Source organism: Peromyscus eremicus, chromosome 6 (genome assembly GCF_949786415.1).
Source record: "Peromyscus eremicus chromosome 6, PerEre_H2_v1, whole genome shotgun sequence".
Classification (NCBI taxonomy): domain Eukaryota; kingdom Metazoa; phylum Chordata; class Mammalia; order Rodentia; family Cricetidae; genus Peromyscus; species Peromyscus eremicus.
In genome coordinates this window covers 116,737,537-116,881,715 of record NC_081421.1, presented here as the reverse complement: position 1 = coordinate 116,881,715, position 144,179 = coordinate 116,737,537, and the positions used below count along the sequence as shown (strand labels likewise).

Genomic DNA, 144,179 nt, shown 5'->3' with positions numbered 1-144,179 from the left:
CTGCAACGAGGAACCCACCCTGATTGTGGTAATGCCACTAAGTTGGCAAACATCACCCAAAGCTCAGCTTCAGATTACAAACTGCTCAGGACATTCAAATTGCTGAGTTTGTATGAGATTGTCAAGAACATTTTATAGGACTTTGAACTCAGAAATACTTAATCCTAAGAATGTCAAATACAACCAAGCTGAACATTGTAGAAAGCTTGATAAAAATAGCTTAATTATTGTAAATAGTTTTACTGTGTTAGAGTTAAAACCTTTCCTTCTTTATTTGGACAAAAAGTGGGAAATGATGTGGGATATTTATCACACTGTGAACCCCAAGATTGTGTTATTAAATGAAATCAACCATAGGTCAAGAGGTGGAGCGAGCAACCAGTTGACTGGAAGTAACCATAGAAAGTCAGGGGAAGTCAGGAGGTTGGAGGAAGTGGTACAGGAAGTAGAAGGGAGGGACATCAGGTGGGAGGGGATTTTGTTTTAGACAGGATAGGAGAAAAGTCTCTTTCTGGGACAGTGGTGGAGGAGGAAACAGCTGGGTGCTTTATCTGTCTCTCTGAGCTAGCAGGTTTTCACCCCAGCATCTGGCTCCCAAGTCTTTATTGATAAAATAGAACAATAGAGAGACTTGGTTAAAAACAACAGAATGTTCATGTCCTGTGGAGAGAGGCAGATCTGAAGGCAAGGTGAGCAAACCATAACCCTGCCCAGCACTGATAAGACGGAGCAGGACAGCCAGCAGTGGTGGCACACACTTTTAATCCCAGCATTCAGGAGACAGAGGCAGGCGGATCTCTGAGAGTTTGAAGCCAGCCTGGACTACAGATGGAGTTCCAGAACAGCCAGGGGGGTTCTACAGAGAAACTCTATCTCAAAAAAACCAAAAAGGAAAAAAAAAAAAAGACTGAGCAGGAGAAGGAGACCCCGGGTGGTGAGGAAGCACAGTCCGCCCGGCACCTTTCGTGTGCGAGGCAGTTAGGCACTATTATGGTGAGCAAATTCATGGTGAAGTATGGAAAGAAAGAGAGAGAGACAGAATGGTTCGTGTCCTGTGGAGAGAGGCAGATCTGAGGAGGTGAAGGTGGTGAGGAGTGGGCTGAGGTGGGTGGCCTGCTGAAACTCCAGGGCCATAGCGATGTCCAGGCCTCAGCTGCTCCCAAGGCCTGTCTGGGTCTGTGACCCTGATGCAGCCACTGTCTGTGTGGATGTCTGTGGCTCCTGTTACCACCGAAGGCCTAGAGGATAGGACTGCACAGAGTTGGCCCCACCCCTCACTGGCTGCATCACTAGAGAGAACTTGTCAGCTCTATTTCGCTGTCCAGAGGAGGTGCAGGGCCCTGAAGTCATGGGGGTAGGACAGCTGTCCCTGCCTCTTACCAGCCGTAGCACTCAGGAGAGTGGCCCTTGTACCTTGCCTGGGCAACACAGTAGAGCTGGCCTTGATGGTATAGGTGTGGGTGAGCCGGCCCTGAGGGTGTGAAAGCAAGAGAAACAGCAGTGACCCCTCGCTCCTTGCTGCATAGGGTGAACTAGCCAGGACAGTGTTGGAGAGCTCCCCCTGGTGGTGAGGGTGGAGAAAGCTGGTGCGCTGACCAACCCTGCAACCACCAGGCCTAGAACCAGGGTTATAAGTTGGCCCACCCCAACATCCACCTCATCTAGGATCTGCTAGAGCACATAAAGAGGCCCCAGTCTGGCAGATCCAAGGCTGTAGGATCTCCATGACACAGGGCAACAACAGGATATCCAAGAGGAGTCCCAGTGAGGGCCCAGTATAGATAGTGTAGCAGAAACTAGAGGCCTCAAACCAGACCAATGACTCTTTGCAATGAACACTTTCAAGTAAATTTATATGGACTAAAGGGCATACTGTGTGACTCACTGTGTCACACTACAGCTTCCATGATGAGATTTTTTTCCCCTTTCTCTTAAATGTTATTTTATTTGGAGGCAGGATTGCAAGGGCAAAGGGTGGATATGAAGGGATGGGGAAATGAATGGGATTGAGATGCGTGATGTGAAAGACACAAAGAATAAATAAAAAATTTTTATAAAAGCATAATAAACATTTGTAAGTTGATTACAGTTGTGGTCAAAGCTACTGTCACATGGGCTGGTTCTGCTTGGTCATACTGGCTTTATTCTCAGAATATTTATTCAGGCAATCCTAGTCATTAAAGGAGAAACAGACGTGTCTATGCACGAGATGGAAGGGCCAGACTGTCTCATTCCCAACATTTTCTGCCAGCAATCTGTTGGGTGGGTTCAAAATGGTGGCGTGTTCACCTTTTGACATTGTCACTGTTCATCCTTAAGAATCACAGAACTGAGTAAAAACAAACAAAAAACAAAAATAACCAAAAAATTTAACAGCATTTCCCCCAACAGTTATGTTTTAAGTCACCTTATGACTGTGTTGGAGAGCTCACCCTGGTGGTGAGGGTGGAGAAAGCTGGTGGGCTGACCAATCCTGCAACCACCAGGCCTAGAACCAGGGTTGAACTCTCTCCATAGCTCTTCTGGGCTTCACGTGACCCATGGGCATGGATTGGAAGTATCCTGTAGAAAATGAGCCAGGTTGCTTCACGTGCTGAGTGAGACCAGCTCTGCCACCCACAGATCTGCATCTGGACTGACGCAGATTAAGACAGGAGGTGATAACACAGCTTGGGTCATCTCAAGGTCAACTGCAGCCCAGGGATGCTGAACATGGGAACTGCCGAACCTCTGTATCTTACGACCATACTCAGGGACATAAGATCCAGCATCCAAACCAAACTGTTCTTTGACCCTCTTACAGAACAATTTAAGAACCTCGGAAAAGCTGTATCATAGGCTAGTGGTGGATGACAGAATGCAAGATGGGCCAACTTGGTCTGTGTGATGATTAGTATTTATTATTAACTTCACAAAAGTCTAGAGCCACCTGAGAAATGGGTGACTGGCCATGCCCTGGGGGGTGTGCCTTGATTCCCTAAGCCATGTGGGAAGACCCATTTTACTTGTGAGTGGTACTGGGCGTTTAAGTGGCGAAAGGGAACAGAGCACTAACATGAGTGTGTTTCATACTCTCTTGTGACTGGATGTGGTGTGACCAGGTTTCTCAAGCTCCTGCTGCTGGGACTTACCTGCCACAGTGGACTGTAACCTGGACAGGTGGCCCACACAGACCCTTTCTCCTTTACATTGCTTTTTGTCAGAGTATTTATCACAGCAACAAGAGAGCCACTGGTATCTGGTGACTTCCCTAGACTTCAGCCCTGCCTGTTCTGTGGGCCACGGCACCTGCAGCCCGAGAGCTCACATCCTTTCTCTCCTCATGAGTGGCTGTTCAGCAGAAGTCAAAGCTTTTGAAAATCCATGCTGGTCTATCTGGAATCAATCAAGTATCTAGAAATCTGAAAAAGAGATGAGTAATTGTTCATCTGAACCAAGTTCACCAGCTTTTCGGTCCATGCTGCCTGATGGCCATCACTTTTAGTATAAGGCGTCTCTCCATCCAGAATCTTACCCTGCATTTTGTTGGAGCAGAGTTGGAGAGCTTAGGAGGGGAGCATGTCATGTTTCTAGGTACAATAGCCAGAATTTCACCAGCATTCTGTATCACTTGTTTATCCAGTGCTGGGGATCAGACCCAGGAATCTCGTTCATGCCCAGTACACACTCCCACCGAGCAGCATCCTGGACCTCCTTATCTCTACGCTGCTCCTTACCTCCTTACCTACAGTAGGGGTGTGAATCTGATTTAGACGAGCAGTTGTTTTATAACAACTGAATATTGCTAGCCCTACTGACTAGTCACACAGCTACTGAAATACCTTTTTCAGTTTAGGAAGGGCTGGGCTCACTCTTTTCTTCTAGATGTGTGATCCTTCATCATCCATCCCCAGCCATTAGCTTGCTAAATGCTTGGTCAGGACTCAAGCTGGTTTGGTGTAGACAGCAGGTTCATACATCATTGGATTCCCAGTACCCACCAGAAAAGGAACTGGAGGCCAGAAGTTCAAGGTCATCCTCAACTACCTAGGAAGTTCAAAATCAACCTGGGCTACATGGCAGCCTGTCTCAAAAGAAGAAACTAATTAACTAAATAAATAAACAAACAGGCAGGGTCTGTCTGTGCCTCTGAGGAAAAAGCAAGAATAATATGGTTCTGTCCAAATTTACGTGTGCTTCCATGGTGTCACCAGATCCTCTCAAAGATAGCATTTGGGGCATGGTGAAGTCCCCAGAATCCTGGGGTCCACTTTGCAGCAAGATACCATTTAGCCGTCCTTTGTGCTGTGCTGAAACAAAACAGACCATCCTTCCCACATTTGGTCAGCATTTGCTAAGAGCAGCAGAATCCCTGGTGAGCGGAGCAGCACTCACGGACACAGAACTTTCTCAGATTCTGTTTACATCTGTGCCTTCCTTCCGTCGTCAGAGCCTGTGACCAACCACCAACTTTAACACGAGGAAGAGCTGCATCTGGGCCTGTCTGAGCTGTAAACTTGGAGCCATATATAGCAGGAGTGAGGTAGGCAGGGCTTGGGAAGCTGTGGTAGTACAGATGCCCACCACCAGCCTGTGTTGCTCTAAGTAATCAGAATAAACTCATTTACTTCACTAAGCTGGACCCATCAGAATCCCGCATGGCCAGTCGGTACCCTTTTTATTTAGGAGGTAGATACTTTTTAGATGTCTCCTCAGGAGAATCCTCCCACCCCCACACACCATAAAACCCACATCATGCAAAGCAGGACCTCAGTGGATCTGAGTCGAATTTGGGAATGACAGAAGCCAGAGTTTATGGACTCCTAATGGTGTTGCATAGCCTAGAAGTACATCAAAAGTCTCCACAGCTCTGAGGGGCTCTGGGTGGCTCCCTGGCACAAATACTTTACGACCCTTTCTTTGGCTTGTATTTCTTGCCTTGTGGACACGTTCCACAGAATGCTGCCATTAAGCCCTCTTGGCCAGCTGTGGGAAGATCTGTGCATGCTTGCCCTGGAGGAAGAATTGGGAATATTTTAATGCGATGCAAACAAAATATCTATTTGAGAAGTAAGTTTATTCTTAGAACTAAAACACACTTCACCAAATTGTGTCATTGATTTACATAGCCTTGGGCTTCAGAGAAAAATCTAAGCTTAACAGAGATCTCAAGTCTATGAAATTTCAGAATTGCCATAGAAGAACCTAGTAAGGAACCATGTCCCAAAGCCAGAGAAGGGCCACCTAACAGGACTGCCACCTGCTTCGCTCAAGCTGTGTGTCTTCACTGCAATGCACTTTGGCAGCTCCCATTCCAGCCTACCAGGCTTTAGAAATGCTGCTCACATCCACCGTATTGATCCCTGACCCACTAATGGACTGTGATCTGAAGGTGGAGAAATACTCCAGCAGGAAAAGGGAAGAGTGACTGCAAACTAGAGAGACTGGAAGCCGAGGAGGCTGCTTGGAAGGTTTGGGGATGTGGTCAGATCTGGCCTGCGGCTCTGCTCTGAGAAGCTGGGCTGTCTGGATGAAGAGGGTGGTGCTGCCCTGGCCTTCTAAGAAGGGCTTGGTGCTACAAAGCCCCATGCTCCTTCTCTTTTGGTAACACCGAGTGGTTAGGAACGGAGTGCCTGCCATCCTGGAGGGAACCTCCCATTCTGGAGATGAAACTCCAGTATCCCGTTTGTGAGATTCTGCTTAGTCCTACGGTTTGAAAGGCATCTCTCGACCCTGGCGACACTCCACCCACGTCTCTTTTTACACAATACTTCCTAAATTTGGATTAGTTGCATCTGGGGTTTCTTTCCCTGACTGACTGTAAGCACCACCGACTATGACTATAAGATTTTGTTCACTTTTGCACCCCTGTGCCTGTGGCAGTGACTTGCATGTGGTAGGTATTTCACTAAGTGTTTGACATGCACAAGGAAGGAGGCTGTGGAAATGCTGAGCCTCAGCAATGCTGAGAACCCACCAGCAAAACTCTGTAGAAGGCTCACATAGCCGCCTGGCACTTCCACACCTCTTACTTTCTACCTGTCAACCCACGCATCCAAACCTCCCTCCCTCTAGCCAATCATTTCTCCCTCCCTCTCTCCTGCGCCCCCATCCAACACTTTCTGTGTTGCTGTGCCAGTCAGTGTTGTTACTAAGATGGACGAGGCTCCATTTAACAGTCACGTGAGGGGGTAACAACTACAGAAATGGAAAATACTAGGAAGGAGGCTGCTCCCCAGTCTCCCCCTCACACCACAGTCTAGCACTCTCTCACCAAATGCTTTGCTTCCCTCAAACTTCTACAATTCTGTCCGACCCACGATGGCTGTGTTAGACCCGATGGCCTCTATCTGTGTCGTGATAACAGCCACATCAGAGCATTAAATTGTTATAACACTGATCAGGTTTTTCAAGGTGTTTACACACATCAGAAGCAACAACTAGTGAGCAATTCACAGAGGAAAGGGGACTGCTCTGCAGTGTGTAGCACTGAGTACACAAGTTGAATAACGGTGCTTCGCCTGCCCCACGCCTCCCTCTGCCTAAAGAGCTCTGACCAGAACCCAGGGTTTCTCTCCTTGCACCCAGCCGCATGGCCCTGTACTTCCCTCTGCTTGGTGCTCAACCTTAGGGGAAGGGAAAGAGAGCTCACTGCTTAGCCAGGGGTCAGCCTGATAACTGATAATCAAGATCTTCCCACACGTTGTACAAAGGCAGTCACCCACCTCAGTCCCCATCACCGGTGGGGACTTTTCATCCACACCTAACCACACGCTTAATGATTCCATTTGTTTACTTATCTCTCTCCCTAGACTGTGAACGTCACTGACTGCGTTCACCACTCTATCCCAAGAGGCTCACAGAGTCTCAGGCACAGAGTAGACATAAATACGGTTTAAAGACGCAGTGAACGCTGGCTGGGGTGGCTCAGAGGAGGAGCAGGGAAGCGCTTTCTCCAAGGAGACTGCGGCGGAGGCAGCGGTGGAACAACAGCGACCCCACGTGGTCAACTGTCATTTCCCGGAGCGCTCTCCTCTGCAGACTTCGCAGGCGTTGGAGGGCCGTTGCTGGCATGCTAGCAAAGCTCGTAACCCACTAACCTTGATTCTTTATTCTTTTCCTTAATAAAAAAAAAAATCAAAATCTGCCCTCGAACATCTCCCCACAGAGAAAGACATTGGGAAACACGCGGTGGCTCGGAATGGTGTTGCTATGGTAACTCCCCCCCCCCCATTCCCCCTTTAGCTAACCATTTGGAAATCTTACATTTTTAGATTTGTATGCTTTTAAAAGTCCTATTTATGTCTACTTTGCTTTTTACAAGCTTGAATTCCTTCACTTTATTGTATTTAGTTCGTTTCACCTTTTAAATTGTTAAAAGGAATATTATTCAAATTCCTCAGCTGGGGCTGTTGAGCCTGATACCCGAGTTCCATTCTTGGGACCCACAGTTGCCTGGCCTCTATACCTACAAAAAAAGTTAAAATTCCCCCAGGTAACCAGCAGGAAAACACTCGGGAAGAATCTATGCCTTGTACCCAAGCGTTCCCGACCAGAATTTGGAAGCCAGTTAGGTTGAATGAGTCTAAGCCTGGACTGGAAGCTGCTGTGGCCTGTCCTGTATTCCTGATGTTGTTCACCTGATGATCTGCTACCACCATCCCGGGTGCCAGTACAGTGACCCCGACTGCCTGTGACACACACCTGTTTTCCATCATTAGTCACCCACAGGACAAGAAAGCAAGAGAAAAGGGAAAGAGAGCATCACACTTAATTAGAACCACCCTAGCCCATATCCCTGAGGCCTGCCCATCACCACTGGGAGAAGAATATGTCATTAATGGCCAGGGGTCCTTCTGGATCTGGGAAATGAGGGTGATTAGTTGACGTTGTGTGATATAGGACGATATGGCAAATGAAAGTATTATGATAGAAACAATAAAGAAAGAGAGGCCACAGGAAAGCTTTCTGATGTTTACAGACCAATGAGACCCAACCCAGGAGGAAGGCCACGGTAAAATATCCACACAGTAAACAGGCTCTCTTGTCCTTCTAGAAGTTCCTTCCACCAAGGTCCAAAGCCTGATTTCTCTTTTGTTGGTGGTATATGTTTATTACTTCACTCACTTCATATTTTATTCTTAAAAGCAATAAATAAGTGATAGTTGTTTCATTGGAATGCATGCTTGTTACAAAAGAAAATTCACGCACAGAATGTGATGAAAGTAGTTCTTTTATCTTAGACTTCACCTTCCTGAAGATTGCCTTGGAGCAGTTTGATGGATAATTACACATATGTGCACACAAGCATTCATACATATTGTCCAGCTGTTCACCTAATTACAATTAGGTATATAATTCAACCTAATGATAGCTTCAGAGTGCAGTTTATAATGTTACTTTGAATTTGAGTTTGGGTCTTAGGCTTAGGTCTTTGCTCTATTGCTTCTGGATTCTGACTCACTTCCGCCCTCTACTGGATTCTGGCCTCCTTACACTCCACCCCTGTTCCAGCCACGTTGGATGCCTGCATCAGGAAGGCACAGTCTGGACTTTGACTCCCTGTCACTCTCCCGCTGCCCTTCTTTGTAAGGGTGGGTAACGGACATAAGCAGTGGAGGAGGATTCTTGGTTCTGATTCTGTCATGGATTTTTGGCAGTGGACAAGTACATAAAAGTATATCCCATAGAGAAAATGTAAAATCCAGAGCAAAGCCCCACAGCTTCAGAATTCAGCTGTTCATTGAGATGTGTTGACTTTGTTCTGCTTCATTTTGGTGTGTGGTGTTTATTTTATTTGCAAGTTAATTTTTGTGATAGTCAATAAGATTAAGGAAATTTAAAACGAAGCTGTGACGGTGAACATATCCCTCAGAGGCATTTCATTTAAAGAGAGCTGACCCTTGGGTTATCGTCGGGTCTTAAATGTCCCCCACCAGCTCATATTCTTGAACCCAGCTAGGCTATTTACAGACCGTTTGGGACTACGGAAGCTGTGGGAAGTCGGTTGATAGAGGTGGACCTAAAAGGTAATACCCACTCTGGTTCCCACTAGACTCTCCAGTTCCGTGTGGCTGTGTGCTCTGAGTAGCCACAGGTCCCCTCTGTCAGGGACCAAGCTACTGCAGCCACCCTGTTTCTCCCCTAAAACTGTGGGCCAGAACGAACTGCTCCTCCCCAAAGCTGCTTCTGACAGGTACTTCGTCACAACAACAGGAAAATGGATGGACCTTCCTTTACCACAGCTACAACATCACAAGCCCCCCAGAAAGTTCCATTGTGTCCCATCACCTCTACAAACGTTATATCGCCTCTGCGGGTGGCACCTCTGTGGGCCCTGGGCTCGCCTGAACTGTTTTCCACAAACCCAATTGCTACCTTCCTGTCCCACCACCCAGGCTCGGCACGTTCGTCACCTGGGTTTCCCCGATAGACAAGGGCACACTAGTCCTTCCCACACAGTTTATCTGCTTGGTGTTTTGTGATATTACACCAAGATAGCTGTTTCACTTAAGAATCAGATCAGAAAGCGGAGTTTCATAGCCATGCTTGTGCAAGCCATGTCACAATGAAGTTACGTTGCTTTGTTTCTAAGTGGAATTATAAGGTCCAGTGGCTTCTAGGTTTTTCTCCTTCTCTGCTGAACATCACCTTCACATCCTTCATTTTTACCAACAGGTCCTTTCATATTGATGGGGAAGGCATTTATTTAGGGTGTAACCCTCTGCGAGACACTGGGAGGGATATGGAAAAGCCACGGGGCCAACTCTTTTAAGAAGGTGTTAATTGGATTTTTCCCATATAAAACCCCCTATAGCATTTTATTTCCTGGCTCTGCTTCTCACAGTCAACTTCATTTGCCCATTTAATGCAATTTGCTTCTCATGATAAGATTCTATTAAGTGATTATTAAGACATTCTGAGTTACTTCAGCCAAGCCTGCCTACAATCATTCCCTACCTCCTGGGGGTGATGCGAGGTGTAATTAGTTAAAGCTCACTATCCCCTCCCAGCATCCAGAGCTCCAAACAGAGACATCCCACACAGCCACCCCCAGCTCCTGAACTCAGTCAAGCACAGCCTGGCGCAGCCTGTGCGCATTTGCTAAGTCCCATAGATCCATGCTGGATGAGAGTCAAGGCTGGGTGGATTATGTGAAAATAGCATCCTGGAAATTGCCTGTCTTTATTTATGTCAAATTGTATCCCTAAGGGTTGATTGCTTTTAGTTTCTAAACCATATTATTTAATAGTCCTAATCTTAGTGTTAATTAAAGAAACACACATGAAGCTTCCACTGATAATTGAAATATGCTGAAGCAAATCGTTCTAGCATTAGCCTCAAGCCTTTGGTTCTCAGTCTCCCAAATTCTTAGTGTGTGGGAACCCCTGAACTGGGAGCCGGAGCTGTGCGATGTTGGGAAACGTAGTCACGGGCCTCGGCGGGGAGAAAAACCAATGAGTTACAAAATGGTAAGGGATGACTTCTCCGGTTCACTCCAAACCTACCTAGGAACTAAGATATGGAAACACTGAGAGGTGGAAATGGAGAGAGAGAGAGAGAGAGAGAGAGAGAGAGAGAGAGAGAGAGAGAGAGATCCTCCAACTGGCTTAAATGCTTTTGCTAATGAAACTGCTCAAGTCAGACACCACAGACTCCAGGCCCCCGGTGAGTGTGCTCTCACGGTGAGCTGGTTTAAAATCGGGGGAAGATGAGGAGCATTTAATTAGGAAAGGGAGATGAACTGTTTCAGCAGACACACAGACAACAGTGAGAAAGGACATGGATGACATCCTTATAATAAGGGATCAGGCAGAGAAACTGAGAAAAGGAGCAAGAATTCATGGAGCGTTGCAGTGTGGGAACATTTAGGAAGAAGGCAAAATGGCTCTCCAAACCCCCAGTGGCTCTCAGGGTTTCTCTGCATCACAGCGGGATACAATAATTTGTTTTCGGAATGGCTCTTCCACATCAAGGAGCGTTTACAACATGACCAGTGCGCAGAGGGAGAGGTCACAGAGAACTGTTCCCATCAAAAAAGCATTTCTAGAAATTTAATCAGCCCTTAAAGTAATTCCTTGGTAGTAAGATGAAGAAGGCAGATTCCAGACCAACATAAAATGCTTTCTAGCCATTTAAGGTGTGCTGAGATGGAGCTGGTAACTTTGAAGGACAGTGGGTTCCCCCCACTTCGAGGTATTTAAGCAAAGCACTAATGGCCGTCCATGTGAACGCTGTGCAGACTGTGAATGTCTGCCTGCGGGCACAAATGCAGCCTCCCATTTCATACAGCTAGAGAGCTAAAAACCACTTTTCCTTTCTAAATGCAAATTGTCAAATGAGAAAAAATAAAGCCTTTCACTGGCTCAGTTTCGCCTCAGCCCACAGAGCCTGAGATGCCCTGGCCCGCGGCGGAGGAAGGCTGCTGACTGCGTCCCTCTTTTGTGCTTCCCCTACTCCGAGGTGCTCGGAGCACACCTCATTTTCCCACGAGGCCCTTATCAAAACGAGTCCATGTGGACAATGCCTCCCAGCGGCCAGAGTAGACGGTTCCTAGGGTGACTGGCCACCTCCGGAAATGACCCACCGCAGTGCTGGATGGTCATTTTGGAGACACTTCCTATCAGATTCCTTCCTTTTCTTTCCCCTTCCTGGCTGCTTTATCCATCCAGATTTCATTCACTGGCTGGAGGAAGGATGACTCTATGATCTTTACTAGACAAACCGTAGGAACAGGGCCTATGCGATTCACATCCATGTCACTAGGACCTTCCCGAGGCTGTACTAGTTACTTCTCTACATGCTTTGACAAAATCTTAAGAAGGAAGTCATGATGGCTAATCTTGCCAGGTTGATGGGATCAGACTCACCATGGAAACCGATCTGTAGGGGTTCTGTGAGCAATTGTCTACGTTTGGTTAATTGACGTGGGGTGGGGAGTCCTTCTGTAAGTTATTTGGTCTCAGCAGTTAGAGAAGGCGCTGACATCAAAGAGTTTGTTTGGCTCACAGTTTGAGGGTCCGGTCCATCCCAGCAGCAGTGTGATCCAGCTCGTCACACGGTATCCACACTCAGAAAGCAGAGATGAATGGATGCTAGGTACTCAATCTGGGAGCCCGGCCCACAGAACGGTGCTACCACATTTGTCCTGAGTCTCCCCATTCTAATTACACTAATCTAACCTAGAAAATCTCTCATAGACATACTCAGAGTCTAGTCTCATTGGTGATTCTAGAGTCTGTCTGTTGTTGGTTATTTTTGCTCTTATGGGGAGCCCACCATCCAGCTTCCAAGTAAATCACACACGGAGGCTTATTCTTAATTGTAAATGCCCGGCCTTAGCTTGGCTTATTTCCAGCCAGCTTTCCTTAACTTTAAATTATCCTATCTATCTATTGTCTCTGGGCTTTTCCTTTTCTATTCCTTTATACTTTTCTTTGTTTCTTACTCCGTGGCCTGCTGTGCAGCTGGGCGGCTGGTCCTGAGTCCTCCTCCTTCTCTGGTTACTTCTTCGTTCTCTCCAAGATTTCTCCTATTTATTCTTTCTTCCTGACAGCCCCACCTATCCTTTCTCCTGTCTTGCTATTGGCAGTTCAGTTCCTTATTAAACCATCAGGTGTTTTAGACAGGCACAGTAACACAGCTTCACAGAGTTAAACAAATCAACATAAACAAAAGTAATACACCTTAAAATAATATTCCCCAACACTGTCAATTTGACGATCATTTTAAGACAAGATGTGAGTGACTCTGATACAACCATTACTCTTAGCGTAGGGTGATAAAGTACACTGCTTGACGCTCACGAGAACAATGATCTTCAGAAGGCTCCATGACCTCTAAAGGCAAATACATGTTTCAAGTTTCTTCTTGTACATGCCACATACTTTCATTTTAAGAGCTCCAGTATAAGGGGAATTTGCCATCCAGGACTAGATCTAAAGCACAGATACTTGAAATACGCTCATGAAATTATGTTATGATTAAGCCAAGAACAAATGGAGGAGGCTTATGCCATAAAACCAGCAAAAAGTTGTGAAATACAATGCTTACTACTGAGGCTATAAACCAATATACATAATACTGTGGCCCTGAATACAAATTCAGTCCTACTAATGAGTATGCTAGAATTTAAACAACATAGCTTGAATTAGAAGTCAACAATAGTCAGCAAATAACCTTATAATAAGATTTTAAAATTGCAAACCCTAGTCTTTTAAAATACACATATATGAGTGATTGGATATTTTCTGGTATCAGTGTGCCTAGACTTGGACCGTTTACTCTAGTGTCAACAGCATGCAGCATGTGACCTTAAACATCACACATTTTAAATATTTTTAATTACTTCAAGGAATTGCATGTGTGCACACGCACACACGGGAAGGCATGCATGTTCATCTGGGCTCCCTACTTTGTTTCAGACGGCAGGGCCATGCTGGCAAAGCTGGACACACAAGGACCACACTAATGCCACGAGGCCCAGGTAGATCCTATACATCTTTCATTTCAGTACTTCCAAGCAAAAGAGGGTAGAATTCCTGTCACATTTTACTAAGCATTCATTTTGCAACCCAAATTACTCCTGAAAACACACTTTTCACATGACCCCATGGGTGCCCTCACTGACACGGTCTTCATAAGTATTTGGGGTGGTGGGAACAGCACTGTCAAACTACCATGAGTGATCGGGAACCTCCAGGCAGGGCTTCACTGTCCTCCCAGCCTCCCCGCCCCTCTCTTCCCCTTCTCTTTCCACCTCTGCCCTTCACCCCCAGACTCCTCCACAGTCTCACACTTCTCCCAGAGAGTAGACTTGAACTCAGCATGCAAGCAATGACAGTCAGGAGAACCACGTTTTCTCTGTCACAAACCATGCTTTGTGTCTCTCCGCTCGCCTCCCTCTTCCTGCACAGCCCGCTCCACAATTAGAATTCAGCTCAGAGAGAGTGAGCTGACACTCGGCAGATGGCTGCAGGCGGTCCCCTCATGCAGCCTGGACACCCACTCCAGTCCTCAGCTGAGGGAGTTGGGAGTGACAGCCATATGTTGGAGTGCCACCGCAGCCAGCAGAAGACAGGCTTTGTTCTTTTGAAGGGTTTGTTTTGAAAGGGGAACATAAATAATACACAGGCGACTCCCTTCCTTGCAGTCTGAGCAGAGCTTTGCTGGCAGTGTTTGTGGTAGCTCCAAGTGCCCCACTGTTCCCTCAGCGTGCTGGGGGAGAACTGGGCTTGGCCACCAGATAAAGTGCAATTAATTGCCAACATTAAATAATAATAAATAATAAATCGCTTTTCCCCTATTTAATCAGTAGAGATCTTTTCGCGGAAACTCTGTAAAAATTAAAAGCTCTGTTTTCACATACTCGAAAGGCTTCTTGCCAATTGCAATGATGCGTGAGCCCCCCCATTGGCCACTGTGTCTATTGGCATGGAGGGGAGAGGATGATGGAGATGTGGTCAGATGGGGCAGGACCAGGGTCCGACTGTTCTTACAGCGCTGGAGAAAAAGAGTGTCCAGTGAAGGAGCCTTCCTTCAGGTCTGTCCCATCATCAGCCAGTTGACCTCACTTCCAACAGCATTTCTACATCCCCCAGAAAGGCGTTCATTTCAAGTGTGAAGGAACCCTAAGACTCCCAGGAAGCGACGCAGCTCTGCTGACCTCTATCACTCCTAGGGTGATCAGGCATCCTAACATCTGAAATTCTCTGTGACCTCTGCTGGAGAGTGAGTGCAGCTCAGAGGATAACTGTTTCTTGGGCTAGATAAGTTCTTGATAGTATAAGATGTGTTTTAAGGGTGTGTGTGTGTGTGTAGTTAAAAAGGATCAAAAATAATCTAGCCATAGAACTTACAGTATGGGAGTGAACCCTAGAGGCTGTGGAATGGCTCAGTTGGTAAAGGTCAGATCCTCAGCACCTCTGTAAAAGCTGGGCAGCTGGGGAAGGTGGGATGTGCCTGTAACCTGTGCTGGGGACTGAAACAGGCAGACCCCAGGAGCTCACAGGCCAGCAGAGCTGAATCAGTGAGGTTCACTGAGAGACCTTGTCTCAAAAATAAGGTACACCATGATTGAGGAAGATGTCTGTGTCAACCTCTGGTCTCCATATGCACACACATGTGTGCACATCCATCCATAGAAATATGTGCATATACCATATACAGACACACACACACAGACACATAGACAGACAGACAGACAGACAGACAGACACACACACACACACACACACACACACACACACACACCTAGAAGCCAGATGTGGTGATTTATAATTGTAATCCCAGCTCTCAGGATTTCAACCATGCCTCCCAATATACACACACTCCAGGAAGATGGCAATAAGTTTGAGGACAGCCTGGGCTACAGAATGAGACCCTGTCCTTAAAAGCAAAACAAAATGAGTGAACCAGAATGCAAACCATGGAATCTGGGTGATAATGATGTCTCTAAACAGCTTCATTGATTGTAACACATGCTCCACTCTGGTGAGCATGCTGATAATGGGAAGCTGTGTTGTGTATATCCAGGGGGAGGGGGCATTATAGAAGCTCTTCAAACTTACCACTTAATTCTTTCAAGAGCCCAAACATTTTCCATGAATAAAGAAACAAGGCCTATTATTTCAGTAAAAGAAACTAAATGTGCAAACAGTACTTAATTTATTTGTTGCTAGTCTCTCTCTGTGTCTCTGTCTTTATCTGTCTCTCTCTCTCTCTCTGTCTCTTTTTCTCCCCCGACCCACCCCACTGCCTAGCCTCATGGGATGCTCTTAACATTAGAGTGGAAATCTTCATTTAAGAAAAGGAAGAAAACACAGCACTTGTCCAGGTTTCTCCCAGCTAGAGTGCTGACAGAAAGGAACCGTAAGCCAATGCATTATGAATCATTGGCATGCTAAGTGCAGTTTAAAAAGAAACCATGGGTACCATGTGACAGACACTTTTTGTAGTGTTTTACGTGCATTAATACACTATGGTAACTAGCAGCTATTACTAAACCTTTATGCAGAAAAGAAATCCATTAATGCAAATAATTTATGTTCTTACTGTGCATGGTGCGAGGATATGTGAATTGGCATAAACACAACATTGTTGCAGTCCGGGTATTAGTAACTGCCAGAGGCCTGTGGTAAAAGAACTGGTCGCCAGGGCAGTGCCAACCAAAGGTCCAACACCTTCAGGAGACTGAACTTAATAGGAGGCACTTAGGTAGCCCCCAAGGGGCACTATGATCCATCTATCCCTTCTTCCTCTTCATTTCCTGCCTACGGTATGAGAGAGAGGCTTTGTTCCACACACACTCCCACCACAGTGACCTACCTCACCTCAAGCACAAAACAATGGGGCCTATTGATCATGTGCTGGACTCTGCAGAGTGTGGGCCGAACTAAACCTTTTGTGTAAGTTAATCATCTCGAGCATGTTGTTCTAGCTGACTGACAATAGTTGTTCCAAAGCAGTCTGTGGAACTTGCCATTCAGCTCGAACACAACTAGGTCCTTCTGAACACGATGCCCGCTTTAAGGAGTGTGAGGAGAGTAAGTGAGCTGTGGAAGTCTGGGTGGCTGTCCTTCGGCACAGCTTCCTCTGGGGTGTCCAGGGGGTAAAGGGTAACATTTCAGGTCTGTCCTCCAACCTCTGGAAATGAAGCAACAACAACCAAAGGAGCAGTGTTGAGTCCTGAGTGTGGGCTGGTGCTGTGGCAGGGCCTCTGCTGGCCTGTTCCGTTAGTGTGTTTCTGTCTCTTCTGGCCCAGTGGGAAACCCATTTGCTCTGCTAAACAGTGATACTGACCGGAACTTCATTGAACACTTTGAGACCACGCAGTGCCTTCTAAGATACTGCCATCCCTGGTCTTGTGTTCATCGCCATTGTGGGGTGAAATGGATTTTATTTGAACATTTTTATTTTCTTCCAAGTCAATAAAGGTGATTTTTTCCCCCAAGGTCACCTTCGTTACCTCAGCAATCTAAGTTCACACACCATGTGCTCAGTGTTCAGGAGAGGCAGATATGAGTGGTGGGTGGTAAAGGCTGTCGACTCGGTCAGACTCAGACCAAGCACTCAGCCTGACCCCGACACTCCTAAGTTGGGTGATGTAGACTTTCTGGTCTCCACCAGAGTAGGCTGTTTACAGTTGCTTTGAGTTAGGCCATTTTGTGAATCTGAACTATGAAAAGCTTTGTGTCAAGGGGCTGCAGATCTGTCCTCTAAGGCAGGGATCCTTTTGTGTGTTCACAGTGGACACGGATTCTGTAAGGTCACAGAATCTACCATAATGGGTGTGTCTACAGCGTCACTCTGACCTCTGAGAAGGGATGAATGTGAGCTGCATTTTGTGGGAATGAAGGAGTAAAATCCCTAGGGAAGGGGCCAGAGAAAGGACTCAGGGAGAGTTCTAATACTCCACTTGGAACACACCGAGTCCTTCCCACATGGGGCAGAACATACAGTCGGTGTGCATCTAATGAAAAGAGGAAAACTCTGGAGTGATATGATTCAATAAGCCTTATGAGATACTTGTTATGTGCAGGGCACCTGATCTCTGCCCTCAGTGAGCTTGCAACCTAGGACATTAGAGGCCTCTGGGTCCCCAGGCGTGGGGAGAGAGGGAGGGCTTTCCACACCAGGCATCTAGAACAATTCAGATCGTCAATTCAGAAATGGCCTGATGCTGAGACCCTTGGTCTGGTTGGCCCAGAGGAAGGGAGAAGGGGCCGCAGTCTTTCCCTCCAAGGACTCCATCCTCTTCTCCAGGCTCCTTTGGTGCAATCGACTCTGCGGCTGCTTCTCCCACTCTTCCTCCCTGTTGACAGCTGACTTCGGTTGAGCTGAGAACCATCACTTCCTACAGGAAACCTCCAATGCCGGATTCACAGTCCGCTCCAGGATTTTAGCTTCCTTTTCTAGCTTCATTCTATGCACCCTCAAATGTCAAGAGTGCACTCTCCTGCTGTGGCTCAAGAGTTTGACTTTGGGGGAGGGGGCAGGTTCTCGTGTAGCCCAGGCTATACTCACTATGTAGCTGAGGATGACCTTGAACTTTCTGATCCTCCTGCCTCTGTCTCTCTGGGGTTACAGATATGTGCCATCATACCTGATTTATTGGGAGGGGGAACCAAGCCCAGAGCTTCGTGTAGGCTGGGTAAGTTCTCTACCAACTGAGCTACATCCTCAACCTTCTTGACTATTTTCCAGTTTTCCATTGGGCTCTATTTCCTCCTCTCCATAATGAACCAAATCAAATATTATCTTTCCTACAGAGATTTCCCTTATAGATTCATTTAATTTAACTCAATAAGCCTTTCCCTCCTACTGTATTCCCTTGTTCCTGTCATCTGTCTGGCTCACATCCGAGGCATGACAGCGAGCTAAATCTTTACAATCCGAAACCATTTAGGATGAGAGTGCTAGTGGATGATGTTAATTTGATGACCAGAGTTTTATCAGGCATGATAGACCCTGTAGGCACCATGCAGAAAATCCTTCCGATTTTCATGCAGTAGTTAAGTCATGCAGAACAGTACGGTGATTCATTCATGATGTCTGCTGAGGCTACAGGAAGCAAGTGACAGCATGCACGACATTTTTGACACTTTTTTTTTCATGGCATACTTCCAAAGAGCACACACTTCTGCACTGCTGGTCACATAATCTTGGTTGTTTACAGTATTTGTGAACGTAACCTGATTTTCACCTGAACGAGTAGGTGTTTCAGCTGCCTGTTAGTTTTCTAATTGACATCATCACAATTGGCTTACAGGTTCTTGGAGGCTCCCTTACATCTGAAAGTTCCTACTACCCACAGCTCTGGCTCAACAATAGGGAAATCTTTCAAAACCCTAGGGCATAACTCAATTGATAGAGTATCTGCCAAGCATGCAGGAAGCCCTGTTTAGAGTCCCAGCATGAACCAGGCATGGTGGTGCATCCCAGTCCTTGGCGGTCAAAGGAGGAAGGTCTCAAGTTCAAGGTCGTCTTCAGCTACATAGCAAGTTTGAGGCCAGTCTGAAATACATGTGTCCCAGCATATAACAAAACAATAAAACAACAAAAAACAGTAGCACCAAATGCTCTCCATATTTAGAATTATTGAGGTATTATCATTATTTGGAATGCTCGTTTTCAATATTCTGAGCTTCAAATCGTCCATATACCCAATCCTGCCTAATGCTGTTTCTACATTCTACATAGTAATTTGTTCTGGGTGTTTAACAATGCAGCAGAGTCTGACTTTTCAACCAGTTACTTGGAGAGCAAAATGTTTTCACAAACGACCAAATAGATGGCCTGCCATCCTTTTTTTGACTGTGCCCACAGCAGGGTGAACTTTGTGCCCAAAGCTCTAGCCAGGCCCCCAGCCTCTGTACACAGGATCCCCCAGTGAGGTCTCTAATGGAAGTCGGGTGGTCCCCACGGTGCTCTGTGATCAAAATCAACTCACAGAAAACAAGGAGGCCTCCTGAGTTGAGGGTGAAAGTCTGTTTGGTTCACTCTGGGTATTTTCGTCTTTCTCCATCAGCTCTGAAAGTGATTATCTTCCAATCAGGGAACAACCCCAGCAGAGGAATGTGATCCTTGTAAAACCCAAGGGCGCACAGGCTTCCTTAACCAGAAACAAGCCCCCACAAGTAGGAAGGCCAACTGGGATGTCTTTAGTGCCAAGGGAGGCATGGGGACCCAGCACAGCAAGGGGGAATGTCAACGCTTGGCTGGAGGGCAGGCAGCTGCCATTTGAACTGATGCTTTTGAAAATCTCCCGCTGGGGAGAGATGGGGGAAGTGCTAATGGATGTAATGAACCAAGCCTCCCAGGGAAGCCACAGAGAATTTCATCAGCCAGTCATTTAAAACTAGAGCGAGGAAAATGCTTTGGTAGAGGGGACAGAGGAGCAGCATCAGCCATGCCTGGGAAGTGGTCAGGGGCTCTGAATCCAAGAGTCTGGCCATCATCACCCTAGCCCTGTGCGTCCCTAGCAGAGGCAACAGAGGTGTGTGTGTGTGTGTGTGTGTGTGTGTGTGTGTGTGTGTGTGTGTGTGTTGGGGGAGGTACTTACAAGCAGGAGGCTCTTGTGTACCTGGATGCATTTGAGAGACTGCCACATGAATTAGCACAGATGTAGCTCCCAGGGCAGCTGGGCTGTGTCCTCACAGGGACCCCTATCCTCATGCATCTACCTGGCCACGTCACCCTTGCCTATGTGGACCTGCTTTTATTTTAACACACAGAACTCATTTCCTGTCAGTGCCACGGCAAGCTACCATGCACTCCTGAGTGGTCAAACATCAGAAGTTCAAAGTAGATCTTTGCAAAAGCCGAGGTACTGGAGGCTGTATGGGGGAGACATTCCTTCCTGTCTTTTGTCGTTCCTAAAAGCCAGTCATATCTCTTAGCTCATGATCCCCTCCCCATCTTCACGGTCAGCAATGCTTCCAATCTCGCTCTGACCTTCCTTTCTCCCCTTTACTTTCACAGGGACCCCTGTGACTAAACCAGGCTCACTCGGATAATGCGGGACAACCTTTCTATCCTAAAGCCCTTAACTTAAATGTCTGACGTGTCAGGTTCGAACAGCAAGCACAGGGCATCTCTGGGGAGACATTCTTCAGAACGCTTCCTTCCCTAGAATTTAATTTCAGCTGCCAGAGTGGAACAACCAACCTGTCCCCGGGTCTGGGGTTCAGCAGCCACAAGGAACCAGGCAAACTAGATAGGAACCGGGGAGGCCCTGTGTGCTGGTTAGTTGTCAACTTAACATAAGCTAGGGTCATCTTGGAAGAGGGAACCTCAGCTGAGAAAATGCCTCCATAAGATCGGCCTATAGGCCAGCCTTTCTTGATTGATGATTAATGGAGGAGGACCCAGCCCACTGTGGGTGTTGCCATTCCTGGAAAGGGAGTCCTGGGTTCTGTAAAAAAGCAGGCTGAACAAGCCATGAGAAGTAAGCCAGTAAGCAGTGTTCCTCCATGGCCTCCGCGTCAGTTTCTGCCTCCAGATTCCTGCCCTGACCTCCCTTCATGATGGCCTGCAAGCTATAAGCTGAAATAAATCCTTTAATAGAAAGCAGCCTGTAGGACACAGTTTAGCATTTCTTGAGTCATTTTATTTATCTACTGGTCCTCTCTGGATCATTAATGTCCTGGGACACACCCATTCTTCAACCACCTACCAGTTGAATGGTCCCTTTGATCTTTGACCCTACCTTACACCCACCGACCTCAGAGGCCCAGTTTTCTCAGCTTTGCCTCAGTTTGGCTCCCCCATTAGAGCCTGACAGAGTTAACAGGCTGGTTGCCTCACCTGTTCCCACACAGAGAAGCAGCCCTTAAATCCCTGACACTGAAGGGCATCTGAGCCCCGGCATATCTAACTGCATCTTCCAATGGGAGCAAGATTAGAGTTCTGGAGAACTCACTGAAATTGTGCTGTGGTTGGTGGCTGACACCAGCCCTTCACCTTCAGCTCTAGAGCAAAAGTGCTAGTGATTGGAAGATGTCCATCAGCCAGCTCCCTGAAAGACAGTTTTCCAGCTTCTGTGCCCAATCTGCCATTGCACTGCACGCCGGCTCCACGCCCTGCTGCCGTTATGCTCTGCGTGAATGGCTGCCTTCCTAGGAGTTTCGATATTTCCATGGTACCATCACTTCCCTCACTATGCTGTAGAGACATTGTGTATGCCCCTTTGCCTAGTGGGGACTTGGAAAGATTTACAACATGCGGAAGGGTAAGAAAATACAGCTAGGAGGGAGAGAGGGGTAGGAGGGGGTGTAGGAGAGAGAGAGAGAGAGAGAGAGAGAGAGAGAGAGAGAGAGAGAGAGAGAGAGAGGGAGAGCTTGTAGAGAAGATGAGGTGGGCATCTGGTGGTGAGTAACTCAGGGCTCAGGATACAGATTTCTTGAGTTTGTCTCTCAGTCTGCCATTTTGCCTATGAGACATGGGCAAACCTAAGTATCACTTCCTAGGCCCCCATTTCCTGTTCTACAAAGAGGTAAGAATGATGTGTTAATCACTTTCCTCATCGCTCTGTCCAAATACCTGGCAGGAGCAATTTCACGTTGTAAGGGTTTGTTTGGGCTCACAGTTTGGGGGAAACAGTCCATCATGGAATCCACTGTCAGGATGCAGAGCAGACAGGAAGCAGGACTCGGCTGTCAAACCTCAAGGCTGACCACCCTCCCCCAAGTGACCCACTTTCTCCAGTGAGGCTCAACCTCCTAAGGGTTTCACAACCTTCCCAGACAGTGCCACCAGCCCGGGATCAAGTGTTCGAATACATTAGCTGAAGGAGACAGTTTACATTCAGACTACAGCAAATGGGACGCAGTGGAAACCAAATGGTTGCCTACCCAATGCTCACTTCCATCCTGCTTGCCTTGAGTGGGACAGACACATGTTCCTCTTTCTCTCCCTGCAGCTGGGGGTGGCCACGCTATTTGGCTCTAGCTAGTACGTCATGGTGAGGAATCTAAGCAAATGGCTTCCTGTATAAAAGGAGTAGAAGGAACCCCCTCCCCCACCCTCCTGTCTTTCTGTTTTGTGTGCGTTCATGTGCAAATGTATTATCTGGGTCTGTTATAACCATGAAGGGAGGCCACCAACATAGAGATGTTTTCAGTGTCCGATTTCTGCCACTATAACAGAATGCCACAAATTGGGGGATCCACAAAGAAGATAAAGTTCTATTCTTACAGTCCAGAGCCTGGACAATCCAAGGTCAAGGGGCCACCTCATCGAGGGCCTTCTTGCCATGGTGTATGTGGTTTGGAGGTATCACAACCACGACATGGAGAGGACCAGACGGGCTGAACAGCCTACTCCTGCAAGAACGGCAGTGTTCCTTCTGTGAAGGTTGTGACTTGGAGTGAGTGATCTCTCAAAGGTCTCCTCCGGCAACACTGCAGCAGCATCAAGTCAGTTTCAACCTTGAGTTTTAGAGGAGGCATTCAAACACAGAAGATGCTAATCTATCCTGAGCTGCCCACTTCTCTGCTGTGAGAAGATCAAATGACTGAGTATTCAGATCCTAGATTCTTGTGACTTAAAGCGTTCTAATGAATACTAGTGGGGCATTGCAAAGGTGAGCATGTTAACACCTGGGGAAAACAAATATTTACTATGATTTGCTTTTTACCTTCCTATCTTCCATAGCGCTCGTTCATCAGTTTGTTCCCTCTCTCCCCCTTGGTTGGAAAACTGGGTGAAGTCTGTATTTAATGAGGAGAACATCTTCATGTAAGTCTTCTTGCAGCTAAAGTGCGTCTTACTCACTAGTGAGTTCTGTACCTGGCACATAGAAACCTTCAGTCCATGCTGCTGGTGGATGGATGGACAGATAGACAAATGTGATGGGTAGATAAACAAGCTAACCCCACAGCTTTCACAAAATAACTTCTAATCCACCACCATGTCTGGTAACTCCCTCTTCTGCATATAACAAAATGAGAAGCATATAAAAAATGAGAAGCAGATGGATATTGTCTTAGTTATGCTTTTTTTATGGTTGTGAGGAGACACCATGACCATGTCAATTCTTATAAAGAAAGCATTTAACTAGGGGTGGCTCTCTTACAGTTTCAGAGGTTCAGTCCATTATCGTAATGATGGGGAACATAGTGGTGTGCAGGCAGACGTGGTGTTGGAGCTGAGAGTTCTACATCTTGCAGGCAACAGGAAGTCAACTGCGACACTGGGTGGTATCTTGAGCATAGGAAACCTCAAAGCCCACCCCTACATTGACACAATTCCTCCAACAAGGCCACACCTCCTAATAGTGACACTCCCTCTGAGATTATGGGGACAAATTACATTCAAACTGCCACAATTTTTTTTTTTTCGAGACAGGGTTTCACTGTGTAGCTTTGCGCCTTTCCTGGAACTCACTTGGTAGCCCAGGCTGTCCTCGAACTCACAGAGGTCCGCCTGGCTCTGCCTCCCGAGTGCTGGGATTAAAGGCGTGTGCCACCACCGCCCGGCCTGCCACAAATATTTTTACAAGGATTTTGTACTTCTAACCTTAAAATCTTAACCAATGACAACTTAGAGTCTGCTTAGAGAGGTTTCTATCTGAACTAAAAATATCAACTGAGTGTTCTACCAGCCCAGAAGGATCTGACTGTGTATTGCTTTGACAGAATGTCCAAATATGTTGTAGACTTTTGTATAATATGCCCCACCCCATATAAGAGATTTTAAGAAAACTTCTTACTGCAAAGAAAAGGAATGATGTTTTCATTTTCCTACCAGGGGAAAATGTTTTCAATAACCCACTTCTCTTGCGGCTTCACTCAAGAAGATAATCTGATTGCTGCAAGGTCCTGGCTGTTCTCTCACAGGAAGAGGGGACTTGCTAGGCTTGGGGACCGGCTGCACTTGGAGACCATTTGACAGTTGGCTCAGGTAACATCACTTGTTACTCTGTGTGGTCTGATATCCCTCACCCATATGATTAAAACTGCGTGTGTGTGTGTGTGTGTGTGTGTGTGTGTGTGTGTGTGTGCATGTGTGTTTGTGTGGAAGTGTGTGTGTGTTTCAGTTCATTCCTACCTCCAAGGTTTCTTTCTTATGCACAAAGAATTATATAGTTTAAGACAGAGGTTTCTGTTTCTCACCATTTACTCTAGCTCATGGATTTCCATACTCCTGTGTCCATTCAGCATTCCTATTGGCTGCTGATTATTGACCTGGAGTGCTGAGTGGTGCTTGCAGAGTTTGGAGGCAGAGAGAATGGGTGTGGCTTGGCAGTTCTGCAGGGCAATCGGGAATTTGGATTGTTTTTTTCTCCTCATTTTATCATGTGGTTTCCATCCTCATGGCTGCTTCATGTTTCACATACATCCATGATAACATCTGCTGTTGAATCTGTCTTCCATATAGGAAGCAAAGAAAAAGAGGGAGAGGGAAAACTCCACCCCTGTATTCTGTTAAATTAAATTTTCCTGGAAATTAGCCGGGCAGTGGTAGCACACGCCTTTAATCCCAGCACTCGGGAGGCAGAGGCAGGCAGATCTCTGTGAGTTTGAGGCCAGCCTCGGCTACAGAGTGAGTTCCAGGATAGACTCCAAAGCTAGACAGAGAAACCCTGTTTCAAAAAACAAAACAAAACAAAAATTCCTGGAAATTAACCCAGCAACAGCTGTTGATATTCCATTAGCCAGAAGTTAATCACGTGGGAACCTTCTGCAAAGGGACACTGGGAAATGTAGTCTTTTTGCTCATTACTAAGGATGCAGAGAATAGGGGATATTGAATGGGAACAATCATATTGCTGGCCTTATCTCATTCCACTCGTCTACTGTTACCTGCAAGACTCATTTAATTACAGTCTCCAGTTTGATTGGATTTTCCCTTAGGTTAATGCTCCTTATTTCTCATTTATTAATTACAATTAAATGAGGAAGATCTGCCCCTTTATTTATTCTTTATTTATATTTCTTTATTTATAATAATATTGATTCATAGCTGATCCCTTTAAAGGTGAATGGTATCTGGAAAAGAAGGTTTGAGAGCTTCATGGTGTTACCTATCCCCTAAGACAGTTTGAAAGAACAGTACAACTCCAAGTTCAGTTATAAGAAGTGTGGGGACCACCATGGCCACACAGTACCCAGTGTTGTCACACAGCTCAAAAAATGGCCAAATTAGGGTAGATCCACTACTGTAGATTTCCCATTTGTCAAAAATATGAATATATAGTTAGGAGGGGAAAAAACGCAGCTGAGATTGACAAATATGACAACTGGTTCACAGGCTATTAGACAAAATAACTCATACACACAAACAAATAAACTTGGCATCCAGTAAGTACTTTAATAGGTTCTGTTGATTGGGTCATCATTACCTTCAAATATTTCTTGGTCTCGAGATTTCTGGATTGCTTGGTTGTGCTCTAAGTCTTTCTGAAACATGATAGGGCATAATAAAAATTAATGTCTTAGTTACTTTTCTGTTGCTAAAACTGCATAGCCAAGACAAGTTATAGAAGGAAGGGTTTATTTGGGCTTACAGTTCCAGAGGGACAAAGGTCTATGATGGCAGAGTGTAGGCATGGCAGTTGGAGCAGGAAGCTGAGAGTTCACATCTTACACATCTTCAAACCACAAGCAGGAAGCAGAGAGTGCAAATTCATTTTTTTTTTTTGAGACAGGGTTTCTCTGTATAGTTTTGCTGCCTGTCCTGGATCTCGCACTGTAGACCAGGCTGGCCTCAAACTTGCAGAGATCCTCCTGGCTCCGCCTCCTGAGTGCTGGGATTAAAGGCGTTGGCACACCACCGCCACCCAGCAAGAGTGCAAATTCAAAATGGCGGAGTCTTTAAAGACTCAAAGCCCACACCTTGTGACATACTTCCTTCAACAAGACCATGCCTTCTGAATCTCCCCAAACAGCACCACCAACTGGGGACCAAGTATTAAAATGGCAGAGACTATGGGGGACATCTCATTCTAACCATCACAACCACATGAATATTTTTTAAGTGAAAATGATAGTAAGTTGTCTTTCTGATGAATGTGCATGGTCTTTGGGTGGGACTTCATTGATGGAATTGCCCCTCTTCCTCCTCTTTCAAAAGCCCAGGAAGCAAGGCTTGGGCATCTGGCCAGTGGATATTGGTGAGAAGTGAGCAAAGTGGAGCTTGAATCCAGGTCTGCTGACTGGCGTCCCCACCTGCATTGAGCCTGGGGGTAGAGGACAGAGGAGGGTTTGTGTTGTGTGGCCCAGGTCTTTTGGTAACCTCAGAGGTGTACACCATAGGACTGGCATGTAGTCTAAAGTTTTCTCCGGTCCCACCCAGCCAGGTGGTCCCACAGCCGCTTATAAAATAATCACTCAGAGGCTTAATATTATTTACAAACTGTATGGCCTATGACAGGCCTCTTGCTAGCTAGAGCTCTTATATTTTAAATTAACCCATTTTTATTCATCTGAAGTTGCCACTTGGCTGTGGCATTACCCATCTGCTGGCATCTTGCTGGTCCTTGGGTGGTGGCTGGTGTCTCCTTTCTTTCTTCTTGTCTCTGTCTTGGATTTCCTGTCTGGCTATAACCTGGCTCACCATAGGCCAGAGCAGCTTCTTTATTAACCAATCATAGCAACAATATCACACCATACAGAAAGACATCCCGTAGCACTAGCACCCTTTTTATGTGTTTAATTTGAAATGTCAAGTCCACCTCCCCTTTAGATTTTGGCCAAGAATCCAAGACAAGCACACCTAAAGAGGGGAAGTGGCTTGTCGAATAAGATTGTTCTAGAAGTTGGAGCCGTGGTTTGTAGTCTTGGCCAGAATGCTAGAGGTTGCTCACATCAGGCAAGATCTTTCATTTCTCAGAGATCTCCTTTTCTCACATAATATGATAGGGTTGGACTAAGTGATGTCTCAGTCCCTGTCCTGCTCTGAAATCAAGGAGGGGGGGGGGGGAGGTGTCTCAAACTCCTGTCTAGGATTTCCTTGAGTGCCTTGGGCCAGCAGCAATCTCTTCAGTAGAACTCTTTCGCCACCTAGTGGCCAAATTGGAAGCCTTCGCCTTACCATGCCTTCTGCTTCCAGGTCCCTCCTTGATTGCAGGAGAAAGAACAAAGCCATTTCAGCCTTTCCTCAGCAAGAATGCGGCAAACTGCCAGAGCGGGAAGGAACACATGTTTAATTCATATCCTCGGAAGCTCTGCTGGGTGAGCAAACACAGTGCCATTTCCTATGGCAGAAGCCTTGGTGCTGTGGGCATGTGGCTACAAAGCGGCTCCGATATGGAGAATACGCAGCAGGTGCCCTGATAAATGTAACCCCCGGGAGATGTGTTTGGGTTACTCCCCGTGAGCTAATCTGTTACATGCAGGTCCTTAATACTTTCAGCTGCTCCCAGTTAATACTCATTAAGCATGCACACGGCGCTTGTCCTCCTCCAGACTTCTGAAGTAGAGAGGAATGGGAAGGGGTCCTGGGGTCTCCTGCTGATCCCGAGCAATCTTTCATCCCACAGTGGTCCCTATAGGGTTGTTCCTTTCTTTGGCATTTCTGTTAGAATAGGAAACACTCATAGAGCTCACCTGAGCCTCAAGTTTTCATCCATCTGAGGGGTGGGGTATGTACTTCACACATCCTGGTGTTTGTCCAATGATACCAGTGCTCTGGGAAGGAAAACTCACTTCCTGAGAGCTTCTCATGCAGCTCTTGGTGACAGCTGTCCTCTTGGATGGCAAGTTCCACACTCTTCACTTCTGGCTGCTCTATCCAGTAAGGCCAACGCACACAGTCCTACTTATGATGTCCATTGTACAGGCAAGGGAAACAAGGTTTAAAACTAGGCTCGGTGGCTCCTTGAGTACCCCAGTGGGCAGTGATGGAGTTATTATAAACAAAGATGACCTGACTCCTTGTCCAATCACCCAGTGTTTGAGGGAAGAGATTTGCTTTTATAATCTCGATGAGGGGCCGTCGCTTCATTAAGTTTTACCACAAGCATTATTGGAAACCATTAATTGCCTGTGATTTAAATAGCAATGTGAGATTTTCTTTTTCTTCCTTGCCAAGCCAGACAGTGTAGTCAGCAAGTGGAGGAACCAGTGGCCTGAGACTCAGAAGGCCTGAACTCTTGTTTAAGATGACCTACAGCAAGCTAATGTGCCAGGAAACCCTACCTACAACCGTGTGGACACTCCATTCCTCTGGCAGGGATTCCTGCCCTCTTAGAGAGTGCAAGGGGAAAGAATTTCGGTTTTTTTGTTTGTTTGTTTGTTTTTTAAAAAAACATTTGTTTTCATTTTTATTTATATGTACATATGAATGTAGGAAGTGTCCCAGGGCATCAGAACTCTAGAGCTGGAGCTATGAGCTGCCCATATGGGTGCTGGGAACTGAACTCTGGTTCTCTGGAAGAGCTGCCTGTGCTGTTAATGGCCCAGCTATCTTCCCTGCTCTGTTGCTGATTTGGGGTATGTTTCAGTGTCTCTCACCTTGAGCCTATCCAGATAAAAACAATCAAGTGGGGATACTTTTTGCTTAATACGTAGGTGATGTTAACAGGCTTGACAGACGGGCTTATTGTCTTATTGCCTTAATTTAAATATTATTTATTCTTTGACAATTTCATACATGTATAGAATGTATTTTGATCATATTCTCCTGGCCCCCATTCTCCTTTCTTCTTCCCCTTCTACTCCGTCTGGGACCCTTTTCCCAACAGATCTTCTTCCTACTTCATGTCCTTAAATACAATCCACTGACATTAATCAGGGTTGCTTGCATGTACATGAGTGTGGGGTTATTTACTGGATCATGGGCAACTCACTAGTAATTATTCCTCTGAAGAAACCCTTCCCTCCCACAGCATCCATTAACTGCCATTAGCTCTCCAGATAAGGGTGGGGCCTCGCGGGCTCTTTCCCCATCCACGCTGGAATGCTGGGGTTCAGTCTTGCGCAGTAACCACAGCTACTGTGAGCTCCTGAGTACCATGGCCATGTCGAGTCCCGAAGACAGTGTTTCCCAGCTCTCCCCGCACCCTCCAGCTCTTACGTTCTTTCTGCATCCCTCTTCAGCAGGGTTTCCTGGGCGGTGACAGGGTTAATATGAACCTCCTCTTTAGTGTGGAGCACTTAGCAGTCGTTTGTTCTCAGCATTAACTACGATTTGTTGCAGAAGGAAGCTTCTGACTAAGGTAGAGAGCAGCGCTAATCTGTGGGTATAAACCTAAGTATTTAAAAAGCAGGTTGACACCACGTTCATTTAGTAAAACAACAGTTGTAGGTTCTCCTTGTAGTGGGCACCTGTTCCACCTATGACCTTGAAGTACCAGCCCCCAGGGCGTGGCCTCAGGCTAGTTTAAGATGAGGGGCATGTATGCCTGGCCTCTCTCTCCCTAGTGGGCTGTGATGGTGTGGACTGACTCAGGCGACAGAAGCAGCGTGGGGCAGGACCTCGGCCTTCCAGGACCCTGCTACGATTTTGCCGATTCTGTTTAGTGGATTGTTTTCTCCAGTTTATGTCCTAATAAACTTCCTATACCCCTTCAGAAGACTCCCTTGGATTTCTCTCTATATCCTCCCTTTGGTCTATGGCCTCCCCAGCTACGGGCTTTTGGACCACAGTATCAAGCACAAATTCCCTCCCGTGATGCAGGCATCAAATCCAATCAGAAAGTGGTTGTTATTTCTACAGTATTTATGCCGTCATTGCATTGGACACATCTTACCTGGGAGGTCAGTATGGCAGCATGCAAGGCCCTCTCCTGGATAAGACTGCTGATGGCTTCACTCCCCCAGTGGCCAGCACAGTACCTCCTAGAACAGTGAAATCTTGTTAGCTGGGAGGAAGTTCCCAAGTAGTTCCACCTTGATGTCTCTAAGTCCTGCAGTGTATCATGTCTTCAGCGGTATGGTCTCACCATCTACTTATGGTGGGCAACCAAGAGCAAGGCAGCATCTGTATTACTTTGGGGCACTCTGGGTCCTCCATGACCAACAAGTCATATGGAGGTATCCCATGTATGGCACTGGGATTTTCATTTAATAATTCACCCACCCATGCAAAATATCTCCACTCAAATTCCCTCTTAAAATCTGTATTTTAAATGATCTTGCATTGTAGTGGATTTCCATAAGGCCCTTCATACACCCTTAGATTTGGTGTGTGTGCCTCCATCCTCCTTTCCCTGACCCCCCACTGCATTCCTGCTTACATCTTTCTACCTCTATATTCGTCCCATCACATGCACTCTGCTGTCCCCTCTCCTGAAGGTCTCCTCCCCTTCCAGCGCTCGGGCCCACTCTAGCTTCCTGACCTCTACAGACACTCCAAATCAAACACACAGACCTACAAAATTGAAGCTAAATGTGCACGTGAAAGAGAGAATGTGTTGCTTGTCTTTCTGGGCTTGAGTTATTAATATTTTTTTTAAAGATAGAGTCTTACTATGTAGCCTAGGTTGACCTTAAACTCGCAACAATTCTCCTGCCTTAGCTTTCCAAGTACTGGTATTGCAGGTATGTGCTACCACATTTGGAAGCTTTTTAAAATAAAAAAAAATCTATTTTATTTTATGTGTATGAATGTTTTGCCTGCATGTATTTGCACTACATGCATGCAGTGCCTATGAAGGCCAGAAGAGGATGTTGGATCTCATTGGAATTGGATTTATAGATGGTTGTGAGATACCATGTGGGTGCTGGGGATCAAATCTGGATCCTTCATAAAAACAGCAAGTGCTCTTAGCCACTGAGCAATCTCTCTAGTTCCACCTGGCTGACTTTAAAAAAGTCTATCTCTATCTATCTATCTATCTATCTATCTATCTATCTATCTATCTATCTATCATCTATCATCTATCTATCACTTAGTTTTTGAGGGGCTTGGTCTATTCTTCACCCTGAATTCCATTCCATTCTCAGGTGATGTATTGCTTCAGGGTCTTGTGGAAAATCAGTTTCATCTCCAGTAGCCTTCAAATCATTGAACAGTCATCATCGGGAGCTCAGTAGTAAGGTTGGTGAGGCCATGTCTAAGGTTATACAGGGCAGCAATCAATTAGTCATGCCTGCCATGGCAGGGGCTGAGAAGCACACAGAGCGAGAGCCACACATTGTTCGCACTGAAGAATGAGAATGAGCGAAGGATACTGCCACAACCGCAAAGGCTTAGAGCTGCTTAAAATGGCAGCAGGAACCAGAATCTTGCCCGACTCCCTCCATGTTTAGCTGTCTCCTACCCAAGCCTACCGAGTGACTTTTATCAAACGTCAGTTGCTTAGAAGATGGTTTCTAGAAAGATCTGACCGAATGCCTGCCACAGCTGACAGGTGGGAGCAGGAAGGGAGGTGGAGGCTGGTACAGGTGGGAGGATGGAGGGGGAGGACAGCAGAGCAATGAAGCCAGCCTTTCCAGCCTGTGGGGAGCACATGAATGAACAATGACGGCTTAAGGCTTCTGAAACGGCAAAGGCACCTTGGCAGAGAGGCCAGCTACCAGACTCCCCATCTGGATGATGGACCGTATTGTGAAGGAGCATGCTGTACTTGCTGGATGGTAGCAGCGCCCAGCCCACCAGCCTCCCTTCACTGCACAGCGAGGGCCTGACAGCTTTTTCACAGGGCACCCTGGAGCTTCTGCCCTGAGCGGATGCCTGGGTTTTATGTTCCCACAGAGGCTCCTTGTCTAAGAGAGTGGTGTCTATCCTTATCTCCATCTGGGAGGCTGCTCTGCCCAGAGTGCACACATGGAGCTGTCTCATCTATCAGCCACCAGACCGTGGAGGCTGCTGCGTGGCAGCCAAGTCTGCATCCTGATTGCTCCTTTTATTTGCAAGGAAAGAAAGTGTCCTCTTAAATGAAAACAAATGCTATTGTGCATACAGGTATGCCACCAAGTATGTGTGCAGGTCAGAGGACAACCTACTGGGGTTGGTCAGAGGGACCAAACTCAGATTGCTAGACTTGCATGGCAGGTGTCTTTACTCCCTGAGCTATCATGCTGGCCTAAAACCAACCTCTATTAAAGACCATCCATAGTGTTTAAATCCCTAGTAGATAGGAGCACAATTGCTGTGCTGTGAGGCAGGATTTTCTCAAGCTCCAAACGTTGTACAGTGAAGGCTCATATCTGTCCAGCAGGTGTTGATGGATTCCTTCCCAGGAAGGCAGCTGGGAGAAGGGATGAGGAGTGACCAGACCCGTTTCAGGGCAGCTACAGAAAGCTTCTGGCTTTTGAGTTTGTTTTTCTGGAGCAATTCACCTTCCAGTTAGTCCCTCCTTCAGGCAGAAGCTTCCCTGCCCTTTGAGGGGGCGTGGTCTGTGGATAGCCCCGTGCTCCCATTGGACGCTGATACGACAAAGGGACACCCTGCACAGGTCCTGTGTCTAGTGATGAAAAGAACCCAGTTGTCACCTCATTTTGGAAGGTCATTCTTTTCTTTGTCACTATTGCCACACACTCCTTTACCAAGGAAACATGGGGAGAGTGGATGTCTGCAACCCAGGGGCCATGTTTATTTCTACGCCATAATTATTGCCAAAAGTTATTATGAAATGAACATTGGTTGAGCGTTGAGCAAGTTGAGATAATTCAGAAATAAGTGGCTTAGATCAGCGAAAGGTGAGTTTGTTATAAACTGGTAGAGGGCCTAGGAACTGAGATTCTGTCTGTAGGGAGAGCAGGAGAGGAGCGGGTACTCATTTAGCTGAACCTGGATCCCAGCTACCAAAGCGATCCTTGGCTTCAGAGCTGGAGAAGGGGATTTGTCTAAGGGTTCATGACCCAAGCTGTGGTCGAATCCTAGCTTTAAGACTCCATATTTAGCTCTACCCAGCCCTTGTCTTTCCTCTCTGGGCAGCTACCAGCTCCAGCCTGTCCATAGTGGAATATATTGGGTACTTCATACAGACAGTAGATTAAAGCAATCACCATCTCTCCTAAGATTTGTTGCACTGAAAAACATCTTAAAACTATGCAATTAAGATCAGATATGGGTTTGTATGGTAGCTTGTAACCTTAGCATTTGTGAGCCTGAGGTAGAAGGATTGCCATGAGCTCAAGGCCAGCCTGGGCTATAGAGTGAGACCACGTCTCCATTCAACCAACAAACCAACTAACCAACCAACCAACTGGTCAACCAACCAATCAATCAACCAACCAACCAACCAACAGATGTGACTCATCCACCCACAATCCAAGAACTTCACCCATCATCTTAAACCTCTCCCCAGTCAGCTCCCTGGCAAGATAAACTTGGGAGAATAGCTATCCATTTTCTCATTTTCTCAGTCAGATGACTTCTCAAATAATGACAGATTTCTTTTAATAACTTTATATATATATATATATGTATATAATGTTGTGGATATCGCTCTGTATAAATAAAATGCTGATTGGCCAGTAGCCAGGCAGGAAGTATAGGCAGGACAAGCAGAGAAGAGAATTCTGGGAAGTGGAAGGCTGAGGCGGAGAGACACTGCCAGTCGCTGTGATGAGAAGCAACATGTTAAGATGCGGGTAAGCCACGAGCCCTGTGGCAACTTACAGATTAATAGAAATGGGTTAATTTAAGATATAAGAACAGTTAGCAAGAAGCCTGCCATGGCCATACAGTTTGTAAACAATATAAGTCTCTGTGTTTACTTGGTTGGGTCTGAGTGGCTGCGGGACTGGCGGGTGAGAAAGATTTGTCCTGACCGTGGGCCAGGCAGGAAAACTCTAGCTACATATATATACATAACTATTATATATATATATATGTAAAGGTTTTATATATTACTTATATACATACATAATATATATACAAAAGTATATATATACACAAAATATATAAAGAAAAGAAATACAGTTTCTTTTGGAAATGATATGGTTGGGTCATATAAACTACATTTTTAGTGTTTTGAAGAACCTCCATATTGTTTCTTATAGTAACTGATTGAACTACTTCCTATTCTCCCCAATAATGAAGCCCCTTTCCCCACATCCTAGCCAATAATTGCTGTCATTTTGCTTTGATTACTGTGTGTATGTGGTGTGCCTGTGTGTTTGTGTGTGCATACAAGTGTTTTTTTGGTCATGCTGAGGTTCTTTACACTAAAATCATGTTTAGACCCATAGTGGATTTTTCTGCATTTTTTTGTAAGGTGTAAATACACTCGCTGTTACCCTCAGACATTATATAAAAACCTATGCATTCAGCAAGCATTTATTCAGTATCTGAGTCTGGCATCATGCCAGGCTCAGAGTTCCCCACAGGTTTTCAAGAGATACACAAAAATTATAAATAGTACAAGTGAAGTGGTATGTTATCAGTAAATGTTGGACTCTGTGTGACACAAGGTCATTTCCATTATAAGAAGAGAGTTGGAGCGGCATTTGTGGTGGAGGAGACAGGAATACTCCCAGCATCCAGAGTGACTTTAGAATGAAAGCTAAAATATGGAGGTCTAACACAGACTTTTAGTACTGTGTGCCAGGCTTCGGTCCTCTCTCAGGCTCTTTACCTGCCCAGTCCAGTAGGAAGCAGCCTCTCGAAGGTATATTGACCACTGTAGCTTCCCAGGACATGAGTAGGACAATAGATTTCCAGTTCCTAATATTCTGTAGTGGGAGCTCTGTGTCCACGGCAGACCAGCAGTTCAGAGAGAAGCTGCTTCTACCTGCTTACAACCCTGCCCAGCAAACTCCAAATAGAAGTTTCCTTCAAGAAGAGGTTAAAAATCCAAGAAGCAGCCACACTGGTAGAAAAAGGAGAAAAGAGAACAACCCATCCTTCACCAGGGACTTGTTCTTGTCTAGGAAACTCCGACAGAGTAATCTGTTGGCATGGCATTGACTTGTGACTTTATGTGGAATGGCAGAGGAACACAATTCCATGGAGTATGTCTGCTCTCCCCTGACACACCAGCATGACAAGATCAGTTGTCCCAACACCCAAGTTCAACATTACCACAGCTTTTAATGTTCATAGGCCTTGCCCAGAAGAGTTACACACCATTACCTAAGCTGCTACCATACACATGTATATGTGTTGCACACACACATCAACGAAGAAATAAAGTCCACCTCATAGACAAAACTCCAGCTATGGACCAAAGGCAGATTCCTCTTTGTCTTGAAGATCTCAATGTTCAATGCAGATATGGGGAAACTAAATCCTAGCATGATTTATTGCAATTGCTGGGTCATGCAGGTGTTCATGAAGCATTCTTTTCTGTTTGCTATTCCTTGTTTTGTCTGATGATGATGATTATGATGATGATGATGATGATATTTACCTTCTATTTGATCCTCTGCAGCATGCAGGCTTTGGAAAGTCACACATCTGCTTACTATAACCTTTGGAAGTATTGGGAGTCTTGAATTTAGGAGAAACTCCACAGCCTGTAGCGTCACCTCTAAACCCATGTCCACGGGTAGCTGAAGTGCATTGTCGGGCCACCCTGGGCCTGATTTGCCAGCTGTCTAGATCGTGTTGGAGTAGGATGAGCCTTATCTCTGAGACCAGAAATGACGATTAGAAGAGCCGTCCTGATGTTCCACCCAGCAGCGCCATGTGGATACAGTGTGGCCTAGAGAGAGGAGCAGCTCAATCAGAAGCAAGATCAAGTATGGAAATGAGTGAGTAAAACTGTAAAAAACAAAGAAGCCAAGCTGTATTGATCAACTAAATCAGTGACCTTTGAGCCTTAGGGTCTTCATCTCCCCCCCCCCAATCCCCCGGAGCTGAGGACCAAACCCAGGGCCTTGTGCTTACTAGGCAAGTGCTCTACCGCTGAGCTAAATCCCCAGCCCCAGGGTCTTCGTCTTAACTGTGGCCATGGTCATGTTAACCTTTCTAACAATCATGACATACCCATGAGAATATGCCTCTTGTAAAGGATTTCCTCCAGTGCTGCCTAGAGAGAAAGGAAACACCACATGAAAATGGCTAGTGGAGCATTCCATTCCTATCTTGTTGGTGTGAAATATCAGCATGCTGCAAAGTGACTTTGGTATTTATCCATGTTCAAACAGTAGCTTTGTGTGTTGACTGTTTCAGCCAGCCCACAGCAAAGACGGAGATGTCACCGAAGGATGTTCCTGAAGGTGGAACCATCACTAAAAACATCTGCATCAAGACAAGGGGCAAATATCTCAAGACACACGTTTTGAGCATTCCCCTGATTGTTGCAATGTTACTGACACTCGCCAAGACATGAAATCCTTAAGAACCCATTAGTAGATGAATTCGTAGGAAAACTACAGTATAGACAGATGTCATTATTTGGATGTGAAATGTACCCACCAGGTTCATGTGTCTGCATATTTACTCCTCAGCTGGTGCTGCTGTCTGGGGGGTTGTGGAACCTTTGCGACTGTGTCCTATCTGAAAGGGGGCCTCCCGGGGTAGGTCCTGAAGTTGATTCCGCTCACAGTCTGGCTTGAGCTCTCTACACTTCTTGATTCACCAACATGACAGCAAACTGTACTGCAAACATGCGTCACCAAGGATGGAGGTACTTCAGACACCATGGCTTCCTCATCACTGGAGACGAAGGACCTCTACTCCCTGAAGACGTTTCTGTCACCGCGATGAGAAAACTAAGACAGACAGATAGACATGATTGGTAGACGGATGGAGCACTACAAAAGGAGTCGCCCCTTTGATACAACACGGATGAACCTGTAATACTTTATGCTAAGTGGAGCAAAATAGACCAGAACAAAAACTGCTTCACAACACCACATGCATCTAGAGCCTGTAAAAACCAAATATATTAAAATGGAGAGGAGGGTGTGGCTACCACTGATGGGAACAATGAAGAAACTGAGTTTACCCAAAGGGGACAAACTTGCAGTTGTGTCCAATGGATATTTCTTGAAAACTACAATTACTAATATTGAAAACTTGTTAATACAGTAGATTTCAGGTGCTGTTTCAGGGGTGTGTGTGTGTGTGTGTGTGTGTGTGTGTGTGTGTGTGTGTGGTGAGAGAGAGAGAGAGGAAATTTAAGTGCTGGATATATTAACTTGATTACCTACTATAGTCACTTTTCTATGTATGAACAAAGCAGTCCATTTATACCTCAGTTACATACAGTAAAAATCAAACTGAATTAAGCACACTTAGAGTTTACAAGACCCAGTATATACACGTTTATATACTTGTGGGAGGCTGTAAAGGTGTAATAGGCCTGGATTCTGGGACAACCTCTTTGTGTTTAGACTATGCCTCTGCTACTTTCTAGCTGTGCAATCTTAAGTGAATTAATCAACACCTCTGAACGTTTTATTCTACCCACTATGATACTGGCACGATAGGATTATTCTGAGTACAAGTAAGTAAATATGCACACACACATATGCACACACACAGCGTCTGTAGTTGCAATAGTTTCTAATAAATTGAACAACATGAAAGGGCTGGCTATTAGCGTAAAGGAAAGGCCAATAAAGGCGTATGCTTCATATGTATTAGCAAGAAGAAAAAAAAGATACAACAGACACCCTAGAATCTTTGCAGTGAAAAGTACGTAATTTAGAGTTAAAACAAATATTACAGGCCATGGGAAGGCACAGTCATTTAATTATTCAGGGACTGACTTTTTCTCTAGGAAAAGAAATCCAAAACGCGGCCTGGAAAAACTGTCACCTTGGCTGAGGACACACGGCGTGGCTCTTGGCTGGGTGAGGATCAAAGGCCACTCCAGGGCTGCAAGCCGACAGAGAATCGGGAAGGCTGTGCAGACCACACTGTTGTTCAGTAATTTCTGAAGGGCTGCAGCAATCAGGAGGCTCAGTGTTGTGCTTAAACCTGCCTTTCATTTAGAGAATTCGCCCTAAGTGTTCGCAGTGCACTTAGAGATCCAAAAAGTCCTTCCGTGCCTTAGCGGGAGGGAGAACCCACGACCTGTCTCTGAGGAAGAGGGAAAACCAACATGGGCTTCTTTAATCACAACAAAGAGTGACTAATTCAACAGCAGCATGGGCTCCCCGCGGAGTCTCAAAATATTATCATTTGAACCCGGCCATTCCTCTCCTCCCGTACAATATTTAAAGACACCGCACTCCATCCATATTTATAATGCTCCCAGCAGGGAGCCTGATTCTGAAGGGTAAATTGAAGGGCCTTCCAGAAAGGGCTTGCCCTGAGGTCCTGAGACATGCGCAGAAGAGGGCAGGAGGACCCGGTCCATCCCTTATTGGAGACCCAGTACTGTGGCCAGACGGGAAGCTGAGGACCAGCTAGAGGTTTCTGTGATTCTTCAACACCAGCCTCAGGATTACATATGTCGTCTTTCATTCTAGTCTTGACCTGGCTGGAGTTTCAGACTCTGAATTAATTCCTTTTTCTGTGTAGTCAGCAATTTTCCAAGATGTTGGAGACGCCAGAGCCATGAGACAGCTGCCCCGAATAGTCGCATATAGGGACTGGAACCAGCCTAAGAGAGAGATGTATGCTGCAGACACCAAAGTGGGAGAGATGGAGCCATCAAAGCCCTTCCAGACTAAAGCCTCAGACCAAAGCCTCAAACTCCAGACGTTGAGTTTACAGAATCTGGAGATGGCCCTGCTGGATTTGGGTCTGGCTTTGGTCCAGTATTTCTTCACTGTGCCCCAATTCCTCCTTTTTGTAATGGTAATGGATCAATCACTATGCCATTGTATGTTGAAAGTATGTAATTGGTTTTTTATTAGGTGGGGGTTATATTACAAGATTGCACCGAGTCTCAGAAGAGACTCTGGACTTAGAACTTTTCAACAGTGTTGAGACTAAGAAAGACTGTGGGGACTTTCGCATTCTGCATCATGAAATGGCCACAAGCTTATGGGCAGTAGAATGTGGAGGTTTGAATGAGAAATGGCCTCCATAGGCTAACGTGTTTGCACACTTGCTCGTCAGCTCATGGCTCTGTTTGGGACTTCCAGGATGTGCAGCCTTCCTGGAGGAAGCAGGCTTTGAGTGGTTATAGCCTCACTTGTAGTTCACTCTCTACCTTCTGCACATGCTTGAAGACGTGATCTCCCAGATCCTTTCTCTTGCCACCTGCTGCCACGCCTCCCCCATCATCATGGACTCTCTATTTGGAACTGTAAACCAAAATAAACTCTTCCTTCCATAAGTTGCTTTGGGTCACAGTGTTTTGTCACAGCAACAAAAGTAATTAATCTGGGTTTAATCCCAGCACCTTTTAAAACTGGCTATGATGGTACACACCTCTCTCTAACCCTAGCATTCTGGGTATGCAGGCAAGAGGATCAGAAGTTCAAGGTTATCCTCTACCACATAGCTAGTTTGAGATCAGCCTAGAATGCCAAGTAACCTGTGGCTGCCTACACAGTCCTCTTCTGTCCGTTTCACAGATGTCCGCTGTGCACATCCTATGACTCAGCTCTCTAGTGAATGCTGACGATAAACAGGAAAGGGAGTGTCTCCACATCTCAGGAGGGGCCTAGGCTGTTAGCTCAATAAGTAATCATGAATCTGATAAATGGGGTCTCAGAAGACGGCTCGTAAACCAGTCTGGGCTCCCTGGGATGGGGAGTGAAACGTTGGTTTGTTTCCAGAACATAGGTTGGTTCCTCAGTACTGAGGGTGGATAGGCATTCCAGATGTGGGCACGGAGGGATGTGGGGTGTGCCTCTGAGGTGAGACAGTGCTTGGAACTGCTTTGGGCGCCAGACCTGTATTCTGTAGGACTTGATCCAAGGGCATAACAGCAGAGTTTGTCTTAGCTGCTTGTTTTTTCCTTCCCCAGAGTCAGGTCCTCAGAATCCTGAAGACCTGACCTCGGACACCATTTTCTCTGGGGGCGGGGGTCGTATTCTGACAAAGATGCTCCTTGCCACATTACCAAAGATTGTTTCTTTATTATTCAAATTTGATAATTTGCTGTTTGACTTTGAGACAGTTGGGCAAAAATTTTATAGGGTGAAACTTACAGATTAGTTTCAAATCGGGAAAATGAGCTTCTGAACTTAATGGAAATGTTCTATAGTTTATGGACGGCTCCTATTAACAAGGGTTTGTTTCCACTTTCTGTCTACAAAACCATATAATCAGCTGTCACAATCATGAGTGCACCCTGGGCACATATGATTTGTGTTTGTAGAGTGCTCCTCACAGTACTGCAGTCTGGATCACTTTCTCAAATACAGTAGAAAAGAGTCTAACTCTAGACCAAACTGAGCCAAGGCTGAGACTCGAAAGAATGGTGTTTATTGCCAAGTCTAATTTTAAGTTAGAGCTGTTTCCCACTCTTTAGGAGTTTTGCTACATTTTAATGACTTTCCTGAAGATTAAATGAAATAATGAATGGAGTGTTTGGAGATGGTCTGTCTGTAGTTGGCTTGTCCCGTTTGTCCATGTCAATAGGACGTTCTGCTGAGGAGTTGAACCCTATATGCTCCGAGGGGTAACTAGAAATGACCTACAAGTTATGTTTATGTCTTGGCCCTGTATAGTTACTTTTCCTGTTTGTGATGACAAAGTGTCAGACAGAGGCAATGTAAAGGAAGGAAAGTTTGTTCTGGCTCCGGGATGTAAGGTGACTCAGTCCATCCTAGTGTGGACAGCTTGGAGGCAGCTGGCTCCAGGGCAGCAGGAGCACCCACCCAGACTGCTCAGCTTCTCCCTCGTGTACAGAATAGGAAGCAGAGAGGGGGAGGAGTAAAGACTGCAAAGTAAATCTCAAGGTGGACCTGACCTAGAGATCCATTTCCTCCAGATAGGATCTACCTCCAGAATATTCCCCAACCTCGCACCCCTAGCTGAGGACCAGGTGTTCAAACACATGAGCCCGTTGGGAGCATTTTGCATCCAAACTGTATCAGCCCCCTAGTTTAATGATAAGGATGTGAATTTCTAACAAGAGTTTGTGAAGACCATCACCATTCCTGGCAAGTAACCTAAATAAGCTTGTTGTCTAGATTGACTACATGCTAGAAGGGCTCTATAAGGACATTAATGTATGGAGCACCATAGGATGTGATGAGCAATGGCCGACAGTCCTTTACTTTGCATCTCTGAAAAATGAACAAGCCAGGGTTTCATGGGTGGGTGATGAGTCCTGGAGATAATGTGGCTTAAGGAGCCCATGCATTCATGTGTCACTCTCAAACTATCCAATGGCTCAGCAAACCTTATGACCTTCTCTGACCTCCAGGCCCAGGTGTCTAGATGCAACATCTGTTCTGAAGGTTAGTTTTGGTAGCAAAGTCCAAAGGACTCTCTTGAAAGTCAGGAGAAGAATTAGAAAAGAGACCCTTCTTAGGTAACACCTCCAACGAGTCGGGGCAGACGAGGTTGGCTCTATCTTCCTTTTGGAATAATGAACCATTCAGTCTTGGGAAGAGTAATGAGTCAGCACCCCCGGGGCCCTTCTAGTGGGACAGCCAGCTGCCAGCTGGCCTTCATGTTTAAAATAAACAATTACAATGAGCATGGCAAGTTGATTTGAGCAAATCCGGGCACCTCTCCCTGGACTGGCATGTGTTTCTGCGTGGAAAATGAAGTTGGTCTACCTTCAATGGCATCAGGCCATTCCAAAGAATGAGCTTGATTTCTCTCAAAACTTGGCATTAATTTGACTTTCCTGGTTAAAAACATGTAGAGTCATGAAGCCTACTATGGGAATTGGATCCAAGTAGAATGAAAGGCATCTTGCCATTTTTTTTCTAAGCATGTCAGCAAGTTGGTCTTATGAACAAGACAAAACTCTTCTACCAGGTGACGACAAATTTTCTCAATTACCATTGCGTTAGACATAGCAAGTAATGCAGACTAGAGATTCTCACCCAGTATACTGACTCACCACTTAGGTTCCTCTTTCTTGTTCAAGCTACAGTAGTGAGAAACACAGACTGAATTCAGCTCTAGAACAATAAGGGCTTCCCCTTCCAAGTGGAATGAATCAATTCATCCTTTACTGTCTGATGAAGAGGGACCACATTTGGAAGACCACATAGAGGAGAGATGCCCACAGTGTTCCGTCCACCCTTCATCCAATACTTCCCTGGTTATAAAGAGGTGTTGGTGGAAAATGGAGAACTATGAGGTTGAGTGTTAGTGAATGAAACAATCACATAAAGATACTTGTAGTTCTATGATGGAATTCTAAGGATCTAGGGGATTTTTATTTAGTATCTTTTTTGCCTATCGTGTGTGTGTGTGTGTGTGTGTGTGTGTGTGTGTGTGTGTGTGTGTGTGTACAAATGCATATAAAGGCCATGTGGATGCCTTCCTCTATCCCTGTCCATATTATTATTATTATTTTCAATTATATGTATATACATGTCTGTGTGTTGCCATGTACAGTTGAGGGTTGGGGCCCATAGAGTCCAGCAGAGGGAAATGGATCCCCTGGAGCTGGAGTTACAAGCAGTTGTGGGCCACGGCACTTGGATACTGTGAACCAGAGTCACGGCTTTCCCAAGAGCAGCACCCATTCTTGACTATGGAGCATCTCTTCAGCCTCTCTACATTTTAAGACAAGGTTTCTTACTGACTCTGGAGCTTGGCATTTCTGCTAGACTGGCTGGTTGGTGAGTGCCTGGGATCCACTTGGCCTCCTCCTTGCTCTCTGTGCCAGGGTTATAGGCTCCAGGAGGTGTGTGATGTCACATCTGTTAGCTCATCCTTTTGATGTTAAACCTACATGTTTCTGAAATGGTGGAAAAGAAAAAAAGTGGCACAAGAGAGTGAGAGGCAGGCCCCTTGTTCTGGAAAGACATCGATGAAGCTGGGCTAATGTGCCAGAAGAGACTGAGGGGTTCAGAGTCTTTCCACACCTCACTGCATCCAAGGCCTCTGCTTTGATTAGTGTCTCTCTGTGTTATCTGAAAAGTCTTTCACAAAAGCAGAACCCGGCAGTGCTTCAAGGAGCAATTGATGAATCTGTGATCAGAGTGTGTGATTCATCATCTTTCACAGTAATTGATAGATCAAACAGCCAAAAAGCCCCAGTGACGCTATAAAGACTTTGATAAATATGATTTAAAAGTCTGATATGAAACTCTTACATGGAACACTGCACTCAACCATCAGAGAACATATGTTCTTTTCAAAATTGCACACCACATTTATGAATGCTCACAGCAATTCAGGACACAAAGCAAGTCTAAAATTAAGTTTCAAAGAATCCGCATCACAAGATCACATAGCAATTAAGTTAGAAATCAGTTAAAAGCATAAGTTAAGGTGGTGGGGCAATGTAGATAAATATGCTTGTGAGAGTGTGAGGACCCAAACTCAACCCCTGGGACCCACGTTAAGCTGAATGTGATAACACATGTCTGTAATCTCAAGGCACCTTCGATGAGATGGGAGGCGAAGAACCCCAGGAAGCTTGAATGCCACCTAGCCTGGTGCATATGGTGCTGACGATTAGGCTACTCACACGAGGTGGAAGGCCAGGACCAACACCAAGAGCACACCCCTCCAAGGGTGCGCCATGTGCACGTGCCCACAGTTTCACACATAAACATGCACAGACGTCATGCACACACAAAGATTACTATATGTGCATTACTACAAATGCTCATATATTAAGAAAATTTGAAACATATCACTTCCAAATCTGTAGGGACAGAAAGTGGCTGGTGTTACTGGAGGCTCAGGGGAGAGGAGGGTTCTTTGAGCTGGTGAGATATGTAGACACTAGATGGAGGAGGTGGCTGCAAATCACTGGGAAGGTACTAAATGTCACTAGATTATGCACAGTAATATGGTTGGATTTATATTAATTATATTTCTACTGAATTAAAAAAATACTCAAATCCCTGTGCTTCAGTCCTAATGTATGGATACATGGTTGTGCACAGCTGAGGAATTTATCCTATCTATATCCTATGAGACATGCTGTTCTGTATTATATGTGTATGCTCTTATTTCTATATTACGTGTAATAAGGAAGTTAAAAAAAACAGGTATAATGATGCACACTTGTAATTCTAGCACTTGGGAGACAAAAGTAGGGAGACCAGCAGTTAAGACCAGTCTTGTCTACATAGCAAGTTCAAGGTTAGCTTGATCTGTGTGAAAGCATGTCTTAAAACACCACAAAAAAGAAAGAGAACAAAAAAGCTAAAAAAGATAGAAACCTATGAAAACCTTTACATTAATACATTTGTAAACGTGCACTAAAATGAACTGTTTTGAAATAACTTGTAAAACCCCACGAAATTAGAAAGCTTGAGCAATAAACAATAAAAAGCTCAAAACAAATCCTGGGCCAAGAGAGTGATGTCTGTGAGTTTTATGGGGCATTTCAATTACAGCCTCAGTTTAGAACCAGTCTGATAGGCAATCAGGACTATCGGGTGTAATCAATAAAGCTATTCCAGTGTTATATCTAATATCTAATTGTCCCTTTAAGTCTTTCATGCCTTGGATGAAAACAAAGGCAATATTCTTGACTTGATAATATTAATAATATTTTTGTGGTTATTACTGGGCAATAGAATACCTGTATTCACTTTCAGACACAAACTCAGACTCAAATGAATAACTTAAATGTCTAGTCTGACAGAAAGCCAGGCTCTCAGTTGAAGAGGTAATGCTGCCTTCCACCTTCCCTCTCCACCTAGGGGCAGCGGCAGGCCTGCTGCCGAGGGAGGGGATGTCGGTCTTCTTTATCTCTGCCATCCTTTCTGTCATCCCTCTCCTGTACTAGACAGAGTTCAACCAGGAAACAGAAAACACTCCCGTTACCTCAGAAAGAATTGAAGAATTATTAACTACATATAAAACTGCTAGCTAACTGAAGCAATTAGTACTCTAAGCTAGCATCAGGGATAATTTTAGGAAGCAGATACCACCCCAGGGCTAAGGACATGCAAGAAAGAGGTTAGAATTCTTAATAACCGAAGTCTTCCTGTGCATCTAACTAATGGCCTGTGACATGCACCCCAGGGTAGCTAGGAGTGCAGCTCAATCCCAAATCAGAAACTTACTTTAAACATGGTGTGTGTGTGTGTATGTGAGTGTGCATATGTGAATGTGTGTGAGTGTGTGTGTGAGTGAGTGTGTGTGTGTGTGTGTGTGTTTGCAACTTGATTGCATGGTTCTCCAGCATGAACTTTCTAGGTAACAGCCGCCCTGTTACAATGTATAAAAGCTGACATACCTGCTTCAATTCTGATCTCTGGAAAAGAGGATGAAAACTGGTTAGTGTAGGGGTCTTTGAGATCAGAGGCACAGCCCCCAAGAGACCAGCACTCAGTTTCTGAAAAGTACGCATGCACGGGGTGGCAGTGGGGATGTCTCAGGGTGAACAAGGTAGAAATAACGAAAGTGCTGAAGAAACTACAACCAGGATGGCAGAGACCATCCTCCTTCCACGGAGAAGCAGCGTCGGGAGACACGAGGGAATGATAGAAAGCCCACAGCGGCCAGTGCTGGGGATCGTGTTCTCTTTGCCCTCCAGCCTTCCTATCTGCCTCTAGCAGCCCCAGCGGGCAACAGCTGGCAAAGCAGGGCTGAAAGACAGTACTCAGTCACGGTGCATCCCCCATTTCCTCACTGCCACGGCTTGCTTCACTGGAGCTAGTATCAGGATGCTTTTCTCTCTCTGGACAAACCCGAGATTTGAAACTGATCCTTTCTCAGACTGCTTTCATCTGGTCTTTGGAGAACCTGTCCCCCACCCGCCACTCCCACCCTCGCCCCAGGACTGATTTCCTTTGACCTGGGTGAATGGACTGCACTCTGGAAGATGTCTGCCATAGTGCCAAGTGAAGCAAGGCGCTCATCCAGTGTTTCCTGTGATGAATGCTCTTCACCTCTTCAACTGGTCCCACTGCATTTGGACTAATCTGAGACGAGCAAATGCCAGCTCTTTTGTGTACAACTGGCTGTGCGCGATCCAAGGAAACACGCATCTGTTCCTAGTCCAGGCACAGTTGGGAACTGACTCAAGCCCATCGGCCCCCTTCAACATCACCAAACCTGTTAGACAGTCCTCTTAGCTTCGGTGTTTTGGGTAGAGCCGAATACAATGTCCCCGGATGTGCCAAGCTGCAGAGGGTGATCTCTGGGGGGGATCTATAGAGTCCCTTATTGGTTGCCTTAGTTCCGACAGGGAATGTTTCCCAAAGAAATTCTCGTTGAGAGGTCCCCACTGAACGTCACTGTCCTGAGCCGTTTATGTGCTTGACAAGCGAGGAGGTGTTTGTATCAAGGAGTGGCGTTCCTCATCTTTGCCTTGAAAAGGCCAGCTTGGTCTGTCAGCTCACTTCGGCAAATTCTGTCTTTCAGATTTCAGTGCTTCCATGGAAAATCAATTCAACGTAGTTTTATACCAGTCTTAAATTCTGTCTGCTCATCATAAAGGTAGTGTAACATTGATTCTAAAATCAAATAAACAAGATGAGGTAGGAAAATTAGAGGCCAATCTCATTCACAAGCAAAGTCACAAAAATGTTAGGCAAACTGTTGACTGTCCACCAGAACCGGAAGGTAAGACCCTGCTGATGAAGTCACCATAGGCTTTGGTTGTAGGACCTAGGGAAATCAGGCTTGAACTGGGCTTTCTCCTGGAGGGCTAGTTTTCATAGTCCTAGACAGTCCTATGCAGGCTGTTGGGGGAGGATCAAGAGTCGTGAGACTGCTGCATCTCTGTCCGTGCTCACAGCATGGCACATGCTTCGCTCTCACAGCCAGCAAAGGAGAGCATCTCCTAGAAAAATTGATACTATCCTTGTGCGTACCAAAGGACATACTACTGTTTCCACACTGCTACATTTAAAACAGTTGAGGATCTGTTTGTCCACACTCAAGGGAGGATTCCTAACCACAGACAGACTTGGTAACAAACCGAGATTTTTGGTCCAGATGCTGAAAGTAAGGAGAGCAAAGAGGCAGGCAACGGGATGAAAGTCCTAAGGAGAGACATGGCGATCACTTCAAGCAAGTGCCCTGTGGGTTTCTCTGTGGGGACAGGGTTTAAGAGAAAGAAGTAGACACTCGGGTGCTTGCCTGATTGTGGCATTCACCCCCTGAGTTAGAGAGGAGGGACAAAGATGGCAGGAAGGGAGTCAAGTCTGACGGCACGCCTACCATCTGCTCAGTTGCTAAGGGCCACTGGACGTGGTGTTTCTCCCTGTGGCAAAGGATGCTTTGCCTCAAGACAAAAGCACTCACCAGTGATGTTCACATCTTCTGCTGCAGCACCCACCGGGGACCTCCACACTTCCTGCACAGATTTACGTCTGCTGACCGCTTCCCTTGGCCCTGTTCCCACGGGGTGGAATAAATGAGGAGGTTTCTTTGTTTTTATGGTGCTTCTATTGGAAGTAAGCTTTTTGGTGCCCTTAAGTGGTTATTGAGGGCAGTAAAAACTGTTTAGAGTTTAACATTTCTTTTAAAAATTAATATTCAATTTATTAAAGTTACAGATTAAGAAAACTAATTTTTTTTTCCTGGAGTTCTTATCATTATTTCTTGTAAACTGCAAATAGCCTGCGTGGTCATTCAAATAAGAAAATTTCCCCCGTAAGCTCAGGCATTTGAATGCTTGGTCATTAGTTGGTGGTGCTGTGTGGGAAGGTTTAGGAATGTGACCTTGATGGAGGTAGACTATCCCTGGGCCAGCCTTTTAAGGCCTATAACCTTGACCTACTTCCAGGTTATTCTCTGCTTCGTGCCTCTGTTTGAAGATGTGAGCTCTCAGCTTCCTGGTCTCTCCTCCGTGCCAGCCACCTGCTGCCATGCGGCTGCAGTGACTCTCCTCTCTGGAACCTTAGCCCCGAATTAGCTCTTTCTTCTATAAATGGCCTTAGTCGTGATGTTTTATCACAGCAACAGAAAGGGAACTAATACAGCCTCTCACATTTTTTAAAACTGTGCCAAGGGCCTTTGAAGAACATGTCACCCTGCTTTTAATCTTAGATAATGTAACATCTTTACATATTTTAAATTGCGTTCATAAATCAGTGTGTTTCCTTTTTAAAAAATCTCTTCAATGTTTTGATTAAACTAATATAACTTCCTGGAGTAGTCAAATCACAGGACACCAATAAACAAAACTCACAAATAAGGCTAAGGTTAAGTTTTAAAAAATTTCAGTAACTGTATATAAGCAATAAAAGCATAGTTTAAAAATCCAAACCAGCCGGGCGGTGGTGGCGCACACCTTTAATCCCAGCACTCGGGAGGCAGAGGCAGGCGGATCTCTGTGAGTTCGAGGCCAGCCTGGTCTCCAAAGCGAGTTCCAGGAAAGGCGCAAAGCTCCATAGAGAAACCCTGTCTCGAAAAACCAAAAAAAAAAAAAAAAATCCAAACCAATCATCCATACAAGTTAGAATTTTAAATTTCTTACCCACACTACTGGCTCAAATGACCTTAAATATTCCAGGCACATGAGATACCAAATATGGGCCTCTTCACACAAATACCGATACACAACAAGCTGCTTCCTTAAACACGTGTTAGGGCTTGAATGACGTCCCTCCTGGGCTGTGTTTGAACATTTGGTCCCCAGCAATGGCGCTGTTCTAGAAGATTGTGCGACCTCGCCAAAATCTGAAATCAAGGGCCATTGAGGGCTTGCTTGCTCCCTCTGGGGCATGAGGGGGACCCCTTTAGGAATGTTAGCATGCCCTTCTTCCTTAGCTCGCTGCCACATGGCTGGGATCGCTGTCTCCATCTCCACATCACCTTATCTCAGTGTGTGTCCTGTATCTTACAAGGTTATTTATCATTGAATTTGGGGCTCATTGAGGTTTTTCAGGTATTTCAAGAGCATTAACATCATTGCATCATAAAAATCTTCCTCCCACCCCAAATAAGGTAAAATTCAGTTTTCAGGTGTTTAGACACTGACATTCTTCTTGGGGGCCACCATTCAAACCCCTATCCTCACAGAAAATTTGCCATTCCATGAGTCATAGAGAGTCCAGATCAGGTATGGAGACACTGACTGCTTTCCTGGGAGCCACATTTCTGAGACACATTTGATTCTGTTTGAAGCAACAGCAGTGATGCTCAGATGCAGCTGTATTGCAGTCCATGGCCCCAAGTTTTGCTCTATAGAGAGGTGGTAGCCCTAGATCAGGTCACTGGAATCTTGTCAGTAAGCTAAGAAGCCATTTTCAGGCTCACAGTGAAGAGTGCCATGATTTAGCCTGGGTCGTAAAAGGGCCATCCTGGCCGTAAGGAAGGAATCCAGGCAAAGTCAAAGATGAAGGAAGCTCAGAGTGGGAAGTAGCCTTGGAGGTGGTGAAGATTGGTCAGATGTTTTTTCTACAACAAAAATGAGTACCAAGTGATTTGTAGGTATTTGGACATAGGATGTGAGAAAAAGAAAAGTTAAGGCAGACACTACAGTGTTTGATGTGAGTACCCTGGAGGCTTGCGTGATCCCCAACTGAAGCAGGCAGATTGTAAGCAACACAGATTTCAGGTGAGAGGAAATGTTTTCTAGACCTTGGAGTGCAGCATCCCCTATGGGTTAAAGTCAGAGAGTGGACTCAGCTCTAAACGCGTATTCAGGGGTCGTCAACATGCACAAGATACTTCAGGCCATATGACTGGTTGATGACCACAAGAGTGGAGTAAACAGAGAAGAACGGACCAGTGGAAAAATGCCACCAGCATCCAGAAGTCAGGGAGAGGAGCAAAGCCAGTAAAAGAGGCTTGGAAAAGGCAGCCAGAGAACATTGTCCTAGGAGCCAAGGGCCATGTCCTGGTGGCTCCAGGGCCTGTATCTAGCACTGTGGAATGCTGTCTTATAGAGCCCAAGTGCTCCTTAACAGCTCTGGTAACGTCTGCCATTGCTCTGTTAGTACATCCGCTCTTCCTATGCAGCTAATGTCTTTATGTTTTCTGCTTACACTTCTATAGAAGTACTAAATGAATTTAAATAATTAAAAAACAATAAATTACAAAGATCAAGGAGTATGCCTCGGGATAGTAATAATTTTGAAGTATACTGTAACCTATTTACATAATCTACATATCATCACATCACATGCAAATGCCCTTGCAGCTATTAATTCCTAGCCACTTCAATAAGAGTAATGAATCTAATACCAGACCCTGCAACTTACGCAAAGGCAACTCTCACGGCACTTTATAGTAGTCAGGAATATGAAGAGAGACTTGGTCCCGTGGTTTGGACGGTATGGTCAAGCGGTATGCAGGATCCCCCACTCCTATGAATACTTACTGGTACAATTATAGGTTCTTTCCTGAGTCTGAGCTTTGCTTTCTTTTCTTCGGTGTCTTTCTTAGGACCAGAACAGTGTCTGGCCCATGGTAAGTGTTCTAGAAGGTTTGCTCAATAGATAACTGAACAGTGTCTGGTGCGTCTGTGAGGTACTTCAGCTACTTTCTGGGATGGAAACTGAAGCTGAGACAAACACAACAATTATAGTTAGAAGCTTTCATTTATTCACCTTCCTTAGTTAGGGTTTCTACTGCTCTGAAGAGACACCATGACCACAGCTGCTCTTATAAAGGAAAACATTCAGTTGGGGCTAGCCCATAGTTTCAGGTTTAGTCCATTATTGTCATGATGGGAAGCATGGCAACGTGCAGGCAGACATGGTGCTGGAGAAGGAGCTGAGAGTCCTACAGCTGGATCAGCAGAGACAGAACTGGCTTGAGCTTCTGAGACTTCAAAGCCCACCCCCTAATGAAACACTTCTTGCAACAAAGCCACATCTACTCCAAAAAAGCCACACCTCCTGATAGTGCCACTTCCTATGGGCCAAGTATTCACACACATGAATCTCTGGGGGCCACTCCTATTCAAACCACCATAGTATCTAATTGATTGCATACTTTAAAAAGATTTATTTTATTTTTGTTTCTGTGGTTGTGTGTATGTCTCTGTGTATATGTGTCCCCTCAGAGGTCAGAAGGGGATCGGATCCCTGGAGGCTGGAGTTGCAGGCAGTTGAGATACCTAATGTGGGTGTCAGGAGCTGATGTGGATACCTGTCAGTTCTCAACCTCTGAGCCATATCTCTTTTAATGTTTTCTGACATTTGGTTTATTTTTATTTTGTGTATATAGTTGCCTGCATGTGTTATCTGTGCACTGTGTGTGCAGTGCTTGAGGAGGCCAGAAGAGGGAATTGGATTCTCTGGGCCTGGAGCTACCAATGGTTGTTAACCCACCATGTGCTGGAAATGGACCCCTGGTCCTCAGGAAGCACAGCCAGTGCTCTTAACCGATGAGCCATATCTCTGGCCCCTCTAGGCCCCTATTTTTAAATAAAATCATCTGTACTTTTTTTGTGTAACATAAAAAAATCAAAAGTGAACAATTTCCACCCAACAATATGTTTTTCACTTTCTTTAGACCACAAGTATTTCAGAATAAAACACTAGGTAGAGGGAGAGGAGAGGAGAGGAGAGGAGAGGAGAGGAGAGGAGAGGAGAGGAGAGGAGAGGAGAGGAGAGGAGAGGAGAGAGTTCTACTGAACAGCACCACTGGAGCAAGGCTAGTTTGCTTTTATTACTTTCTTTAACTACCTTTTGCAGACATACCAAAGTAGAAGACCAACTCTGTGACTCCGTGAGAAGGTAAATGAGGTAGTTTGAGTGGGAATGTTCCCCATAGTCTTGGGCATTTGAACACTTGGTCCTCAGTTGGCGACGTTGGAAGTTTAGGTGGTTCAGCCTTGCTGGAGAAAGTACGTCACTGGGGGCTGGCTATGAGATGAAAAAAAATCCACTTCCAGTTTTCTCTCACTGTCTCATGCTTGTGGTTCAAAATGTGAGCTCCTTTCTGCTCCTGCTACTCTGCCTATCGCTGGCTGCCGAGCTCCCTGCCACATCGGGCTTCTAATCCTCTGAGCAATAAGCTCAAATAAACTCTTCCTTCTATTAGTTGCTCTGGTCATGGTGTTTTCTCACAGGGACAGGAGAGTAACTAATGCAGTAGGTGAACAAGCCACCCAGCACATCATATGGGTGTGTGCAAGAGGCTGAGCCCACTGGCCAAGAAAGCAGAGCGACTCTGCAAGCTGATCGAGAGGACCACATATGCATGTACCATGTGCATGCTCAGTGGTCTATTGTGGGCCTCTTTTCTATGAGGAAGTGGGAGAAATAAAGATTTATTTTGTCAGCCTGTTCTAGTTTTTTATATGACTCTCGGCTGCCTTTAGACGTTTTTTCTCCTATGCAGTCAGATAGACAGCTGTAAAATTGATTGGCTTGAAAGCCAAATAATATGAAAGACATTAGCCCACTTTATCATTTAATGCGAGCTATTTATTATGAGCAGTGCTGTGTTGGGATATCGACCCCAGGATTAAAGCTGGAGAAATATAGATCTGGAGATTCTGTGGACACATAAAGCTCCCCAGCCATGGCGACAGACGATAATGAGCTTATGCTTAGAGGCCGTCCTTTATCTCCATGGAGCCCAACGGCCATCATTTTTTAAAAATAATGAATTGTACAGACAGTGAAGGGAACATTCGCTCAGCAGTTCTGCAGTTTTTCGATGCAGCTTCCTCGGGCCAAAGTACATCGTCAACTGTGAATCGTCAGAACGTTGAGGACGCCCTCTCTCGATTCGCTTGTTGATTGGCTGGCTGGTCACTGTTTGTTCACTTACTTTAGCCCAACTGGCCAAGGCAAGCTTTCTCCTTACCGATTCCTACCACTCACTGTTCTCTCTCTCTCTCTCTCTCTCTCTCTCTCTCTCTCTCTCTCTCTCGTGTGTGTGTGTGTGTGTGTGTGTGTGTGTGTGTGTGTGTGTGTGTGTAGGTCAGAAGACAATCTTGAACTGTTCTCCTACCTTTTGTTTAAGAGAGTCTCTAAATAGTTTGGCTGGCTGGCCAGTGAGCCATAGCGGGGCGGGGGTGGGGGTGGGGGGTGGGGGGGGTGGGAGTGGGGGGTGGGGGGGGGGGGGGGGGGGGAGGGAGGGTCTCTGGTTTCTGCCTAGCTATCGCTTGGATTGCAAACACTTTCCACCATGCTGGTTTATTATGGGTTTTTGGTGACCAAACTCCAGTCCTCATGCTTGTGAGGCAAGCCCTTTAATGTCCAAGCCACTTCTTTAGCATTTACCATGTCTGTTGTTACTTCTGTGTTTTTTCTTTAGCATTTACCATGTCTGTTGTTACTTCTGTGTTTTTTCTTTAGCATTTACCATGTCTGTTGTTACTTCTGTGTTTTTTTCTCCATCTGAGAATCCTTTTTACATCTTCAGAATCTAAAATCTGTTCTTTTAACACATGGTTCAACTTGCACATATCCCACAGAATACTGAACAAAACATTAGGATAACACGGTTCTGGATCCAAATTTTGCCTTTAGGGCTCACAAGCTGTAGAGCCGTCAGCCTCTCCCATTGCCTTTCTGAGGTGCAGCTTATTCACACTAAAGGCTGCTATCTTTATTATCAAGGGGTTTTCAAGACGATGCACGTCAAATGCTGAGCACAAATCCTTACCCACAGTGGGTACTGAATCGGTGTTAGCTCCCTGCCCCACTTGGCTCCTGCCCCACTGAATTATAATAGTTAAATCTATTGCCACACTTACGTAATTCAATGTACACTGAATTTTCAAGCTGGATTTCCTGGGTCCCAGACTTTTCAGTGCCTATTGTATGACTTTTCCTAGGGATATATAAGAAAGCATCTAGTCACCTAGGCAAGATGCCAACAGACCAGATAAATTATTTCATCCAAGTCTAGCTTGGCAAACAAATGAGAGAGCTTATTCACAGGAGTTGGATGAGGGATTATTTGAAGGAACTTGGGTAATTTAACTGTATTAACCCAGTATGGGTGACAACTTATTAAAGATGTAACATTGGAGTTCAAACCACCAATCTTCCACATCTGATATACTCTAGCATCCCCCAACACCTCATGTCTCTGGGGGCAGGAAGAAGCCATAACTAGAATCTTGAGTGTCTGGTAACGCTCCATGTCTCCATCTACAAGGAGTTGTTAATAGCTTCATTGCCATTTCTGCAGACTCAACAATTATCATGACATTTTGCTTATTTCCTTGTCATGACTGAGGGTCAATATACTTATTTCATGGTGGTCAATGGGCATGTCATAGAGAAATGCTACACTACAATAGTGCACCCTTCATTTATGGCTTCCAGCCTGAGCTGCATATGATAGTCACTTTGAATGTTCCCATATATTCCAAGAGAATTTATGCATGTCTCAGAAAATCACAATGTAGGAGTCTAGATATTGCCCAGTAAAACAATTTAACACTGTGCACACCACAACGATACCCTGGGATGGAGAGAATTTATCGTCTTCCTGGATGATCACACCCTAAATGTCTTCCCACTAGGTTTATAGTAGGTCATGGACTGGAATCTCTGCCTAATCCTTTATCCCATGGCTTCCTCTGTATGCTCCTGGATGTGGGGACATTCTCTGTAGCCTGTGCAACCTACCAGTGGCTACATCTCTAAAGAAAAATGGCTTTTCCTTCCCCAGCAGCCATCAATTGCTAATAGCTCCTCAGCTACTGGTGGGTCTCGTGAGTCCCTCCTCAACCCATGCTGGAATTTTGACTGACTTCATCTTGTCCAAGTCGTGTGCAGATAACTATGTGTACTCATGAGTGCAATGGCTACGTTGTGTCCAGAAACAGCATTTCACCGAATTCCTCCTCATATTCTGACTCTTGTTTCCGTGATGCTCCTTGTGTCTTATGGTGGTGGGAGATTGATATAGACGTCCCATTTATGGCTAACTACTCATCAGTCACTTGTTATCAATATTCTGATCAGGTGTGAGTCTTTGTATTAATCACTTCCAACTGCAAAAATAAGCGTCTCTGGACAACATTGAGAACAATGCTCTATATGGCTATAAACCTAAACATTGAGAAGGTAGTTGGACAACATGATCTTCTAACAAGACAGTAGCAGGGCCCCATAACTTCCCTAGGCATGGGCTTTTGCCTAGGTCCACTGTACCAGGCCTGAATTCTCTCCTGCGGAGCAGGCCTCAAATCCACTAAGAAAGTGGTTGGTTGTCCTTGTAACAACATTCATGCCACTGCTGCCCAGTGGGCACATTGTGCCTGAAAGATCACTATTGTATTATGCAGGATTCTCTAACTGGGTTGTCTACACTGTTGCCTTTTGTCCATTAGTGACCTATATAGCAACTTCTGGATCTGTGAAAACTAGCCAGCAGGGAGGAAGTTTCTGACTGGTTCCAGATTGATTACTCTAAGTTCTACAACCGAAGTGTGTGGTGTCTTCAGCAATGGGTCTCACTATCTAGTTATGGGAACTACCACGAGCAACAGTGACAGCTTATATTGTTTTTTTTGGGGGGGGCCTCTGAGGCCTCCATGGTCACTAATTCACTAGGGAGATAGCCTATATTTATTGAGATTTTTATTTAGTAATCATGTCTTCTAGGAGCAGCATTGTCCACCATGCAGTGCACTTCCAGCCAAACTCCTTCAAAAGGATCTTGAATTAGCTTACAAAGTACCAAGTTTCCATAAGACTTTTTCAGACATCTCTAGTTTTGGCTATGGGTCTGTCTATCTTGTTTATCTTTTCAAAGAACCAACTCTCCACTTCATTGATTTGTATTTGTTGTTATCTGTTTCCAGTTTCCACTCTGATATTGATATCTTTTTGTCTACTGACTTGGGGTTTGGCTTATTCTTCTTTTTCCAGACCTCTAAGTTATTTATTTAATAGCTTTCTGGTTTATTAAAGCAGGCACTTAGAACTGTAAACTTCCCTCTTGGGACTGCTCTCATTGTATCATGATGCTAGGAATGATTTCATTTCCTTCTCAATTGCTTCAAGGACTCCTTCATTTTTCAGTAGTGTGTTGTTTAATCTCTGTGAGTCTGTGCATCTCTAGTGTTTCTCTTACTGTTGATGTTCAGCCTTATTCTGTTGTGGTCAGATATATCACAGGGGATTATTTTCAATTTTCCTGTATTTATTAAGACTTGTGGTCTATGATGTCACTTTATTCAGATATTTCTATTTACTTTTTGTTGAGCTGACCTGTCAACTTGTGAGAGAGGGATATTGAATTCCCCTCTCCTTAATGAGCTCAGGCATTGCTGTTACTCTGCATCCGTAGTACTTGTCTTATGAAATTGGATACACCTCTGTTTTGGACACATGTGTTTAGAATCATAAGGTGCTCTTGATGGATTGTACCATTAGTCACTATAAAGTGACTTCTCTTCTCTCACTAGTTTTACTTTGAAGTCATTTTTGTCAGATATGAAAACAGTGACACCCGCTTCCTATTCCTTTTCCTCAGAGTCCCCTTTGGCAGTCTTTCATTCTAAAGTACAGTCTTTCTTTTGTGGTGATGGGCATTTCTTGGAGGCAACACATAGGTAACTATTGATTTTTTTTTCAATTCAATCTACTAGCCTGTGCCTTTTCATTAGGAAATTGAGAATATTGACATTAAGTTACTGTTATAAGGTATGCATTTATCCTGCCATTGTGTTGATTTTGTAGTATTTGAATTTTTCTTCTTTCTTTCTTCCTTAACTGTTATTCTAAAAGTTTATTCTTTCATGTGGCCTTGTGCATTGATTTTCCCTCTATAGTCTGAACGATTTCTTCAAGTATCTTCTGTAGAGTTAGCTTAGTAGTCATGGATTTCTTTAATCTATTTTGTCATGGAAATTTTTTTATTTTTCTCTCATTTATGACAAAAAGTTTTGCTGGGTATAGTAGTCTGGGTTGGCAGTTTCTTTTAAAACTCGAAATACATTTTTCCAGGAACTCTTAGCTTTTAAAGTTTCAGTTGACAAATCAGCTGTTGTTCTGATGGGCCTGCCTTTGAATGTGATCTGGTGTTTCTCTCTTACCACAGCCGATATACTATCTTTGCTTAGTATATTTATTATTTGAATGACAATATGGCTAGGGGAGGATCTTCCCAGGTCTTGTATGTTTGCTGTCCTAAACACCTCTTGAACATAGATTGTCATCCTTTTCTGAACTCCATGAAATTTTGAGTTATGATTCTTTTGAAAATGTTTTTTATGCCCTTAGAATGAAATTCTTCCCCTTCTTAAAATCACTTTACTTCATCTTTGTTCTTGATGGCTTCTCTAGTTCCTTCACCCTGTCTTTAAGCTCAGATATTCTGTACTCTCCTTGATTCATAGTATTGCTGAGACTTTCCAAAGATGTTTGTTTGACTTACTATATTTTGTTTTTTTTTTTTTTTTTTTTTTTTTTTAGTTTCCAGCATTTCAGATTGGATTTTCTTCAATAGTTTTATCTCTGTTGAATTCCCCTTTCTCATAATCTATTATCTTATTTTATCTACTGGTTGTGTCTTTGAACATGCTTGCAATCATTATTTTGACCTCTATGTCGGGATTTACTATAACTTACTCTCATTTGATGTCATTACTGGAGGGTGGCTATTAATTTTGGAGGAGTTATGTTGTCTTAGCCTGTGTGTATGCGTGTGTGTGTGTGTGTGTGTGTGTGTGTGTGTGTGTGTGTGTATTTGTGTGTGTGTGTGTGTATGTTTCTTATGTCACTGCATTAGGTTTTACTCATGGGGCTTATTTCTATGTGGGACTTACTTATTTTTAATCAATTACTTCCTTCAGTTGAAGTATTTGAAATGTTCGTGTGGGACATTGATATGTTAGAGTTGAATGAATAATTCAGAAAAACAATTTCTTACTGCAGGATCTCAGGGGCCTTGGTATAAGTTTTATATTATTCCACAAGTACAATATTAACAGGGAGCAACAACAGCTGCTTGATATTACTTGATATTACTATTGTGTAAGTGTCATAGTAGCCAGTTAACAGCAGTGGCCCCTTTGACTTCTATAACTGTTTGGATAAACAACCAAAGATGAGATGGAGTATACTCAGATTGTGGTGGGTAAAGCATCTGGGAAGGGAAAATTAGGACACTGTTAGTGTCCACAGACTTTAGGTATTGTTAAAGCCAAGGAAGATTATAATTAAGAAGTAAAAAGAGAAGGGAATAGGGATGAGAGAGAGAGAGAAAAAGATTAAAGAACGAGAGGGGAAGTTTGAGGTGTGGCTGAAGAGTGTCTCATAGCAAATGAGGTGGAGAAACATAAACAGTATTCCTAAGACTCTACTGAACAATACATAAACAAAAGCAAAACCATCATGAGATATGTATGCAAGAGTGGAACTTAAATAATGGAAAATAAGAACTTAAGAAATAGTTAGAGAGTGAATTTCTGGCTTAACTGCCCTGAGATGAAGTGCGATGTTCTCAGACCCCTCAGGCTCTAGTAGGTTTCAACTGGTGCTGGGGTCGGGCAAGTGGGAGCTGCAGCCTGAGTGTTCCTGGGGTTCTGGTGTGAGGGATGGGGGAGATTATAAAACCTTTCATGATAGCTCCCCCCAGACCTCTGCACTTCATCCACCATGGCCTTTCCTGGCCCTGTAGGTGGAATGTTGGTGAGGGGTAGGACTTCCTTGTGGTTTCTACTGCTCTTTCCTGGGCAGTCTTATTCAGCGGTCTGGCATGGTGAGCACTGGAGCTGGGCTTCCAGCTGGGCTCTGATTCTTCATCTCCCTACCTACTTCCTTGTAGAGGTCTCCCTGGGGTAATAAGTTCATTACAGGGATCGTTTCTTGAAGGATGTGAGCATACTGTTATGTCTTTGTTTTCACTCATGGAGCATCTGTTGTAAGGCTTGCACTACGATTTCTTTTTCCTTTTCTCAACCTCTGACTCATCCTGACTTAGCATTTATTCTTTGCTCACAGCCTGAAATGTTCATTTACCTATAATACAGGAAACAAGTGACTACCTCCCTCCCTCATTGCCGGCATGCCTTGTCTTCCCTCTTCTTACTGAGTGGAATGTCCCTGTGTGACCAGCCCCTTCATGAATATCTTTCCAGTTCCTTCTATCATTGTCACTGATGTCCTGAATTGTCACCCATTCCTTCCAACATCTAATCCCTCACTGACCTCACATGACCCTCTAGCTGCTACTCTGTTTCTGTGGTCCCATTTCAGGAAAAACAAAACAAAACAAGAATTGCCTCAAAAATAGCCATCCTCCCTGCTTCCAAACCTCTCTTCCCATTTTCCTTTGAACCCGTTTCAAGCTGGCTCTCATCCCCACCACTCCACCGAGACGACGCTGTCAGTGCCCTCCTAACGTCTAAGGCCAAATTAACAGCGAAACCTCAAGTCTTGACTCGGAGTGCTTGAGAGCTGTCCTCTCCAGGGTCTCTGTGCATTTCTGGGTCTTTTCCTCCAGCAAGCCGTCTGTCTCCTTGGCTGACTTCTTGTATCTCTGTCTTTCCGACACTGAGAATCCTCAAGGCAGTCTCCAACCTGTTATTATGTCTGTGTCCACTCAGCAGCTGAGTGAATTCTCAGCTCAGGGTTTTAATGTCACTCATACACAAGTGTCTCTGAGACTGAAATCTACAATCTAGATTTGTGTCCCTGGCTGCCTTGTTGGCATCTCCACCTGGTTCTGTCTCAACAATGTCAAATGCCACCCCTAAAACTGAATTCTAATCACCCCACATAGGGTGTTTCTGGTGTCCTGTTTCTGCAAAATTAATTCCACTTTAGTAGTAGCTCTGACCCAAGCCCTTAAAGTCATTCTCAAGACACATTTCTTTATACAATAATCAGTCCTTCAGAAAAGTCAATAATATACATGTTTTGGCCATTAGATTATTCATGTCTATAATTTTAAATTGCTAAGTAGCATTCCAGCAATAACTCTGCATGCTCAGTGGCCAGCCCTATTGTGAGTGTCTTATCTATGATCCCCTTAAGCTCCATAAAACCCTATGAGATATAATTATCATCTTTCTTTAGAGATAGATAAACTAAGGCACAGAGTAACTTGTCAATGTCACCTGGCTAGTATATGAAAGTGTCACAGTGGTGGCCTGGTCTGTGGTGCATTGCATTATACATTTGAGTATTTACAGTTTAGAAGGTCCTAGTTGCCATAAATCATGCTGTGTTAACCAGCATGATTTGTGTACAAAGCCCTTTCCCAGTTTGGAATCATTTTTTAGCATATATTCTCAAAAAATTGAAGTACTCTAATATTGAAGGCCTTCTCCATTAGGGTAGCTTATTATTATTCAACATTGGCTCTTACGAATCTGAATTTATACATAGTTATTAAGAAATCAATGTTTTTTGAATAGGGACCATCTCAGGGGGAACTTAAATAAAGCCCACTCTTGATTTAGTCACAGTTTATTTTGAACACTCATTCGATCTTATGGCCTTTGGTTTCCACATGTGTTATATCAAGATAATCTCATGAAAATTTCCTCACAGGTGCACTAATCATACCCCTCTTCCTATCAAATGAAGAACCTTTGGTGTTACTCTCCCTCATAAAAACTCATTCTTCTCCTTGGATCAAACACTGCTCCTTCCTGCAAATGGTTTGAAGTGCTCTCTCTTTTAAGATCTGACAGGGTCAATAAGTCTTACTTTTAATGACTTTGCATGTCTGAATTTTATATCTACCTTTCTTATTCACTGTTGTGTCAAGATCTTAGAGACATGAGGGATGGATGATGTCAAGATATATTGTCCATGGTTGTATATCAACTATGACCAAAAGGAACATCATTTGAATTTTGATGGAGCGTTACATCAAATCTGTAGGTTACTTCGTTAATATAGCCACATTCACATATTAAATCTGCTAATCCAGGAGCATGGGAAGGTCTTTTTATTTAGTATCTTTGTAATTTCGTGTTTCAGTGTCTTAAATTTTTCATTACAGAGGTCTTTTGTTTCCTTGATTAAGTTTATTCATAGGTACTTTTTTGTGCTACTGTGAGTAGGGTATTTTCCCTAATGTCTTTCTGAGTAATTCCATTATTAGTATATATGAAAGATACCTGTTTTGTATGTTGATTTTGTAACCTGAAATGTTGCTAACCAATAATATCTGTGTTAGTGAGAGATCTTGTCTCAAAAAAAACAAGGTGGACAGTGTCCTGATGAATGACACCTATTATTGATCTCTAGTCTTCTCATACATGGATATACATGTGCATGCACACCTGCACACATGAACATGTACACACAAAAAATGTGAAAGTGATTTCAGGAAGTAGCAGACATTTTTTTCCTAGTGTACACAAAGATGCAGCATGAACTATGGTCCACAGTCCTCCCCTCTTTATTCAATATACTTTATGGTATAATGTGCAAGCTCTAATCTAAACAAAAAATAAAGTACAGGTACATTTTATGAAAATTGGATTGTACAAATTTTATGTGCTACTGCATAAAATTGAAACTTTTTAAAAACAGCCATGAACTGCAAGATCCAGAACTGACTGGTCCAATGAACTGCCAATCTTGATCACTGATTGTCCCCATAGTCACTGTGTTACATAGTATGGTGGGACCCACACTTTTATTTATGCACTCTGAAACTTACACACACACACAAGCCAATGTTCCATGTTACTGTTTGCACAATAAACCTATTCCAGATGTTACAGATGATAAAGCACTCCACACTCCTAACAACTGTAGTCGATAACCTGCCATCTGATAATTTAAGAAAAGGCACATTCTAAGATACAGTGGAGAAAATGATAAAATACAGCAGCAGGGAAACAAAACAACACAAAACAAAAACCCAGCAACAGCATGCCTACTAACACTTCTATCTCTGTGGAAACTAACATTAAATTACGAGCAAATTGTGTGACGTGTTTGGGAGAGCATCCCTCATGCAAAATACACTTTCTCTTACTTTAAAAATTTTCATTTTTAAGCAATACTCACCCCAACCTCTGTGCCTGAAAGCCAACACATAAAACTGAAGGAGCTTTGGGGATTTCCAATTTAACACCATGTGTAGTGATCCACAAAGGGAATGAGATTCTACAGTAAGCTTCCCAGCAGTCAGATCTGCTGTGTGTGTTATTAATTCTCTTTAGGACACAATGAGATGCATCGTGTTGTAGGGTAATGTTGAGGCTATTTTTATTCCAGGTTCTGATGAGTTTTGAGTCATCACTAAGTCACCTTCACGGTGTCTTTACAGGGCTCACCTTCATTCCATTTGCCCCACCAATGAGAAAAAGAGGACCAGATAGTCTTACCACCCTCCCGTGATCAGAGGATTAATGAGCTCACAGGCTCATCTGTAAACACAGAGCTTAGAAAACCCCGTTGCATGGGGCAGTAGTTGCAGGTGAACAGAGTCATACTTGCTACAGCACATGCTGGGCTCTTGGTCCCAGGTTGTCTTAATGTAAGCTGGGCATGTGCTCAGAGTGCCAAGGAGGCCAGGGCATCCAGACTCATTTTGATTTTTAGCATTTGTAAAAAGCATCAAGATCATGGTTTTTCCGCAAAGGAATTCACAAAGTTAAGAGGCATATACAGATGTGGGAAGCTAATATTGGCCTTATTTGGAGCTGTACAAATGCAGGCAGGATGGTTCTGTCATTGTATTCAAACTCAGGGCTTCTGAATGTCAGAAACGGGCCCCACATCTAGTTGCAACAAAATTGTATTTCACCATGAAATTTCAAAAGATTGCTTAAAAAAAATTATTTCTTTCCAAGCCAGGAGTGTCCACACTGGATTTTCTCTCAACAACACAGGTTGACCAGAACACTACAGACAATGCTACAAACGTTAAGTTTGTAAGGGATGAAGTCTTGTTTGACCTGTGCTTAGGCTCAAATATGGATCTGGCAAAGTCTGGGCAAGATGCTCAGTACGACCACTGCAATGAATGAAGGTAAGATTTGCAGATTCAGGGTCTTAGAGTTGCCAGGGGAACTTCTTTCTTTGCATTCATTCCCCTCACACACTAAAGGCTGGATTTCCTGAGTGGTCTCAGTGAACTCTGTAACCTCTCCAATCACCATTTCCAAATATACATGAATTCCCTATTCTTGTGCCATTCTCGAGATGTGTGTGAACATAAAAACAAAAGCTATATATTTCCACACTGTGTTTCCACATTTTGGATCCCCTCCAGACACCATTCTGAATATGACACTCAGATGCAGGGCACTAAAAATGGTTCTTGCCTTAAAATAAAACCTTTAAAGATCCCTTAGTAGCTATTCAGGGACTGGAATTCAATTTCAGTTCTCCACCCTTTGGCCAGCTGTAGATTCGGAATGCTTACATAAAACACCGACAGTATGTACTTCACGGCAAATTTGATTTTTCTTCTGTAATAGAAATGTGAGTCACAGTCACCACAAGCTGTATTTTTGCTTAGATAATATAAAAAGCAATAATGGACCTCATCAAGGGAGAACAGGTCCTTTTAAAATTTTATTTTATAGGTAGCTTTAACATAAGCTTTGGGTACATCCTGCAGCAAGCATGAAAAAATCTAAGCCTTCAAATTATAATGCTCTATATTTTAGGCCGTTATATCTCAAAGAGTAACTTCTTAAATTCTTTTATTACAAGTAGTTTGTGCACATAAATGTTATATCACAACAGCAAAAATAAGGAAGAAAAGAAAAGAAAACATGTAAACTTTTACAAACTACATAAATACTATAGTACCTGCCTTGAAGATACTCTTACTTTAAGTCAGAATATACTCTAACTGTCTTACACAGAAAATGTTGGTCAGTAGCCTATGTGTATAAAACACTGTTTTTGTCTTTAACTGATCTGTCTTTCATTGGTCTTTGGAGGAGAAAAATACAAGATCAAAATTCAGTCCATAAGAAAAATAAAGTATGCTGGCAGCTTTGGGTAAAACACTAGATATGAAATTCTTTGCACGCTGAATCCAGCAAGCCTACCAGTGGTATCGAGAGAGCCAAGACGGAGGCTCTACTCATGCTCATCTTCCGTATTTCCACATTTTCAGTGTTCTTTTCAATACATGTTTTTCCTCAGAAAGTTCATCTGGTTATAAATCAAGTTTACTCCAGAACCTGTACCGGTTTTCCCCAGATTCCTACAGTACATCTAGCTCTTGGCCAAATTGTCTTTGGTGGAAACAAAGCCCACTGCTAAAGCATTTTTGAACATTTTGAATGCATGCAGAAACAACTACCTAGAGTCTAGCAGCCACACAAGCAGGCTCAAGTACCATTACTTATTGTTTCTTTTGACCTAGACCCTTCAACGCTATCTTTGAAAACACAGAGATAATGGCGGCAAGATGGTCGCAGAGCCCAGAGCTGGAGGATGTCTTGAGCTGTCCGCAGACAACAAGCAGGAACTCCCTGTTTCTGCTTCCTTTTTCTGTGCACTTTCACTAAACGCAGTGTCTTATCTTCCTTGACAATGAAAACTTAAAAACCCCAGCAGTGACTCATGGAGACCTCAAACAACACTGTCCATGCATGGGCTTTTTTTAAGACAGGCGAGGATTCTTAAAAGCTCTTTCCCCACGGGGAGAGAGGAGAAACACCCTGGTTTAGGAGCCATTTTTAGTGCACACGGGGCCCTGGCTGATGCTGTCCTCCAGGTACTGGCTGCCGGTGTCACTCCTGCTGTGGACGGTGGAGGGGATGCGGGAGGGACGCCGCTCAGTGCTGCTGTCCTGCGAGGCGCAGCAGATCATCTTCCTCATGGTGCTGTACATGTCCTCGTCCTTGTAAGAGTAGATGATGGGGTTCATGACGGAGTTCAGCAGCGCCAGCAGCAGGAACCAGCGCTTCACATGCTGCACGCCGCACTGCTTGCAGTTCAGGCCATCCAGCAGCAGCACCACGAGACCTGGCGTCCAGCACACCACGAAGGCACCTGCGGGGAGAAAGGAAGAAGTAAGAGCTGCCCAGACCCCGGATGCTGACGCGGGGCTTCTGTCTCAGCCTTCGGTGTTTTCTCACCTGCCGAGGGAACTTACATCCTTCACAAGAGGGTTAGAGATAAATGGCTAGGACCCCTTTGATCCGCGGTGTTCCACCTCACTAGTCATCTGCTCACTCACGCCTCCTTAGTAGTAAAGCTAACCTTTGTGACGTAGTTATAAAGTGCTCTGCATCCGTGAGCCCCAGCAGTTTTCTGGACCACATTGGAAGGTTGCTGCAGTTACAACCATCTGACAGAGAGGAAACTGAGGCTCCACTCTCAAGCGTCTGCCTGCCTGCAGGACTCCAGAACTCATATTCTCCCCATTCTGCTGTTTCCAACTTCAGACTTTCAAAACCCTTTTTTGAAAATTCTAGCAATGGCTAATGCACCCCCCACACAACTCCCCACCCCACCCCACGCAGGCCAAGTAACACTGTACAATGGGCTTTGTCAGGGGCAGGCAGCCGTGGCTCCTAAGGCATTATCTTTAGACTATGATCAAGTCAGACGTTCCATCCATCACCAATGCACACTGGGGCTTCCTAAGCAGTCTGTTCTCTGTGACATATTCGCAGGCTATTTACTTAATTGTTTGCTGTGATCTCCATTGCTTTTGTAAGAAACAGTTCTTTCTGGTGCGATAGCTAGAAATGTGCTTTGTAGACCGTGGTGGAACATGAACACCATCCACTAGTAACTGGATCGCTCTGACCTTACCTCTCAGCTCAGTGATGTTGAAACAGGTTCAGTGTTCTGCTGCTGTGTTAACATAACCTCGGGCAACAGTCAGCAGCTAACGTTTATATGCTTACTACAAGCCAAACCTGGTGGGAGAAATGTTTTCCTTGATTAACTCATAGGACCATGCTATGAGATTGGCAGAGAGAAGTCATGCGCCTTGTCCGTAATAAATAGCTCTTAGGAGACACCTGGTTTTGAATGCACGCTCTCCTTCCACAGACAGCATTTTTCACTGTGGTGTGACCCATCTCCTTATCACGATGCAGTTCTTTTCTCTCAGTGCCCTTTATGATGCATTGCTTACAAGTCAATAAATATTCACCTCAAGCTTACCATATGCTTGGGGCTGTACCAGACAGTGACAAGGAGCTAAAGGCGAATGTGGAAAATAGAACAAGCGAGTCAATACAACCGTATCAACAACTAGTGGCTCTGACTGGTTAAACCATGTCTGGGCAGTTTCCTCCTCGTTGTTCACACAGACTGCCATATGTGAGGATCAGAGCTGATGAGAAACGGTCCCCAGCACGGCGCTAGAGCCTCTGAGCTGGGGCTTTGCTGGGACCAAAATTGGATGTGTAAGAGATAACAGGAGAGGTTAGCTCTCTGTTTTATAGTGACACATTACCAAAGCCTACTGTTTCCCCATCACACGTGGTTTTTTATGGTCTGACTAATGTGGGTAAAGAACTGGATGTGGAGGGCAGGAAGAGTAGACAGGTCCTCGTGCACTGACTGTACAACTCCCAGAGATCCATGCCATGGCCTAGAGGTGGGGCTTCCTCAGCTGTAAATCGGGGACTTTAGGGCACATCTGGATTTTCAAACTGTAGCACAGATCCTTTGTGGGTGTGCAAACATTTCAGTGGATTTGGACCATTTTTAAAAAGAGGGGGTAGAATAGGATGGAATAATGCACAGAGTATATTACACAGGCCATGGAAATTATAGTTTTACTGAAATTTCATATATCACATATGGGTGTACTGGTGATACAGCAGTGTATCCACATGTTTAAAAAGATTTATTTTTATTATTTTTAATGACGTGTATTTGTGCAAGTATGTGCACATGAGTGCAGGTGCCCATGGAGGCCAGAGGGGTCAGATCTCCTGGAGCTGGAGTCAGGTAGTTGTGAGCTACCTGATGTGGGTGCTGGGAATTGAACTCAGGTCCTGTGGAAGGGCAGCATGCACTCTTCACCATTGATCCATCTGTCTACACCCCAGGGTGTTACTTCTTATTGCTGGGTTTGGTGACGATTTTGAAAAGCACTAGTTTGAACCATCTTTGAGGCCCTATTCAGCTCCAGGAGTCTGTAGTTTCCACAACAGTAAAACTTTTGTTCCTGTTGGCGTTCTTAAAGAGGGCTGCAGTGTTGTCAAGGTACAAGAGCTAAACAAGCAAGCACCAAAAGCTGGGACTGCTGACTTTGAGGTGAAGACTCTTTTCTGTGTGAAACTGCCTAATTGCAAAGAACCCCAGTGGGAATGCTCCAAAGTCCTCGGGGAGAAAGGAAAAACAGTGTCTGATTTAGACCTTGTAAAGTACACAGCAAAATTTTGTGAACATGTAGCTTCCAAACCAATGGGAGGGGACGATGGAACTGAAGGGAAGGGCAAAGATCTCACTGTGACAGAAGGGGGTTTTCAGATTGCGTGCGAGTGTGTGCACCTGTGTTTATTCCCCACTCAGCACGTTGATTTATACAGGTCAATCAGGTGACCTAAACACTACAAATAAACCTTTAAGTTGGTACCTCATCTGTCCTAACATGTTAATTCACACACACACACACACACACACACACACACACACGCACACACACACGCACACGCACACACACATACTTTCTCTCAAATAGTTTATTCAATAATAATGTGACACTTTTTTATTGTACCTCAATTATATGTCAGATACTGTTTTAATAATTTATATGAATTAACCACTTAATTTCCAGTGCATTTCTTGGAAATAGGCACTAATACACTTTTCGTTTTAGCCCTGAGGCCCAGTGCCAGGTGATATGCTCAGAGGCACCCAGCTGGTAACTGCCAAGGCCAGGATTTCAAGCCAGGGAGCCTGGCGCCTGCCGCTGGGCTGGGCTGGCCACCTGACAACAGACCAGCAGGTGTCTTCCTTCTAACGGGAAGGAAGCAGAAGTGACGCTTCCAGACTTTAAGGTCCCATTTGCAGTATGTCATAGCTGACTGTGGAACAGCATCCAGGTCCATTTCTGATGTGCGACAGGAGGATTTTCAGGAAGGAAAGGGAGAGAAGGGAATAGAAGGTAAAGGTAGAAGAGATGGAGGAGAAGAAGAGAAGGGGGCCCCGCAGATCTTCTCTTTACATGGTTTCCAGCGAACAAGGAAAGGCAAGTCTTCTTTGAAAGAAGAGCCTAAGCATGGAGGCTGATCACCTGCGGAACAGGTGCTTCATGCTGAGGCCCACATCCTAGGCAGAAACTGGGATAATGTAAGACTCCGCCCCCCGGAGGCCAGGTTCTCACCCATAAGCATAACAGAATGCAGGTTCTGTTGGTCTACCAGTTCATTTCCTAGAGGGTCCTAGCATATGTCAGCTGTGAGGTGTGAAGCCACTCTCTCAAAATATTTTAAATGATATGTCAAGAATTTCTTGGGCCCTGGGGACCTGTAATGTAGAAAAATTCTTGAAGAATGTGGGAAATAGTGCATGTGTATGGGCAACTGTACTAACTATAATAATACTCCTTAAAAAATAGGAGGAGAAGGATTGAGATATACCTGGTAGATTGCTTGTTTAGCATGTACGAAGCCCTGGGTCCTACTCATTGCCACCACCAAACAAATCAAGTGGCAGTGCACTCGGAGAGGTGGATAAGTTCCTCCTCAGTTGCATAGTGTCTTAAGGACAGAACGGGATACATAAAACTCTGTGCCAAGTCACGTGAGCTGGGGTGGGCGGTGGGTTGAGGAAAGATATCCTAGGAGGTCCAGATCAGTTAGCTCCTCCCAGTCTTCTATAAATCCTAGAAGAAAAGGAATGTTCTTTGTGTTTCTTTGACTCAATGCACAGACAATTACTCCTAGGAACGAACTACCAGGGTTCAAAAGAAGCCATGATAAGATCAAGTTTCCACTTAACGGAAGAATCAGCATTAACCAACAAGCATGGGCCCAGTGTGCCTATCTGGGGACGAGTGGAAGAAGCTGGGGATGCTTTTCTTGGAGAAGAGAAGACGAAGGGAGACATGGGTCAACTGTCTTCTCAAACCTGCATGTTGATCATACAGTAGAGACAGGCACAGGCTTGTCCTGAGCTGCTCCAGACGGTCACGTGGAACACGGACGCATACAAAGAGCTAAGATTTGGATGTAAGACTTCGAGAGGATGGAGGGATTTAAGAGAACCCTGCTGTTCGGCAGGCCGAGTCCCACTGGGACAAGTATTTCTTCTGTCTGCATCATTCTAAAATGCATACAGGGGAGAGATTTTTATGTTAAAGTTAAAGATATGCTAAGTTTCTTCTGAACTTTATTTTATAGGAAATTGCCAAATTTTATGTAACTATTAGATTCAACTCATTATAAAATCCAGACAAATTTGTCTTTTTTTCAGGACATACGCAATGCCTTGGTTAAAAACTTATCAAGGTGACTTCTCTAAACTGGTACTTTCCCAAATTAGCTAGCCAGCTGAATTACAAGGGAGTGTGTGTGTGTGTGTGTGTGTGTGTGTGTGTACAGGCACACATGTGTGAGTGCACATCCATATGTGTGCAGAGGTTAGAAGACAAACTTGGATTTTATGTCTTACATGCTGTCCACCATTATGAGGTAGTTCCTCATGGGCTTACCACTCACCAAATGGGTTAGTCCTGCTAGCCAGCAAGTGCCAGGCACCACCTGTCTCCATCTACCCTTCACTGAGATTACAATCATATACCATTACATTCACGTTCTTTTTTACATGGCTTCTGATGATCACACTCAGGTTCTTGTGCTTACAAAGCAAATACTTTACCCACTGAGCAATCTCTCCAGCCCAACAAGAGAATATTCTAATAATGTACCTTCTGATCCCCCAATGGACCTAATATCAGCATCTCTTGGGAGAATGTGGAAGTGTGTAGGACTAATCAATTCCATTTTGTAAACTATCTCTAAACTGACCCAAAATGATCCAAACAATCTGACCCTGACAACAAAATCATAGACTTCATAAATATATTTTTAAAAAATACAGAAAAGGGGAGAGACAGACTCCTTTAACGTGAGAAAAACATAACCCTAGAGATTAATATATTCCCCTCAAATTTGAGAAAATGTTCATGAACACATGTGTAAATCAATGTACAAACCTTAGCCTTGAAACCAGTCCGTAGGCAAGACACACATGATCCTCCTCTGGGGGCCATCAGCTTTTTGTTTTGCTTTGCCAGAAATGCCCTTCTCACAGCCTAATCTGAGGTCTGCTTTTCTTTCCAGACTTAGCTCGCATTCTGCATGCTCCACTGGACTGCTCCCGTCTATCACCCCCAGGGATCAGTCCTTCCTTTCAGCCCCTCTAGCACCTTCTGCTGCAGTACTCACATGCCCCTGGGCACACGGCCTGCTTCATTCCATATTAACATGTCCCCCAGAGCCCTTGGCCAGGCAGAGCATTTAGAGCATTAGACCTATTCCCACTCAAAGCCCAGCCATACAAGATTGCTGTCTTAGTCTCCCAGGTGATGAACTTTGACATTTAGAGCAGCTGAGATTGAAGCCAGAATTTAAGACCCATTTCCTTATGCAGGCTCTTTAGCTTTGTGTATTATTCAAAGTGATTTTTAATGCATAGGTCTTGTCTCCCAGGCCTTTCATAAGTCCTGTAAGCAAGCAAGTTTTACTTAGACATGTTTGTGATCCTTAGTATGAATCTCCACATTCATCAGCAAAGGAGATTAAGTAAGGTGAACCCGACTGGCTCTTAGGAGCCCCGTGGGCCAGGCACTGTGCTAGCTAGCTGCACCCTGACCTGCCACTCTGGACAGTATACTACCTGCTTCTCAGGGCTTGGCAGGAATGGAAACCAGGCCCAATGACTCCAGCAGTTCTCAGAGAAGAGCTCAGAGGAAGTAACACTCTGTTGAGCTGGGTACTGAGGGCCAAGAATGACTGTGCAGAGGGGTCAGAAACAGCTTGAGGCACCTGGGGAATCCCAAACACCCCAGGATGGTTTGAAAGCAGATAAGAGATTGAGGAAGTCAGATGGAGCCTGAGAATCGAAATCTAGGCAAGCTCGTGTACAGTACTCAGAAGTATGGGTTGGAGGAGCTCAGATTCAAGATGCCTTCTCCAATGACTTCATCCAGAGAAGTAAGCTAGGATACTCTTGGATGTCCATTCTAGGTGATGAATTAATGGCTCTCCCAAGCATATGACATGGTATGAGTCATGTACCTTCTTGACAGGATTAAGAAAATATTTCTTGGTATGGTTCATAAAGGAACTCCAATAAGGAAGACTAGGTCAAAGGTTTCTCAGACTCTGTAGCAGCTGAATGGATCATGAAATCCACTTAGTAGTTCACAACCAGCATGGAGAAGAAAAGTCAACTGAGCAGAAAGCATCATCATATATAAAGTGGAGTAAAAGTGCATTTGTTTCCTAAAATGTGCTTCAGTCACATGCACAGGCATGTGTGTGCTGGGTTGGGACTTGGAAGCTGTGCTGTTCCTTACTGCAGATCCCAATTTAAAACTAAACTTGAAACTACCCACTTCTAGACATCAATGGTTTTCAAATCACTTTTTAAAAGTGGAGGAAAATTTTTCTCAGAGGAACTTTCTCATCAAGTTTTTTCTGACTAAAGAAAGCAGGGGAGAGAGGAGTTTTGATTAAGCCCCACACAGCAAATCTACTCTTGTTTCTCTCCCATGAGTCTCTCATCCCCATCACATACCACTATGGTTTGAATCTGCCCCCGCAGCTTCATGGTTTTGGAAACTTGTTCCCCCAGCTGGTGGCGGTGTTCTGGTAGGCTGTGGAGCCTTTGAGGGTTGAGGCCTCATTGGAGGAAGTAGGCCACTTGGGAGATGGATCTTGGAGGTCTGACATGCCTGCCTCCTTCCTATCCCACCCCCTGCTTCTTACTGCCCCATGCTCTTACCAACACGAACTAAGCAACTTCTGCTGTCCTACTGTGATGGACTCGAGTCCTCTCCGGAGCCCCCTTCATGTTGCTTCTGTCTGGTAGTTGGTCATACACACATGTGGAACCCTTGGCACTCCCACTGATCATGTTCTGGAAACTATTGCTACACGAGGTAGCTTTATTTATTAGTTTGTTTGTTTGGTTGGTTGGCTTTTCAGGCCAGGGTTTCTCTGTATAACAGCCCTACTTGTCCTGGAACTAGCTCTGTAGACCAGGCTGGCTTCGAACTCACAGAGATCTGCCTGCCTCTGCCTCCCGAGTGTTGGTATATAGGTATGCACCATCACCACCCAGCCACAAGGTAGCTTTTTGATACTGTTGAATCTTGCATCTCTAAGTCTTATATTTCAGAGCCAAGCTTTATCCACATTCTCAGACAGACAGGAATAGGCGAAGAAGGAAGTCCGCTCCTACCTGCATCAGGATTGCCCCAGGGGAGGGGTTTGCTTACTGTTTCAGTTGCTACCAAATGAAAATGAGGTGTGAGCTAGGTATCTCTCTGTTTAACCAGTTCCCTTGGGAGTGCTCTACCATGGTTAACCATGAGAACCACCAGCCTGGCCAAAGCATCTGAAGACTGGCAGAAATCCAGATGGAAAGCTGACCAGGATCTGAGAAGGCCATGGTTTAGATGGACAGAAGCAGATTATTTGAGGGCTAGAGAGGAGGCCAGAACTTGAAGACACACTGCATATTCGGATCATCTTGGCAGTGAGGACAGGGAAAGAATGGAGGATAGCTGGGAAGCGTGTGTCTGCAATGGCCAAGCAGAGGAGACCGAGGAGGGCCCTGTCTGGGAGGAGGAGGCAGTTGTCCCATTATAGGACTGGCCATTTAGAGTGTCTGTGGCTTTTCTACATGTAGAGAGCAGCTGGAAACAAGGCCATGAGCCTGAGAGAGAGGGCTGAGATGTTGACTTGGGAGCCATCAGCTGCAGGCTGCAACTGCAGCCATATGCCCTTCTGTTAGCAAGTATTTACTGAGCAAGTGCCTACCACGCCAGATACTGTCTTCATGATGATGACATTTGAATGAGAAGTCTAATTCCCTTCTTTTTCCAAGTGACAGGTCAGTGTACTAATAACACACAGTTATTTCTTAATGGTGTTTTATGTTCTTTTGGTAACTGTTGTAGAAACTCACTAATAGTATAATTAGACTATAAATGAACTTTCTTCTCATAATCAAATAAACTAGTTTGAGTGCCAAACTTAAAAATCAAAAACACAAGCTGTCAGAGTTAGTTTTTCAGGTCTAATGAATCACATTAGAACATTCAAGTCTAGCACTGAGATGACTGGAGCTTAAGGTCATTGGAAGCATCAAGTTAAAAACACCTCAATGCACATTAAAGTCATAGCAAGGGACATCGAGGCTCCAGATGGGCAAAGTACCCTCAACCATGTGTTTAAGATGATTTAGCATCCCTGGGGGTTAGCTGACTCTCACAGTTAGCTCCAATTGTCAACTTGACACAAACCTAGAGTCATCTAGGAAGAGGGAACTCTTCTGAAGAACTACCCGGATCAGAAAGGCCTATATCTATGTCTATGAGGCATTTTCTAAACTGCTGATTGATGTAGAAGAGCTAAGCCCACTGTGGGCGGTGCCATCTTCGAGCAGGTGGTCCTAGGTTGTAAAAGAAGACAGCTGAGGAAGCAAGCCACGGGGAGCAAGCCAGTCAGGAGTGTCTCCAGTCTTGCTTCACTTTCTGCTCCGGTCCCTGCCTTAGTGCCTCTTGTTGATGGGCTGCAACCTGTAAGATGTGTATCCATATTTTCATCTGTTTAAAAATTCACACATGCAATTAAAGAAAAAAGGCTTTGACATGAGTGTAGCTCACAAAACACTCATAACGACAAAAACAGCCGCACAGGCTAGTCTCGCTCTGGCACATGGACTACTAATTTCATCAAACAGGAGGATATATTTTAAATCTGTTCACTCTGTCATTCTTTGTTTTTAGCCCAGGAAAAAGCCACAGAGCACAAGCAATAATACTAACCTAGGAGCCACAGGGCTGTCTGATTTACTAAAATAGAAAATTACAGCCCCACATAAAAATCAGGAGGTGGACCTCATTCTGGTGAAGCAGTCTTCATATTTGAAAAAACATACAAAATCAAAGCAAAAATGTAAAATAAATAGGTGTTTGGGGTTGAAGCTTTGTAATATATGTGTTATATATTAACAGATTATTTAGGGGGAAGTGTTCTTACATTAAATAATTTGTTCCATGATTTAAAAATAATGCTTCTGGATGTAGTTTGTATTCTAATTCATGTTCATTTACTCACAGTGTTTTAAAAGTCTAATAACTGAGAAAAGAGATTGTCATGTGTTTGAAAGGAGTGGAAATGTATAATTTAGCAAATCTGGACAGCTTCAAATAGATATTGAACAGTTAAAATGTTCACAAATACTCATTTGATGCTGTTGTTACCACTGTCAAAACTCCTGATTCTAACAAATAGTTTTCAGACACTTGTTTTTAAAATTGTCGGCAGCTTCAGAAAGCTGGAACTCTTCATGCCAAGCACTTATAAAACACAGTCTGAAGAGGTACACCAGTTGCAGCCACAGCCTAGACCTAATTCCAGTCTTTAACTTGGGACAAGAGCTGGAAATCATAAACCCTGTAAGCAAACGCGGCCTCCACCCTAGATTCCACTTGAGGCAGCTTGTGTGTGGACCCCACTGTCTCAGTCTTACCAACTGTTCTCTCGAGGGCCTCCCACCACCTGAGGAAGGGAGGAAGGTCAGTGGTGAGCATGAGCAGAAAGGCAGCTGTTTGGTATAATATAAAGACAGACAGACATCAATTAGCCAACCCAAAGACTTAAAGTTCTTCCCACTGGAGTCCCTCCTTTGGATCAAGAAGCTATCTTTGGTCCTTTACCCAGAATGTTACCTTTTCAACTGGATGCATGAAGCATTTTATGACATCGACTGCTCTTAGCATAGAATGGGGGCCAGAGAAGATATAAAAGGTCTTTGACGGATTGTCATTTTTAAATAACATAAAAAGCTGGCCCAGGAAGGCACGACTGACAGCTCAGAGGAAAACAACTGAGGGAGAGGATGGAAACCACACTCCTTAGAGAGGCTAGAAACTGGAGAACTCATCATTGTAACAGAGAAACCACCACTGGCTAATCACCCATGACCTTACTTGCCTAGGAGGCTGGATATGTAGCATAGTGTTTCTAGCAATCAAATGGAATTTGTCCTTGAGAGAAACACCATTACCATTCTCATCATAGAAAAAAAAAAACTTGAAATCCTACAGGGTCTGAGTTGAAATCCTGTCTATGACCAAGGGCAAATCAGCTAACAGTCCCGAGCCCATTAGCTATAGAATGAGCAGATGATAAGTCACAACAGGGGTTTTGTGAGAATTTAATATGATAATATATGGAGAGTGCTGACACAGAAAACACTTCCGCTGCTATAACAGAACACCACATGGCAGGGAAATTATAAACAATAGAAGTTTATTTAATTTATATGCTGGGAAAACGAGACACAGAGCCTGTATCTGGTGACAGCTTCATGCTGTGTCATAACATGGCAGAGGAGTAGGCAAGCATTCATGAAGCTGGGGCAAGAGAGTGTGACCTTGTCACAAACTGCTGTCAGCATCACCAACCCATTCCTGGGATGACGGCATTCATTCTTCCCTTGTGGCCCAATCTCCTCTTAAATGTCCTGCCTCCTGATACTGTATCATGGGGTTGAGTTTCAACATGAATTTAGAGGAGACAGTCAACTGTTAGTGAGCGTGCACACTCAAGTGTACAATTTCTCACATTCCACCCTGTTCCTGCGGGGATCTGGGAGCTGTGCTAGATTGACAGCTCATGGGAGATCATTTAATTAATCAATTCATTTAGGCATAATATATCCATACTATGCATACTGTTTTATGGTTTTTGTTTAAAAAGTAACAAATTATGAGCATGTCATATCCATATTAATATTGTTTTTGACAGTTTATGTCACTGTTTAGATAAATCATAATTTATTTGGTAAACCTTCTCTTGTGTGTGTGTGATATATTTTTAAATTTAGTTTTATTTTTAAGAATATTATTAATTTGTTCTTTGATAATTTCATAATCTATCAATGTATCTTGATCATATTCAACCCGAATCCAACCTCCCATTATGACCCATTCTTAGCCATTGGTTTAGGTCAGAGTGCTTATTAGCTGAATTATAAAGTTCTTTGATTTTCAAGGGTTTTTTTTTTATCTAAAAAGAACAAAAAGTTCTTAAAATCATCCAACAAAAACCTCAATCAGGAAAGAAAAAGAAGCCTGGAAACTAATAATGTTCATAGAATGTTTTTGTTTTGGGCCTCAAGAGTAATTAACCTTCTAGGTGAAATTCCCTAAGAAACATTTCATCAGAAATGACACATCTTAGCCTGGAAAATGAGTTAGTAGATACTCATTGGGGCATCTATGAGTTCACACCTATTGACTTAGCTAGCCATTAGGAAGTACTAAGCTATTACACACACACACACACACACACACACACACACACACACATTCATACACACACATTCATACATACACATACACAAATGTTCATTAAGCCATTGAGGAGCAATGTGACCTGCTGGCACAATGTCCCCCTATTGTACAATTCCAGAGGTCACCACTCTAATAATATACTTCCATCAGTGTCATTTCCTTGGGCAATGTGATGCCCATATTATAAACATATACAGGACTTCATGTAGATACTTATCATATGGGCATCACATTACCCAAAGGTAGTCTTCCCAGGTTGTGTGTATGTGTATATGCGCATGTGAGCATGCTATAATCCATGTATAATTCCATGAGGACTGAGCCAGTAAGAAGTACTGCTCTTCCATGGCCTCTGCTCCAGTTCCTGCCTGCAGCATCTTACCTTGAGTTCCTATCCTGACTTCCTTCATGAGGGACTGTAAACTGTAAGATTAAATAAATCCTTTCCTCCCCAAGTTGCATTTGGTCTTGGTGCTTTACCATAGCAACAGAAAACTAGCTAAGACAACAACCTTGCAGCATTTCATGGCTAATCTGACATGCTGCCTAGATATTCTTCTGCCTTCTTGTCTTGCTCACCTAACAGCTAGTGCAGTGTCCAGACTTAACAAGTGTCCGTTGTCAGTTAAGTGAATACCGACTGAACATCTGACAACATTCTGAGTGCCTCGTCAAGACACCAGTTCTGACTGGAGTCATGTGACAATCATCTCACACTATACCCAAAACTTCCCTCATCTGGAGCTATGAAGAACATCCATTTGGATCTTTCCCTCCGTTACTTAGAATGAGGATGAAGGAGACAGGAAGTGAAACTCACAGTTATTGAATGTGAGAGGCCAAAGGACTGTTCGTCCAGTCCCAGTGATACACAGATGAAGAAACCGGTAACGGAGAGGTAGCGTCCTGAGTTAAAAGAGCCAGGCGGATCTCTGTGAGTTCGAGGCCAGCCTGGACTACCAAGTGAGTTCCAGGAAAGGCGCAAAGCTACACAGAGAAACCCTGTCTCGAAAAACCAAAAAAAAAAAACAAAAAAAAAAACAAAAACAAAAAAAAAAAAACAAAAAAAAAAATCACGGCGGACAGAATCTAGGCTTCAGTCAAGACTCTACTCTTAAAACAGTAAGTGTCTTTCACCATCTACTGGCTGGGAGGCCCTAAGGTAAGCACTGGGCATCTCAAACTGAGTAGTATACAAAAGGGATCTCCCGTGAGCTGTCATCTAGCACAGCTCCCAGATCCCCGCAGGAACAGGGTGGAATGTGAGAAATTGTACACTTGAGTGTGCACGCTCACTAACAGTTGACTGTCTCCTCTAAATTCATGTTGAAACTCAACCCCATGATACAGTATCAGGAGGCAGGACATTTAAGAGGAGATTGGGCCACAAGGGAAGAATGAATGCCGTCATCCCAGGAATGGGTTGGTGATGCTGACAGCAGTTTGTGACAAGGTCACACTCTCTTGCCCCAGCTTCATGAATGCTTGCCTGCTCCTCTGCCATGTTATGACACAGCATGAAGCTGTCACCAGATACAGGCTCTGTGTTTCGTTTTCCCAGCATATAAATTAAATAAACTTCTATTGTTTATAATTTCCCTGCCATGTGGCATTCTGTTATAGCAGCAGAGGAGAGTGGTTGTGTGTATGCATGTGCGCATGTGAGCATGCTAGAGCAGCCAAAGCATGCTGCCAGGTCTGCTTACAGATTACCTATGCAGTGCAACAGGAGAAGGGCCCAGACTATCTGGACAGTCAGAACCAACATTTTTGAAGTGTTTTCTGTGTCAGTAATCTCCATATATTATCATATTAAATTTTCATGGTTGTGTATTTGTGTAGTTAGAAATGCTCTCAAAGTAGATAAGTAAAATTCCTAGCAGATGGATATAATCTCTACTTGGCATGATCCAGTCTTTACTTCTTCCTTATGTATTTCTCATTGGTGTGTTAACTTTTGCCACAAGCGTATCTTTGGTTTAAATAATGTACCTCCACTGAAACTATTTCTGTTTCCATTTGGGGGATAAATTCATCTTCATACACTAGATTTCTACCATAGCAAATGAAGTCAGATTGATCCCACAAGATGAGATTCTAGAAGGTCATAGCTGCCTCTCTATTGTGTCTTCAGCTAGTTCACTAAATGGCAAAATGCAAAGCAAGGGCATGAGTCACTGAGCAGTAAAATCATGACACCACCCTTGATGTACGATCAATACAGATCAATTATGTAAACTATGATGTCTGTTATTAAAAGACTCATTTTCATTTTTGTATTTGTTGTAAAGTAAGGCACAGGGGGAAAAAAGAGGAAGTATCCAGGGCCAGGCAGTCTCTGTGGCAGAGGCCTGTAATCCTAGCTTTTGGGGAGGCTGAAGGAGAAGGATTGCAAATTCAAAGCCAGCCAGGGCAACTTGCCACCAGACCCTGTCTTAAAATATAAAATTAAAAGACAAAAGTAAAAGGATGCTTGGAAATGTCGCTCAGTGGGAGATATCTGCCATGTGCAAGGCTCTCTATTACTGCAAAGGAAAAAAAAGGACAGATAGAAAGGGAAAAGGCCTGGACAGTGGCCTGGCAGTGGCCTGAGAACGGCCCCAAATGACCACTGACCTCTGCACCCAGAGCACAGTGATGACTGCTCCCATCTGAAAAGAAAGACATCAGGGAGGTGAAAGGGCCAGTGGGTGAGGTGTTATGCACGAGAGGGATGCTGGATCTCACCTTCAGAGGTGAGAGCCCCATAAGTTCATTCTCTAGACAACCGAAGCTTAAGTCTTCTAAGTAGAAGCACTCCTACGTTCACTTGTACCTAGAGCCTACTGATCACAGTCTGTCTTTCCTGACTGCTGTATCACCAGTGAACATCCAATTGCCTTCCAATGTGGGTGCTATCATTCCCCAGGTATCGGAGGCCATCAGCTCTGTTGTGTAGAATGAGAAATGCCTCACATAGCCTGGTGTATCTGAAGGTTTGGTCCCCAGGTGTGGTGCTGTCTGGGGAGACTGTGGAACTTTTAGGACATGGAGCTTTGCTGAACAAACTACGTCCTTAGGATAGACTTTGAGCATATACAGTGTCACTCCACTTCCTGTTTGCTCTCTCTGAGTTCTGATGTGGTTGAAGAGTTGGTCTCTCATCTTTCTGCTCCATCCAGATTGTTTCAGACCTCTCCTGTCATGATGGATTCTCCTACTGGAACTGTACACCCAAACAACTCTTTCCCCCTTTGTTGTCTTTGGTCATGGTGTTTTATTACAGCAACACAAAGTAACTAACACAAGCTGTACACACCCTGTGGTTCCTACACCTCTCAAAGCCTTGTTCATCCCATTCACGCGTGGCTTCAAGGCACTGAACGGTTGGAAGCAGCTACCTTTTCTAAGAACTGCAATTAAATGGTTAAACCAAGCCAATGGAGCACCGAAAGATGATGTTAGGAATAAGCCAAAGTGAAAGACTTTCGGGAAATCTTTTCTGTTTGCAGGCCATTTTCCACCACAGACACAACCATTGATTGTAAAGGACACCCAGGAAACACAAGTCATCACTATATGGCCAGTGTAGGGAGTTGGGGCTAATGTATATTTTAAAGACTCACATGAAAGATGGAAAAAGAATTCATAGTCATCACTACGACTTAAAATCAAAACAAAACAAAACCAGCTCTCCCTCCCAACTCAGCTCCAGAATTTGACCTGCAATCTGGACACTGGCTCTAAGACACAGGAAAAACATAGTCACCCTCTTCTTTATTCCAAGCCACTTGGTAAAAGTAGGCTAGGTAGGCACTGGACACACACACACACAGACATGAGACCATCTATTAAGTCTTAAATCACCAGCTTCCCCAATAACTCATCCTGCTGTTTTGTGTTTTAATGTTTCTGTTGCTAAGAGCCCAAATGACAAACCTCTATAGTTCTCACTTGGCAAGGGCAGCATTCAAAGGACCATTCAAACGGTATTGAATACCTTCCTCTGTTACTTCCGATCATATCTGTATTTCCCCAAAGTCAATTAGAATTGGTATTTACCAGAATTTGCTTCAAGGAAATGAAATGTGACACTGTCTTTGCCTTCTAAAGATTTTTATTTCAAGTTTACTTTGTAATCGACACAGCAGTGTGAGTAAGAACACACTGTTCCATCCTAAGAACACGGCAGCAATGACTGGTTGGTGTTGTGATTGTGCACCAGGCCAGAGGCACAAAGGTGGGCTTCTTGTCTCAATCTCCTTGTCCCCCCTCTCACCGGTTCTACTGCCCATCTGACCCTTTCTTTTCATCATGTGCATTTAGTTATTCACTTTTACTCATTTTTCATTGGGAATTCTGATTAGATCCTGTTTGGGACAGCAATGTCAGTTAACTAGGTAACTTGCAAATTACCAAATAATCACTCGGGCTGGAGGTCTAGCTTTCGGTGGTAGATTGTGAGGGCTTCTGTCCATTCCTCAGACCCACCCCGTCTCACTTCCATTGTTCAGGTCTAATCCTTGGAATAACACTGCTGTCTGGGGGCTTAGGAGTCATCTAATAAATGTTTATCGAACCCTTATCAAACTCTTACAAGGAGCCAACATCAGTGTTAATTGCTCAGAACTCAAGTAAACAAGGAAGACACAATCTCTCCCTCCTTCCCTCCTTCCCTCCCTCCTCCCTCCCTCCCTCCCCGCTTCCTCCTCCCCCTCCCTCCCTCCTCACCCCATCAGTTCCTCATTTCATTGCAGCTTTTTCTAGTTTAATTCCAAAACCACCCGCATTGCAGAGACCTTCTCTCATTCCCTAGAAAGCAGCGTCCTCCCTGGTCAGTCCCTTCAATATTATTCTGACCGGCCTCCTTCTGCTGCTCTCTGCAATTATTACTTTATGGGTTGGCTGATTAACTGATTAATAGTCGTTACTCAACTTGGAAAGTAAATACGAAGTAGGGACTTTGTCTCTTTAGTTCGTCTACCGGCACCGTATGTGCAGTGACACCTGAGCCCATGAGTCGGGAACGAGGCCAAGAGTCGGAGGGTTTGACAAATGTCCCAGGGCTCCTCATGTGCACGGTGGACTTACATTAACAGAGATCGTTCTTCTCAGCTGCCAAGCCAAATTCTAGCAACCATCTTAGCCTCCTTGAAGCTGGGAACATGCCTTCTGGGGAATCCATCTACTGGAAAGAAGAGGGCCTTCAACTTTGGGCTCAAGGTCTGTATAAAATGTAATTTGGTGATAATGCATAGCCTGGGTCCATGGGAACCTGGAACAACATTGTGAGTTGGGCTCACGTTCAAGCTAAAGAGGGCTAAGAAGATGCCTCAGCTGGCAAAGAACTTACTGCACAAGCGTGGGGACCCAAGTTCAATTCCCAGAACCCACTTCAAACGAGAAGAGCATAGTGGTCTACACTGGTCACCCCAGTGCTACAGAGGCAGAGACGGGCAACTCCTGGAGCTGGTTGTCCAGTGAGTCCAGCCCACTTGATGGGCTCCAGGCTGTTAGGAGACCCCGTCTCAAAAGAGCAAGGTTTAAATGGTGCCTTAGGCACTGCACCTGAGGCTGTCATTTGGCCTTCACACACACACACACACACACACACACACACACACACACACACACACACGAGAAAAGGCAGGCCAAAGGGAAGAGCAAAGCTGACCTTTGACCCCATTCCCCCTTCACACTCAGGCCTCTGCACTGTTATGATCTGCTGAATCTTGTTTTTTTTCTGTTTGCTTAGTTTTATTTTTTTTTTCTGTTTGCTTAGTTTTATTTTTGAGACAGTCTCATTCAGTACCCAGGGCTGGACTGGAATTCACAGTGACCCTTATACCTTAAACTCTCAATACGGGCATCGCAGCTGGGAGTCACCCTACTCCCGGCTTCTGGCTTCCCTCCAAGTCCTTTAAAGCTCCGGTTATTCCTTCATCACCATAGCTCTTCCTACTCTGCACTGGGTTGAGTCAAATGTTCCTATTCCCACATCACCACATATTTATCCGGTTAAACACCAACAGATCTCCCCCGTGTGCCTGGCTAGCTGGAGGTGTGTCAAGAGTAGAAGCATGGCCACAGTTACTGTGATTCCTAACTTGGCATGGAGTTTCCATGGAGACACCATTCCTACTAAAAACTGGGCGGGGCTTAGTTTCCATTCCTCTGTTGGGGAAAGCACAGCAGAAGCTTAAATATGAGGAGTGTTGCACTTCGCTGTACTGCTGAACTGTCATGGGATCTATTGGAACATTCTAGTTTGTATAGCCAACCACAGACAAGCCCCTTCCTGACCTCGGAGCAGAAAGAAGAGGGCAGTGTGCCTCTTATCTCTTCCCACAGTCACCAACAGGAGCCCTGAATCTCTACAGTAAATGTTAGGAAGTCAAGGTGATTGAGAAGTGCCTGGCCTCTAAGGGTTTGTCTCCACCTGGGAATAAAAATAACTGCTGCAAGGTAACAAAGGACAGTATCAATGAATGGAATGGTTAGGAACTCGGAGTAGAAATGTCAGAAGAAAAATGATGGGGAAGGTAACACTTGGGGGGCTTGTGAAGAGAACACAGAGAATGAAATTATTCGAAAGAAGGAGTATTCGCAATTTGTTCCTGTGCTGGTTGGCCAAACTTACACCATCTAAACACAGCGAACACCTTCAAAGTCAGGGCCATGTATGGTACCATGATAATGACAAGCTGAGACAGGAGTCACAGCAAAAGGAACCACATGTTCTGTTATCTCAGGAACCTGGGACAGCAAGGCTCCTCCTCTCGTTATAAAGGGCTGTTATGATACGGAACCCAAGAACCAGAGACTCTTATTATAACCCTTGTTTCTCCACATTTGAGCAGTCAAACACATTGGTTCTTTGCTTCTTTGTTTTTGGTTTTTTAAGAGGAGGTCTTGTTTCACTGCCCAGGCTGGCCTTGAACTTCTGGTCTCTGGCCTTAAATGATGCTCATGTTTTAGCCTCTGGAGCAAGCACCAGGACTGTACTGCACCACTACATTCAGCTGTGAATAAGGAAAACACTTAAACTATGCTACACCATGATTAAAGAATTCTCCATCTGAAAGTTACTTTTATTAGGAATTGACTTAGTAGCTTTTGATTACTAGTAATAAGTAAGATTAGTAAGATAAAATATATAAACAACTATAAAGTATATTTTGTAAGTTGCTAATTAATGAAGGAAAACTTCTGAGTCACATAAGTACAGATTCAGACACAGATCACTCTGAGTTTAAAGGCGTCTTTGATTGAATGAATAATCACTAGGCTACTGAGGTGGCTCAGAAGGTCAAGGTGCTTGTGGCCAGTTCCAACAACCCGAGCTTGATCCCAGGGACCCATATGATGGAAGAAGAGAACTGATCCCCACAAGTTGGCTTCTGACCTCTACACAAACCATGCCAAGCACCCTCCTCAATGAAAATAAATAAATGTAATGAATTAGAGATTGCCTATGTTGGTCCAGAATACAGATAAAACACGCCCTCTGTCTCTGTAAAGGAAGCGTGGGAGAGTTTCTCACTTATGCTGTGGAGTGAGGACATCTTGATCAGCTCCTCCTCTTGCTCTGCAGGTGCCCTTTCCCCCAGGACAAGAGCACTAAAGTTTCCTCCTTAAACACACTCTTCTCCGACTGCCTGAAACACCTGTGTTTGCTTGTGCACAATGACTAATTTACTGTTTTTACTGATAGAGACCCTTTGCTAGTTAAGTAAACTCCAGTAAGACTCTCCAAGTCTGCTTCCTCATTTCTGTAACAGAAGAGAAATCCCTCTCGGGAGCTGATGAGCCCATGGGAGAAGATGGAGAGAGAGAGAGAGCGCCCTTCCCTTTAACACGTGACTTTGATTCAACTCTATCTGGATGGCAATGATGAACTCCTTTTCTTATTCTAGGAAAGATCTGTTGTGGTGTGGTAGGTTGAAACTCAGAACAGTTCATAGGGCAGCAATGAAGCATCACACATTAACAGCTTGGCCTCTACTGACAGACCACTGGGTTCCAATCTCAGATCTACTTGTGCCAACCATTGTTTAATCTAGTAACCGACCTGCACAGCAGCTGTCGGATGCATCACATGGGGCTAACATGGATGCCTACCTGCTTCAGTTGTTGTAGGGGTGGACTGATTTCTTATGTGAAGTCAAAGTTATAGAGGCTACTGGTCAGCTTTAAAGATGTCCAGAATGAAACATGGATCAGGGAAAGGCTGGAGAAATACGAAGAAAGAGCTATCTAGATTACAGAAAGTAGCTATGAGGAATCCCAGAGGGGTAGTAGGGTGTCAGTGTGCGTGTGTGTGTGTGTGTGTGTGTGTGTGTGTGTGTGTGTGTGTTCATGTGCATGCAGATGTACTTTGTTTGAGACACAATCTCCTTTGTTATTTTCCCTCGGCATCCTATCTGCTGTGAGCATCTGGCCTGTGAGCATCTGAGGGAACTCCCCTGTTCCTACCTTCCATCTCCCCATAGAAGTGCTGTGGTAACAGAAGACTGCCACATGTCCTGCTTTTCCGTGGGTTCGGTGGATTCAAACTCAGGTCCTCCCACCTATGAGGAAAATATATCTATCCTCTTAGGCATTTTTCCAGCCTGAAGGATAGTGACTTCTTAAAAATAAATTTAGTCACTTAAAGCTAGGTAAACAGAGCAAAGACAAAAAGACCTATGTGTCAGAGGGATCCTGCCCAAACCTATCAATTCAGAACCTTTTGTATTAACCCCCAAATGCCATATGTATTTGGTTTTATCACTGTTACTTTTGTCTTTCTTTTTCATGTCTATTTTCCCAGCTACATCAGGTATATATCAAGAACTGAGACCATAGAGAGGAAAAGGACTTTCATATCCCCAGGTTTTCTCTTCACACAGTGTCGTTACAACGTGGGCACTGGATCAATATTTATTCATGAGTCAATGATCAAATGAATGAATAATAAATGGTCTTATTGATACTTGTAGACACTTGCCCAAGTGTAAGACGACCTTTGAATACTAAGAGAACAGCAGTTTACAACCCTTGAAGAGAAGAGCCGGGCAGGAGCCATTGGCAGCTGAGAGGGTAGATAAGCAGAAAGCCCGTCCTCCGACCCGCGGCCTCGGTCCTTTCTCCTGAACAGCAGTTCTGTTGTGAATCATCCTGTCTGCTCAGCAGTTCTAATTACTCTGGCCAGAACAAAGGTGTTGCAGGAGCCTTTTGCAAGACTGTTTTGCTTTTTGCAGATGACACACTCTTAGGCAATTAAGGTGCTTGACGCTGTGCCTCTATCTCAAATGAGGGGGAGTCTTCGGTGGCGCTGGAACAGTGTGCGGATTGTTAGCTAGCTTTCCTTTCCTTTCCTATCACTTGTTACCAGGACCAATGGAAAAATCAAACGGCATGTGATTCCGACCCTTGTGTAGAAACTTATGTGCTTGTTTGCAAAAACAGGTGGAAAGAATGGAATGTGGAGCTAGCATTAAATGATGTGATGAGATGACTCAGTGGCTAAGAGCACTGGCTGCTCTTCCCAAGTCCCTGTTCTCTGTAACTCCGGCTCCAGGGGATCAACATGCTCTTCTGCCCTCCAGGGGCACCAGGCATGAAAGTAGTGCACAGAGATATATGCAGGCAAAACACTCATGCACATAATAATATAAAATAATTTAAATTGTTTGATTGGGGAATGTTTAGAACATGCATACATAATTCAATCCTATGACATCTACTTGTAAAATATCCTCCTTGATATAATCACGACACGTTATATGCATATGTGAAAATCTCATAATGATACCCATTATTATGTGTAATTAATCTCTGCTTATAAAAACATTTAAAAATGCAAACACACACATATGCAAATGAATAGCTTCTCGGATGGTTGGATTACACCTACTGATATCATGGGATGTGATCTGAAAAGCTACCTGAGAAATTGGAATTTGGAAAATAAGGTTTTGGTTTGGATTTGGGGCAGGAATAGTACTGGACCAACAGCCTGGAAGCAATCCAGGCCCTGGGGACTAGGGGACAAGTAGAGGATGCCAATAGCCCAGTGCCAACAGTCTTGTGATTAGCATCACAAATGAATGCTCAGACCCTAAGGTCTTGGCCAGGACTGACACCTAGATCCATGGTGGATGATTTCACATAACACCCTCTTGCCCTGAACCCTCCACCATCTATTTTCTCATGTCCTGTGAACAATGACTCCAGTCTGTACTCAGGTGGGGTTAAATGTCCTGAGCTATAAGTGAGCAGTCTCCTGTCTGCCCACTTGTCTAGATCAGACATTTGGATATCATCATTTATACCACATTCCACCTTATATGGGAAAAATTACCAAGTACCAATGATCCTGCATCTTTAATTTCTCTCTGATCTACCTATCTTTCTGAGAGTGATTACATCAGATCCCTATCAAGTCTATATATCAACTTAAGAGTCTCTCAAACGGCCTCCTGTCTCAGTTTTACCAATTTCAATGCATCCCCTATATGGCCAGCCATCTTTATACCAGCAAGTCTGACCAAGCTCTCTTGTAGCTTAAAAGTCCTCTGGATAAAATCCACAGCTGGAAGTGCAGGCAGATTCATGACCTCACCCAGCTGACTAGCCTGCAGTCTCTCTTCAGGGGACCTCCTCGTATCTTCTATGTTACTGGCAATGCCCTGAACAAGCCATTCTCTCTTCCACTCTGGGAACTTGGTTCCTGAAGGTCCTTCTGCTTTCAATGTACTTTACAGCTTTACAACCCAGTGCCTCTCACAACAGCACAGCTCACAACACTCAGGTTAATAAAAATGACACTTTATACTATGTGCCATCATTTAATGCACACACATATCTTTTAAGGTAGGTTTGGTCATGTCTCCCTTTTGTAGAATAAGAAAGGGGAGGCCACTGAGAAAACATCATCTGGTCTGAAAAGCTTATGTCTCAAAGAGGGAACCTCTTCTGATGTTCCCAAAGTGCCCTGCTGATATAGAATTTACAGTGATTCGCCTTCTTAAAGTTCTGTACCATAGACTAGGCTAGGTCTTAAAAGGAAAAGACCTGCCTAGTTTGGAGTAGTCTCATAGAGGATGCTTAAAATTTTTTGTGGAATTAATGAATAATGAAACTGTCTACTTCATGGTGTGTTTACATTCAAATCTCAGCTTTTCCAACTACTGAGCATGTGACCTTAAGCATGTGACCTTCAGCAAATTAGTTCAGTTCTCTGCCTAGAGTGGAGATGACTATAACCCACACTTCAGAGAAGAAGAAAACCAATAAACAAGTGTAGAGTACTTCACAGGGTCCCTGGCACCCAGAGAGGATCAAGTGAGCATTTGCTTTGCTGTTAGAAGCATTGAATGACGATGAAGAATGGACAGGCACTTGTAGAATGGAATGCATGTCACTGCAGGGTTTTACAGGAAAGAGCAACAACAGAGATAACGTGACAGTCCCCAAGCACATGCTGGACCTAGGTCCAAATAACGTCATTCAAAGACTTAGTATAGATCACTATGTACCTTCGTAAGGATGCCTATCCAACTGAAGTCTAAAGGGGATGGCCAGAAGTGTCATTCTGAGTAAGCACACCACTAACGTACATGAGGGTTCCATTCCTGTACATTCCTATACATTCTTATACATTTCTATAAGGACCGGCTCATAAGAAAGCTAAAGGGAGAGGTTTCCTTAGATCTGTGAGAGTGTTCAGGATGGAAGAAGTTTCATTTTACAAGAATTTTTTCTGTGCAGTTTACTAATGACAGGGGGAAAGAATTGCATCCTCAGACAGGGGGCGGGGCTTAGCATTAAAACATTAAACATAAATTAAAACAATAAAGTGGTTGGAAAAAAAACACAACCAAAGGAGTTGACAGTGTGCCAAAAATTTGTGCAGTAGTTAAACATCGAATCCCTTGCTGGGGACACCATCTCTTGTGCAAAAGTTATTGGATTAGAGACCTTGCTTCCAGAAAACACTGGCTGGTTTTCACCTAGAATTTTAGTCAGAGATAACCCTCTGCTATCCTATCCAAAACCTTCATCCTCACATCTGTGACATAGCCAAGCCATCACTGGAGTTATTATCTGAATGGTGTCCAGGCTCTCAGTTCTGAGCAGCTACCCTGCCTTTGGCAAGGCTTAGTTTTACAAATGACAACATGTTCATTTGGTTCCACATTTTTCTTTTCCAGATCATAGCCCATAACCAAAGTCCTGAAGCTCTTTCTCCATTTCTGTGAACTCTATTTTAAATGCCACTTAAAATATAAGCATAATCATGAAAATATTTATCAAAGAGATCTGCAAAGGTTATGAGTATTTTCTAATGACACACAGTATTTGATTTGCTCATTAACTTAATCAAAATGTTTAAAAGCAACAATAGCTTATTACAACAAAAATTATCAGCTATAATGTCAACATCTGTGAGATGGAAGCAAGAAGTTAGGGGGTCAGTCTGGCTACCTAGGTAGGAAAAGAAAGGAAGAAAGAAAAAAGAAAGAAAGAAAAGAAAAAAGAAAAAGAAATGAAAGAAAAGAAAACATTAACAACAAAAAGCCCCATCTGGAGTGTTTTTTAGATTTCACTAATGGGGGAATTTCCTTTAGAGGGAAAAACAGATGACCCCCCACCATGGAAGTCTACGAAATTCTACTGACTCCTCTGCCAGTCTAGAAGCTCCTGTTCTACAGTTTCAAGTCAGCTTCATGTTTGAAGACTGAAAAGGACAGATACAAGCTAAAGATCTCTACTCTGTACTGGAGTTAGGTGGTTATAACCACTGCTATGTGCATACTCCTCTCTTAGTCACACACCTCCTCCTCCTCCTCCTCCTCCTCCTCCTCCTCCTCCTCCTCCTCCTCCTCCTCCTCCTCCCTCATCCAAGCATCCTCACACAGCTACACAGATGAAGTCTATGGCAAACATGATTCCCCTGCTGATCAAAATGAGTTTTTTTGAAGGACCTGACCCTGACTGTGCTGTACCAACTAGAATCCCTTTCATAGACCCCAGTTTCTGGACAGACAAAATAGTCTAAGGTATCAAGAGATGGGGTCAGAACTCTAATTTGAGGCTGGATAAGCTGGGTTAGTTAAAGGGAATATGTAAATAGAAAAAAGAGGGGCATTGTGATACAGGCATCCAGGAGCTGGGGGTGAACAGAAGCAGGAAGAATTAAATAAGCCTCAGGACAGAAGTTCAGATGAGAACTGAACAGGAAGTACTTCCCAGTATGTCCAGGGCTACCCAGCCTTACCCCAGGCTGCCCTAGCACATCATCTTCACACCTTGGCGTCATCTGAGACTGTTCCTCTCTTTTTTACTTAAGTAAATGTGAACCTGTTCCTGTTTCTGCAATCAGGAGGATAGTTAGTGTAAAATGGAATGTTCTATGTAAACAGAAAAGCTAAAATCGTTCCTTCCATCAGGTGCTGTAATTGCAGGGTCTCAAGCAGAAGAACTTGATTCCCTCACCGAAGCCCGAAAGGGAGGAAACCTCCCCACATTGTACAGTTTTTCCAGTGGTTTAAATGATCCAAACTTGCAGACATCATGCTCCTGACACTTCTTTTCACTTCATAAATTAGAGCTTTGAAGAAATGCTTTAAGTGAAACACACTTAAGCAGATTAGTGTTTGCTCAGATAAAATGAGCGGTACTGGAGCAAATGACAAACGTGGCCTTCTCATCATACTCTCCAAATTGTCCTCTTAAAAAATTATCTGTGAGTAGTCATGAGCAAGCAAATTCTTTTTCTCTATGCGGTAAATGAGGGTAGAATTGAGAATTCTTTTTAGGAAGAGAAGATAATAGTGGCAGTCCTGTTTGAATTCCAGGCTTAAGATCACACTTGGCGTGGATTTCAAAGTCTTCCAGGGTGCAGTTTTGTTCACAAGGAGGTTTTTCTTGTTTGAGCCTTGTTGCATAAGACTCTTGGAAGACAGCAACGAAAAAGTAGGTTTCCTTACATGTTGAGACACAGCAGAGTCTAGGCAGAGAAAAAAAAAAAAACCCACCCAGTGAGCAACACTTCAGGCTCCCTAAGTTCTCTCCCAGGCAATGACATCATTAAGACCAGGCAGATTAAATGATGGAGTCCAATGCTGAAGAGAAATGGCCTTCAATGACTTAGTCTTCACAGGTAAAAGCAGAGTCTGGGTGAGTGGCAGGGCTGAGCCCCATGTCTGGAGACACAGAAGCTCCGGTCTGTGGTGAGTTCCCACCCCCGTGCTGAAACTGTCCGTTTTCTGCCACACCGCCTTTCCCTCACACATCCACTCGGCTGACTTCAACCTGGGCCAGAATCTCTAGGCCAGGGCAGGGCTGTCCTGAGACACAGGACTAGCAAGTCCAAGTTTTTCTCCAGGTCCTCCTTCCAAAAGAAGTACTTTTCAAGTGTGATGTGCGTCTTCAGTGGTGTTCAAACACAGCAATGAGTTGGGTTTGTATGACGCAATGGAGCCTGTTTTATCCTAACTTAAACTTCACAATCGGTAGTCTTTTGCTAGGGACAGAAATTGTACAAACTGAGGGACATTGGCTGAGATCCACTAGTGGGTGTCAATGGTAACAATCCTGCTCTTCCAGCAGCATTTTCTAAAGAGGCTTGAACAGTTTGCAAGGTCATTCCAAACAGAAAGGAAGTTGCCCAATTTTCCTTTTCTGGCAAATCAAGTCAGTGTAGCTTTAGAACTATTTCTGGAACTTTCCCAGCTGGCTCCTTTCTCAGGCTTTTGCACTTGCTGATGCCAGCGCTGCCTGGACATTACTTTCTAGCCCAGGTAATCAGTGGGCTAAGCCTCTGTGAGGCTAGGCTTCTATCCAAGTAGAGGAGAAACCTTCCAGGACTCCCTCCTCACCAGCCCTACCACCCCATCTATCCCTTTCTCTGTTTTATTTTTCTTCATATAGCGTGAAATTATGTTCTATTGTGTTTGTTTATGGCTCACCCACGCTGGAATCCATGAAAAGCAGGAACTTGTTCTCGGTTCTAAATAGGCTATAATAGCCATTCCCAGCTGAATGAATAAATGGGAATGGACATTGAATCTCAGTTACTTGGAGAGTGTTTGCCCTTTCAAACATCTTGTACCAAAGCAGAAGTGCTGTTACCTTCAAAGGTCTGTGAGTTAAAACAGCCTGATGTTGGTGGAGAAAGAATTACTGCATTGTTTATGGAAATGCATTCTGACATGACACACTGGAGGATAATTTGGAAACATCTAACAAAGTTTTAGAAGAAGTATTTTTCAATCTACAATTTTCAAATTACATAGCCTATCAAAACTAGCTTGAAAGTGTGCAGCCTGAGGAGGACCACTACATTCTTTTCATGATGAAAACTTAGAAAAAGCTCGGGAAATCTCAATGATTCAGTGTAGAATAAAATGTAATCTTAGCGTTATTGAAGAGACTAGCTCTATATACATACATCTATAAAGACAAGGGAGGCCTCATCACTACACTGTCAAGTAAGAAGAGCAAGGTGGAAAATGATTATGAACAGTGTACATCCCCAGGCCAGAATGATTCCTTTATGTGTGGGTATCGAATACATGTAGGCACAAAAGTTACTAAAATGCTGTGTCAAGTTTCTGCAGAGATTCTGAGGTCCCAGAGAGAGAGCTGGAAAGGACTTCTACTTTCTAAGCCATAGACTTTGTAAAATGTACATTTTAGCAACAAGCAAATTGCAGTCATAAGAACAAAATGTATAAAGATGTTAAAGTTTATTTAAATCCTGGAGCCAAAGCAACTTAATATTTATGAAATTAAGTTCTGAGCGCGTATATTTACATTAACTAGTTCTGTCGCTTCTGTAGGCTTTGTTTACAAATCCTAAGAACCTGACCCATCTCCGGCTCGGGGCCACTGAGTGGCTAAACCAAACTGGTAGAAAACATTCTGAAATCACTAAATGACAAGAGGCCCTCGTGGATGTTGTGCCAACTTCTTGTTGGCATTATCTTTCATTTACTCCCAAGAACACATTTTTTTGTGTTATGACTTTGACAGATGAGGAAAAGGCCGTGAAAACTTTAATTCCGTCTTGGGACACAGGGACTGTCTACCTGGGTCCCACCTCCCACACTCCTGCAGCTTGAATGGGAATGGTCTGCCTTGGGCTCACACTTCTGAACATTCGGCCCCCAGCGGGTGGCACTGTTTTGGAAGGTGGGGAAGCTCAGAAGATGGAGCCCTGCAGAGGAAGTAGGTCAGGTGGGAGCCAACCCCGAAGTTAGATAGCTTCGCCCTGTGCCAGTTCTCTGTTATCTGAATTCAGATACAGTGTGGCCAGTTGCTTCAGGCTCCTGCCGTGGGCATTCTACCCCATGATGGCCTGCAGCCTTTCAAACTGTAAATCAAAATAAATCCTTCCATTGAGTTGTTTCTTGTCAGGAGTCACAGCAGCACGGCATGTTAACGCTGCATACACTATCCAGAAAGCAAAGGAAAACACCCTCTACGTGCAAATCTGCCAACGAGAAAAGGCATGAGGATGACAGGCCCGGGAAGTAAAATCCACCCTTTCAACTACAAAATAACACAACTATGGTGAAAATGTATGTTTCTTATATTGCAAAGGGTGTTTGTCTATTAGTACTAAGAACAATCAAACGTTTAAATTAAATGCTGATGATATGCTTGTAGGCACTGATAAAACTCATTTTATTAGAGGAAAATTGAGACTTATAAAACGCAGGGGCATGGAGTTCACTAGTCTGTAAAAATGACACCGGAAGCACTGGGGAGTGTCCAAAAGCGTGCTTGCTACCACAGTGCCACAGCTGCATGCAGAACGTATATAAACAGACCCAGGAAGACACGCTCAGCCAGCCTCACACGCCACAGTCCTGAAGAGTTGCTCCCACTAAGGCTTCCCACCAGGGAGCTCATTTCTAAATGGCAGGGTGAGCTTCAGCTTGGGGACAGCTGAAGGCAGCTTACCGAACTCCAGTATTACCCCGTGGATCAGTGGGACGTGGGCACTGAGGGCAGTGGTGGAGGTGCATGATCAAAACATGTTCTATATGTGTGAAAATGTCATAATGGAACCTGTTATTACATGTCACTAATAAATGCTAATATAACAGAAATCCAAGATAGAATGTTCATAAAATTGCTGGGAAGACTCCCCAGAGTTCCCTAAGAATTAACAGAGGTGTCTTAAAGACGTTCCTGCTCTCCAAGGGGCCAGTAGAGAGCCACGGTCACACTGTCCTAGTCAAGATCAGAAAGGCCCAGCCTCATTTGGATTCACTCAGCCATCCCGTCCCCACCGAGGGTCACAGCACACACAATGGCAGAACCTGACACCATTTTTTTTTTTTTAATTTTTATTATGTTGCAGTGGTAGCTCCTTTGCCCAATTCAAATAACATGGTGACATACCATTTAAAACTAGTAAACCCTGCCGTGGGTTAATTTTAGAAAGCCATTCCTGCCTCGAGCTGACAGCGTGTTCCTCTGCTTTTCTTTATGACTTTCCGCATTCTCTAAAAAACGGTTTCGGGCTGCTTTCCTTCATGTTTCCTCGGGAGAGCAGTAATACAGGAAGCACAGTGTGCAGGTCACTGGACGAGGTCAGCAGGAGTCCCCTAGTGCTAATAGCTTGAGTAATAGCACTTTCTCCTTCAGACCGCACCATGAAATTGCTTTCATGCCCACAAAGGAGTTGTTCTTATTGGTGCAGATGAGATTGGATACAAATAAACCTAACAAAACCGTTTATTCCTAATAACTAAAAGAATAAGACAATGACAAAATCTTGCAAATTTTTTTACTGATATACAGGCAGAAGAAATGTATTTTAAAATGGAAGTCCCTAGATCAAAATGGAGTCACTTGGGGGGTAAGTGTGTGCCTGGTAGTTTATTCTCCTACAGATTAGGGCTGAAGGGTGTTTCTTGGGGTTTTACAAGAATGTATATCAGTATATCATGCTCTATAAGAAGGGAGGGGATTTCACTTTGGGACCCTATTTTTTTTTTCGGATTTCCTTTGTTTCTAAACCACTATTTTGTTGTTTTGTTTTCCCACCAGGCAAACTGAATTCTTCTGCCCACCCCCTCATGCTATTGGTCACCGTCTCCGGGGGCTCCTGCAGTTTTAGTGTCTTAAATCTACTCTCCCTTTCCCGGATCACACCATTGCAGTACCTCTTGCCTGTGGAAATGCTCCCCCTGGGATAAGAGTATTCAGAGTGCCTCGGTTATTCCTCCAAAATCCATGTTGGGGCTAGACCACTGAATTAGAAGTGTGTGTGTGTGTGTGTGTGTGTGTGTGTGTGTGTGTGTGTGTGTGTTTGTGTGTGTGTGTTTGTGTGTGTGTGTGTGTGTGTGTGTTTGTGTGTGTGTGTGTGTGTGTGTGTGTGTGTGCAGGAGGGAACAGAGAACTCATGTATAATCTGAAAATGCCTCTTGACACAAGGGTCACACTACTTCCTTAAACCACATTGCTACAGTGAATTGTCTAGTTTGAGCAACCCTCCAAACCCAAGCACCAGCAGCCTATCCGAGCCCACGAGCATACCTAGTGAGGAAGTCCTCTATTGATCAGGAGAGACCTGATGACCCACAGGCTTCAGTTGGTGGCTAAAGCCTGGGCATCTGCCTAATCTAGTGTCACTAACCAGGGTCTGCACAGCAACCTAACTCCAATTCCCTGGGGCTGGGACTTTCCTGGCACCTGCCAGTCTTTCAGAGACTCATTGGCTCTCCAGAAGAAGTATCCCCTCTTCCCGACCCGGACTGCAGATCCCTGAGTGTATCTAAGCTAGTGGTTGTTAGGAAGTTGCACAGCTGTCCTCCATTCTCTCTGGGAGTCCCTAAGCACATTCTAGGGCTCACACTCCGGTGCCGTATCATCTCTGGGCTGCAGTTTGATGCTATGTTTTCTGCAGTCTAAGCCTTGAGGAGCCTGTCTGGCTAACCAGCCCCCCTCCCTCACTGGATCCCACAGAGCCTGCTTACAAGCCTAGTCTTTCCAGAGCCCACACAACTACATCAGAGGAGCAAATACTGTCCATCTGGGTGTGGTCAGCCTCTTCCTGCTCGGCCTCCTCACGCTGGAGTTAGCGCTGGCTTGCTGTCGCCTCCTGACTTTTTCTGGTCTTTGGTGTTGCATGCCCCCAGCTGTCCAGGAAGCCAGTCTCTGTAGCAGAATATTTGCTTACACTGTGTGAAGATGTGTCACTGTGATTGGCTTAATCAAGAGCTGAATGGCCGATAGCTAGGCAGGAGAGAGAGGTGAGACTTCCAGGGAGAAGGAAGAGGAGGGGGAATCTAGGCATGCAGATTATGCCAAGGAGATGCCAGGAGACATTGAAATGGAGAAGAGATTAAAAAAAAGAGCTACATGGGAAAATGTAGATTAATAGAAACAGATTAAGTTATTAAGTCTCCATGTCATTATTTGGGAGCTGGCTGATGGGACAGAAAAAGACTCATTACAAATTTCCTCTTCCATCTCCAGGTGTCTACGCGCCCATCCTGAGAAAATGACTAGGGAGTGCTCCAGGAAACTCAATCAAGTCCAGAGATGTGGTGAACTTTACTGTCCATGAGAAGTAAATATACATTGTGATTTTAGCATCTTACTTCATGAAAGGATGCCGCAGCCCACTATTTCAAACTGATATATTCAGGACATCTAGCATATTCAGTATGTCCTCAAGGGACCACACAAGAATGAGGTCTCTCTTTCTCTTAGACCCTAGTCTCTTAATCTCTCACTGTTATTCATTCAATCATGTAACAAACACCAATGAGTTTCTCTTTTAAAATTTACTTTTTTTGAGATTAAAGAGTAATTACATCGCCGAGCGGTGGTGGCGCACGCCTTTAATCCCAGCACTTGGGAGGCAGAGCCAGGCGGATCTCTGTGAGTTCGAGGCCAGCCTGGGCTACCAAGTGAGTTCCAAGAAAGGCGCAAAGCTACACAGAGAAACCCTGTCTCGAAAAACCAAAAAAAAAAAAAAAAAAAAAAAGAGTAATTACATCATTTCTCCATTTCCTCCCTGAAAACTCTCTTTGTTCTCCTTCAAACTTGTGGCCTCTTTTTTAAAATTAATTAATTGTTGCTACATGTTATCTGAAGTCATCTTTGCTCAAATACCTTGGTTTGTCCATGTTCTCCGAAACTCAAGACCTTGTTAGGTCAGTCTCTAAATCATCTATATGGCCATTTGTCCTAAAGCTCTAAACCTCTTGAGGTGGCCTGCAAGTCCCCATGTGCCCAGAGTCCATCCTTATAAGTGTGTAGGTCCCACAGGGCCGTATCTTAGTGGACTCCTCAGTTTAGCGTCACCTCCTCCTCTGTCAGCTCCCCTGCTTCACCCGAGGCAAGTCTAAGTGGCTCTCTCAGCAGCACTGAGCTCTCCCCTATTTCCCATGCCTGAGTTGGCAGTAATTCCATAAAACCAATTCAAGAACTTAAGACTAACCTTGCTGTGCCCCAAGACTGGCTGCTCTTGGGACAGAAGTTTAGAACCAGGTGGTTAGTTTTTGGCACTGTCCCTGGGGACCACACTGAGAAGGATTTCCTGAGGCAGAAGCCTCTTTACAACCTCTTCTTACAGACAGACTGGAAGGAAGAGTCAGGGAGCTTCAAAATTGTCCAAACCTATGAGTTTCCTTAAAGCACAGAGTCAGCACAAATGGACAAGGGTCCAGAAAGAACTCCATAAACGAGCACTAACTTTTCTAGGACCTCTGTGTCCTTCTGACAGACCGGCATCTCATCCTAACACAGAGATGTTTTTAGCTTCTGAGACACATGTGTGCGGAGGCCAGAGATCAGCCTCAGGTGTCATTCTGAGACACATACAAACTCAAGGAATTACAGCTCAGGACCTGGTGTTACCGTGAATCCTCAGTATTCCTCCAAGTCTCGGCAGAAAGCACTGTTTGGGGCTGAGAAGATGACTCAGTCGTAAGAGTGCTTTCCATGCAAGCATGAGGACCTGACTTCAGTCCCCAGAATCCACATAACAAGCCAGCTGCAGTGGCAAACACATGTAATCCAAGTGATGGGCAGAAAGAGACAGCCGGATCCCTGGGGCTTGTGGACCAGCCAGCCCAGCCTCATCGAGGAATTCCTGGGAAAATTGAGACAGAGACTGTCTCAAAACACAAACAAACACCCACACCAAGATGGATGTCTTCTGAGAAATGACACCTGAGGCTGACCTCTGACCTCTGCACACATGTCCACAGCATCCAGGTGCACAACCACACAGACACGAATGCACACATACGCACCAAGGAAGGAAGAAAGGCAGGCAGGCAGATAGGTCCTAGCTTGCATGTACATCTGGAGTCACAGGGGAGCATCTAAGAAGTCAAGCCAATCCCAGGAGTACAGCCTGTTTACCCTCACAAACAAACCGGGCACAGGGATTCTGAAGCTCGGAGCTTTTGTGAGGACACCAGGTCCAACTATAGGAAGCCACAGGAACAAGGACCTTGGGACATATCCTGGGGAGGAACTGCTCAAGCTGTACCCAAGGTTCTGAACTCTGGTTGCAGACTCATCTGTGGGGTTCTTGAGCTGAACTCAGTTATGAGGGGTGCTGTTCTGGACATGACATTTATCTCATTAGCCTTGTCTTGGACCAAATTGGCAGGCTGGAAACAGAACAGGAATGATCTGTCCCTGACTCCTTGGTGAGTCCAGTTTGGAAATGCTAGGAATGTGGGAACGCGAAGGGAGCCCCTGGGACTCCCTTGCTGCCAAGATAACATGCAGGAGTTCTCAGCCACACTGTGCCACTGCCCTTTTGTCTGTGTCCTAGCTTGGTGATAAGGACAAGATACCAGCATGAGAGAAGAAAAGACTTCAGAGTCTAGGAGATTAAACACCAACCAATACACACAGTGCGCCCTGATCCGGGGGCAACATTTAATGAGCTCTAAGTCTCCTGGCTCCTGGTGGAGTTAGCCCTGTCTGTCTAAGGTTGAGAGGTCAATCTTGTTGGCCAGGCCATCATGGACTGGTCACAGGGGCCAATGCTTTACATAAGGGACCGCATTTGCTTTGAAACCTCGCTGTAGCTTCTTAACTGTCTCCAATATTTTTATCTTGACTTGCTCTTTGTAAGGGGACAAGGGAGCATGAGAGTGAGCTGAAGAAACAGGCAAAGAAAAGAAGTGGCTTTGTGCTTTTTAGAGCCTTCACCACACTTCCCCCGCCATCTGAATGAGAGACCCCTACACTGTGTGGCAGGCCCTGGTACAACCCCACTCCACACGACCAGCTGCCCTGAACCAGCATGAAGGGCCCTGGAGATCCCTCTGGGCCCAACTCTAACAAAGACATCTCTCTCTATGCCTTGTGGTCAGTGAGAAAGGTCAAATCCTGTTCTAGATTAAGTAAGTCCTTCCCAAAGACACAGATGGATCTTGACTGAGAAGCAAGTGTTTCCCACGAGAGGCTGGACATTATTGGTGGGAACCAGAAAGGAAGCAATCATGTCACAGCATAGTATGACATGTCTCTAGTGACACAAACCAGACCCCACAGCATTGAGACTGAGGCTGAGGAAGCTGATTCTGCAAGAGCCTGAAGGGAGGGACCGCTGGCTGGTCAAGCACACACCAGACAGTAGGTAAATACGGTGCTTATGCACTCTGAGGGGGCACAAGCTGGGGTGGAGAGACAAAGTTTAAATGGATACTTCTTTGCCTTTTTGGCTTGTGACCTGGGCAGGTTTCCAGCCTTCTCAGACTATGTCTCCACACTCAAAATGGAGGCAGCAATGTTAAGCATTGTACAAGGGTAAAACAGAACAATGTGATACTCGTTTACATATAATTCTGTTTTTTCTGCATAGTGTTGCTATTAGAAATGAAGCCACCAGGGCTGGGAAAGTGGCTGAACGGGTGATGTGTTTGCTGCATTGGTGTGAGGACCTAAGTTCAGAGGCTGAGAAATATGTAAAGCCATACACAGGAGCACCTTTAGTAGCCCAGAGCTCCTTCAGCGAGACGGGTGGCAGAGATGGGACACTGCATGGCATTACATAGCACACGGTCTGCCCAGTTAGCCACAGGAGATGCTCTCCGTACAGCATCACACCCACCTCAGGCCCAACTCACTTTCACACCTGCCTGGGCTCTGCTGCACTTAGAACAACAATATACCATCTAAGGGTAAAAGACCTGTGCTCTAGCCACAGCATGTCTTCCAAGCAGAGCACCACTGCTGTTTAGAACTTTATTCCATAAACACCCTGCCCTGCTCCCTTCCCACACATGGCCCTGCAGTGGCTTCCCGGCCATATGCATGAGCCTGTCTCCTGCCTCTGAAATCTGGCTTCTATCTCACCTCCAAGAGAAGCCTTCAGGGACCATCCAGACCCACAGCGCTCTCCTGCCTGGTCCTTTGGTCAGTCTCTTTTAGTTACATTTTCTGGGTAGGCATCTCATTTCCTCAGATAACCCAGGTTCCTGTGAGTCACACATGGGGCAGCCATACACAACAGCTCTGACTTACTGTAACCTCCCGTATGACACATTGTTGACTCGTAAGCCTTGGTCATCCCCTGACAACCATAAAACACTAGAGTAAGGCACATGCCAAGTGTCTTTGGAGTGGGGGCCAGGCCTAAGTAGATCTTAGTAGGCGGTCAATAAATGTTTGGGATAAGAAGATACAAAGAGCAGAACTCTCTTCTTGTTGAGAAAACATGAAGAGTGAAATAGGCCCACGACTATGTGGTAAGTCTTCTGACTAGACCACAACAGATGACCCCTGTGCTGCCACTTGGCACCCCAGACAGGTAACTTGCTTCAAGGTATGAGGTTGGCACCTGCGAAAACAAGAAGGAACCAGGAAGCCCCGAGCTCAGGCCACAACACTAGCAATGATTTGCTAGGTGAATCTAGTCAGCACTTTCAAAAGATAGTGACTCTGTAAGGCCACAGGATCTTTTCTGACACACTGCAGAGCTCACGGGACAGGATGGTCAAGGAAGGCAGGAGGGCGCACAGAGGAGGGTTTCACTTGGGGTGTCTCCAGCTAGTACGTCTTGGTTCTCCTGCCCTTTATTTCAGACATCTCATTGGTCCCTCAGTCTGTGACAGGCTGTGAGTCCAAAATCATCCCTTTTCCTTGACTCCCACCCAACATACTTGCCTTAATTTCCTACTGAACACAGCTGTCCCCCGTTGAAATTTCCAAAAGGTACAATGTTAAGGTGAATTTGATAAAATTCTACCACGGTTCAACATGCATTCATCATAATACTCTAGCTGTTAAATTAGGCCAGTAGGGGTGAGGGGGGTGTTTAGATGGTGGATAGTGACCACACTGGCAGACACCAAAGCCCCCGAGAGGGCACACAATTCGGCAGCTCTGATCCTTCGGGAGGCTTGGTGCAGAACCTTTCACCAGAACACACTCCTCAGAAGGTCAGATGTAAAAAGTGCTTCTACCCTTTGCGTTCAGAAAACATACAGTGGTTATTCATTCCAGCTGAAGCCTCCTTGGATTTCTAAAAACAAACAAACAAACAAACAAAAAATAAACAACAAAAAAAAGATAAGCCAGAAGAAAATCCAACGACGGGAGTGAGAACAGGGATTTACAAAGCTGGCTTCATTCAGTATAACAGCAATCATGGGGTGCTGTGGGGAGACACAGAAGGGGGTGACCAAGCCGTGATGGGCTTGGTAGGAAGGGTGCTGATTTGGACAAATGAGAGTTGAGCTGACTGCAGAGAGGGGCACCGGAAACAGTGAGATGGGGAACGGAAGGAAGGAGCTGAGACGGCAAATGGCTACGTGTGGAGAAGCAAAGAAGAGAGACCCCTGACAAGGATGTGGAGGAGAGGGCAGCCAACAGAGGTGGGACACAGAGATACACCAACAGACGTGGCGGCCTCTCCAGTCCCCATGCACTGCCGAGAAGAGGGAGTGGATGATTAATCTGAATTGCCGTCTTGATTATCTTAAGAAACACTAACGGCAGCAGCGAGGCTCATCTTTGGGTCTCTGAGGGCATTTCCAAGGAGGGTCAACAGAGGGATGAGGGGTTCCCAAGGGGGAACACCTATACTAAATACTGTCAGCACCATCCCGTGAACTGGGAACCCTGACTGAATCAAAAAGGAAAAGGAGAAGGTTGGCTGAATGCCAGGATCTCCCTTTCTCTCCTCCTGATCCTCTGAGATGTGAATGAGCAGTCTTATGCTCCTGCTACCACGGGGGCTCCCTGCTCTCCCCCCACGGGGCCGCCTGCTCTCCCCCCACGGGGCCGCCTGCTCTCCCCCCACGGGGCCGCCTGCTCTCCCCCCACGGGGCCGCCTGCTGTCCCCGCACGGGGCTGCCTGCTGCACGGGGCTGCCTGCTCTCCCCCCACGGGGCTGCCTGCTCTCCCCCCACGGGGCCGCCTGCTCTCCCCCCACGGGGCTGCCTGCTCTCCCCCCACGGGGCCGCCTGCTCTCCCCCCACGGGGCTCCCTGCTCTCCCCCCACGGGGCCGCCTGCTCTCCCCCCACGGGGCTCCCTGCTACCACATCTTCCCCACCATGATGAACTGTCTCTTCTCAAGCGCCCAAATAAATCCTTGCTCCCTTAATTACCTTTCCTCGGGTGTTTGGTCACACCAATAAGAAAATGAACAAATGCAGGAGGGGACGAATCCAGTGGCATTGTTGGGGCAGCTGCTAAGGGGCAACTGGACCTTGGCACTGAGTCGTTGCCAGCCTGCCTGAGAACAACAGAGTCCCCTGAACCCACAGAGTCCCATTGCACGTTATGAAGCACACAGGTCAACTGCTACCCAGTGACTACTTCAAGACTGAGTATAAACTCTGACCCCTAAACTCTGTACTAAGTGTTGGTGCCTTCATGGCTCCACTCTGAAAGGATTTAGTCATGTGCCGTCTGATATGATTCCCTGCACACTGATAAGAGAGGAAAGGCCCTGAAAGGCTGCAATCTCCTCCTCATCCTCTTTGTCCTCCTCCTCCTCCTCCTCCTCCTCCTCCTCCTCCTCCTCCTCCTCCTCCTCCTCCTCCTCCTCCTCCCCCTGGTATTTTATTACTGAGGCACACAGGTAGCAGAGCAAACACTGAAATCAGGCTTCTGACCTGCAGAGGCAGCAGCAAGATACAAGACTACAAAAACTGAAAACAAAATATCTAAGAATTCCCAGCGACTTTGCTTAGCTTCTTTGGCCTTTTTGTTTTAAAGTGTGTGTGTGTGTGTGTGTGTGTGTGTGTGTTCGTTCATGCACATCATTGCACTCACAGGCTTGCTTGCCTCCTGCCCCTTCACCCTTCTCTCCCTCTCCCTCTCTCTTCCTTCCTCCATTCCTTCTCCTCTTGTTTAGATGCAGAAGCATTTCACCTATGAAGCACCTAATGCTAAAGGCCTCTGTTCTAGCCCCGGTTCTTTTCAGACCCAGCAAATCTCTCAATTCTAGCAAAGGTTGTGGGAGCCTTTGAAAATGAGGTACCTTAGCAGAATGTGTCCGTAAGATAAGGACAATGTGTCACGAGGAACATCTTGTACACAAGATGCTGGCTCTGTATTACAGGACTGCACTGAGCTCACTGTTGGTTAGGGTATATGACATACAATGTTTATTCATAAATTTCACAAAAATGAAATGAAGTATTAATGCAAATGCCATCTGTCAGAGTTAGGAGTCATTGACAGAATCCGGTCTGGAGGATGAAGTCAGTCACAGAAATCAATAAAGATAAGTGTAGAGATTTTCAATTTGTGGTGACCACAGCAGATGCTCCAGATCTCCAGTGACAGAGACAGTGCCATTGACCAGCTGTCAGGCACCTTCTGCAAAGGAGACCTAGTCAGCCCCCTTGTCGATGGCTGTCCATATTGCAGAATCTCACGTTACCGTGGCACAAACAGCAAGCCTCTAGGGTACCTGGTGGCATTTCTGGGGATAAGAGGACATTCTGCTTGAATATGGGATGAAACCCATATGAGTTAAACTAAGGTCTAAGAAAAAGAGCTAATGTTTTCTTAGTACTTACTATGTACCAAGCACTAACTTAGTTGTTTTATAAGCACCATCTCTTAACCTTCAAACCCTCACCACACCAAAGGTACTGTCTCCATCTTACAGCTGGGAACTCCAAGTTACAGAGTGATTAGGTAAACTGCCCAGGGCCACACAGCTCAAAAGCCACAAAGCCAGGATTTAAGTCTTATTCCCCTACAGGCTCTGAAGTCCTTCCTCTTACTATCTGCTTGGATAAGCATATGGTTGGAAAACTATGGATCTGTTAGATCCCAGGCGAGGGCCAGAGCCGTTACTGTGACCTTGCTTCAAGTTGGCTTGTCTGTTGGAGCATCTACACTGAGTTATGAAGGGTAAATGAAACAACATCTCAAGTGCTTGGAGCAACTGATCTCAGCGCAGGAGGACTCCAGCATTGCTCCTTTCTCTCCCTCCCAGGGCGGAACTCTCCCTGACTGGGTTTGTTTGACTTCTGCTCCTTCATCACGTTGGAACATGCGGTGCCCATTTGTTGTGAATTGACTGTAAAATGGCCTCCATAGGCTCATATGTTTAAACATTTGTGCTTCAGTGGGTGGCACTAACTCAGGAGGTTTGGAGCTCTTGGGAAGTGGAGCCTTACTACGGGGAAGTGGCTGTCTGTGGGGCAGGCCTTGAGGCTTGTCGCCTGGCCCTGCCTCCTGGCTTCTGTCTGTGTCCTTTCCTGCCACCACAGCCTCAAGCCACTCCCTGCCACCACACCTTCCTCACCACAGCAGACTGCACCCCCAAGCCGTGAATCAGAACAGCCCTTTCCTTCCTCAAGCGTCCTTTTCTCAGGTGTGTGGTAACACCAACCAGGAAACCGGCGGTGTGAGTATTCCTCTGATCTGTTGTCCACTTTGCAGGTACATCTTGACCACGGCGGCTAGAGGCCAAGCTGGATGTGAGCAAACCTGGGCTTCCTTGAGGTCCAGATTTTCAAAAGCCAGTCGGCTTCCCTAAATCTCAATTTCCCCATTTATTCATTGTGTCAAGATCTAAACTGACGTCTCCCCCAAACAAAGGAAGGTCTAGCACCAGTCTATGTGAGATGATCGAAAGAAAGAAGAAAATGTCTAGTTCCTTGTTGTAATTACCACAGGCCTTTGCAACAGCCCTTAGTAACTATTTATATATATAAATAATGTATAATTTATAAATCTATATTTATAAATATTTATGCCCATAAATATGTACATATATATATATATATATATATATATATACACACACACACACACACACACACACACACACACACACACACATATCTCGATGCTTTTTTGGCAGAGAGAGAAGAGGTAGAGGGGGAGGGAGAGAAAAAGAGAGAAACAATCTCTTTGACCTCAAGACCTTGGCTTTTCAAATATTCCTGATCCTAACTCATTGGAATGGATGCATCAGTGTACGTAGAGTTGGGACTATTAAGTCTGGTGTATACTATCTTTGAACACCCTCATGGATAACTGGGGAGTACATTAATGGATTACAACCCACAGTTTGAATCACTCTACAGAACAGGAAGTCTTGTGGAGGACTTTAAAAGCATAGGTTTACACATCCCTTAGCCTTTTCTTTTGTTTTGCAAGACATTGCAAAATAGAAGAAATTCAGCTAGCTTCTGACTCCCGTGTCTACAGATCACATGGTATATTGTTGGACATTAAACACAGTTTAGTGTGTATGTTTGGTAACTCCAGTGGATTAGGCTTGTTGACAAGTAGGATTTCAAAACTGCATCTTAGACAGGGCATGGAAGGAGGGATCATATGTCTCCCATGTCTTTTCAATGAGTACCAGTAAGCAACTTCCTCCATGGACGGGGATCCACATACCTCACAGCCTAGACATGCACTTTGCCTCAGGGCCACTGAAATATGAACGGGATGCTGATAAGCCTTTCCAGTCATGAAGGTTCAGAACTCACAGCACCACCAGCGCCACCACCCTCGAAAAGCAGTCTACCCTTGATCCTGCTCTGTGCGCTTTCGTGTCCAACTGAGAACAGCCAACTTTTCTGGCTCGCTGTTGAACTCTTTCCACAGTAGGAAAGCAAGCATCTGTGGTCGTGGGCCAGCCCTCGTGTGCTGCAGAGGTGTTTCTAACATCACTTTTTAAAAAAATAATTATTTTTTTTAGATTTATTTACTGAATTTTATGTGCACTGAATGTTTTGCCTGCATGCATTTATGTGTGCCATGCTTGTTCCTGGTGACTTCAGAGTTCAGAAGAGGGCATTTGATGCCCTGGAACTGGAGTTATGGGTGGTTTTGAGCCACCATGTGGGTGCTGGGAATCAAACCTTCGTCCTCTGGAAGAACAAGCGCTCTTAACCACTCAGCCAGCTCTTCGGCACCCTCTACCATCACTTTTGATCGTGCTGTTTCTCATACTTAGGATGTCTTCTTCCACCCCCATGAATTCTTCCTTTCCTTGCGGACTATATTCCAGACTTTCTAAGTCCCCCTTCCTGCATGCTTTCCTCCCTGCAAAGCTCACTGGATTCATGCAACCACCTGCTTCCTAGAAACTGTTTATGAATATTTATGAACTGACTTTCTAATATTTCAAAAATACTTCTAAGAAACTTTGGGACTTAATCCCATTTAATGAGTGTTCCCTCATTAAATCAGAAGGTTTAGCATTTTTCATTGCAATACCTAAATTACATAATTATTAAAGATAACACTTTTAAGCTACTTATCTCACATTCTGAGAACTATTGACTATAACGATGGTAGACCCCAGAACTGCTGGTTTTCCTAACAGTCCGTCATTTGGGAGACATTTGTTTTAGACAACTGAATTCTTACATGAGGAGGGCACCGGAAGCTTCCCCCCGGGATACTGGGAGACGCTCTTACGAAAACGGCTCTGCGTTTTAACACAGTTAGTCCACAAACTCTGTGTTGGCTACTGCCCTGCAGGTGTCTGGTTCATTCATTGTTCCTGCATTTCTCTCTGTAACACACACACACACACACACACACACACACACACACACACACACACCTCTTCCTTTCCCTTTTCTTTGGCTACTTACATCTTGGAAAGAACTTAAAGACAACCTATTCAGTAATTTAATTTAACAAAACAATGAAATAATGAGCTTCAGATCACTCTATAGAAAACTTTCAAAACATTTGGGGTCAAACCCCAAATCTCTGTCATTAAAGAAGCTAGACACTTAACACATCACCACCTAGCTCTTCAGTTTCATTTCCCTTTCCCAAACTTCCATCTTCCACCAAATCCCTCTGTCTCACCACCAGAGAACTTCCCCAGATCCTCAGCACCAAAGCGTCTCCTTGTCACTAACCAATTCCCCAGTGCCACTTCGTCTGAATCCCACGACTTCTCATCTTTCTTGGTGATTTCACTGTTTATTCTGGTTTTCCTCTTAGCCAACACCACACCTGTCGAAACCACACAAGCCCTTTCTTTTAAACTCCTCCATTACCGTCAGAAAGCTCACATAGGACAGTTAAGCCCATGATGGCCGCTACTGCAAAGACCTGCGTTTTTTCCACATGGGTGGGGAGGGACGAACAGAAGCCCCTTCTACCTCTTGTGTTTGATATAGATAAATGTGCTGAGAGAGAAGGTAGTGTGTCTTGCAGATAAGTAATTTCTCAAGACATATGGCCAAGCAATAAGTATCCCTACAAACTGAGCAGGAGATGTATCCCAGCTCATTGACTTCTGTCTTGACTGGAAGAATTAAGAGTCGTGCTCCAGGGGGAAGTAACCATGAATGCAGGCCTGTCCTTCCAACGTGCTAAGGGGTCAAAGGAGAAGACTGGACAGAAACACACCAGCAAACCAACACAACACACGTAGGCTCAGGAGTTAGCTTTGTTGGTAAAGTGCATGCCTTGCACACTCGAGGACCCGAGTTTGAGGCACACACTCCATGTTAAAAGGCAGAGGGAGGTGGCACACACTTGTAACCCTAGTGCTCATGAGAAACAGGTGGATTCCTAAGGCTTGCTGGTCAGCCACTCAGCCGACTCGGTGAGCACCAGGCCAGCCAAAGTCACACAAAACAAAGCAGACAGAACCTGAGGAATGTCATCTGAGGTTGGCTTCTGACCCACCACACATACACACACACACACACACACACACACACACACACACACACACACAGAGAGAGAGAGAGACAGAGACATACAGATATATAGACAGAGACATACAGACACACACAGAGAAATACACACAGAGACACAGACACACATACAGAGAGAAAGACAGACAGAGAGACACGCAGATAAACACAAATACATAGACAGAGAGACACACACAGGACACAGACACACATTCTCTCTCTCTCTCTCTCTCTCTCTCTCTCTCTCTCTCTCTCTCTCTCTCTCTCTCTTTCTCTCATTACAGACTATTACAGCACGTATGTACATTCTCCAGACCTTAGCTCCACAACCAACAGGGAAATGATTTAGAGCACATTGCTTAGACCCTGCACTTGGCTTCTTTACCGGTCATGGCAGAATAACTGAAACACCAGTCTCACAGAGATGCCATGAGGATTGAATACGTCAACACTCATTAAAAACAACCACCACCACAGCAGGGCAGTGCTCGGTGCACTGGGCACTGTACAGATATGTATGAACAGGCCTTGGGTTTGAACCATGTTGCTCGGTGTCTGTAGACCCCCGAGTCCTAGAGATATTGTGATAGTTTCCATCCACACCACATACACTCTGTTTCCTAACATGGCCAAAATATTCCAAAATCTGTAAAACTTTTCTTTTCAGTGTGAACCACAGTTACACAGTTAAAACTCCTCTGTTCCTAAGTGTTTTGGATGAAGGAGCCTCCATCTAGATTCGCTTCCCTTGGTTGCTCTCTCTTGCCTCCAGGCTGCCTTAATTTTCCAGGTACTTTCTGGGCCCCTCTGCTGGCCATTCCTTCCACGGAGGGGCTTCCCTCGATTCTCTTCTTCACCACACTCACATTCACTTTCATGGTGAAGTGGTCAGGCGGCTTTAGACCATTTCCTCCTGCAGAGTCTCTCAAATGTCTATCAGCCCGGAACAAAAGCCCGAATCCCTGATTCAGGCCTCGTCCTGTGAGCGCAAGACCTACACTCTGCACGGATGTCTGAAAGGATCTTAAACTGAACGTGTCTGAATCCAAACTCCTGACCCTCCCCGTAGCGCCTCCCCTTTAGGCTTCCTGATCTCGTTAATAATATTCCCCCCTTACCCTGCTCCTCTCACCATCAATACACATTTTATCATTGCTTCACACACACCTCCTTTTTGAGGGAGGGCATCACTCTCTGCTCAGCTGGGATTGATCTCTATGCTGTCCTCCTGCCTCAGCCACCCAAGTACTAGGTTTATAGTCCTGAGCCTGGAAAGTCCCTTCAACATTGACAGTCTGGCAATCACCTCCAACAATGCTCTGGCCCCTGTGAATGCTCCCACGTCCCAGAATGCCCCCTTATGTTTCTGCTTCTGCACTCATCTTACTCAGCGTCCTCCTACAGCAGCAGGAGAGACAGCCTAAAAGACAGACGTGTCAATATTTGGTTCAAACCCGTCCAGTCACTCCTCACCTCAGAAACACCAAAGTTCTTACAATTACATGGCCCTACCTAACCTGAGTGGGCCATCCGTCCAATGGCTACCTGACCTCATGTCCTTCTACCTCCCCCGCCCCGACTCTTCACCTTCTGTCTGGTGACATGTCTCAGCTATCAGGCTGTCCCTTCCTTACTTTGCAGCTCTGCTCCAAAGCATGTGGTCCCTCACACGCCTTTGAAAATCACAGGCTACACCTGCTCGGCATCTATTTTGCTTCCTTGCTACATTTTTTAGTACAAGACTGATCTCCTAGGTCCTGCTGGTGTTGTTTGCCCTGTCAGAACACTCATTTTCTCACTGCTATGGGAATTTAAGCCCTGTGAGTGGGAGTTTACATCTTATCCCTTCACTGCCGCCTCCTGGTCGCACAGTGAGGGCCTTGCACACAGTGGGCGTCCTGTAGCGATTGGCAGCTTGGATGGGGATACTGGCTATTTGGCAACTCTTACCTAAGACAGTCATCACGGTCTTCATTAGCTTCATGGGAGCCCTCCGGCGGCTGATGGAGCCACTCGTGTGTGGAGACAACACGTTGGTTTTCCTCTTGACGTACATGTAGATGCGCACATACACCACCACCATGATGAAGAAGGCCAAGAGGTTTGACACGGTCCAGAAAATGAGGTAACTCCTGCTGTAAATGGGGGCCAGGGAAGAGCAGGCAGAGATGTTGCAGATGCAATTCCAGCCCAGTGTGGGGACCGCCCCCATGAAGATGGCAATGGCCCACACCAACAGAATGAGCAGCGTCACCCTCTTTTTGGTCAAGTTGCTGTGGACCCGCATCCTCATGATTGACATGTGCCTTTCCACCGCAATAACCAGCAAGTTGGCCAGAGAGGCAGTCAGGCTTGCGTCCAGGAGCCCCTGTCGGAGAAACCAGCGGTTGACAGTCAAAGTTTTGGACACGGGGCCGGTGTTAAACATCAGAAATACGTAGGCGATTCCAGCAAAGAAGTCTGCGGCAGCTAAGTTAGCCAGCAGGTAGTAGAAGGGAAAGTGGAACTTCCTGTTTGTGATCACTGCTGCAATGACCAGGGAGTTAGAAAAAAAGATAAAGAGGCAGAAAAATGTCCCGACACACAAGACGATGACAAGCTTCGTCCCCGTCCACTCGTCGGCCGTGTCCGCGTTACTCTTGTTGTAAAAGAAGTCCATCCGCTTGTCGTAGTGACACTCATTCATCGTGGAGAAGAGCTGCACATCCTGGGAAGGAAGGAGAAGAAGACAGACGTCACTCAGTGACACCAGGACACCCCTCCTCCAGGGGACTCCTTTCAGTCTCCTGGGTCTCACCGTAAAACGCCCCTGTGCCTGTACATTCCCTCCTGACTCCTACCACAGTGCATCGCCTGTGTGCAAGCTGTTCCCCAGGGTCAGCTGAAAGTTCAGGGAGGGGCGCCTGTGTCTCCTTTACTCACACCAGAATCCAGAGGCTCTGCCTGCTCACGAAGGGTCATCCAACAGCTGCCTAATAAATGAACGGACGATCAAGGAGGCATCAATATGTCAAACGTGCTGTCTTATAACTTCCACTCGGCACCAGTGACAGCAACAACATAGCACAAATCATTAATGAGTGTTTTCTGCTGGGAGCATCCAGGCCATTCCTTATTCATGAGTTCTGTTCAGTAATCAAAAGCAGGCTTGTAATGCCAGGCATATTCTTGCCAAGATAATGCTATTGAATTACTCTGCCAGGGCCAAATGCCTCCTCCAAGAGATCACTTTCCACACCTCCAACTCCAATCTCGATCGCTCTATCAGCATCATTTAGTTTCAGGCTACAGTTACAATCACTTATTAAGCATATGGTGTAGGGAGGGAGACTTTGGTCTCACACCCCTCCCTGACCTTCTTGTTCACTTCTTCCTCATAGTCACCCATTCTAATGGTACCAATGCAAATATGTACGCTCGGTTTTCCATTCCAACCACTTCAAGTCGGTCACTTCCCAGGAGACTCTCCAACCCACGGGTGATTGAGGACAAGGCCTTTACAGGTGCCATTGACATGTAGGGTTTGTGCAGATATCCAACCCAATGCAAAAACTAGACTCACTTAGCAAGTGAAGGCAAGTCCTCAAGACTTGTGTGGAAGGGGACACCGAACTGTGGTATCAGGCTTGCAGGGATGACACTGGTCCCTCTCAATAGGAGACTGAGTATGACATTTCAAAAACCAATGGAGTTGAAGCCAAGATTCTAACTTCCGGCTGGAAGGGTTATCAAATCCCCTACAAAAAAACAAGGCTGGGGTTTATTCACTGAACCACAGGCTCAGCAGACCTGAGAGTTGAGCTGTCTATCTTTTGGAATGAAGTCTGTGTAACAGGGAAAATATAGAAGAAATCCCAAATTTTGAAACTTCCTGTAGATTCTGGAATCTGATACCACACCGGAGTAGAGATTATCAGCCTAGACAATGATTTTAAGTAGTATAAAGCACAGCTCTATCTTAGTCTGCTTCTCAATTTATATTTTAATTGTATAATAATATCTTAAAGTAAATTAAATATTTGCTTTGTCATTGTGAGATAAAATGCTCACTTGATATACTTAAACAAATTTCGTAATTTTAACAGCTTTTTTACATCCTGTTATATGTCCTACTTAACTAACGCCTAGATTTGGACACTGAGGTTTTTCCCAGTGTTTGACCTTTATAAGCAATTAATCTTTATATACATGGCCAACTATAGGAGTAATTCCGTTTTTCAGAATGAGGTAGAGGATATCACTGTGTCTGACTGTTTCTATAGATTATGTCAAACTGCTTGAAAGTGATTGTATTTCTAAGTCTACCAGCACTATAGGAAGGTTTAAAGAAAATATTAATTAGTGGAATTCAATTAATTACTCAAGGAGAAAATTAAGTGTTCAACGATGCTAAAATTATATACCGATTCAGGACAACCTGAGGAGCTCACTCTGTGAATGGTCTGCTGTGTGATCCCAAATCAATCTGGACCTCACTGTGGAGGCAGCATCATTCTGCCTCATCAGTGGACTTCACCCCATGAAAGACCGTTCGGGATTCTCTTCCATCATTTCACCGTTTGAGAAATGACAACAAAGCCCCATTTATAAATCAGACTCAGCCTTCCCCAGACACCACATCTGATGGTGCCTCGATTGTAGATCTTGGTCTTCCCAACTCCAGAATTGGAAGAAATCAACTCTGTGTACAGACCTAGTTCAAGTTACTTTGGTTCTAGCCACAGGAATTGACCCAAATGCCACATGAGAACTTTTAATGATACAATTACACTGTCCTTTTGCTAATTAAAAATGATTTACGTATTTTGTTTTGTTATAGACTCTAGATAGCTAAGAAAATCATTTTTCTAATTTAAATGTAATCCTGAGTGATTTATTAGAAATATTATGTAGCATGTTAGAATTCAGGTGTTTTTAAAGTTTGTTGTTTTTTTTTCTTATTTTTTAAAGAGATGTTAGATTTTTAGTTTGGGTTGTTAAATTTGGTCAACTCTGTGATTGTGTGAGGCTCTAAGGCCTTGATAATTGATACTTCAAAAATCTTCAAATTCTACTTTTCTTCCATAAGAATTAAGCTGTATATTCCTGAATTTTTTTTTGAAAAATTGTTATGAGACCAAGGAGTCATTTTTTGTCTTAAAAAATGTTGAGCTGTCACAGGGAAACTATGATTAGCAAAACTTTCGCTAAGCAGATCTCTTCCCCTGCACAAGATTCTACATCTGGGAGAAACAGAATGAGAGTAACACAGTTCATACCATGAGTTAGTTTAAAGCAAACAAAACAAAACAAAACAAAAAAATCAATATGGATTATCAAGCAGTAAGTGCAAATCATGCCAGGAAGTTGTGTAGCCCTGGCTGTCCTGGAACTCATGCTGCAGAGCAGGCTGACTTCAAACTCAGAGATCTGCCTGCCTCTGCTTTCCAAGTGCTGGGATTAAAGTCGTGGGCCACCACCGCCCGGTGTTGAAAGACTTTTAAACAAGAGTTCATGGATTCTGTGTCCATTCTGTTTTTAGTTGTACATCAATTGAAAAATCAGCTTCAGGTTCAAAGGCAAAGCCTGGGAGACCTGCGTGTACTCAGTTGACCTGCACCAGCTCAGCTCACTTGAGGTTTTTCCACGGAGAACAAACTTGCGGTGATTTTTGTCTAAAAACCACACACCCCTAAGACTTTCCACACTGACAGCTAATGCAGCTGGACCCAGCCCTCAGCAATTCGCCCATGAGACTTCCTGCCACCTCACCCTGTCTTCTACATTTGCTACCAAGCTTACTGATGGTTCCCAGGGCAGATATGTTACTGTAATTTCTAAGCTGGAAATCACCAAAAATCCTAGCCAGTTTATAACTAATGACCAACTTAGCATTTCTTGACCTCTCTCAGCCCTCACAACATGAATCTGTGATTTCAAAGAAAAATTAATGTGTCATTTCACTCCTAGCCTACAGTGTTCTCTGCAAGGTACTGCTGAGCAATTCAACTTGCCATCACTTTGGACGTGTGAGGGCCACTTTTCAGCACTTGTGCAGATACCTTGTAGACCATTCAATGCCTAGGCTTTTCTTCCATGTTGATACAGAAACACTGGTGTCCAACTCCCATCCCAGACCATCCTGCTCCAACAGAGCAAGGACCTGTCTATTATGCTCACCCTGATAGTGGTGGATTTGATAAACGAACAAGTGACCTTTGCCCTCTGCTATGTCCCACTCCCCTAAAACGAAAAGTCCGGAGTTAAGCAGCTTTGCGGACTTACACAACAGGCACTAAGCAAAACCGGGGAGTTTCATCACTTATTAACTCCGTGTTCCCAGTGAGTTAATCTCTCCACTCCAGTCTAATTTAATTACTAATATTAAGTGTGCACCCCGGGCCAAGTGCTAGACTAAGCATTTTACATGGATCACTTCATTTCATCTTCCCAACAGTGATGTGCTGCCATTTTGCAGAAGAGGGAACACAAGCGCCTGTGAAGGCCACAAGGCCGAGAGGCAGTTGACTCTATTCGGGTAGCTACCCCATAAACCCACTCTGCACTGTGCTTCCCCTCCTCAGGCAAAGCCAACACCAGGCAGAACTGTGAACTCTAGAGAGATGTTTGGCAATGGCCACATTACTGAAAACCAGATGATTTGATCAAATCTCGTTCAAAGACTGCCCCGCAGTATAAAACACAGATGGACACTCTAAACAGCCTTTGGTCCCCTCATTCCCCTTTTAAAATAGCCCGAGGTGGCGGGAAGACCTTTCTTTCCCCTGGAAATGTTCAGTTTTTACAGTGCATGTGAAGCAGTACAGTCACACTGACGTGCTGACTCTTAACTTCTCCCACATCTGGGCAGATGTTTGTGTTTATACTGAAGGTTTCAGAGGGTTTAGTAGTTCTGACCCAGACACAGGAGATGCTAAACCTTAGAGTGATGACCACAACTTCGAACTCCAGTAATGTAAGACTTCATAAAATGGTGGTTTGGGAAGTCTATATGCGGAACCCAAATGAAAACCTGATGAGCAAAGCGTTCATTTACATTCTCCCCAACTTGTTTCTCTGAAGAAAAAAAGATAATCAGGCACCTTGGAATGTGGAAACAATTATGGAAATGAAGTCATCAGAAAACCACTCAAGTGGCTTTTATTTCTAGCCACATCTTCAGAGACGAGTCCCTGCCTGGCTTTTCAGTGACTTGCCCCTCTTCCAGAAGGACACGGGGTGCAGAGAAGAGTGATGGCTGCTGTCTGTATTTTCTCTTGCTGTGGTCCACGAACACAGCACAACCCTCTCCCAGTCAGAAACCTCATCTCGGTGGGAGTCAATCTCAGTTTAGCTGCTGACTCGGGAATGCCTGCATAGGTTGTCAGCGAACAAACTGGGTTCAATAATTCATGTTAATGGCAAAGAAGGACAGCAAGAATGATTTAAAAGCACCTGTAATCCCTGGAGTTCACTTTAGCCATTACCGTCTAAGCCTCTGCACCTTCTATTCCATCTCTGCATCCTCCTCTTTCCTCACGTACCCCCAGGACTCATATTTCTGCCTCATTCCTGCGCAAACATCACTCCATCAGGCATCTCTTCCTCGTGGCCCTCTAAGGGGAAACAGCCAACAGGCTGCACTCGGGCTATCTACCCTGCTCTGTGATTTGCACCATCTGACAATCTAGTTGGGGTCCTGGATGCTTCTCTCCAGCAAGAAGCTACATTTAGGAAGGCATGCATTTTGTGTTGTTATGACACACCCCTGGACCCTGGAAGAATGCCCAACACACACATGGTCTCCGTAGATGCTTATTAAATACAAACTTAAGTGAAGAACCCTAAGACACCCATGCCTCATGACTCTAACCTTCTAACCACACTGACCCTTATCACTTTCTTCCCCCACATCATGCTCTCTAATTTGAGTGTCACAACTCATTCATTTTCCTGGCTTAACTTGGCACCCAATCCCGCAGGCAGAGGTGTGAGGATGGTGTCTGCTGCTCTTGAATGCGGCTTCACCAGAGCAGACAAGTTCCGGGTGGTCTGAGGAGCAATCCCACCGCAGAAGCTCCCTGTGAGGGCAGACCTCAGAGAGGAGGGTCCTCTTTGAACCTAACTTCAAAAGAGAAAGAGCCAGTTGTCAAAGCTGGACCAATCGAAATCACACCACAAAGTCGGGTGGAATTGCTTATCCAATATACACCATGCACATCCAGGGCTGAGTTCTGAATAAAACAGTCGGAATGAAGTGAAGGGTCTCCCCAGCAGACAAATTCCTCCTGAATCACACGATATTCTACTGTTAAGAAGGGAAGCTCGAGGTCCAGTCCTTGCAGTGCTACCTAGCGAGCTCCTTCAATGACTTCCTGTCCAAATGCAGACACAGACATGGAGAAAGCCATGACTCTTCAGTTGAGAAACTGAGCAAACGTTATTTCAGTCAGATGACCAAAGTCAATGTCAGCAGTCGGAAGCCCTGTTGATCGTCTAACTCCTGAAACCATGTGTTAGAAATAACAATTTACTCCAAGATCTTCTGAAGCAGCCCCACACTCTGCTCATCTTGTAAAACAAAAAAACAACAATGAAAAAAAAAAAAACAGCAGAGAAATCTCAAGCAGAAAAGACCCTGTGCCACTGTCATAGCTAAGAGGCTTGACAACTGAACAGAGTGTATGTGGTGGTATTGTGTTTCCCAATATGTTGTGCACACAAATAAACTTGTCTGGGGTCAGAGAAGAGAACAGCCACTAGATATAGAGGCCAGAAAATGGTGGCACACGCCTTTAATCCTAGCATTCCAGAGGCAGAGATTCATCTGAATCTCTGTGAGTTCAAAGCCACACTGGAAACAGCCAGGCATGGTGACACAGGCCTTTAATCCCAGGAAGTGATGGCAGGAAGCAGAAAAGTATATAAGGCGTGAGGATCAGGAACTAGAGCCTGGTTAAGCTTTAGGCTTTCGAGAAGCAGTTCAGCTGAAATTCATTCTGGATGAGGACTCAGAGGCTTCCAGTCTGAGGAAACAGGATCAGCTGAGGAACTGGCGAGGTGAGGTGGCTGTGGCTTGTTCTGCTTCTCTGACCTCTCAGTGTTCACCCAAATACCTGGCCCCAGGTTTGTTTTTATTTAATAAGACCACTCAGAAATTCATCTACAAGTGTATATCCTGAAGGCTGAGGAGAGCTGAACAAAACTAGCGTTTGAATGGTAACAATGTGTCTGTGTCGGTTCACTAATTATAGCAAATGTATCCACAAACTTAGGATTTGACAATGGCAGCTACTGTGCAGGGGGATACAAACCAGGAAGTTCACTGTGCGCTCCACTTTTCCACAAATTTAAATGGCACTACACCTAAATATTTTTAAAAATTAGAGACAAGGGGTAGGTTACCAACTCCATTACATTTATGATAACTTCAAAATAAATTGGTAGCGCCTACTTTACCCTTGCCATGGTAAAATAAACAGGGAAGTAGCGATTTGCTACAGCTTACACATAAGCCGATCTTGGTAATGGGATAACAGATGCCACCGATAATCTTCTATAAAGCTGGTGTGCATTTACTTCAGGGGTGCCTGCCTCATTATAGACATCCACCTTTTCTCTCCAGAAGGCTGAACACCTCACCTCTGTTATTAAGAATGAATCTTCAACTAGGTCCCCTAAAATTACTCAGATGCGGAGCCTGTGTTCCTCACCAGCAGCTCCCCACCCCCACCCCGCTATCTTCTGCACAGACAGTAAGGTTCCCAGGGAGGGGCCACACAGAGGACCAGCAAATGCTCACTTGGTGTGACTGGGGAAATCCCCAATAAAATGAGACACTGGAGCCAAAGGGAATGACTCAGTGAAGAGCTTGCAAGCATAGAGTTTGATTCCAGAACTCCTGTAGTAATAAAACTGTCAGGTGTAGTGGTACCGCTTGTAATCCCAGTGCCAGGGAGGAGGGAGCAGGAAGATCCTTGGTACTCACCGGCCACCGAGCCTGGCTTAAGGGCTTAGCTCCAGGCTAATAAGAGACCTGTCTCCCCTAAGAGGTAGAGGACACTAAGGATGACACTGGCGTTTATCCTCTGGCCTTCACATGTGTCCCCCCACCCCACCCCCGCCCAGAAATTGACATCCCGAGTCATCACTAACTGGGAGATGGTGGTATTCAGACAAACTGCAGGCCAGGCTCAGGAGAATAAACGGGTTATTGTGTTAGATCACACTGCGAAGACCTTTAGGCAGGGAGGGCAGCAGGAGACAGGTCAGCAAGTTCACCTACCGCCATCTCTCCCTAGGGAGTGGGTGGACTTATAGCGTGCGGTATACACCACAGCTTCTACCCTTGGACTTGTTTAATAAACAGCTGTAATCAAAGGCATTGTTTCCCGGATGTTCCTGAGGGCTCAAGACTGTCTTAAGCCCCTTGATTAAACAGGAAGGCAGCGGTGGAAACACAGTAGAGAGAGAATAACACATGGTTTTTATGCGATCAACAAATTCCCTGACTTCGTTTATCCAAATGTAAAGTAATTCTTTAATAGTGTTTACTTCATTATAAAATTGTAATCCACGTCTAATTCACAGAGCTAAGGAGATACATTTTGACCTTTGACCCTCATCAAAAAATGCTAGCCAAATGTTTAAAATTAGTATTATTTATATATAAATTCCTATGACAATCTTTAGATCACTGTATAAGCACATTTCAGTAGCTTTACTGTTCAAAGGAGTTGAGGATACAAACGTTAAAAGTGTAGACAGTCATGTGGAAGGAAATCATTTGAAGAAATCGTGTCTATAAAAGGTATCTTGAAAAGTTTCACGTTGCTGCCTTAACATTCTGCAACAGGAAACCTTGTGGTCCAAACTTTTTTGTTGTTATCTAGCTGTACACCACATTCCTTCCTGTGGCCTGTCTCTAGTCCCCAGAAGAGTGCTTGGGAGTCCCTTGCTCTGCAGGGCTTGTCCTAAACCGTCTCCCACAGGGTCCAGTGGCAGGTCACTGGTGGACTGCAGAGACTGTTTCTTGCTTCTGCAGGGCATGCCCACCTGAGCTCACCCTCAGTCTCCGCATAGAAAGGAAAATGTCAAGGCCATGCCCTGCTGTGGGAAACAGTCCTGACTGATGCTTCAGATCCCAGAGAAGGGCCTGGGAGTGAACTCACCCCGACGGGGAAGCTCCCGCTCCACATCCTTCTTGCCTCCTTCCCAACTCGTGCCTGCCCTGGCAACAAGGCACGGTTGGGCTGTAGGAGATGGAGGGAGGTGGCCATGCTGACTTCCTGCCGCCTTCTTCCCAGGTTGCTGTGAGTGTGCTGGCTCAGTCGCTACTGGGCAGCCCTCTCATGGGGTGCTCTTGCCTTCTCCTGCTTCTTAGCTGGTGCCTGGGGAGGGAGTGTTAACTATCCCTTGCTGTTTCTGGGTCAGAGACGCCATATCATTTCTTGCCAGTTCCCATGAGTTCCTTCTCTGCCAATGCTCCTTTGACTACCATTACCACGTTTCCTGTGCACACACGCATGTGGCAGCTGATGGACAACCTCAAGGGTCAGCCCCAGAAACACCATCTACCTCCTTTAAGGGGAGATCTCTTCTTGGCCTGGAACTTACCAATTAAACTGGGATGGGTGGCCAGTGATTCCCGAGGGTTTCTTTTGTCTGCCTCCCTGGTGCTGGGCCAGTGCTTGGATTACAAGGACATGCCACTATGCACATTTTCATGTGGAGTCTTGGGGCAGAACTCAGATCCTTATGCTTGCAAGGCAAGCTCCTTTACCGACTGCACCATCTCTGCAACCCAGAGTGTTGATTCTCCTACAGTGGCTTTTTAGTTTCTAGATCCAGACTCTCTTAAGCTGTGTGTCAAGAACTCCTTAGATACTACACAGTGTAATCATTTTCTGCCCATGTGTCTGCCTTTACCATCAGATTGTGTTTTAGGACATGAATGTTATCTGTGTCCTTAATGCCCAGTACAGTGTCAAGTAGTAGATGTTCAACAAATGCTTAGTTGTGATGTGTGTGTCTGCTGGTTTATTGGAGGAGAGAAGATGGAAGCCTAATGATTCTGTGGTGAATGATGCCTAAGTATCACATAATTAGAAGACCTACAGGTCATTATTTAAAAGACTGGCTGAGAAATACACAGCGCACTTGCTAAGGCCTTCAATATACTCCACTAAATATTCACTTGTCTAACCCCATGTCTGAATTTGTCATAAGCAGAGCTGGTGTCCTTACGCCTCCCACTTTTTAGAAATACAAACATAGAATCTGGTTGGTAATGGGCACATACTTTTTAATGTACTCAATTTGAAAAATTCCAAAGTCCTGTTTCTAGCCCTCCTTTCCTGGGCTGAAGCTGACAATGGATGGTCACTACTTGGCGTTCCCGTCCTTGACCTGTGACTGGACTCCCCTGGGTTTCCCACATTGTGCTCCATGTTATCTCTTCTGTTCTTCCATCAGCATTGAACTAGAGGCCGTCTTGGACTGATTCTTAGTTCTCTTCTTTTCCTTCTGCACTCTCTTCCATTAAGAGCATTGGCTATGCTTTCAGAGGACCTGAGTTGAATTCCCAGCACCCACACTGTGGTTCACAACCATCTGTAACTCCAGTTCCAGAAGATCTGATAACCTGCTCTGACGTCTGTGGGTGTTACACATGGTATACAGAGACATATGGTGTGTGTGGTGAACAGACATGCACGCAGGCAAAACACCCACAAATGTAAAATAAAACAAATAATAATAATTTTAAAAAGTTTATTGCTCAAATGAAATCTACTATGCAGATACCAGTTTGTCTTGATCATCAGCTTAACGGGGTTTAGAACCTCCTGGGAGAGACACTTTCAGACATGGCTATAAGTGTCCCAATTGTGACAGGACTCCATGACTTTGGACTTGCCCTTGTCTAGCAATCTGGCATAACCTTGTGGATTCTAACGTAGTTTCCAACCTGGGTGTTTGCTTTCTGGACTTCTTCTGAGAATGGATCTCAGCTTCTCACTTGAACTTCTCATTATTAACCTCACCGCACAATGTGCTCCTAACTGCCAGGCTTCCCTAAAGGTTTAGCAGGACCCTATTCTCCACTTCTAAGGAGCTGAGCTCTACATAATGTGACACTGACCTCACAGACATTTGTAACTCATCTGCCCATAACTATAGATTACTCTGTGAATTCTCTTGCAATTGGCTCTTTGAATTATTATTTAGCTTTAGCTAAGTATTAAGTTGTTTTTCTTAATACTTAATGCTTTGTTTTTCTTTCTTGCAAGTGTGTGTGGTGTATGTGTTTGTGTGCAGGTGCATGTACATGCAGACAATCTAGAGTATCATTCCTCAGGAATCTCTCCACATATTGTTTCAAACAGGGACTCTCATTGGCCTAGAAGTCTGCCAAATAGGCAAGGCTAGCTGGACAGTGAGCTCCAGGGACCCACGTGTCTCCATCCCCTGTCTTACCATGTACACAGTGCTACACCTGACTTTTTAAGTGGGTTCTGGGATCAAACTCAGGTCTTCATGAATGCAAACACTTTATCTCCCCAGTCTATGCTTTTTTCTTGCAATGCTTATAGCCTTGTATCCCATCCCCTAAATATCTTGATGCTCCATATTCCAGCTTCCTAGCAGCCGAGGTGGCCATATAGAATAAATGAAATGTGCTCTGCACAATCAGCCCTAAAACACTGAGCATCCATGTGTTCCTTTATGTTCTTCCTCACCTGTTTGCCCAGCAGTAAACAGAGAAGCAAGGAGAAAGCCCTGGAACAGCACAGATGAACACAGCCATGGACTAGTGTCCATTATAAAGGAAATGATAAATACAGAAGTTAAGAATAAATACTTAGAAACTGTTACAGCAATTTGACATTGCCACAAGATAAAAATGCAGGAGGAGTGGAGCTGTCTCTGAAAATATACTGATCTTCTGCAGAAACACTTTCTTTTCTTTATTCTTCTTAATATATTTATTGGTGCCTGAACCCAGTGCCCTGCAAATGCTAGGCAAGCACATTACCTCCTTTTCCCAAGCAGATTTGATAAGCAATGTCCCAGCGCATACCTCATAAAAAGGAAGAAAGGACACTTGGAGTCTGAACTCACCACAGTACTGAATGGCCTTGAACAAGACAGAAAGATAGGCTTCTGTTTTATTCAAGTCACTGCACTTGTGACATCCTTGCCTGTGGCTCCTGGTGAAGGATTAGAAAGAACCAGAGCTTGAGGAAGTATTCGCTGCTCCTTGTAGCTTTTAGTAATGCACTACCAGAGACAGATGATCTCAGGTGAGAAGTATAAGCAAAGGTAGAAAGGAACAGAAAGTGTCTAGAAACTGAGGGCCTCAGAGCATCGGAAAGCATAACTGCTTCTCTAACCTCAAAGAGTGGAGTTTTCATGAAGCACTTATGGTCATTCCCAAGGCCTCTCAGATGCTCCAGTGGGATGAGGGGCGGAGAGCTTGTAATAGGTGAGAGTCAAGGTGCATCCTCTCTCCCCTGTCTGCATCTCAGAAAACATCCAAGTAGATGCTGAAGGAAAGATGGGAGAGATGGGGTAAGCATGAGAGCCAGAAAACAGGAACACTTGAGAAACTGATCCAGAATGGAGTTCACACGTGGTAACTAGCTTATAGAATTCACTAGAAGCTAAAGGAACACAGGCATTGTATTGGAAAGGAAGCCATGGCTTGACCTGAAAAGGCTCCTGTCTGTCCTTTGTCATGGACCCCACATCTCCCAACTCACTGTAGAGGCACTCACAGAGCATCATGGTCCGACTCTGGAAGGCCAGCTTCACAGTTCACTCCACTGCTGGGAGATCTCCTAATTCCTGCTCAGTATTTGCAGGTCCTGTCCCTGAGTGTTCTGAGCTGTAATCAGTTTCTCTCAGTTCTCCTCCTCCATGGTATGGCAGGTTCATCAGCCAAAACAAGAAAGGGGGGAACATTTTCGCACTGGTGTTTGAAGTAGACTAGAGAAGGGGTGGCCAGTGCTACAGCCTAACAACACATCAGGGACGGAGGGTGAAAAGCCAGCTGCCGAACCTTCGCCAGAGGTGGAATCCTCCTCCAGAATGACTCTACCCAACACCTCCTGGTAGGCCACTGCCCCTTCCTTCCTTTCTAAAACTGGCATGATCTTTAAAATCATACAGGTGCTGGGCGGTGGTGGCGCACGCCTTTAATCCCAGCACTCGGGAGGCAGAGGCAGGCGGATCTCTGTGAGTTCGAGGCCAGCCTGGGCTACCAAGTGAGTTCCAGGAAAGGTGCAAAGCTACACAGAGAAACCCTGTCTCGAAAAACCAATATATATATATATATATATATATATATATATATATATATATATATATATATATATATATATCATACAGGCTCACTAACAGGACCAAATCAAAGCAATGCTTCCAGCACGCAGCACAAAAGTCCACCCCCAAGAGGATCAGGGGTGCCCTTCCTGAGAGTTCAGTGCAGTACAGGACTGCAGTTCTGGGGTTTTAACTGTGATCTAACACCTCAATGTAAGGAGGAATGATGACAGCATCATCCTGTAACTATGCTAAAACAGCGGAGTCCAGGGAAGACATTGCCTGGCCTGAGTGCAGGCTCAGCGCCAGCATCCAGGCTCAGACCTGCCACTTCACTCTTCCACTGCCCCAAGCACAGCAAGGGGGGAGAAGAGAGGAACACAGCACAGAGGATACAGGACTCAGGTCCAGGGTCTGAACGCTGGCTGATGAAAGCTATGCTGAGTGGTGATGAGTGACCACCATACTTTGTGGGAGAAACTAAAACCTCTCCTCTGGATGAGAACACGCTACGCTGTCTCGGCATCTCTGTTCAGCATCCTACCCAGAGCTAGCAGGCAAGAGAAAGCCATCGAGGCATCGAGACCAGAAAGGAGGAAGTAAAACTGCCTTTGTTCACAGATGACAGGATCTTTTGTGTAGAGAACACTACTGATTCAAAGAGTCTCAGAACGAATAAAGTCATTCTGTCAGGTTACAAAACAGGGGTCAGCGACACAACACCAACTCTATTTCTACACCCTCACAACGAACAACCCACAACAGAAAGTAAGAAAGCAATGACAGACATGATATCATCAAAACAGAGCAAAACACCAGGTAATAAGCTCAACTAAGGACACGAAAGACTTGGACACGAAAGACTTGAACACGGAAGACTAAAATAGAATGCTGATGACAGAAATCAAAGAAAACAAACACAAAAAAGTGGGAAAACACACTCAGATTCATGGAGCAGAGACTTAAAATTGCTAAAATGTTCCAGACCACTCAACGTGATCTACAGATTCAATGCAGGAAAAAAAAATGTCCTGAAACTCATGAAATTGCCAAATGTCTAAATGATCTTAGGAAAGACCAAAGCTAGAGAAGTCACACGTTCTGATTTCAAACTATACCACAAAGCTACAGCAACTAAAAAGGTATAGCACTGGCAAAAGTCAGCTGTATAGACCAATGCAGCAGAAGAGGGGTCCAGAAATAAGCGTATGTATAAACAGTCAACTGATGTTTGAGAGCGTGACTAGAATATAAAGCAGAGAATATAAAGCAGAGAAAAGGTCGTCTTTGACAAATTCATTTTGCCAATGAGCATGGCCTCTGGAACTATTCAGCCTCTTGGAAGTCTTGCTTATCAATTAGAAAGCCACCTAGTTTCTTTGTGCCTTAATTTGCCCATCTGCAAAATGGAGAGAATAAGAAAGCCTTCTGCCTAAGACTGTTGGGGGATTCGATGTGTTTAGAACATTCTCACACACTGCTGTCATCAGCAGGACCTATGCAAGGCTGACCTCTTGAAGTCAGTTCCTTTGGTTATAGAAAGGAGACAAAATGGAGCATAGGCTGTTGGGATGAAGTGAATGTCATGGTGATGCAATGTCCTGGTTCCCTTCTAAGTCTAGAAAACTCAGGTAGTCACGTGATCCCTAGGCTGGCTGTGGGGGTGAGGGGTGGGTCCAAGAGAGGTTATTAGGGAAGAAAACAAAGGAATCCGTTTCCTCTGATGGGGTAGGCCATCAGAACAGCCGCCCCCAAGCCAAGGTTTCCTCTCCTCCCGACTTTGTTCAGAGCCCCGTTGAGACTTTCTCACCACCAATGAAAACACAGAGTTCCAGGTGAACAGGGAAGAAGGGACTCTGCCGCCACTGGCCTGGAACTCTGATGTTTAGCCTTCTATCTGCAGACAGTTCCAAACTCACAGTGAGCCGATTTAGGATTTATTTTTACTTTATGATGATGTAAAAGTGATGCCTGTTCCATGGAAAATAAGTTTCAAATTCTGAATTTTGATATTTTTTCCTAGTCTAGTACTATGTAGTGTGATGGTGCATGGTGGGTGGGGCATATCAAAGGCATTTCAACCTGTGACACTTTCCAGGTACTTCCAGGTTATCAGGACAAAAAAGTCAAGCTTTTGCTGACCCATTCTGTCATGGCATTGGAGCCGTTTATCAGAATGCAATATCTTCCAGCTTTCCGTGACTTTCCATCTGATCACGTGGGGAGATGTCAGTGCAGAGGGAACAGACTACAAATTACACTCTGACCAAGCTCCCCACTTTCTGGCCCAAGGCTCTTTACACTGCACTAACTCTCAAATTCTCTTCTTTTAGCCAATTTTCTGCTCATCTAAGAAAGGGAATACACAGAATTTGTTCTCTATAATGATGAGATTGCCTTCCACAAGCTTTTACTGACTCCAGAAGAAATATCATCTGATTGCAATTAAAAATACCAATAACAAATAAATGCATCTTTCCTTCAAAATCTTGACTAAAGTTTATTGGGGTAAAAGCTCATGAGACAAGATGAAAATGTCAAAATTAAATAAAACACATTATAGAAAAACAGCAATAACTAGTCAGCTTCCCTGCTTCAGAGCGTGCTCGGAAGAGAAGCGGCGAAGTCTCCTTCTGCTCAGCAGAACAAATGATTAACTTTTCCAAGGCTAGAGACTTCAGCTATCTGGCGAGCCTAAATCAGGGTAGAAGTGAACTGGGACAGACCCGCGGACAACTGGTGGAAATGTAACTTTCTGGTTTCTTTAGCTTTCCTCCTGGTTAATCTGCACTTGTAGAGAGCTGCATGCATGTGATGGGCACATTCCACTGGACTCCAAGAGACCACCGGCTCCATACTGATTCTTCTCTTCCCTGCCCAGTTAAAGCCTCTCACTGTTCAGGATAAAGGGGAAAGTGAGTGAGTGAGAGAGAGAGAGAGAGAGAGAGAGAGAGAGAGAGAGAGAGAGAGATCCAAAGACATTTATAAGGCTATAAAATTGCCTCAGAAAGCTTGTAATATAGGGCAGTGGGAGCCAGCTCGGGATAATTCAGTCCTCCTCCAGAGAAAGCCTGAGAGATTTAGAGACACTGGCCGTGGCTGAGAATGCAGCATCACAGCGCACGCAGGCCGTGCCCAGAGGCGTGGGCTATGGTTGACAGCCATGGAGCTACGAGCTAGATCGAAGAATCTGAAGCCAACACAGGGATTCAGAATTGTAGGAACCAGGAAAGGAGACAACACAGAGTAGTCATGGAAGGGGCCTTCATGGCGAGGAGACTAGTTACTCCGAGCAAACAAGAATAAATCCTCATGATAGCGGGAACTGACTCTCTAGTGGCCAGAGAAGCTTTGCCCACATACACAAAGAGGAAAGAAAAGAAAGTCTCCATGGGTGTAACATTAAAGCTGTCGTTTTATAGCACAAGGCCTAGTATTGAGAAGTGTGTGTGCGTGCGTGTGCGTGTGCGTGTGTGTGTGTGTGTGTGTGTGTGTGTATTTCCCAGCTCTATCTTCTGAGAGCTATAGAAACAATCACACCAAGGCAACAACGGGGCATATAAGCTTCCCATACGTTATGTCTTCACACTGTTCTCATGTTGTACATTACATCGCCAGACTCAATCACCTCGACATAAATGGAACTTCGTACCTTCCCATTTCCATGTCCGCCCACCCTATAGTGTATTACCGAGGGCTATCTCAATAATATGGCAAGGTGTAGTGGTAATTTGCTAAGAAGGCAGATTTTTAGATACCCTTCACACACACAACTATATGAGATGGAAATATATGTCTGCTTAACTGTAGAAATCATTTTATGTTATATATGTGTATTGAGATAAATATATCAAAACATCACATCAAATCCCTTAACTATACAGTTTTAAAAGGAGAAAATGACATTATCTACTAAAAGAAAGGATGAACTAGTTTAGAGAAAGTACAAGATGAGCCTGGAATATATTGTGGCAAAAAAAAAAAGAAAGGAAAGAAAAAGGAAGGAAGGAAGGCTCAAAAAATGATGAAACACAAGAGCAAGCATCACAGAATTTCCAGTGAGTGTAATCTGAGCATCAAAATGAACGCAAACCTAAGATTTCAACACTGAATACAAGGGGTCTCGTGAGTGTTCCCCACTGTAAGTGAGCACGAGAGAGTGCAGGAGAATGCCAACTTATACGTGGAGGAGTGCTGGAAATCCCAAATCACCCTTGGCAACCTTCACAGACATGGTTGACTCTTGCAGAAGTCATCAATGCATGTCAACTCTCACAACGGAGGTTCAGTGAGGAACACACACTCACGTTGTCTAGAATCCTTCCCTACAAATAGTAATAAACCCAAAAATGAAAATGTAGTGATTTTAGGTGGAGCAACCTGACAGACACCAACACAACCAAGTGATCAAGGTCACTATCCCAGAGATGAGATGGGATGGTTGCATGAACCCTTGCTGTGAGAAACTGAGAATGGAGTGTTATTCTGCAGTGGTTCAGCTGGTAGTCAAGACTTGAGTTTTGAAGAGTTGCCAAGGGTTTGCCTTAAAGTTTCATTCATAAAATATGATCACTGCCTCTACGAAGACTTGGAAGGCCTTTGGACAAACCTGCATGCTTATTCAGGGTTGTCTGACCCCCAACCCAGCCCTGCCACAAACCAAGCCGTCCCTTTATAACTCCGCAAGTCAGCACATTGCTGAGTCAAAGCCAAGGCTGGAACACCTCCTCCCGCCCAGCCTAGTGTCCCAGGAACAACAAAGACACATGATGAGCAGTTAGGGGGCCTGATTAGCAATCTTAGGAGGGATAAGGGTGGCTGTCCTTGTGGAAAACAGCCTGTCACGTCTGATGAGGGGAGACAGGGCTTATGAGAATAAGGTGACATCAGGGGTCAAGGACAGAAGTGGAGTTGAAAGCTATAGGCCAACAGGACAAATTAGGGGACAGGATCTACACAGCCAAACCAGGAGGGGTGGGGGAAGAAGAGGATGGGGCCTGGAGGACCATGATGAGGAGGTGGCTACAGCCTTGGGGCCTTTCCCTCAGGTGGAACTACTCTCTGGTCTTTCTGACTGAAAGACCTAAGCTGCCAGGGATCAAGGTTGAGTCATGCAGTCACTCTGCAGAGGGAGCCTTAAAATCTCAAGTCATTAGGAAGTCGCAGGGCAGAGAGGATGGTGTAGGGGCCCAGTACCATGTCTAGCATGACTAACAACTGCTGTTCCCACTCTCTTCCTGGCCTTAACTAGCTCTTGGGTTTTATGCACCAAGAACCGAGGTGAAAGACGATTTTTAACTTTAAAGCTTGGAACTTTGCTCTGTGCCTGGCATGCTGTTTAGTAATCTTCGTCAGCAATTAACTTCCTGGTCCTCACAGAGCAGCTCCTTAAGCTCTGCTTCTAATTTCCTCCCTGCAGTCTAGTATGACCTCGAAGACAGGAGAGAGACCTATGGAGAGAGGGCAATGATGTCCACTTGGTCCTCAAGACACCCACATGGAATTTCTGACACTCACGTAACCAGTGCTGAGTGAATCTGCCCTGGACAGTTCATACCTGGATGCCCCAGATGTCCACATCTGGATGCCCTACCTCTTTAATTCCTACCATTTATAAGGCCCCTTCCAGATTACAAAGCTCATATACAGGACTTAAAGGGACCTATCACTAACCCATGCAGGTAACTGAGAAAAGATTTGCAATCCCCGTCATATAAATCATCAAATCAACTAAAACAAATGACAAGTAATGTATGTAAGGTCGCAGATCCCACAGAGATAGAGCTGTGATGAGAAACTGGACTCTCATATTCCAACCACTTCTGGCCCATCCCTTACAAAGCACAAGCTCTAAACTCGTGGTTCTCAACCTTCCTAATGCTGTGACCCTTCAAAACAGTTCCTCATGTTGTGGTGACCCCCCCACCCCCGACCATAAAATTATTTCATTACTATTTTCTAATTGCAATTTCGCCACTGTTATGAACCGTAATGTAAATATCTGTTTTCTGTTGGTGTTAGGTGACCCCTGTGAAAAGGTCATTCGACCCCCAGGTTGAGAACCAGTGCTTTAGGCGATTATGGGGACAATTCCCTGTCTTCACCACCTCCTCTCACACACATGACAGAACTGAACGTCTCTACCTACACACAAAATCCAGGCTGAGGATGCTGCCGCATCAACACCAGAGAGGAGAATGCTCACTGCCGGCACAGTGTGAGACGGACGGGAAATGCCTATGGTAGATGTGAAGTGTCCCCCACAGACACTGCTTTGGGGGGTTGCTGTGACAAGGCTTCGCTGGAGGAAGAGTGTTTCTGAGGAGGGAGGGCCCTTGAGGTTAAAAGCCATGTTTCCTTTCCCCTGTCTGCGTCCTGACCTCCCCCAGATGTGAGCAAGCAGCCTTCTGCTCCAGATCCCTCCACTGTAACGGGATGTGCCTTCAAATCATGAAACAACGTAAGTCTTTCCTCCCTTAAGCAGCTTCAAGTCAAGATGGTGGTCACAGCGGTGAAAAGAGAAACCAACCCAAGGTCCATGTCCAGGAATGGGGCAGCATATAAAAGAAGTGTGTGTGTGCTTAAGACACCTGCAGTTGGAGTCTCTGCACATGTTCACTGGGACGATGGACCACGGTGGCCAGGTCTACATGAATGTCAGGACATATGTTCAGGAGGGAAAAGCCAAGCACCATTTTGGTACTTCCTGTATTTGAGGGACCCTCCTGTTTTCTCTTTTAATCTTGGGAGATGAATGTAATCTTCAGTTTTACAGATGAGAAAACTAAGGCCCAGGGAAGTCAAACAATGTGCCTACGGTCACGAAGCCGGCTAGAGTAAAGGCTGGGCTGGCTATCAAGTCTGTTCCTCCCTTTACGCCACATTAATAATAATGCCCTGAGTCTGGCCCGGGCCATTTAGAAGCTTACAATCAGACTTAACCACTTTGTTGAGTATAATCACAAGCGAGAAAGCATTTGAACTAATGTATATACCAAGGAGGGTGGCTAATGGGTCATCTGAGTTATAGCAATTCATACTGGAGTTATAGTAATTTCCCCTTGCCCCAGCCTAAAGAAATAAGAGGCTGGCTTAAGTTATGGCTTCTGACCCTCAGGAGAGGGCTGGGGAGCTTAGGGAGAAGCAACACACCCACCCTTAGGCATGAGTGCTCAACTTTTAGAGAATTAGCATTATTTGCTACCTGGCTCTTATACTGTGTGTGCATACCGTCAATGCCTGTGTATTTTTGAAGAGAGAGAGAGAGAGAAAGAGAGAGAGACAGAGACACAGAGACGAGAGGCAGAGACAGACCAAAATTAACACATTGTAGCATCTCAAGTTCAGATGAAGTTACATGAAAAATCATTGCATATTTTAATATTTTTCATTCATAAAAACATGTGCAAATCAGTTATTTTTATAAGATGTATAAAACAGCCAAGCCAAAACAGATCTGATCTGATATAAAGATCTGTAATTGCTGAATGCATTTGGTAAGATTTAGAAGAGTGTTACTTATCACTAGACTAAAGAAAGCATCACGGTTTTGAATACTGAAGGATAAAAAAATATATTAATGGGAAAAAATTTCTGAACAATCAATTTCACCGGCTATATGGTAGTACTGTGCAAGTATTGTCCCCGTGCTTAAATGTTCAGGGTCACAGGGTCTCGAGACATAGGGCCCACCTAACTGGCGGGGTTTGCTGGCTGGATGTTTCAAAATGGCCCAGTTTGCTTAGGCAAACTGGATTAACTGAGCCAAGCCTGTTCTGACTGCATCATTCCTGGGGGAGCAGGGACAGGAGTCCCAGCCCCCGGTTCCCTGAGCTCACTGAAACCATCACACAGGTTTGAACCCAAACCTCACTGTTAGCAGGACTGACAACTATTGGCAGAGAGTAAACCCAAGAACTCTCTTTAGCAATTCAGGCGCTCTGCATTAAGGGAAGGCTGGGCATGTACGCAATGGTCACCCGTTTGCAAAGAGGATTTTGATTTATAAACTACAAGGAGGAACCCTGAGAAGTTGAGTCTTTTACTGTGAATGTGACATTCCAAAATCAAGAGTTAGTCAGGACAAAACTGACGCACCGACAAGCAAATTATGAGGGGAGGATTTGGGGGAAATCATTCCATTTACAAAATGACCTCTAAGTGCTTTGGAGGGCCATTTCCACAATCATGTTAATAAGACTAAACTGTTCGCAATATTCAGTCAGTCCTCAAATCACAAGCCTGAGAAAATTCTAAGCCGTTTCTGATAGTGGCAACTTGCACAGAGAAGGCCGTGAAGAAACTGCTACAAAAACAAAGCACTTTTGTCCCCCGTGGTGAGTGGGGATCCCTCACAACTGGTCGGAGCCGGTCAGAGTAACTATTTTCCAAATCTTGAGAGTTTTTACCAACAGTCAGACCACCACACCAAGGAAACTGCAAGGTGAAAAATGTCACCTCCCAGGACTCCCTGGGAGAACCCATTTCCCATCACCAGACAGACTCCGCGGAGTTTGGAAAGAAGCGCCCCTGCAAAGCGCGGCGTGATGGAGCTGGGTGTCCCTGCGCCCGTCCCACCAGCCCACAACCAAGGCGGATGCAGCCGGGCTTTTGCATCTGCATTGATTTTTTGCTCTTGAGAAACACGAAGTGGGAAAGGGCAAGGTACGCCGCACTTAGAGGGGAAAGTTGCGTCCCCGGCGTGTGAAGAGGATTGGAGACCAAAGAACCCCGAAAAAGCCCCTGCCGGGAACCCCCATCCCGATCCGCACACCGCACTCACCGCTCTCGCTCGCCCACGCCGCCGAGCCCAGGAGCCGAGTGTCCAGAGGCTGCCGCATGCCCTCGGGGGAGCTCGACGGGGCGACCGGGCTCCGGCCAGCCAGCGGCGGAGGACGCGAGGCAGGCAGAGCCGAGCGCCTGCTCTCCAGCGTCCGCCGCGACGCGCCTGGAGTCCCGGGCAACTTCGCCAGGGGGTGGAGGTGGAGCGGCGGCCCGGTCCCGCCCGGCCGGCCGGGTGCGTCTGCAAGTTCCCACGGGAGAGCGCCCCCAGCCGGCCAGGCTCGGATCGGCGGCCCAGGGAGGTGGTCTGCAGAAGCTTGGCTAGGGACCTAGTGCCCATGGGGGTGGCCGGCTTGGAGAGGCCACCTAAGGCTTCCTAAAGAGCCAGTAGCAACTGAGGGAGCCTTACCTCGGAGGGATCCCGGGACTGAAACGCACTGCTCTGACCCTCTCTCCTCTATGAGGAGAGATACCTGTTTGAGGTGGCTCCTGGGAAGCGTTTCCCAAAGCCACCACCTGTGGGAGGCAGGCTCACTGCCAGGACCAGACCTGATACCCAAAAACCTGAATCCCAAAGTCATCCTAGAGTTCAGGCAGTCCCAGAAGAATTCACCTTTGTGTTACAACAGGAAACAAGGCGTATCTCTGCTTCTTGTGGGAGTCGTTTTGGCCTCCCGCAGTGAACAGTCCTGGATAAGCTGTTTCAAAACTGACCCACCTTTGGCAAAGACCGTGCAAAGGAAAGCAAAAGTCTAAAGGCTCAGCTCTCTCTGTGCCGGAAAACAAAATCTGGGTCACAGCATGCTAGAAGATGGGCCTTCCTGGTAACCTCTCAAGAAGATACTGTGAAGTGAAAAGCCTTCCTACTCAGCCTCAGACGCTTGGGAAATGTCTAGAGTGTCGGTTTGGGCGCCTACAATAGTGTGCATTCAATGGGACCCTTCTCTGTGCCCCTCGACGGCCCAGTGAGTAAAGTGCACAAGCTGAGTTTCTGCATTTGATCCTCAACCCCCGTGTAAGGAGCTGTCTGTCTATGCTGCACCCACCCACAAGCCCCATGCTGGGAAGATGCAAACAGGATTGGATCCATCCCTGGGGCTTGCTGGCCTGGCCCACTGGTGAGCTCCAGGGTCAGTAGGAAACACTGACTCAAAACACAAGGTGGAGAGCAACTGAGGAAGACACTGAAGGGCATGCTCTGGCCTCCACACCCATACACACACACACACACACACACACATACACACACATACACACACACACATACACACACACATACACACACACATACACACACACATACACACACACATACACACACACATACACACACACATACACACACACACATACACACACACATACACACACACATACACACACACACATACACACACACACATACACACACACTGAATGAATGAATGAATGAATGAAACCACTTTCTAGGAGATAGCCTGTGAGAATCTCTGTGATCATGAGGGACAGCGGGTCTGACAGGTGACCGTGAGATATTCCTGCTTTTCCAGAGTTCTGTTCCCAGCAGCCATGTGACATGGCTCAAAATCCTTTGTATTTCCAGCTCCTGGAGACCCAACTCCCCTCTTCCAACTTACACACAAACACAAAAATCTTTATTTTGAAAAACAGATTTTTGATCTCTGAAGACGGTGTTTTAATAACGTTCTATTCACCCATTGTACCCCGTCCCTTAAACAGTGATAGCCTCATGGACCTTAGCCAGTCACAGGATTATGGCTAGAGTTTGATCACATGTGCGATCTATTATTACTTCAGCCGTGAATTCAGCAAATCACTATGGTATGTTGCATCTGAACTGGATAGAGGGACACACTTCACTAAACTACTATTCAAGCAAAAGACTTGGGAAACATTACATTGTAGCCTGGGGACTCCTTGAACTTTACAAAGGAGAACCTTGACCCTGTGGAGTCACGTGTGGCTAGTGTTAGCAAGGAATCCTTCCAACAGGAGAAAGGGAAAGGGGTGTGGTGGCCTGTGCAAAGGAGAATGCCATTCCAGCTGCCCCCGGTTTTTGTTTTTGTTTTTTTGGTTTTTTTTTGGTTTTTCGAGACAGGGTTTCTCTGTGTAGCTTTGCGCCTTCCTGGAACTCACTTTGTAGACCAGGCTGGCCTCGAACTCACAGAGATCCACCTGCCTCTGCCTCCCGAGCGCTGGGATTAAAGGTGTGCGCCACCACCGCCCGGCTGCCCCCGGTTTTTAACAAAGGGGTCAGGGGTGAAGTGACGGCAGTGACAGAGCTAGACAGGAACGGTGGTAACGACCTAGTCAGGAGCAGGACAAAATGCAAAGACAAGGAGAAGACGATGCATGCCCCCCCCCCAAACAAAACAAAACAAAACAAAAAACCACTGACTCTTAAGATGAAGCTCAAGGATTAGCCACTGGAGTCCTCTTTAAGTCCTTGTTGGATCAGGGACATCTCACTTCTTCAAATGTTTTTATTAGTTAAAAACAAATTAAAATTAGTACCACTTAGCAAAAACAAATCAACGCTAATACCACACGTGGCAAGCATGATGATGGCTACTGGCTACTGGCCGGGAAGTCATTGAAAACCTTTTAAACAAACAGCTTCCTTGTGTTCCTATATTCCCGGGAAAGCAAAGAGTTACAGCATTGCTTCATAGAGGAAAGGGGGGTTTGGACTGCAGCCTTGAAGGAGCTGAGCCCCCTCCTTCCCATGCATCTTCACACTATAATGTAAGTGCTACTAGATAAGTTAATTATTAACTGTTAATAAAAACAACAACAGCGGCCCCTTGCCATGGAGAGAAGCAACGTAGAATCCGAGGGTGACTTTCCTCCCTGGTTTATGGAACGAGGCCTGTGTTCCTCCATCCACTCTTGGACCTGCAATCATGAGGGCAAGAAATCACACGCCCTTCACTTTGAGAACAATCTGAACTGAGGCTGTGTCGAAATTCACTGCCCTGAACTAATTAGGAAAGAGGCTGCCTCCAGCAGCAGACAGATGTGTGAGAAAACGGAATGGCGTGAAGGGAAAGGTGTAAGCGGTACCTGAAAGCATAGTTAGCTAGAAGGTTCTGAGGACAAACCAAGCAAGCAGTTATGAACATAGAGGACCAAGAATAAGATGAGACGATGTCAGCAGAGTGGGTGGTCCTGTGCAGAACACCTCAGCCTCCTGCTAACAAGCTCAAAGGGAAAATCATAGAGGTGATCATAAATTCCCCAAACTCAAAAGTCAAAATGAACACACGCCCATTTAGATTGAGAAAACTATATTTTGTACGAAGTAGAACTCTATTACATACGGAGTAAAAACTTCACCCATGGTTATCAGAACACCACTTTACTCTGCACAGTTTTGTTCCCCAAAGTGACCAATTTGAAAATAAGTAATGGGGAGAATTGTTTCCTATCATATGTGAAAATATATTACAAAGCCATTCTTGCAGTGGATGGCATAAAATACAGAGACCAAGTGCAGAGAATGAGAAACTGCTGAATCCTCAACCCTAAATGAGATGTCCACATCACACCCCTTCCCCCCAAGGCTCAGAGACCATTGCAGGAGACGGGAGTAAAGACTGTGCGAGGCAGAGTTCGTGGTTACTACAGGGAAACAGTGTCCTATGGACATAGCAGAGCAGTTGCTTGTGTGGACCTGCAGCAGTTGAGACCCTATGCATAAGATCTGTACAAGCTCAAGCCAGACCAAATCCCAGCACAGGGGGGAGGTGGACATGGAGTTCCGCCCCAGCTAAGGAGGTGGGAGCACCTGGTGATGAGGGAGGAGGAGGAGGAGTCAGTTTGCTTTAAGACTGTAGCCCATGGCAAGTCAGCCGTTCCCAGAGGGCAGCCACACATCCAAGAACATATGGGGAGCACAAATTGGACCTGATGGATGTAAAAAGAACAACAGAAAAGAAGAAAAGGACACAAAGTTGGGCGGGAGGGAAGGGCGAGTGGAAAGAGTTGGGAGAGGGGTGAATATGGTCATGATATACTTTACAAGATTCTCAAATTAATGATTAAAAAAATATCTAGTGTACCTACAGATCCTGTTGAAAATAAAGATACTTGTATTTGAAGAAGCTGCCATCTTAAATCAATAAAAGTAAGATAATCCTGATGTTGACACAAGTCACTGATGGGGGCAAAGGTAGATCATTACCACAGTAAGGTTCACATACATAGAGAATGAATTTAGCAGGGTCCAGAAAGATGTGCAGCAGTTGGGAGCGCTGACTGCTCTTCCAGAGGACTGCAGCTTGGTTCCCAGCACTTATGTGAAATGGTTTACAGCCACCTGTAACTCCAGCTCCGGATTATCTAATTCCCTCTTCTGGCCTACTTGGGCACCTTCATGCAAATGGCATAAATACATACAGACATATACATATAAATAAAAATAAATGCAAATCTTTACAAAATAATTTGTCAAAACAGCCATGAAATAATTAGAAAAATAGTTATACTTATTTCAAGTTTAGAGAGAACTTCTTAAAAATAACAACAAGGTAAAACATCACAGGAAATAGTCATTGATTTTGCTACATACAAACAGATATATATGTATGTAACAAAAATAAATCTATTTTTGTCAATAAAATGATTCCTAATGATATTCTGCTACACTTGTTAACAGGAGCCTAGCATAATCATCATCAGAGAGGCTTCATCCAGCAGCTGATGGAAGCAGATGCAGAGAACTACAGCCAAACATTAGGTGGAGCTCTGGAAATCCTTTGGAAGAGGGGAGAAGAAGAAACGTAGGGGCCAGAGGGGCCAAGGACCCCTCTGAAAACCACAAGAAAACCCACAGAATCAACTGACCTGACCTTACAGGGGCTCACAGAGCTGAACTGACAACCAGGGAGCCTGCTTGGGTCTGACCTAGGCCCTCCGCATATATGTTATGTGTAGGTTGGTCTTTTTGTGGGACTCCTGACAGCGGGAGCAGGGACTGTCTCTGACTCCCTTGCCTGCTTTTGGGACCCTCTCCTTTCACTGGGTCGCCTCATCCAGCCCTACTAGGACGGGAGTTCCCAGTCTCCCTGCAACTCACTGTGCCATGTTTGGTTGATATCCACGGGAGGCCTGCCCTCTTCTGAAGAGAAATGGAGGAGGAGTGGCTGGGGGAAGGGAGGGGAAACTGTGGTCAGGCTGTAATGTAATATCGGAAAGAAAAATAAATTTTTTAAATTGCATTTTTTTAAAATAACAGACTAAAGAGTAGGAGAGAAAACTGTCTTCAGCAGATGGTAGCTGAAAGATCAACACTTTCCCTGTAGAGTCTACTGAGAGGCACGTAGAGGACTCCTAAAATCTTTTTAGTGTATTGTTAAACGTGTGTGTATGTGTGTGTGTGTGTGTGTGTGTGTGTGTGTGTGTGTGTGTGTGCCTGTCTGTCAGTCTGGGTGTGTGAGTGTGTCTGTGTTGTATATGTGTGTGTGTGCAGATGTACACATACGAGTACAGGTGACTGTGGAGCCCAGAAGGGTCCGATTCTCCTGGAGCTGGAGTTAAAGCGGCTGTGATTTGCCCGATGTGGGTGCTGAGGACCATAGTGGCTCCTTTACAGGAGCAGCAAGCACTTTTTACTGGGGAGCCATTTCTCAGACCCCAACAATTTCATTAAAAATGTCATTTTTATAAGTGTGCATGTGCTGTGGGATGGTCTGTATATCAAGTTTGTTGCTGATTGGTCAATAAATAAATCACTGATTGGCCAGTGGCCAGGCAGGAAGTATAGGCAGGATAAGGAGGAGAATAAAGCTGGGAAGTGGAAGGCTGAGAGAGAGACACTGCCAGCCGCCACGATGACAAGCAGCATGTGAAGATGCTGGTAAGCCACGAGCCATGTGGCAAGGTATAGATTAATGGAAATGGATTAATTTAAGCTGTAAGAACAGTTAGCAAGAAGCCTGCCACGGCCATACAGTTTGTAACCAATATAAGTCTCTGTGTTTACTTGGTTGGATCTGAGCGGCTGTGGGACTGGCAGGTGACAGAGATTTGTCCTGACTGTGGGCCAGGCAGGAAAACTCTAGCTACATGTATGTGTGAGTGAATGTGTTCCATGTGTGCTTGTGCCCTTGGAAGGCATCTGATCCCTGGAGCTGGAATTACAGGCATTTGAGAACCTGTTCTGAGAACTGAACTTGGGTCCTCTGGGAGAGCAGTAAATGCTCTTAATCTTGAGCCATCTCTTCAGCCCCAAGAACTTCTAATAGTTAAAAATGTAATATCAAAACAAAATTAATCAAGTATACCAATAATTGGAAGAAAAGTGGCCAAAAATATATGAAAATATATTTCAACAGGTCTAACTGTGAAAGTAAAAACTAAAACGAGAGGCTACTTATTAGCTTCCAAACTGGCAAACTGCTTTTAATCAGCATAAGGATTGATATGGGCTTCATCAAGCGGGTTCATACGTACTTTCCATAGCTCCTTCTCTCGCACTCCTGGCCCTGTCTCCCCACACTCCTCCCCTTGGCCTCCTTCCTTCCTTTCCTGTAGCCTCCACTTTCATAGCATGTGGATGGTTTCATGACTTATACCCCCACACACACACATACATAAAAACTAAAATCTAGGATCCACACATGAGAGAAAATATGTGGTATTTCTTTCTAAGTATGAGAGACTTAGAATAATAATTTCTGGTTCCATCCAGCTTCAGGAAAAGTGTCATGCTTTTGTTTTTCTTTACAACTGAATAAAATTCCATCATGTTGCTGCATCTACCATATTTTCTTTATACATTTGTCTGTTGATGGCTGTCTAGGAGGGCTCCTTTTTCTTGCCATGGTGAATACTGCAGAGGTTGACAAAAGTTTTTTCATTATGGAGGTTCCCCACTACTGACTAAGATTTGAAGGGAATATGTAGCTTCAGGCATTGCTGGTGGGAGTAGAAATTAGTTTGATGGTTCTGGTGGGTAATTTGCAGTACTTTGCATTCATTCTCCGAGGTATGTGTTTAAGTGAGGTGTGCCTTGAGGTCAGTGTCGGATAAGCAGCAGCGTGTTTTTGTGGTCACTGCCACAGAATGGAAGTCAGGGACTGGGAAAAAATCCTGGGGCAAAGAAAGTGCTTTTTTATTGTTCTTAAGGCTGTATCACTAGGCCTCTGATGGTGCCAGTCAATCAATGGACATGCAGGAGTGTACACTCACTCAGAAAAATAGGGAAGCTTCGGTGTGGATACTTTAGCCAAGGCTTTAACTTCTCCTTTACAGATCCACAAAAATAAAATAGAAAAGAGTTGTTTTGTGTTTAAGTAAGTCCAGAAGTTCAATAATCACAAAAGGAAGGTTAGAAGTGGTAACCAAGCACTGTCTCTCTGACATCTTTTTGCATGCGTACATGTATAAAATAATAGTGGTACACTGCTATAACTTATGAGGTCTACATATGAGGAAACAGGGACATAAGCCAGAACTCTAACCATGGCCATACCATTGACTGTGTAATTTTACATTTGGGAGTTATCCCACAGACACCTCCACTACAGACTCGTGAAGACTTTAACATGTATGTAAACATTTCAGGATGCCATACCTAATTAATATGCTTCAAATAACACAAATATCAAATGAAAAACTGTTCAATATATTTCCATTCATTAACAGAATATGCTAGTATACAGGCATAGAAATTATGTTTCCTAGAACAGGTAATAAAAAGAATATATTTTTCACTTCATATGATATTTTTAATAAAAGGCAGAAAACAACTATATAATCAGTTTTGTTTGCTTTTATCATGTGATTTATGAATGAACAAATACTGCAAATCAATGCCCTGTTTGTGTGAACTTACATAATTCAGAGATAAGATTGTGTGTGTGTGTGTGTGTGTGTGTGTTACTGCTTAAATATTTGTATAGATAGGTAGATAGATAGATGTTAGATAGATAGATAGATAGATAGATAGATAGATAGATAGATAGATAGACAGACAGACAGATGTTATATAGGTGTTACCCTGAAGACTGTACACGAATCTTCAGCTGTCTCCACCCTCATGACACTTTCATGGAATCATGGGCTCATGGGCTCATGGGCTCATGGGATTGAGCCCATTTGCAAGCCTTTGTGGAAAGAAGAAGACAGCTCGTGAGATCTCTGGGACTCACCAGCCTGGATGAGATCTGCCTGAGACCCTCCTCTCCCTGGGGTTTATTTAAAGAAGTAAATGACTGGCTTGGGGAGGGAATTCTCGTGGGGTACAGCTGCCTATGGCTGCACAGGGACTTCCCAGTGAAGCTGCCTGTCAGTAACATTTGTTCCTACTAGTAATCCTGGTAAACTCCTTGGTTCTCCTAACTGTAACCCTTTCTGAGGCCTTTTGTGCTTTCTCTGGGTGAATATGGATAAATTTCTCTCTGGGCCTCCCCAAGAAAATCCATGCAAGAGTGGGGAACTCTAAATAAATTAGTCACTCCTTTTCAAATACAAACAATTATAAAGAAAATTATAAGGCATCTAAAGTGTCAGGGTAGAGCCCAATACTTTGTAAAAATAATGTCTAAAAAGAGAAAGTCTGATGAAGAAGTGATGGCTTGTTGCATTTTAAATTGTGCATGAAACCAGACCCTGAGCTGAACTTCCTGTCTCACTCATTGGCCCCTGGAGAACTGGTGTAGCACACCTGTGTTTGACATGCGCTCTGTCATGTGACCCCCAAAGGAAAGATCCTTCATAAATGAGTTGGCCTTGGGGACTGTGGACAAGAGATGACAATCGGCCACCACCAAGGGAAGCATGCTCCAGAAATTCGCTCGGATAACGGCCCCCCATGCAGGCTTTATCTTGGCAGCCACTTCACCGCTTCCAGTGGCGAAGAGCTCGCAATGTAGTGTCCTTTGGTTGGCTATCTTTTGCTTCCCCAGGACTCTTCAGTTCCACCAAGCCAAGCGAAACCAGGAAACAGCAGCAAATGAACAACCAATCATTTGAGAAAAAGAACAGAGAGAACGAACACATCCTACCCACAGCTGCAGAGTTACAGGGAGACTGCCCCAACTCCAGCAGGAAAAAAAAATCCTAAATAAAACAAGGTCTGTGGTTTGCAAAATCAAGTTCTCCAGAACTTCAAAAGCCACGGCTTTAATCCATGACGGAGACAAGATGAAGAGCAAACCAGCTTCCCTGGGCCCCAGAGTTTCTTTCCCTGGGGAAGAGAATTTGATGTGAGAAAGAAATAGGAAAAAAAATACAAAAACTGTGGCCACAGGACCACTACCACCTCACTGCCAATTATCTAAGACACTGACGACCCCCCTTAACTGTAGGAACACGGGACTCATATGGTAGATTGTGTTCTAACATATTCTCTGTGTTGTCCCAGGATAACATAAACTTCTTTGTGCATTGTTGTCAAGCTTCCCCCATCTGCCTTGTGGGCAAAAGGTGGGGGTGGGGTGGGTTGAGCTTTACTAACCTACACAGGGCTCATTTTCTTCTTTTCCCTTAACCCGACAGCAGCTATATCAGCTCCTGCCTAAATCCAGGGATGAAGAGGCCGTGGAACCCATGGGGCTTTGAACTGATTTCCTCAGATGCGAAGATTTGGGAAACATTAGTCATCATGAGCCAGTCTGCTACATCCTGACTAGACAGAGGGGGAAGTGTGCCCTGCCTTCCAACTGCAGCTTCAATGGGACACATGGCTGTGTATTTCATGGCATAGTACTATGGAAACTGGCAACATAGCCGACTAGACCCAGGGGAGACCAGCCCAATGCCTGAGGATTCTGTGGGTCCCAAGAGTGGTGGAAAGTAGCGCAGAAGACAGTCATCTGCTGCCAGTAAAGACCTGGGGAAATGCCAGCAGCAGATGCAATGGGGGCGGGGACCAGAACCCAAAGATTAGGAGAAGGAAACGATCCTCAGAAGAACGAAGGGAACATGCCGTTCATAACCCATCTGCTGCTTTCCAACATCTAGACACTCCAAAGTCACTTCAGAACTTGAATGCCACAACATGGAGAACACAGGATGGAACTGCTGAACTGTCCTTAGTTTGCCCAGAGAGTGACAAATCATGTCAGTGACAGAAATAAGAGAGGTAAGAGAGATTCTAGGTCCAGTGTAAGAAAAATAGTATTGCATTTGCCTGCCTGAATTTTCAGCCGAAGAAGTGTATGCCTCATACCAAAAAACTTTCAGAAGGAGTGATGGCGCTAATGACTACAGCCTACTAAGAGTTCACTCAAAAATGAAGGCGCGTCTGGACCACAGCAACATATCCCTTATATAACGAGCTGTCTTCTCCCAAAGCTCACACTCCAGCTATGACTAGGTATCTGCCTTGCCTGAGGCAGTCAACAAGAACCTGCTACTAGCAACCCTTTCAGCTGTACAAATATTTGTTCTGGTAAACGTAAAAGAGAAAGAGGAAATACTTGTAAACAAACCCTGCTAGAGCTTTCTGCCGTCTATGTACTCAATGTTTTCCTGGTTTTGCAACAGAAAGTTGTAACATGATCCTGACATTCTTGTCTCTGGGATTGACTTTTTTTTTAAAAGTTAGATCTGATGGATTCTGGCCAAATTAATATTTAATGTTCTTGTGTAATTCAAATAATAACACAGCAGACTAACATGAGTACACTATAAAAACAATCTGAGCTAGTGCTCTTCAGTCCGCTTAAAATGCAGGGTTGATTCATTTGAAATGGAAGTCAACAGCTAAACAGTTTTTTGTGTTCTCTTTAATGTAAAAAGTTTTTTTGAAATAAAAAAGTCAAATAAAGCAGGATTCTGTAATATTGAAAATAAAACATTGCAACAATGGTATCACATGATTTTATGCTTTGTTTTGCTATTATTAATAGTTTACTTGCCACCACCAATAAAAAACACATGTAATTATAAATACCTTGCTATAATAGAAGCTTTTCTAAGAGGCTCAAATCTTAGTTTCATATTAATTACTTAGATGAGGCTTAGTTTGATTATGTTGTGTTGTGATCAGACCAGAAATAGTGGAGATAAATCATAATGGAGGAGGAAGTAAAAAAAATAGTAAGAAGCATAATGATCTGTGTACTTGAGAACAAACAAATAATAAAAATGAAAACCAGAAAAGAAAAATAAAAACTGTTATAGGGCTTTAATATAGAAATATTACTTAAAGTAACTACAATTCTTAAGCCTCACAGTCAAGTTCAAAAGTCACAGTGTCACCAGGCATGACAGTTGCATGCCTTTAATCCCAGCACTTGGGAGGCAGAAGCAGGCAGTTTTCTGAGTTTAAGGCTAATTGGTCTACAGAGCAAGTTCCAGGCAGCCAGAGCTGCACAGAGAAACACTGTCTTGAAAAACAAAAACAAACAAACAAACAAAAAAAAAAACCTACAGTGTCTTCTGTAATATTTACTAATTAAACTTCACCCAATTTCACTCTGTCTCCACAACTATAGTGTCTACTTTCAAGTGCAATGATAATTAAAATAACTGGTATGCAATATCTTATTACCAGAGAAATGCTGTTAGCAAAAGGATCAACTCATCAAATAAGACTTTTCTAATACATGAGATAAAAATTAGCTAAAGTGAGAAATAAGGTACCTGTAAATGATTGGAGATTCTGGCATTTCTTAGTAATTGACAGTAAAAGCAGGCAAAAAAATCAGCGTATAGAATACTTGATTTAGCCTAACTGGAGTTCACAAAACAGTATCAATTACAAAATGCACACACATGAAACAGTCACCAAAACACAGACACATGCAACAGCCATCACAATAGACCACATTTTGAATCACAAAAGTGTTTCAATACATCTAAGAGTTAAAATTATTCTCTGGCTAAATTTGCAGTAAGGTAAAGTGAAAACAAAATCTATGGTCTAGAAAATCCCCAGATATTTGGAAATTAAGCTTATGCATATAATAAGCCATGATCCAAAAAAATATCACCAGAGAATTTAGCAAATATTGTGAACCAAACACATGAAAAATTTTGGGGACCCTGTCTTGAAGGGAAGCAGGAACGAGCCAGTGTGCAGTATGTGAGCCCATCTCCTTTATATAACATAACAAAAGCCTGGTCACAGAGCAGATTCGTATTCAGCGAGTCTGGGCTGTGGGGCCAAGAGTCTGCACTCCACTAGGCTATCAGACCTTGTCTGTGTACTATAGTGTGTTGACGTGTGAGCTGTGCTGTCCTGATCTTTGGGTGGGCTTAAGACTAACATGTGCTTGTGAGACAGCTACAGAGAGAGCACAGGATGCTATCACTTGGGAAAGCACAAAGGTTAGAGCATCCATGAAGATCTGTCAGCCTGAAGCAGGTTTGAAGGAGGCTTTGCTTCAGGCTCCTCCTTGGTCCTT

General features: G+C 44.8%; 1 protein-coding gene across 2 annotated transcripts; it reads right to left on the bottom strand.

Moving 5' to 3' along the window:
* Positions 1–64,790: 64,790 nt before the first annotated feature.
* Lpar3 (lysophosphatidic acid receptor 3) lies at positions 64,791–131,994 on the bottom strand. 2 transcript variants are annotated; one of them, XM_059266397.1, is made up of 3 exons: positions 131,825–131,994; positions 109,690–110,446; positions 64,791–65,120 (listed from the first exon to the last, which is right to left on the bottom strand). In XM_059266397.1, the coding sequence occupies exons 2-3, from the start codon at positions 110,423–110,425 to the stop codon at positions 64,792–64,794; spliced, it is 1,065 nt and encodes a 354-aa protein (XP_059122380.1). In that variant the 5' UTR covers positions 110,426–110,446; positions 131,825–131,994; the 3' UTR covers position 64,791. The 2 variants fall into 2 exon arrangements, 1 of the variants encoding a protein (XP_059122380.1); XR_009379945.1 differs by lacking the exons at positions 109,690–110,446; positions 131,825–131,994 and adding an exon at positions 65,207–65,308 and having other exon boundaries at positions 65,009–65,120.
* Between the last annotated feature and the right edge of the window lie 12,185 nt (positions 131,995–144,179).

Bases quoted from the DNA above. Each gene is read 5' to 3' on its own strand.
- Lpar3 (XM_059266397.1), bottom strand. From the start codon at position 110,425: ATGAATGAGTGTCACTACGACAAGCGGATGGACTTCTTTTACAACAAG. The intron at 65,121-109,689 runs GTAAGAGTTGCC...TTCTCCCCGCAG, and splicing joins GACCGTGATGACTGTCTTAG to GTGCCTTCGTGGTGTGCTGG.